The sequence below is a fragment of the Bombina bombina genome, chromosome 6, assembly GCF_027579735.1.
Source record: "Bombina bombina isolate aBomBom1 chromosome 6, aBomBom1.pri, whole genome shotgun sequence".
Taxonomy (NCBI): Eukaryota; Metazoa; Chordata; class Amphibia; order Anura; family Bombinatoridae; genus Bombina; species Bombina bombina.
In genome coordinates, this window is record NC_069504.1 from 37,429,441 (window position 1) to 37,570,667 (window position 141,227).

At 39.4% G+C, this 141,227-nt stretch overlaps 1 protein-coding gene across 2 annotated transcripts; it reads left to right on the forward strand.

Moving 5' to 3' along the window:
* The first annotated feature begins 22,738 nt into the window (after positions 1 to 22,738).
* Positions 22,739 to 115,213, forward strand: SMKR1 (small lysine rich protein 1). 2 transcript variants are annotated; one of them, XM_053719742.1, is made up of 3 exons: positions 22,739 to 22,844; positions 64,680 to 64,737; positions 114,750 to 115,213. In XM_053719742.1, exons 2-3 carry the CDS (start codon positions 64,735 to 64,737, stop codon positions 114,987 to 114,989), a joined length of 243 nt encoding a protein of 80 aa, XP_053575717.1. In that variant the 5' UTR covers positions 22,739 to 22,844; positions 64,680 to 64,734; the 3' UTR covers positions 114,990 to 115,213. The 2 variants fall into 2 exon arrangements, with proteins under 2 accessions (XP_053575717.1, XP_053575718.1); XM_053719743.1 differs by lacking the exon at positions 22,739 to 22,844 and adding an exon at positions 26,404 to 26,454.
* Positions 115,214 to 141,227: the final 26,014 nt, after the last annotated feature.

Consider the following 141,227-nt stretch of genomic DNA (forward strand, 5'->3'; position numbering starts at 1 on the left):
TGATTAGAGGCAGCCCTCAAGGGCTTAAAAATTAGCATATGAGCCTACCTAGGTTTAGTTTCAACTAAGAATATCAATAGAAAAATGCAAATTTGATGATAAAAATAAATTGGAAAGTTGATAAAAATTACATGTCCTATCTGAATAATGAAAGTTTCATTTTGACTAGACTGTCCCTTTAATGTTACAATGTATGAACCAACAAGAACATTTTCTACATCAAGCGCATACCCTTTGATGTACTTCTTTATAAGTTCAGCCTGAGTACATTCTGATTCCACTTTATAAAGGAATTTCTTTCTGCTGTTGCAATCTACTAATTAATCATTAAATCCTCAGGAAAACAGTTTGTAACATATTACCAAGCCCATATATGGATCCAGCAGTATTAGCCAATCACATTGTTGCATTATCACAACGTGTGGACATTCTATCACAGGGTCTAAGAGACTTACAAGTCGAAAATGAGAGCCTGCAAAATATAATTAAAGACTCTATGGTCTCAAAAACTCCTGTATTTGAACTGACACTTGAACCCCAAGTAAGTCCGCCTGAGAAATTCTCTGGCGATAGATCACATTATCAGGAGTTTAAAGATGCCTGTACTTTGCTATTTACTTTGAAATTCAGAACCTATTGTACTGAACAGATTAAGGTGTTGACAGTAATTACTTAGTTAAGGGGAGAGCCTAGGGTTTGGGCAAATACATTCTTTGAAACTGACAACCCAATACTTAATACATTAGAGGGTTTCTTCAATGCTATGGCACTCCTCATATTAGCTTCAGCTGTAAGTTGCTTATTTGAATCGTCATAAAGATATTTAAAGCAAGAAAAACACCTGGTTGAGGAATACATTACAGACTTCAAAAGATGGGCTAAAGATAGAGGCCTCTAGTTATCAAGGTCTGTCGGACCTGATCCGACAGTGCGGATCAGGTCCGACCGACCTCGCTGAATACGGCGAGCAATATGCTCGCCTTATTCAGCATTGCACCAGCAGCTCACAAGAGCTGCTGGTGCAACGCCGCCCCCTGCAGACTCGCGGCCAATGGGCCGCCAGCAGGGGGGTGTCAATCAACCCGATCGTACTCGATCAGGTTGATTTCCGGCGATGTCTGTCCGCCTGCTCATAGCAGGCGGACAGGTTATGGAGCAGCGGTCTTTGTGACCGCTGCTTCATAACTGCTGTTTCTGGCGAGCCATTCGGAGCTTGATACATATGCCCCAGAGAATGGAATGAGATTGCACTGAGAAACCAGTAAAGGCTTGGTCTCTCTGAGTCGCTTAAAGATGAACTGGCTAGAACTGATCTTCCTAAGACCCTGGAAAGTCTGAGTCTATTCAAATTGATTGCAGATTATGCGAGAGAAAGTCTGAAAGGAATACCTATGACACCATGGCAAGAAAACACAATTTACCACAAACGTCCTATACAAACAATCCCGAAGAACCAATGGAAATTGGATTTATTAAAGGGCCAATAAACTTAGAGGAAAAGGACAGAAGGAGAGCCAAAAACTTGTGTATGTATTGCACATCTAGTTAGTTCACATGGAGTAAAGAAATTTCCAATTCTACTTAAACAAAAGAAGAGTAAGTTCAAGTCACAAAAAAATTGTTTAGCTACTAAGATTAAAAAAAAACTCATCTTACTGTCTTCTTTCTGTGTCTTTACATTGGGATCATCATCAAATCCTCGCTAACGCTATTGTAGATTCAGGAGCTTGTGGCAACTTCATTGAAAAATCACTTGTTCCACTCATTGAGAAATCAAATCCAGTAGCCATTCGAGTTATGGATGGTTCACAAATTACCACTGGTCCAATCACCCATCATACTGTACCCCTACTAATCAAAACGAATTCTGAAAATACCGAATTTCTAAACATACCTGTAGTTTTAGGTTTAAAATGGCTAAAACTCCATTAACCAACAATACTATGGGATCAACTTCACATTAAATTGAATTCAGACTTTTGCAAAAGGACATGTTATCTGAATTCTACCATTCTCCAGTTGTCCGAACCTATCTTACCACACTACTATTCAGATTTCATGGATATTTTTAGTAAAAAGGAAGCAGAGACTCTTCCTCCCCATCGCATATATGCTTGCCCGATAGAAATTCTTCCCAGATCCTCTATTCCATATGGTCACATATATCCTCTCTCCCAGCCTGAACTTTTACACTTACATTTATGATAACATGTGCAAGGTTTTCATCAGAACATCTACCTCTCCTGCAGCTGGTTTGTTTTTTGTTAAAAATAAAGATGACTCACTAAGACCCATCAACGATTATAGACAGCTCAATAAGATAAAAGTTAAGAATAGGTACCCTCTTCCTTTGATACCTGAACTTATTGAACGTTTATATGAAGCTAAGATCTATACCAAGCTGGATTTACAGGGAGCTTATAATCTAGTTTTAATACGAGAAAGTGACGAATGGTTGACAGCATTCAGAACACGTTATGGGCTCTTTGCATATACCGTAATGCCATTTGGACTCTGCAATGCCCCCACCACATTCCAGATTTTTATTAACGACATCTTCCGCGACCTCCTCTGTTTGCATGGTGGTATCTTTAGATGACATCCTCATCTACTCAAAAGATCTTCAAGAACATGTTAAACACATGATGGTGTTATCTAGGTTGAGAACGCACCAATTGTATGCTAAACCTGAAAAATGTGTATTCTATACAGACGAGATATCCTTCCTGGGCTACTGAATAAATGAAAATGGCATTAAATTGAAAATAATAAGGTTGAAGCAGTAACACACTGGCCCACACCCTCTTCTAAAAAGGATGTACAACGCTTCCTTGGATTCACAAACTTCTATTGAAAATGTATCAAAGGGTTCTCATCTATCACCAAACTTCTAACCCAACTTACTGGTAATAATCCAGTTTCATTGGACCACTCAAGCTCAAAGCGCCTTTGACCTCCTAAAAAAACAAATTCACCCAGGCTCCTATTCTTCATTTCCCAGACCCGAATCTACAATACATATTGGAGGTTGATGCATCATATTACACCATAGGCGCAGTACTTTCTCAGAGGAAAACCTTAAAAGATCCGATCCATCCTGTTGCTTTCTTCTCCAGAGTAATGAACCCAGCTGAACTGATTTACCCTTATTGGAGAAAATAATCTCTTGGTTATAAAATGTTCATTTGAACATTGGCGACATCTCCTGGAAGGCACAGATTTATCAATTTTGATATATATCAATCACAAAAATTTGGAGTATTTACAAACCAATAGAACTTTATCAGCAGGCCAAGTCCACTAGAGTCTCTACTTTTCTAGGTTCAACTATAACATAATTTACAGACCAGGAAGCAAAAATGGCAAGGCAGATGCCTTATCAAGAAAAGACAGAAGACCTCCTATAGCTGACCACCCTACTACTGTAATACCTCCCAAACTCTTCATAGGTTTAACTCCAGATTTCCCTTTATTACTTCAACAAGAACAGCTCTCAGATCCTAACTTACCCTGTGATAAGTTACACAAACATGTAGATGTACTCTATTACTACAATGAGAAGCTCTACATACCTCTTCAACCAACCATACTGAGAACCATTCCTGATTCACCTTTAGCTGGTCACTCTGGGATTCAAAACACTTTAGAACTCATAAAACAATCTTACTGGTGGCCACCTCTTCTACAGTCAGTTAAGCAATAGATACAAACATGTGAGATTTTTACTACATCTAAACCTGAAAGAAGAGACCCCCTTTATGGCCTCTTAATGTCTCTCCCTTTCCCTAATAGACCATGGGAACATATAGGTATGGACTTCATTGTAGAGTTGCCTAAATCCAACAACAACAATACTATTTTAGTGGTAGTAGCCTCTTCACCAAAATGGCATACTTTATACCCAACCATAAGTTACCCACTGCCTTAGAAACAGCTCAACTCTTTCTATGTGACATTGTAAAACTTCATGGTGTCCCAACCTCTATCACTACCGATTGCGGCACTCCGTTTACCTCCAAATTTTGGAAGGAGCTCTGTAAACATTTAAAGATTGAACAGCGCTACAGTACTGCATACCATCCTCAGACCAGAGTGACGTGCGGTGAGGTCAGAGGCTGGTGAGGCACTAGATATGATACGCCGGAGAAACACATATACCGCGAGCTGCAAGTACCCCCAACAGGGCAGGTTTGAATTATATGAAGAAAATACATTACTCATATACACATACATATATAAATCAATAAAGGGTCACTCAGTTGTATTTCTTTAAATTTTCTCTGCCTTATTAAAGCCACTAAAACAGTTTCAACCTGTTATAAAATTATATGATTATATATATTGAGCTGTCTGAAAATCACAACCATAAAAAACTGTAATCTGTCATATCAGAAAAAAATAGAGAAGGTATCAGATCAAGTAATAGACTGTTACTTGATCTGATACCTTCTCTATTTTTTTCTTATCTGAAAGATTCCATTTTTTTTATGGTTGTGATTTTCAGATGACTCAATAGATCAGAAATGGACGGCTAAATGGTGTGTACATTACATTACAATATAGAATTAGATAGCAGTAGCTGCGTAGCACTACCCCCCCCCCCCCCCCCCCCAGGCTTGCCCCCCTGCATATTATAATCATATCAGAAACCAATTAGTTCAGTCCAGCACACAGGTCATTGTAAGCCACTCCAGGAGTACCACCCAGAAATCTCCTCAAACACAGAAAATAATATCAGAAGAGAGTGGGCAGCAGTATAATGTTTATTCAAAACATAGCTGCCACTCTCGTCTGATATTATATAATAATATTCCACCAATCCACTGCAGTGGAAGTTAAATCATTTTAAAACTTACACTGATCTTTAAAAAAGACAAGTAGGCAACTAAATATTACACAATGAAAAGCCAATCTTATATGGAATGTCTTTTGGTGAATGAAAGTTCTTTTACTTTCTACTTTTACATCAAAAACTGTAATATATAATTACATGTAGAATAACATAAAGCCCGTTTGTTACCTTTTAAACAATGGGAGATTGGAAAGATTCGGGAAGACATATGAATTTCAAGATTAGTAATACTTAATGTAATTTGTGTGTGAAAACAAGAGTGACAGTTTTCATGGAGGATACACATTCCTCCCTAGTACAGAGAATAAAAAATAAAAATAATAAAATGGCTGCCACAGGTCAAGTGTCTGAACGCTGCAATACTGCATAATTTGGAAAAGTAATATCTTAAAAAAGCTATATTTAAGTGCTTGTGTTTGTAAAAAAAAAATATATACTTTAATGTGTGCACAGTGAAAGCAAAGCTTATCTGTGCCCAGTAATCCTAACTGATCTGAGTCAGTATTTCAGGGTTTTATTTTTTAAAAGGTGGGAATATATCCCAAGACAGACTTCAAACCTTCTCACACATATATCCCTCTCTCAATTGGCTTGTAAAATAAAGTAATAAAATATGCAAAAAGATCACATTCCCCCTTGACAAAAAAAATGCTTATAATAATGCATTGTAGATCAGATGATGCAGTTGCAGTATGTTTCAGGTGTGTTTAAGAAGAATAAGTATATACACATTGTGCATATTATACTTATTCTTCTTAAACACACCTGAAACAACAACATACTGCTGTATTACTGCATCATCTGATCTGCAATGCATTATTATAAGCATTTTATCAGGCGCTAAACCGTGTTGTGTGTACTGTGTACAATATACATTTAAATAAAGAGAGTCCAGGAGTGCATGTGTTCTGCAATATACATTTTAATAAAGAGAGTCCAGGAGTGCATATGTTCTGCAATATACATTTAAATAAAGAGTCCAGGAGTGCATGTGTTCTGCAATATACATTTAAATAAAGAGTCCAGGAGTGCATGTGTTCTGCAATATACATTTTAATAAAGAGAGTCCAGGAGTGCATGTGTTCTGCAATATACATTTAAATAAAGAGAGTCCAGGAGTGCATGTGTTCTGCAATATACATTTCTTTCATGTAATTAGCAAGAGTCCATGAGCTAGTGACGTATGGGATATACATTCCTACCAGGAGGGGCAAAGTTTCCCAAACCTCAAAATGCCTACAAATACACCCCTCACCACACCCACAAATCAGTTTTACAAACTTTGCCTCCCGTGGAGGTGGTGAAGTAAGTTTGTGCTAGATTCTACGTTGATATGCGCTTCGCAGCAGGCTGGATCCCTGTTTTCCTCTCAGTGTGCAGTGAATGTCAGAGGGATGTGAGGAGAGTATTGCCTATTTGAATTCAATGATCTCCTTCTACGGGATCTTTTTCATAGGTTCTCTGTTATCGGTCGTAGAGATTCATCTCTTACCTCCCTTTTCAGATCGACGATATACTCTTATATACCATTACCTCTACTGATTCTCGTTTCAGTACTGGTTTGGCTTTCTACTACATGTAGATGAGTGTCCTGGGGTAAGTAAGTCTTATTTTGTGACACTCTAAGCTAAGGTTGGGCACTTTTTTATAAAAGTTCTAAATATACGTGTTTAAACATTTATTTGCCTTGATTCAGGATGATCAATATTCCTTATTTCAGACAATCAGTTTCATTATTTGGGATAATGCATATGAATTTTCAATTTTTTCTTACCTTTCAAATTGACTTTTTCCCCTGTGGACTGTTAGGCTCGCCGGGGCTGAAAATGCTTTATTTTATTGCGTCATTCTTGGCGTGGACTTTTTTGGCGCAAAAAATTTCTTTGTCATTTCCGGCGTCATACTTGTCGCCGGAAGTTGTTTGTGATTGCGTCATTTTTTTGACGTTTTGCGCCAAAAATGTGGGCGTCACCGGATGTGGCGTCATTCTTAGCGCCAAAAGCGTTTAGGCACCAATAATGTGGGCGTCTTTTTTTTGGCGCTAAAAAATGTGGGCGTCATTATTGTCTCCACCTTTTTTTCACATTATTTAAGTCTCATTTTTCTTTTGTTTCTGGTTACTAGAGGCTTGTTCATTGACATTTTTTCCCATTCCTGAAACTGTCATTTAAGGAATTTGATAGATTTTGCTTTATATGTTGTTTTTTCTCTTACATATTGCAAGATGTCTCAGACTGACCCTGGATCAGAAGCTACTTCTGGAAAAACGCTGCCTGATGCTGGTCCTACCAAAGTTAAGTGCATTTGTTGTAAACTTGTGGTAACTGTTCCTCCGGCTGTAGTTTGTGAAGAATGTCATGATAAACTTGCTAATGCAGATAAAATTTCCATTAGTAATATTCCATTACCTGTTGCTGTTCCATCAACATCTATTACTCAGGATGTTCCTGTTAATATAAGAGATTTTGTTTCTAATTCTATTAGGAAGGCTATGTCTGTTATTCCTCCTTCCAGTAAGCGTAAAAGGTCTTTTAAAACTTCTCATTTCTCAGATGAATTTTTAAATGAACATCATCATTCTGATTCTGTCTCTGATGAGGATTTTTCTGGTTCAGAGGATTCAGTCTCAGATATTGACACTGATAAATCTTCATATTTATTTAAAATGGAATTTATTCGTTCTTTGCTTAAAGAAGTTTTAATCGCATTAGAAATGGAGGATTCTAGTCCTCTTGATACTAAATCTACTAAGCGTTTAAATTCGGTTTTTAAACCTTCTACAGTTATTCCGGAAGTTTTTCCTGTCCCTGATGCTATTTCTGAAGTAATTTCTAGGGAATGGAATAATCTGGGTAATTATTTTACTCCTTCTAAAAGATTTAAGAAATTGTATCCTGTGCCATCTGACAGATTAGAGTTTTGGGACAAAATCCCTAAAGTTGATGGGGCTATCTCTACTCTTGCTAAGCGTACTACTATTCCTACAGCAGATAGTACTTCCTTTAAGGATCCTTTAGATAGGAAGATTGAATCCTTTCTAAGGAAAGCTTATTTATGTTCAGGTAATCTTCTTAGGCCTGCTATTTCTTTGGCTGATGTTGCTGCAGCTTCCACTTTTTGGTTGGAGGCTTTGGCACAACAAGTGTCAGATCATAATACTCATAGCATTGTTAAGCTTCTTCAACATGCTAATAACTTTATTTGTGATGCCATCTTTGATATCATTAGAGTTGATGTCAGGTATATGTCTTTAGCTATTCTAGCTAGAAGAGCTTTATGGCTTAAAACTTGGAATGCTGATATGTCTTCTAAGTCAACTTTGCTTTCTCTTTCTTTCCAAGGTAATAAATTGTTTGGTTCCCAGTTGGATTCTATTATTTCAACTGTTACTGGGGGGAAAGGAACTTTTTTACCTCAGGATAAAAAATCTAAAGGTAAATATAGGGCTGCTAATCGTATTCGTTCTTTTCGTCAGAATAAGGAACAAAAGCCTGATCCTTCCCTTAAAGGAACGGTTTCTGTTTGGAAACCGTCTCCAGTCTGGAATAAATCCAAGCCTTTTAGAAAGCCAAAGCCAGCTCCCAAGTCCACATGAAGGTGCGGCCCTCATTCCAGCGCAGCTGGTAGGGGGCAGATTACGATTTTTCAAAGAAATTTGGATCAATTCGATTCACAGTCTTTGGATTCAGAACATTGTCTCACAAGGGTACAGAATAGGTTTCAAGGTAAGGCCACCTGCAAGAAGATTTTTTCTTTCTCGGATTTCTATAAATCCAGTGAAGGCTCAGGCATTTCTGAAATGTGTTTCAGATCTAGAGTTGGCTGGAGTAATTGTGCCTGTTCCAGTTTTGGAACAGGGTCTGGGGTTTTACTCAAATCTATTCATTGTACCAAAGAAGGAGAATTCCTTCAGACCAGTTCTGGATTTAAAAATATTGAATCGTTATGTAAGGATACCAACATTCAAAATGGTAACTATAAGGACTATTCTGCCTTTTGTTCAGCAAGGGCATTATATGTCCACAATAGATTCCGATTCATCCAGATCACTTTCAGTTTCTGAGATTCTCTTTTCTAGACAAGCATTACCAATTTGTGGCTCTGCCGTTCGGTCTAGCAACGGCTCCAAGGATTTTTTTCAAAGGTTCTCGGTGCCCTTCTATCTGTAATCAGAGAACAGGGTATTGTGGTATTTCCTTATTTGGACGATATCTTGGTACTTGCTCAGTCTTCACATTTAGCAGAATCTCATACGAATCGACTTGTGTCGTTTCTTCAAGAACATGGTTGGAGGATCAATTTACCAAAGAGTTCATTGATTCCTCAGACAAGGGTAACCTTTTTAGGTTTCCAGATAGATTCAGTGTCCATGACTTTGTCTCTGACGGACAAGAGACGTCTGAAATTAATTTCAGCTTGTCGAAACCTTCAGTTTTAATCATTCCCTTCGGTAGCCTTATGCATGGAAATTCTAGGTCTTATGACTGCTGCATCAGACGCGATCCCTTTTGCTCGTTTTCACATGCGACCTCTTCAGCTCTGTATGCTGAACCAGTGATTATACAAAGATATCACAGTTAATATCTTTAAATCCGATTGTACGACACTCTCTGACGTGGTGGACAGATCACCATCGTTTAGTTCAAGGGGCTTCTTTTGTTCTTCCAACCTGGACTGTGATCTCAACGGATGCGAGTCTGACAGGTTGGGGAGCTGTATGGGGGTTTCTGACAGCGCAGGGGGTTTGGGAATCTCAGGAGGCGAGATTACCAATCAACATTTTGGAACTCCGTGCGATTTTCAGAGCTCTTCAGTCGTGGCCTCTTCTGAAGAGAGAATCGTTCATTTGTTTTCAGACGGACAATGTCACAACCGTGGCATATGTCAATCATCAAGGGGGGACTCACAGTCCTCTGGCTATGAAAGAAGTATCTCGGATACTTGTATGGGCGGAATCCAGCTCCTGTCTAATTTCTGCGGTTCACATCCCAGGTATAGACAATTGGGAAGCAGATTATCTCAGTCGCCAGACGTTACATCCGGGCGAATGGTCTCTTCACCCAGAGGTATTTCTTCAGATTGTTCAAATCTGGGGTCTTCCAGAAATAGATCTGATGGCTTCTCATCTAAACAAGAAACTTCCCAGGTATCTGTCCAGATCCAGGGATCCTCAGGCGGAGGCAGTGGATGCATTGTCGCTTCCTTGGAAGTATCATCCTGCCTATATCTTTCCGCCTCTAGTACTTCTTCCAAGAGTGATTTCCAAGATTCTAAAGGAGCGTTCGTTTGTACTGCTGGTGGCTCCAGCATGGCCTCACAGGTTTTGGTATGCAGATCTTGTTCGGATGGCTTTTTGCCAACCGTGGACTCTTCCGTTAAGACCAGACCTTCTATCTCAAGGCCCATTTTTCCATCAGGATCTCAAATCATTAAATTTGAAGGTATGGAGATTGAACGCTTGATTCTCAGTCATAGAGGTTTCTCTGACTCCGTAATTAATACTATGTTACAGGCTCGTAAATCTGTGTCTAGGAAGATATATTATCGAGTCTGGAAGACTTACATTTCTTGGTGTTCTTCTCATCAATTTTCCTGGCATTCTTTTAGAATTCCTAGAATTTTACAGTTTCTCCAGGATGGTCTGGATAAAGGTTTGTCTGCAAGTTCCTTGAACGGACAAATTTCTGCTCGTTCTGTGCTGTTTCACAGAAAGATTGCTAATCTTCCTGATATTCATTGTTTTGTACAGGCTTTGGTTCGTATCAAACCTGTCATTAAGTCAATTTCTCCTCCTTGGAGTTTAAATTTGGTTCTGGGAGCTTTATAAGCTCCTCCTTTTGAACCTATGCATTCTCTGGATATTAAATTACTTTCTTGGAAAGTTTTGTTTCTTTTGGCCATCTCTTCTGCTAGAAGAGTTTCTGAGTTATCTGCTCTTTCTTGTGAATCTCCTTTTCTGATTTTTCATCAGGATAAGGCAGTGTTGCGGACTTCATTTAAATTTTTACCTAAGGTTGTGAATTCTAACAACATTAGTAGAGAGATTGTGGTTCCTTCATTGTGTCCTAATCCTAAGAATTCTAAGGAAAGATCGTTACATTCTTTGGATGTGGTAAGAGCTTTGAAATATTATGTTGAAGCTACTAAAGATTTCCGAAAGACTTCTAGTCTATTTGTTATCTTTTCTGGTTCTAGGAAAGGTCAGAAGGCCTCTGCCATTTCTTTGGCATCTTGGTTAAAGTCTTTGATTCATCATGCTTATGTTGAGTCGGGTAGAACTCCGCCTCAAAGGATTACAGCTCATTCTACTAGGTCAGTTTCTACTTCCTGGGCGTTAGGAATGAAGCTTCGGTTGATCAGATTTGCAAAGCAGCAACTTGGTCTTCTTTGCATACTTTTACTAAATTCTACCATTTTGATGTATTTTCTTCTTCTGAAGCAGTTTTTGGTAGAAAAGTACTTCAGGCAGCTGTTTCAGTTTGATTCTTCTGCTTATAATTTCAGTTTTTTTCTTTATAAGATTTAAACTTTGTTTTGGGGTGTGGATTATTTTTCAGCGGAATTGGCTGTCTTTATTTTATCCCTCCCTCTCTAGTGACTCTTGCGTGGAAGTTCCACATCTTGGGTATTTATTATCCCATACGTCACTAGCTCATGGACTCTTGCTAATTACATGAAAGAAAACATAATTTATGTAAGAACTTACCTGATAAATTCATTTCTTTCATATTAGCAAGAGTCCAGGAGACCCACCCTTTTTTTGTAGTGATTATGATTTTTTTGTATAAAGCACAATTATTCCAATTCCTTATTTTTAATGCTTTCGCACTTTTTCTTATCACCCCACTTCTTGGCTATTCGTTAAACTGATTTGTGGGTGTGGTGAGGGGTGTATTTGTAGGCATTTTGAGGTTTGGGAAACTTTGCCCCTCCTGGTAGGAATGTATATCCCATACGTCACTAGCTCATGGACTCTTGCTAATATGAAAGAAATTAATTTATCAGGTAAGTTCTTACATAAATTATGTTTTTAATAAAGAGAGTCCAGGAGTGCATATGTTCTGCAATATACATTTAAATAAAGAGTCCAGGAGTGCATATGTTCTGCAATATACATTTAAATAAAGAGTCCAGGAGTGCATGTGTTCTGCAATATACATTTTTAGATAAAGAGAGATGAGGAGTGCAAAGTGCATGTGACACATGCACTCCTGATCTCTCTTTATCTAAATGTATAATTGCAGAACACTTGCACTCCTGGACTCTATTTAAATGCATATTGCAGAACACATGCTCTCCTGATCTCTCTTTATTTAAATGTATATTGCAGAACACATGCACTCCTGGACTCTCTTTATTAAAATGTATATTGCAGAACACATGCACTCCTGGACTCTCTTTATTAAAATGTATATTGCAGAGCACAGGCACTCCTGCAGGCCCATTTATCAAAGGGCTTGCGGACCTGATCCGACACTGCGGATCAGGTCCGCAAAACCTCGCTAAATGCGGAGAGCAATACGCTCTCCGCATTTAACATTGCACCAGCAGCTCACAAGAGCTGCTGGTGCAACGCCGCCCCCTGCTGACTCGCGGCCAATCGGCCGCCAGCAGGGAGCTGTCAATCAACCCGATCGTATTCGATCGGGTTGATGTCCGGCGATTCCTGTCCGCCTGTTCAGAGCAGGCGGACAGGGTTATGGAGCAGCGGTCTTTAGACCGCTGCTTCATAAGTTGTGTTTCTGGCGAGTCTGAAGACTCGCCAGAAACACGGCCCTTCAAGCTCCGTACGGAGCTTGATAAATGGGCCTGTATGACTCTGTTTATTAAAATGTGTATATTGCAGAGCACATGCCATGTGTTCTGCAATATACATTTTAATAAAGAGAGTCCTCAGTCCAGGAGTGCATGTGTTCTGCAATATACATTTAGATAAAGAAAGATCAGGAGTGCATGTGTTCTGCAATATACATTTAGATAAAGAAAGATCAGGAGTGCATGTGTTCTGCAATATACATTTAGATAAAGAAAGATCAGGAGTGCATGTGTTCTGCAATATACATTTAGATAAAGAAAGATCAGGAGTGCATGTGTTCTGCAATATACATTTTAATAAAGAGAGTCCAGGAGTGCATGTGTTCTACAATATACATTTTAATAAACAGAGTCCAGTAGTGCATGTGTTCTACAATATACATTTAGATAAAGAGAGATCAGGAGTGCATGTGTTCTACAATATACATTTAGATAAAGAGAGATCAGGAGTGCATGTGTTCTGCAATATACATTTAGATAAAGAGAGATCAGGAGTGCATGTGTCACATGTACTTTGCACTCCTCATCTCTCTTTATCTAAAAATGTATATTGCAGAACAGTAAACACATGCACTCCTGATCTCTCTTTATTTAAATGTGTATATTGCAGAGCACATGCCATGTGTTGTGCAATATACATTTAAATAAAGGGATCAGGAGTGCATTGTTTTCTGCAATATAGTATTTATTACAGTACAGATTAAAAATAACAATCAATCACCTACCTAACCAACTCTAGTAGTATCAGTGGCAGTTGCTATCTCCAGGTACCATTGCATTAACCTCTTAACTACCAAACACACTCTCTACTGTTGTAAGGTATTAGACATTTCTGCAAAAAAAAAACATCTTTCTGGTTTTAAATACATGAACTCATTGTTTGTTAACACTTTGGCAACCAATGGCTTAATCTAATACATAGTATTAAACTTCTCTCTAGCAGTAAGCTAGAGAGAAGTTTAATACTATGTATTAGATTAAGCCATTGGTTGCCAAAGTGTTAACAAACAATGAGTTCATGTATTTAAAACCAGAAAGATGATTATTTTTTTTTTGCTGATCAGTAAGATCAGCTATAACATTACTGGTCTGATGATTTGGGAATGTTCAATGAATAAATAAATAAAGCTGTTCTCTGTTCTGGCTCTATATTATGCAGGACCGTGCACTGCTACCAGTACCCGCCCCAGGCCCCAGCTGTATTCTTGAGTCGTTACCGCTCAGTCCATTGATTTCACTCACACACCCGACACACAGTGACCGTCCACGTCTAGATGTGGGATCGCTACGCTGACACTGATTGCGACGTGCGTGGCTGGCTCAGGGGCTCACTACTCCTGCAGTGGGAGAGACAGTGACAAGAGCTCACGCACGCCGCATCTTCTAGTCTGTCTCCGCGCCTGGAATCTGCAATCATCTCCCGCCTGCCTCACCAGTCCCAAGTTACCACTATCCTAAAGCTGCAGGTCCCCCAGGCAAGAACCAAATAATTTGGTCTGTCACTCGACAATTTTGGTGGCCAGGTCTTCGTTCTGATGTTGCTGCGTATGTTGCCTCCTGCTCAGTTTGTGCACAGAATAAGATTCCTCGACGTCTTCCTGTGGGTCTTCTTCAACCTATTGCTAATGGTGAGCGTCCTTGGACACATCTTTCCATGGACTTCATTGTCGAGCTCCCTGTTTCCAAAGGCAATACTGTTATCCTTATGGTGGTTGACAGTTTTTCTAAAATGTCACATTGCATTCTCTGAACTGTTACCTTGGACGGAGTTTGCTCGTAATAGTACTATTAATGCTTCCTCCAAGTTATCCCCGTTTATGGCGAATTATGGGTTTCAACCATCCTTGTTGCCCGATTCATTCCATTATGTTGGTCCTTTTCGAATACTCCGATGGGTCAATCCTGTGGCCTACGCTCTTGACCTTCCTCCTGCAATGCGCATCTCCAATGTTTTTCATGTCTTCCTCTTGAAATCATTGGTTTGTAATCGGTTTACTACTGTGTTGCCTCGTCCCCATCCTATCTTTGTTGACAACCATGAGGAGTATGAGGTCAGCAGCATTATTGACTCTCGTATGTCCAGGCGCCGCATACAGTATTTGGTTCACTGGAGGGACTACGGTCCGGAGGAGCGTTCATGGGTTCTCTCCTCTGATGTTCATGCTCCCGCCCTCCTCCGTGCCTTCCATGCCCGTTTCCCCAATAAGCCTTTTGTCCTCCCGCAGGGGAGGGGTCATTGAAGGGAGGGTACTGTCAGGGTTTTTTCCCTGTTTTGCTTGCCATGTGCTGCTGGCAGCAATTTTACTCACCTCTCTTCCTGACTCTGGTGCATACTGTGTGATGCTGCTCATTTCCTGCACTTTAATTTATGGCCAGACTGGTGTACATCATCCGTGTGAGACAGGATGCGGTCTCAGAATTGTGATGTCATCACTGTTACGGTACCAACAGTGTACCAAGGGTTAATACCAGATGAACAATGTCCTGCATACAGAATCAGCACTTCACAACCTTGATCAGTTTCCCTGCAAACATGAGACCAAGCTCCACATTTCAGGTTTAAAACAGAATATATTTATTAAAGGCTGAATGCCTAGTATTTATACAGGTTTTGACCCCCCCAGATGGGGGTTGAAAGAATGTTGTACATTAGATAAAAGGGAAAAGCGCCCTTTTGACATGATACAATAGAATTATATTACTTAAACACTTCAACCACAAGACACTCTTGGCTCTTCTTATCACTTAGGCGTTTTCTCTCTGGAGGTGATCAAACAATAGAATGCTTAGCACTAATTAGATTATAGCTGGAGCCAGCAACTCTGTCTTTAGAAATTAGTTTCTTAGCTAAACACAATTAACTCCTTCAGTCCTGACAGAAGGGTCTGTCACATAGCTCCCCCCTTGTGGAACACTCCGGCAGACCCGGCTTGACCCTTTGGCGGGTCAACCTGGGGATGACCGGACTAGGAGGTGGTAGGCATGTCAGTTTGTCAGGACAATCCATCTGTATTTCCATTATGAGAGAGAATTCCTGTCCATACAAACAAGGGTTCAACTTCCTCAGTGCCCAGACTAGGGCTAAACAGTCCTTCAAAATCCCATCAGCTTCTTTACGAGTTTTCTGTACCTGCTCTTTATAGGTATCCACAATCCCTTCATACTGACATAGGGTGCCCTTGAGTTGCTGCACCTCACTATGAGCCAGCGTCAGTTTCTCCTCAAGTGTCGCTAAGTTTGTCTTTAATGTTTCATGTTCCACTCTCAAGCTGGTGTTTTCTGCAGTCTGTCGGTGCAGCCTGTCTAGCAGAGATTCCTGTTCTAAACGTGCTTTTTCCTCTGCGCTCCTCTTCTCCTTCATCAGCGCATTGTAACGGGACTTCCACGTATCAATAGCGGACAGAGATTTACTGAGCTCAGCGTCCTGGGGCTTAGCAGCAGGGGGGTCAGTCTCTGCTGCACGGATCTGGGCACGGGTAGTCACAGGGTTAACATCAGCGGGACCCATAGGAGCGTAGGCAGAAACAAGGGGGGCCAAGTTATTTCCAAGGAGAACATCAGCGGGTAAATCCTTCATGACCCCCACATTCACAGGTCTAGCGCCCACTCCCCAATCCAAATGTACCCTGGCAACAGGTAGGCGGAACACAGTGCCCCCTGCTACCCTCACAGCCACAGTGTCTCCTGTGTGCTGTTTCTCAGACACCAAGTTCTTTCGAAGCAAGGTCATGGTAGCACCAGTATCCCATAGACCACTGACCTCCTTCCCATTCACTTTAACCAGTTGCCGGTTATTCCGGTGGGCAGCTTGCACAAGGTCTGCCTCATGTAGGATGCCCCAGCATTCTTGCGCCTCTACGTAGCGGGCCGCAGGCTGAGGGTTACGTGTGATTCCGCCGGCAGGTCTTCTCCAGGACTGTGCTTGGTTCGCTGCATTTAGGGGACACTCTGGTCTTTTGTGCCCTAGTTGCTTACATCCAAAGCACCGAATCGGTTGTGAGTAGCCCCGCGAATTGAACCGGGCTCTCTGAGGGTAGTTCGTGGCCAGAGGCCGTGTGGTATAGCGGTGCGCCGGGGGTTGGTAACTGGCAGCTGCTGGGGTGACTGGGGGTCTGTACTCCACTCTAGCAGGGGGCTTAGTGGTAGAAGTGTTCAGTTTGCGGGCATCCGTATACTCATCTGCCAAGCGAGCCGCTTCATGCAGGGTGGAGGGTTTACGGTCCCGAACCCACTCTCGAACTCCTGCGGGTAACTTGTCGAAGCAATGTTCCAACAGGAATAGCTGCAGCACCTCTTCCCCAGACACGGCTTGGCACCCCGCTATCCAGTGAGCTGCTGTGCGGTGCACCTTACATGCCCACTCAAGGTAGGAATCTCCAGTTAATTTAACAGTGTCTCTGAACCGCCTCCGGTATGCCTCCGGTGTAACCGCATACCTGGAGAGCAGAGCCTCTTTTACAGGATTATAATCCCCAACTTCCTCATCTGGAATGGCCCGAAAAGCCTCACTGGCCCGGCCGGATAATTTTCCAGATAATATCATGACCCAGTCCTCTGCGGGTACCTTGTGTAGTGCACATTGCCTCTCGAAATCCGCAAGGTACCCATCAATCTCTCCTTCTGTTTCCAGGAAGTTTTTAAAAGCTGCAAAATTTACTTTTCCCTTTTCCACTGGGGTTGCTGTGACTTGGGCTGCTGCAGCGCCGCTTTGGCGAAGTAGGTTGGCCTCCACAGCTGCTATGACCCGGTCGATAATTTCCGCAGATGGGTTGGGGCCATAATGTGCCAGTCTTATTTTAACCGCCCGATCAAAGCTTGCTTCTTCAGGGGTTCTGTCTGATATGCTGGGCCCATTGGTTCCTTCTGTCCCTGGTACTCTTTCCATCTTAGTCAGTATTGTAATAATCCCCCTCTTCCTGAGGTTACTGGCTTGTGTAGTTGCTCTTCTGGGCGATAAGGTTCATTCCGTCGCTTGCCACCAATGTTACGGTACCAACAGTGTACCAAGGGTTAATACCAGATGAACAATGTCCTGCATACAGAATCAGCACTTCACAACCTTGATCAGTTTCCCTGAAAACATGAGACCAAGCTCCACATTTCAGGTTTAAAACAGAATATATTTATTAAAGGCTGAATGCCTAGTATTTATACAGGTTTTGACCCCCCCAGATGGGGGTTGAAAGAATGTTGTACATTAGATAAAAGGGAGAAGCGCCCTTTTGACATGATACAATAGAATTATATTACTTAAACACTTCAACCACAAGACACTCTTGGCTCTTCTTATCACTTAGGCGTTTTCTCTCTGGAGGTGATCAAACAATAGAATGCTTAGCACTAATTAGATTATAGCTGGAGCCAGCAACTCTGTCTTTAGAAATTAGTTTCTTAGCTAAACACAATTAACTCCTTCAGTCCTGACAGAAGGGTCTGTCACAATCACTTATTATTTAAAGGGCCCCTGTTTAGTATGCTTTGCCATTGCGTTGTCTCAGACCTGTTTGTGAGAGCTCCTGTGTATAACCTGGCTATCTGACATCCCTCCTGGTTCCTGATCCTTGGCTTGTTCCTGACTCTGCTGTTCTCCTTGTTCCTGATTCCGGCTCGTCGACTTATGTATGTAAGGACAGTGACGTTATTGTGTGTGCTCAGGTGAGGGGAGACTTATGTGTTTAGGGACAGTGACGTTATTGTGTGTGCTCAGGTGAGGGGAGACTTATGTATGTAGGGACAGTGACGTTATTGTGTGTGCTCAGGTGAGGGGAGACTTATGTATGTAGGGACAGTGACGTTATTGTGTGTGCTCAGGTGAGGGGAGACTTATGTATGTAGGGACAGTGACGTTATTGTGTGTGCTCAGGTGAGGGGAGACTTATGTATGTAGGGGCAGTGACGTTATTGTGTGTGCTCAGGTGAGGAGAGACTTATTTATGTAGGTACAGTGACGTTATTGTGTGTGCTCAGGTGAGGGGAGACTTATGTGACGTTATTGTGTGTGCTCAGGTGAGGGGAGACTTATGTATGTAGGGACAGTGACGTTATTGTGTGTGCTCAGGTGAGGGGAGACTTATTTATGTAGGTACAGTGACGTTATTGTGTGTGCTCAGGTGAGGGGAGACTTATGTGACGTTATTGTGTGTGCTCAGGTGAGGGGAGACTTATGTATGTAGGGACAGTGACGTTATTGTGTGTGCTCAGGTGAGGGGAGACTTATGTATGTAGGGACAGTGACGTTATTGTGTGTGCTCAGGTGAGGGGAGACTTATGTATGTAGGGACAGTGACGTTATTGTGTGTGCTCAGGTGAGGGGAGACTTATGTATGTAGGGACAGTGACGTTATTGTGTGTGCCATATACAGGGCAGCACTGTTACACAGCGGGTGGTAAAACTTACTGTAGGAGCTACAGTATGTAGTAGAAACAACGGATTCATTATAGTGCTGGCAGCTGGGAACAGTATTTTATTATTTATAAACTCAATTAGAAGTAGATCCTATAATTTCCACAAGAGAGAGAATGAAGTGAAATCTTGCAACTATCCATGACAACAAGTTGTTACAATGTTGTTACATGCTTATCTGATTTAGCTGCAAAGTGCAAGGAGCATATATTATTAACATCAAGTGCTGTTAAATTATTTTGTTTGCACGCTGTAAAGTTGTTTACCTTCAAGTGATTTGCTTCTTAACTTTAGAAAAATTATTAATGTAGTTCACACCTGTTGATATGCAGCCCAATGTTTCTGCCTGTCTTCCACTGGTTAATGGTTAACTGTACCAGGTTCAAAAACATAAACTTCGCTGTTTACAGGTAAACAATCAGAAAAGCAATGACTTATTTTGTTAGTAAGATGTGAATGTATGTGTATATATATATATATATATATATATATATATAAACACACATACATTTTTAACAAAGTAGATTAGTTAAAAATCATATTATACAGTTGCCATAGAAACAGGGGTGTTTTGATAAAGCAAATTAGTATGGTCATTTTTTTTGGTGGGGGGGGGCTTAATTATGTGTAAATATAATATAATATTATATATATATATACCTTTTGGTTAATGCACACCACCCAGTTCAGGTGTGTTCCAGTTTAACTATTGTGTCATATATATATATAGCTAAGGAACTCTGCATAGACATAATTTGCTGCAGTGTGGATACTGATTAGCATAAGACCAGTCTGATTTGGGACACCTTGTAAGTGGTAGACTGGCTTAGTCACACAATATGATCATATTCTGCTAAGATCCCATTTTTATTTAAAAGCATATTTTTCTGATAATATTCTTTGCAATTTAAATATATGTTGATATTATTGTGTGAGATGTCTATCCCCAATCTTATTTGAACAGTGCAAGTATGTTTAGCAAATTGAAGTATATATTTAAATATGCTATAACTATGTGGACTCTAGTGGTAGAATGTGCACCTACACTTTCTTGTTTTTCTCAATTTGTCATTGCTGGTCACCTTGGTAGCACTTCCACAATGTGTGTGCTAGGTTGCAAATAGTCTTTTTGTGGTGTGCTTAACCAAAAAAAAAACCTTTGTGTATATATATATATATATATATATAATATACAGTGTAAATCTCTCTCTCTCTCTCTCTCTCTCTCTCTCGAGAGAGAGAGAGAGAGAGAGAGAGAGAGAGAGAGAGAGAGAGAGAGAGAGAGAGAGAGAGAATGAGAGAGAATGAGAGAGAGAGAGAGAATGAGAGAGAATGAGAGAGAATGAGAGAGAATGAGAGAGAATGAGAGAGAATGAGAGAGAATGAGAGAGAATGAGAGAGAGAGAGAATTTCATAATGAATTTAAGGCCACAAGAAGCCACACCCTCTCCACGCTCACTTAAAAAGTGTCCAGGAATTTTCTGGGCAACAGGTGGCAACCCTAGTTACAGGGGGTGCTGATGAGGGTTATAGGGGGGAACTGGGGCTTATTTAGGTTACAGGGGGTGCTTATGTGGGTTACAGGGTTGCTGATGAGGATTATAGGGGGCACTGGGGCTTATGTGGGTTACAGGGTTGCTGATGAGGGTTATAGGGGCACTGGGGCTTATGTGCGTTACAGGGGTGCTGATGAGGGTTATAGGGGCACTGGGGCTTATGTGCGTTACAGGGTTGCTGATGAGGGTTATGGGGCACTGGGGCTTATGTGCGTTACAGGGGTGCTGATGAGGGTTATAGGGGGCACTGGGTCTTATGTAGGTTACAGGGGGTGCTTATGTGGGTTACAGGGTTGCTGATGAGGGTTATAGGGGGCACTGGGGCTTATGTAGGTTACAGGGGTGCTGATGAGGGTTATAGGGGGCACTGGGGCTTATGTGGGTTACAGGGTTGCTGATGAGGGTTATAGGGGGCACTGGGGCTTATGTGGGTTACAGGGTTGCTGATGAGGGTTATAGGGGGCACTGGGGCTTATGTGGGTTACAGGGGTGCTGATGAGGGTTATAGGGGGCACTGGGGCTTATATAGGTTACAGGGGTGCTGATGAGGGTTATAGGGGGGAACTGGGGCTTATTTAGGTTACAGGGGGTGTTTATGTGGGTTACAGGGTTGCTGATGAGGGTTATAGGGGGCACTGGGGCTTATGTGGGTTACAGGGTTGCTGATGAGGGTTATAGGGGCACTGGGGCTTATGTGCGTTAAAGGGGTGCTGATGAGGGTTATAGGGGCACTGGGGCTTATGTGCGTTACAGGGTTGCTGATGAGGGTTATAGGGGCACTGGGGCTTATGTGCGTTACAGGGGTGCTGATGAGGGTTATAGGGGGCACTGGGTCTTATGTAGGTTACAGGGGGTGCTTATGTGGGTTACAGGGTTGCTGATGAGGGTTATAGGGGGCACTGGGGCTTATGTGGGTTACAGGGTTGCTGATGAGGGTTATAGGGGGCACTGGTGCTTATGTGGGTTACAGGGGTGCTGATGAGGGTTATAGGGGGCACTGGGGCTTATATAGGTTACAGGGGTGCTGATGAGGGTTATAGGGGGCACTGGGGCTTATATAGGTTACAGGGGTGCTGATGAGGGTTATAGGGGGAACTGGGGCTTATGTAGGTTACAGGGGGTGCTTATGTGGGTTACAGGGGTGCTGATGAGGGTTATAGGGGGCACTGGGGCTTATATAGGTTACAGGGTTGCTGATGAGGGTTATAGGGGGCATTGGGGCTTATGTGGGTTACAGGGGTGCTGATGAGGGTTATAGGGGGCACTGGGGATTATGTGGGTTACAGGGGTGCTGATGAGGGTTACAGGGGGCACTGGAGCTTATGTAGGTTACAGGGGGGTGCTTATGTGGGTTACAGGAGTGCTGATGAGGGTTATAGGGGGCATTGGGGCTTATGTGCGTTACAGGGTTGCTGATGAGGGTTATAGGGGGCACTGGGGCTTATGTGGGTTACAGGGGTGCTGATGAGGGTTATAGGGGGCACTGGAGCTTATGTAGGTTACAGGGGGTGCTTATGTGGGTTACAGGGTTGCTGATGAGGGTTATAGGGGGCACTGGGGCTTATGTGGGATACAGGGGTGCTGATGAGGGTTATAGGGGGCACTGGGGCTTATCTGGGTTACAGGGGTGCTGATGAGGGTTATAGGGGGCACATGTAGGTTACAGGGGTGCTGGTGATGGTTTTTTGGGGGGACTGGGGCTTATGTGGGTTACAGGGGTGCTGATGAGGGTTATAGGGGGCACTGGGGCTTATGTAGGTTACAGGGGGTGCTAATGTGGGTTACAGGGGTGCTGATGACGGTTATAGGGATAACCCACATAAGCGTTACTGCATTATCTGATTGGTCCTTCAAGAAGTTACTGGCTGGACAACCAATCAGTCATGTTGCCAGTGTGTCGCTAGCGCTCTGTCTTATTATACAATAATAACAAGTTAGTAATTAATAGGTTTGTAATAAACAAACAACCCATAACAATGAACATTGCTTCTTATTCATTTTGTAGTATTTGATATGTGAACCCTGCCATCTAGTGGTATGTTGTAGCATTGCAAGCGTTGTGTAGGCAATCTGCACCACGTGACCTTCGTTTGGCTGTGTCCTAAGGCAACATCTCCGCACAGGGGCGTGCACGCTTCTGCTCCATAGCAACAGCTGAGCGTCTCCATGGAAACCGATATGTAAACACTACTGGTGGCTCTCGGGGGATTTGTTTGAGGTAAGTATCCCGAGTATAGCGCTCGTAGCCAGGGGTGAGTCTAGAGCCCACACGCTTGTTATAAACTGGAAGATGGTACTGGCGGGTCCATCATTTTCATCTGTTGGGGTGGGGTAATAGTGCCAAAGGACGGGGCCCTGGTCGTGTGCCCCTCTCTGCTGATTACCCCTCTATGATCCTGCATATAGCACTATTACCCCTCTATTACTACTCCTCTATTATACTGTGCACAAAATCCTATCCTCTATAATCCTGTGTATAATAACACTCATACCCCTCTATAATCCTCCGTGTAACACTCCTACCCCTCTATAATCCTGTGTGTAACACTCCTACCCCTCTATAATCCTCCGTGTAACACTCCTACCCCTCTATAATCCTGTGTGTAACACTCCTACCCCTCTATAATCCTGTGTATAACACTCCTATCCTCTATAATCCTGTGTGTAACACTCCTACCCCTCTATAATCCTGTGTGTAACACTCCTACCCCTCTATAATCCTGTGTATAACACTCCTATCCTCTATAATCCTGTGTGTAACACTCCTACCCCTCTATAATCCTGTGTGTAACACTCCTACCCCTCTATAATCCTGTGTATAACACTCCTACACCTCTATAATCCTGTGTGTAACACTCCTACCCCTCTATAATCCTGTGTATAACACTCCTACCCCTCTATAATCCTGTGTGTAACACTCCTACCCCTCTATAATCCTGTGTGTAACACTCCTACCCCTCTATAATCCTGTGTATAACACTCCTACACCTCTATAATCCTGTGTATAACACTCCTACCCCTCTATAATCCTGTGTATAACACTCCTACCCCTCTATAATCCTGTGTATAACACTCCTACACCTCTATAATCCTGTGTATAACACTCCTATCCTCTATAATCCTGTGTGTAACACTCCTACCCCTCTATAATCCTGTGTGTAACACTCCTACCCCTCTATAATCCTGTGTGTAACACTCATACCCTCTATAATCCTGTGTATAACACTCCTACCCCTCCATAATCCTGTGTATAACACTCCTACCCCTCTATAATCCTGTGTATAACACTCCTACCCTCTATAATCCTGTGTGTAACACTCCTATCCTCTATAATCCTGTGTGTAACACTCCTACCCCTCTATAATCCTGTGTATAACACTCCTATCCTCTATAATCCTGTGTGTAACACTCCTACCCCTCTATAATCCTCCGTGTAACACTCCTACCCCTCTATAATCCTGTGTATAACACTCCTACCCCTATATAATCCTGTGTATAACACTCCTACCCTCTATAATCCTGTGTATAACACTCCTACCCCTCTATAATCCTGTGTGTAATACTCCTACCCTCTATAATCCTGTGTATAACACTCCTACCCCTCTATAATCCTGTGTATAACACTCCTACCCCTCTATAATCCTGTGTATAACACTCCTACCCTCTATAATCCTGTGTGTAACACTCCTACCCCTATATAATCCTGTGTATAACACTCCTACCCTCTATAATCCTCCGTGTAACACTCCTACCCCTCTATAATCCTGTGTGTAACACTCCTACCCCTCTATAATCCTCCGTGTAACACTCCTACCCCTCTATAATCCTGTGTGTAACACTCCTACCCCTCTATAATCCTGTGTATAACACTCCTATCCTCTATAATCCTGTGTGTAACACTCCTACCCCTCTATAATCCTGTGTGTAACACTCCTACCCCTCTATAATCCTGTGTGTAACACTCCTACCCCTCTATAATCCTGTGTGTAACACTCCTACCCCTCTATAATCCTGTGTATAACACTCCTACCCCTCTATAATCCTGTGTATAACACTCCTACCCCTCTATAATCCTGTGTATAACACTCCTACACCTCTATAATCCTGTGTATAACACTCCTATCCTCTATAATCCTGTGTGTAACACTCCTACCCCTCTATAATCCTGTGTGTAACACTCCTACCCCTCTATAATCCTGTGTGTAACACTCATACCCTCTATAATCCTGTGTATAACACTCCTACCCCTCCATAATCCTGTGTATAACACTCCTACCCCTCTATAATCCTGTGTATAACACTCCTACCCTCTATAATCCTGTGTGTAACACTCCTATCCTCTATAATCCTGTGTGTAACACTCCTACCCCTCTATAATCCTGTGTATAACACTCCTATCCTCTATAATCCTGTGTGTAACACTCCTACCCCTCTATAATCCTCCGTGTAACACTCCTACCCCTCTATAATCCTGTGTATAACACTCCTACCCCTATATAATCCTGTGTATAACACTCCTACCCTCTATAATCCTGTGTATAACACTCCTACCCCTCTATAATCCTGTGTGTAATACTCCTACCCTCTATAATCCTGTGTATAACACTCCTACCCCTCTATAATCCTGTGTATAACACTCCTACCCCTCTATAATCCTGTGTATAACACTCCTACCCTCTATAATCCTGTGTGTAACACTCCTACCCCTATATAATCCTGTGTATAACACTCCTACCCTCTATAATCCTGTGTATAACACTCCTACCCCTCTATAATCCTGTGTGTAATACTCCTACCCTCTATAATCCTGTGTATAACACTCCTACCCCTCTATAATCCTGTGTATAACACTCCTTCCCCTCTATAATCCTGTGTGTAACACTCCTACCCCTCTATAATCCTGTGTATAACACTCCTACCCCTCTATAATCCTGTGTATAACACTCCTACCCCTCTATAATCCTGTGTGTAACACTCCTACCCCTCTATAATCCTCCGTGTAACACTCCTACCCCTCTATAATCCTGTGTATAACACTCCTACCCCTCTATAATCCTGTGTATAACACTCCTACACCTCTATAATCCTGTGTATAACACTCCTACACCTCTATAATCCTGTGTATAACACTCCTACCCCTCTATAATCCTGTGTATAACACTCCTACACCTCTATAATCCTGTGTATAACACTCCTACCCCTCTATAATCCTGTGTATAACACTCCTACCCCTCTATAATCCTGTGTATAACACTCCTACCCCTCTATAATCCTGTGTATAACACTCCTACACCTCTATAATCCTGTGTATAACACTCCTACCCAGTGGCGTCGCTACAGGGGGGCCAGGGGGGGGCATTTGCCCCCCTTATCTCAAGGCTTGCCCCCCTGTCTGCCCCCCCAGCCCCAGCACATGCATAATGTTGAAAGTGAACTGATATATACTTTATTTTTTTTTATAATGGGCCCGTGTTTTTTTATTACAAAAATGACTTAGAGTGACTGAGTAGCAATATGAGCAGCAGCAGCGCGTCTCCCTGTGTTCCCCATCTGCATGCATGTTGCTGGCGCTATGCAATTTGCTTCTCCTCTCCAGTTCCAGCCAGGTCATGTTCCTACACAGCACAAGGAACATGACTGGAGACTGGACAGGAAGAGGGAGGAGCCAGCCAGTAGGTGCTTTTGTGTGCAGCCTCAGGACAGAGCAAGCAGAGAGCGCGGGAAGGAGCAGCACTAGCAGCCAGGCACTGGCTGTCTGGGACTGTCAGTGGCTGTCAGTGGCAGCAAAGATAGATAAAGATAGTCTGAAGATCTGATTCTGGGCCGGGGTAAGATTAAACATGATTCTTCAGAGTTAACTGTAGCCTAGGCACACATAGGTGAGGTTGTAGTTGTGTGTTTCAGCTCAGTCCTTCACAATAATCATAGGATTTCAAATAGCTAGCATTAGTTTCTGTTAGCACCTAGTCCCTTAGTATAGCAGTTTCAGTATCACCCCCTCCCCCCCACTCGCGACCCCCCCCCGTGTGGGGGGGAGGGGGTGATACTGAAACTGCTATACTAAGGGACTAGGTGCTAACAGAAACTAATGCTAGCTATTTGAAATCCTATGATTATTGTGTAGGACTGAGATGCTGCTGGCAATGTGTGTGTTTTATACATACACACACACATTTTATATATATAAAACTATTTGCTTTTTAGGAAACCTTTTATAATTAAGAGAGGATATTAAGCACTCTTTTATTGCTCAAAGAGGTCTCCCAGAGGGAGAGACACACACACCACTGACAGATTAAAAACTGGTGGCAAAATAGATATTAAAGTGCAGAGACCATTTATTAAGTCAATGAAAAAACATTGGACAGTTCAGTGATGCATCACAAAAATAAGCAAATATACACTTATATATACACATATATAGTACAGTCCAAGATAGTTGATTTATGTTAGTGGCTATATGCCTATTTATGGTCTTGTGCTGTACTATATATGTGGAAAATATTGAATATATATATAAATGGTCTCTGCACTTTAATATCTATTTGACCGCCAGTTTTTGGTCTGTTTGTGGTGTGGGTCCCTCACCCTCTGGAAGACCGCTTTGAGCAATAAGAGTGCTGAATCCCCTCTCAATTATATACAGATATATATTTCTCTCTTTCAAGTAAAAATATTTTTATATCTTAGAGGATCTGCACCACTACTTTTTGGCGTTTGAAAGTACGCACAGTAGTTTTATAAATTATCTAAATTCTTTAGATTAATTTCATACTCTCTCCCTAGCTTTGTACTTAAAAAAAAACCAAAAAAACATATATATACACATGTAACTCACACAATGTGTTATGAAAAAAATCTGTACAGTTTACAGGGAATTAAAATTTTGCTCTTTTCTGCTGCAGAAAAAAAATGAATTTAAAGTCCCTGTAAAATGAACAGATTTTTTTTTCATAACACATTGTGAGCTATATTCTATGTGTATATCTGCAATGATTTGCACACAAGTCTACTAATCTTTTTCTCAAATGGGGGCTGAAACAGCTCCTAAAAGTAGCAACACTACCCAGATTAGGACTTTTTATTATACTTTTGACTGAAAATGGAGTACAATCAATAACCTTAGAAACAGTCAGTACTATAGGTTTTACAGAGCTGCTACCCTGCATAAATTGTATGAATCAAGGCTTAGGAAGGGCAGTGTGAGAGCTCTCTGTGTTACCTATGGAGCAGGATGTACTGAATTTTCCACCATCACTTTTACGTAGCATTTTTAACACCTTGGAGATAAGCTTTTTAGTAATTTTTACTTCAAAGCTGGTGAAATATTCTCTTTCACTCCTGGACTGAAAACAATTAAAAGCTATTTAAATTAAAATAACACTATAGTATGTGTGTGTGTATGAGTGTGTATGTATGAGTGTGTGTGTGTGTATGTATGAGTGTGTGTGTGTGTATGAGTGTGTATGTATGAGTGTGTGTGTGTGTATGAGTGTGTATGTATGAGTGTGTGTGTATGTATGAGTGTGTGTGTGTGTATGAGTGTGTATGTATGAGTGTGTGTGTGTGTGTATGAGTGTGTATGTATGAGTGTGTGTGTGTGTATGTATGAGTGTGTGTGTGTGTATGTATGAGTGTGTGTGTGTGTGTGTGTGTGTATGTATGAGTGTGTGTGTATGTATGTATGAGTGTGTGTGTGTGTATGTATGTATGAGTGTGTGTATGTATGTATGTATGTATGAGTGTGTGTATGTATGAGTGTGTGTATGTATGAGTGTGTGTATGTATGAGTGTGTGTATGTATGAGTGTGTGTATGTATGAGTGTGTGTATGTATGAGTGTGTGTATGTATGAGTGTGTGTATGTATGAGTGTGTGTATGTATGAGTGTGTGTATGTATGAGTGTGTGTATGTATGAGTGTGTGTGTGTGTGTATGTATGAGTGTGTGTGTGTGTGTGTGTATGTATGAGTGTGTGTATGTATGAGTGTGTGTGTGTATGTGTTTGTGTGTGTATGTATGAGTGTGTGTGTGTATGTATGAGTGTGTGTGTGTGTATGTATGAGTGTGTGTGTGTGTATGTATGAGTGTGTGTGTGTGTATGTATGAGTGTGTGTGTGTATGAATGTGTGTATATGTGTGTATGAGTGTGTGTGTGTGTGTATGTATGAGTGTGTATGTATGAGTATGAGTGTGTGTATGTATGAGTATGTATGAGTGTGTGTATGTGTGTGTGTATATGTTTGTATATTCAGGGGTATAATTTAGTGGAAAAATTATTAGTGCCCCCTCAGTTTTGACTGTGGTATCTTATGTGCCCCCCCTATATATTGTTCCTAGAGTCGCCCCTGCTCCTACCCCTCTATAATCCTGTGTATAACACTCCTACCCCTCTATAATCCTGTGTATAACACTCCTACCCCTCTATAATCCTCCGTGTAACACTCCTACACCTCTATAATCCTCCGTGTAACACTCCTACACCTCTATAATCCTGTGTGTAACACTCCTACACCTCTATAATCCTGTGTGTAACACTCCTACACCTCTATAATCCTGTGTGTAACACTCCTACCCCTCTATAATCCTCCGTGTAACACTCCTACCCCTCTATAATCCTCCGTGTAACACTCCTACCCCTCTATAATCCTCCGTGTAACACTCCTACCCCTCTATAATCCTCCGTGTAACACTCCTACCCCTCTATAATCCTCCGTGTAACACTCCTACACCTCTATAATCCTGTGTACAACACTCCTACCCCTCTATAATCCTGTGTGTAACACTCCTACACCTCTATAATCCTCCGTGTAACACTCCTACCCCTCTATAATCCTGTGTATAACACTCCTACCCCTCTATAATCCTGTGTATAACACTCCTACCCCTCTATAATCCTGTGTATAACACTCCTACCCCTCTATAATCCTGTGTGTAAAACTCCTACCCCTCTATAATCCTGTGTATAACACTCCTACCCCTCTATAATCCTGTGTATAACACTCCTACCCCTCTATAATCCTGTGTGTAACACTCCTACCCCTCTATAATCCTGTGTATAACACTCCTACCCCTCTATAATCCTCCGTGTAACACTCCTACCCCTCTATAATCCTCCGTGTAACACTCCTACACCTCTATAATCCTGTGTACAACACTCCTACCCCTCTATAATCCTGTGTGTAACACTCCTACACCTCTATAATCCTCCGTATAACACTCCTACCCCTCTATAATCCTGTGTATAACACTCCTACCCCTCTATAATCCTGTGTATAACACTCCTACCCCTCTATAATCCTGTGTGTAAAACTCCTACCCCTCTATAATCCTGTGTATAACACTCCTACCCCTCTATAATCCTGTGTATAACACTCCTACCCCTCTATAATCCTGTGTGTAACACTCCTACCCCTCTATAATCCTGTGTATAACACTCCTACCCCTCTATAATCCTGTGTATAACACTCCTACCCCTCTATAATCCTGTGTGTAACACTCCTACCCCTCTATAATCCTGTGTGTAACACTCCTACCCCTCTATAATCCTATGTGTAACACTCCTACCCCTCTATAATCCTGTGTGTAACACTCCTACCCCTCTATAATCCTGTGTATAACACTCCTACCCCTCTATAATCCTGTGTATAACACTCCTACCCCTCTATAATCCTCCGTGTAACACTCCTACACCTCTATAATCCTCCGTGTAACACTCCTACACCTCTATAATCCTCCGTGTAACACTCCTACCCCTCTATAATCCTCCGTGTAACACTCCTACACCTCTATAATCCTGTGTACAACACTCCTACCCCTCTATAATCCTGTGTGTAACACTCCTACCCCTCTATAATCCTGTGTGTAACACTCCTACCCCTCTATAATCCTGTGTGTAACACTCCTACACCTCTATAATCCTCCGTGTAACACTCCTACCCCTCTATAATCCTCCGTGTAACACTCCTACACCTCTATAATCCTGTGTACAACACTCCTACCCCTCTATAATCCTCCGTGTAACACTCCTACACCTCTATAATCCTCCGTGTAACACTCCTACCCCTCTATAATCCTGTGTATAACACTCCTACCCCTCTATAATCCTGTGTATAACACTCCTACCCCTCTATAATCCTGTGTATAACACTCCTACCCCTCTATAATCCTGTGTGTAAAACTCCTACCCCTCTATAATCCTGTGTATAACACTCCTACCCCTCTATAATCCTGTGTATAACACTCCTACCCCTCTATAATCCTGTGTGTAACACTCCTACCCCTCTATAATCCTGTGTATAACACTCCTACCCCTCTATAATCCTCCGTGTAACACTCCTACCCCTCTATAATCCTCCGTGTAACACTCCTACACCTCTATAATCCTGTGTATAACACTCCTACCCCTCTATAATCCTGTGTATAACACTCCTACCCCTCTATAATCCTCCGTGTAACACTCCTACACCTCTATAATCCTGTGTGTAACACTCCTACACCTCTATAATCCTGTGTGTAACACTCCTACCCCTCTATAATCCTGTGTATAACACTCCTACCCCTCTATAATCCTGTGTATAACACTCCTACCCCTCTATAATCCTGTGTATAACACTCATACCCCTCTATAATCCTGTGTATAACACTCCTACCCCTCTATAATCCTGTGTATAACACTCCTACCCCTCTATAATCCTGTGTGTAACACTCCTACCCCTCTATAATCCTGTGTGTAACACTCCTACCCCTCTATAATCCTGTGTATAACACTCCTACCCCTCTATAATCCTGTGTATAACACTCCTACCCCTCTATAATCCTGTGTGTAACACTCCTACCCCTCTATAATCCTGTGTGTAACACTACTACACCTCTATAATCCTCCGTGTAACACTCCTACCCCTCTATAATCCTGTGTATAACACTCCTACCCCTCTATAATCCTGCGTGTAACACTCCTACCCCTCTATAATCCTGCGTGTAACACTCCTACCCCTCTATAATCCTGCGTGTAACACTCCTACCCCTCTATAATCCTGTGTATAACACTCCTACCCCTCTATAATCCTGTGTATAACACTCCTACCCCTCTATAATCCTCCGTGTAACACTCCTACACCTCTATAATCCTGTGTGTAACACTCCTACACCTCTATAATCCTGTGTATAACACTCCTACCCCTCTATAATCCTGTGTATAACACTCCTACCCCTCTATAATCCTGTGTGTAACACTCCTACCCCTCTATAATCCTGTGTGTAACACTCCTACCCCTCTATAATCCTGTGTGTAACACTCCTACCCCTCTATAATCCTGTGTGTAACACTCCTACCCCTCTATAATCCTGTGTATAACACTCCTACCCCTCTATAATCCTGTGTATAACACTCCTACCCCTCTATAATCCTGTGTATAACACTCCTACCCCTCTATAATCCTGTGTGTAAAACTCCTACCCCTCTATAATCCTGTGTGTAACACTCCTACCCCTCTATAATCCTGTGTGTAACACTCCTACCCCTCTATAATCCTGTGTGTAACACTCCTACCCCTCTATAATCCTGTGTGTAACACTCCTACCCCTCTATAATCCTGTGTGTAACACTCCTACCCCTCTATAATCCTCCGTGTAACACTCCTACACCTCTATAATCCTGTGTATAACACTCCTACCCCTCTATAATCCTCCGTGTAACACTCCTACCCCTCTATAATCCTGTGTATAACACTCCTACCCCTCTATAATCCTCCGTGTAACACTCCTACCCCTCTATAATCCTCCGTGTAACACTCCTACCCCTCTATAATCCTGTGTATAACACTCCTACCCCTCTATAATCCTGTGTATAACACTCCTACCCCTCTATAATCCTGTGTATAACACTCCTACCCCTCTATAATCCTGTGTATAACACTCCTACCCCTCTATAATCCTGTGTATAACACTGCTGTTGCTCTATAATCTTGTGTGTAACACTCCTACTCCTCTATAATCACTTGTATAGCACTTCTGCTCCTCTATAGTCACTTTTATAGCACTAATGCTCCTCTATAATCACTTGTATAGCACTTCTGCTCCTCTATAATCATTTGTATAGCACTACTGCTCCTCTATAATCACTTGTATAGCACTACTGCTCCTCTATAATCACTTGTATAGCAATTCTGCTCATCTATAGTTACTTGTATAGCACTAATGCTCCTCTATAATCACTTGTATAGCACTACTACTCCTCTATAATCACTTGTATAGCAATTCTGCTCATCTATAGTCACTTGTATAGCACTTCTGCTCCTCTATAGTTACTTGTATAGCACTTCTGCTCCTCTATAATCACTTGTATAGCACTACTACTCCTCTATAATCACTTGTATAGCACTTCTGCCCCTCTATAGTCACTTGTATAGCACTACTGCTCCTCTATAATCACTTGTGTAGCACTACTGCTCCTCTATAATCACTTGTATAGCACTTCTGCTCCTCTATAATCACTTGCATAGCACTACTGCTCCTCTATAATCACTTGTATAGCACTACTGCTCCTCTATAATCACATGTATAGCACTTCTGCTCCTCTATAATCACTTGTATAGCACTTCTGTTCCTCTATAATCACTTGTATAGCACTACTGCTCCTCTATAATCACATGTATAGCATTTCCTCTATAATCACTTGTATAGCACTACTGCTCCTCTATAATAACTTGTATAGCACTACTGCTCCTCTATAATCACTTGTATAGCACTACTGCTCCTCTATAATCACTTGTATAGCACTTCTGCTCCTCTATAGTCACTTGTATAGCATTTCCTCTATAATCACTTGTATAGCACTTCTGCTTCTCTATAATCACTTGTATAGCATTTCCTCTATAATCACTTGTATAGCACTACTGCTCCTCTATAATAACTTGTATAGCACTTCTGCTCCTCTATCATCAATTGTATAGCACTTCTGCTCCTCTATAATCACTTGTATAGCACTTCTGCTCCTCTATAATCACATGTATAGCACTACTGCTCCTCTATAATCAATTGTATAGCACTACTGCTCCTCTATAATCAATTGTATAGCACTTCTGCTCCTCTATAATCACATGTATGGCACTACTGTTCCTCTATAATCACTTGTATAGCACTACTGCTCCTCTATAGTCACTTGTATAGCACTTTTGCTCCTCTATAATCACTTGTATAGCACTACTGCTCCTCTATAATCACTTGTATAGCACTTCTGCTCCTCTATAATCACTTGTATAGCACAACTGCTCCTCTATAATCACTTGTATAGCACTTCTGCTCCTCTATAGTCACTTGTATAGCATTTCCTCTATAATCACTTGTATAGCACTACTGCTTCTCTATAATCACTTGTATAGCATTTCCTCTATAATCACTTGTATAGCTCTACTGTTCCTCTATAATCACTTGTATAGCACTACTGCTCCTCTATAATCACTTGTATAGCACTACTGCTCCTCTACAATCACTTGTATAGCACTTCTGCTCCTCTACAATCACTTGTATAGCGTTACTGCTCCTCTATAATCACTTGTATAGCGCTACTGCTCCTCTATAATCACTTGTATAGTACTTCTGCTCCTCTATCATCACATGTATGGCACTACTGCTCCTCTATAATCACTTGTATAGCACTTCTGCTCCTCTATAATCACTTGTATAGCACTTCTGCTCCTCTATCATCACATGTATGGCACTACTGCTCCTCTATAATCATTGTATACCACTTCTGCTCCTCTATAATCACTTGTATAGCACTACTGCTCCTCTATATTCACTTGTATAGCACTACTGCTCCTCTATAATCATTGTATAGCACTCCTGCTCCTCTATAATCACTTGCATAGCACTACTGCTCCTCTATAATCACTTGTATAGCACTACTGCTCCTCTATAATCACATGTATAGCACTTCTGCTCCTCTATAATCACTTGTATAGCACTTCTGTTCCTCTATAATCACTTGTATAGCACTACTGCTCCTCTATAATCACATGTATAGCATTTCCTCTATAATCACTTGTATAGCACTACTGCTCCTCTATAATAACTTGTATAGCACTACTGCTCCTCTATAATCACTTGTATAGCACTACTGCTCCTCTATAATCACTTGTATAGCACTTCTGCTCCTCTATAGTCACTTGTATAGCATTTCCTCTATAATCACTTGTATAGCACTTCTGCTTCTCTATAATCACTTGTATAGCATTTCCTCTATAATCACTTGTATAGCACTACTGCTCCTCTATAATAACTTGTATAGCACTTCTGCTCCTCTATCATCAATTGTATAGCACTTCTGCTCCTCTATAATCACTTGTATAGCACTTCTGCTCCTCTATAATCACATGTATAGCACTACTGCTCCTCTATAATCAATTGTATAGCACTACTGCTCCTCTATAATCAATTGTATAGCACTTCTGCTCCTCTATAATCACATGTATGGCACTACTGTTCCTCTATAATCACTTGTATAGCACTACTGCTCCTCTATAGTCACTTGTATAGCACTTTTGCTCCTCTATAATCACTTGTATAGCACTACTGCTCCTCTATAATCACTTGTATAGCACTTCTGCTCCTCTATAATCACTTGTATAGCACAACTGCTCCTCTATAATCACTTGTATAGCACTTCTGCTCCTCTATAGTCACTTGTATAGCATTTCCTCTATAATCACTTGTATAGCACTACTGCTTCTCTATAATCACTTGTATAGCATTTCCTCTATAATCACTTGTATAGCTCTACTGTTCCTCTATAATCACTTGTATAGCACTACTGCTCCTCTATAATCACTTGTATAGCACTACTGCTCCTCTACAATCACTTGTATAGCACTTCTGCTCCTCTACAATCACTTGTATAGCGTTACTGCTCCTCTATAATCACTTGTATAGCGCTACTGCTCCTCTATAATCACTTGTATAGTACTTCTGCTCCTCTATCATCACATGTATGGCACTACTGCTCCTCTATAATCACTTGTATAGCACTTCTGCTCCTCTATAATCACTTGTATAGCACTTCTGCTCCTCTATCATCACATGTATGGCACTACTGCTCCTCTATAATCATTGTATACCACTTCTGCTCCTCTATAATCATTGTATAGCACTTCTGCTCCTCTATAATCACTTGTATAGCACTACTGCTCCTCTATATTCACTTGTATAGCACTACTGCTCCTCTATAATCATTGTATAGCACTCCTGCTCCTCTATAATCACTTGTATAGCACAACTGCTCCTCTATAATCACTTGTATAGCACCTCTGCTCCTCTATAGTCACTTGTATAGCATTTCCTCTATAATCACTTGTATAGCACTACTGCTTCTCTATAATCACTTGTATAGCACTTCTGCTCCTCTATTATCACTTGTATAGCACTTCTGCTCCTCTATCATCACATGTATGGCACTACTGTTCCTCTATAATCAGTTTATAGCACTTCTGCTCCTCTATAATCACTTGTATATTACTACTGGTCCTCTATAGTCACTTGTATAGCACTACTGCTCCTCTATAATCACTTGTATAGCACTTTTGCTCCTCTTTAATTACTTGTATAGCACTACTGCTCCTCTATAATCACTTGTATAGCACTACTGCTCCTCTATAATCACTTGTATAGCACTACTGCTCCTCTATAATCACTTGTATAGTACTTCTGCTCCTCTATCATCACATGTATGGCACTACTGCTCCTCTATAATCACTTGTATAGCACTTCTGCTCCTCTATAATCACTTGTATATTACTACTGGTCCTCTATAGTCACTTGTATAGCACTACTGCTCCTCTATAATCACTTGTATAGCACTTTTGCTCCTCTTTAATTACTTGTATAGCACTACTGCTCCTCTATAATCACTTGTATAGCACTACTGCTCCTCTATAATCACTTGTATAGCACTACTGCTCCTCTATAATCACTTGTATAGTACTTCTGCTCCTCTATCATCACATGTATGGCACTACTGCTCCTCTATAATCACTTGTATAGCACTTCTGCTCCTCTATAATCACTTGTATAGCACTTCTGCTCCTCTATAATCACTTGTATAGCACTTCTGCTCCTCTATAATCACTTGTATAGTACTTCTGCTCCTCTATCATCACATGTATGGCACTACTGCTCCTCTATAATCACTTGTATAGCACTTCTGCTCCTCTATAATCACTTGTATAGTACTTCTGCTCCTCTATCATCACATGTATGGCACTTCTGCTCCTCTATAATCACTTGTATAGCACTTCTGCTCCTCTAGAATCACTTGTATAGCACTTCTGCTCCTCTATCATCACATGTATGGCACTACTGTTCCTCTATAATCACTTGTATAGCACTACTGCTCCTCTATCATCACATGTATGGCACTTCTGCTCCTCTATCATCACATGTATGGCACTACTGTTCCTCTATAATCACTTGTATAGCACTACTGCTCCTCTATCATCACATGTATGGCACTACTGTTCCTCTATAATCACTTGTATAGCACTTTTGCTCCTCTATAATCACTTGTATAGCACTACTGCTCCTCTATAATCACTTGTATAGCACTTATGCTCCTCTATAATCACTTGTATAGCACAACTGCTCCTCTATAATCACTTGTATAGCACTTCTGCTCCTCTCTAGTCACTTGTATAGTATTTCCTCTATAATCACATGTATAGCACTACTGCTCCTCTATAATCACATGTATAGCACTACTGCTCCTCTATAATCACTTGTATAGCACTTCTGCTCCTCTATAATCACTTGTATAGCACTTCTGCTCCTCTATAATCACTTGTATAGCACTTCTGCTCCTCTATAATCACTTGTATAGCACTTCTGCTCCTCTATCATCACATGTATGGCACTACTGTTCCTCTATAATCACTTGTATAGCACTACTGCTCCTCTATAATCACTTGTATAGCACTTTTGCTCCTCTATAATCACTTGTATAGCACTACTGCTCCTCTATAATCACTTGTATAGCACTCCTGCTCCTCTATAATCACTTGTATAGCACAACTGCTCCTCTATAGTCACTTGTATAGCATTTCCTCTATAATCACTTGTATAGCACTACTGCTTCTCTATAATCACTTGTATAGCACTTCTGCTCCTCTATTATCACTTGTATAGCACTTCTGCTCCTCTATCATCACATGTATGGCACTACTGTTCCTCTATAATCAGTTTATAGCACTTCTGCTCCTCTATAATCACTTGTATATTACTACTGGTCCTCTATAGTCACTTGTATAGCACTACTGCTCCTCTATAATCACTTGTATAGCACTTTTGCTCCTCTTTAATTACTTGTATAGCACTACTGCTCCTCTATAATCACTTGTATAGCACTACTGCTCCTCTATAATCACTTGTATAGCACTACTGCTCCTCTATAATCACTTGTATAGCACAACTGCTCCTCTATAATCACTTGTATAGCACTTCTGCTCCTCTATAGTCACTTGTATAGCATTTCCTCTATAATCACTTGTATAGCACTACTGCTCCTCTATAATCACTTGTATAGCACCTCTGCTCCTCTATAGTCACTTGTATAGCATTTCCTCTATAATCACTTGTATAGCACTACTGCTTCTCTATAATCACTTGTATAGCACTTCTGCTCCTCTATTATCACTTGTATAGCACTTCTGCTCCTCTATCATCACATGTATGGCACTACTGTTCCTCTATAATCATTTTTTAGCACTTCTGCTCCTCTATAATCACTTGTATATTACTACTGGTCCTCTATAGTCACTTGTATAGCACTACTGCTCCTCTATAATCACTTGTATAGCACTTTTGCTCCTCTTTAATTACTTGTATAGCACTACTGCTCCTCTATAATCACTTGTATAGCACTACTGCTCCTCTATAATCACTTGTATAGCACTACTGCTCCTCTATAATCACTTGTATAGCACAGCTGCTCCTCTATAATCACTTGTATAGCACTTCTGCTCCTCTATAGTCACTTGTATAGCATTTCCTCTATAATCACTTGTATAGCACTACTGCTCCTCTATAATCACTTGTATAGCACTACTGTTCCTCTATAATCACTTGTATAGCACTTCTGCTCCTCTATAATCACATGTATAGCAAACTGCTCCTCTATAATCACTTGTATAGCACTACTGCTCCTCTATAATCACTTGTATAGCACTTCTGCTCCTCTATAGTCACTTGTATAGCACTACTGCTCCTCTATAGTCACTTGTATAGCAATACTGCTCCGCTATAGTCACTTGTATAGCACTACTGCTCCTCTATAGTCACCTGTATAGCACTCCTGCTCCTCTATAATCACTTGTATAGCACTCCTGCTCCTCTATAATCACTTGTATAGCATTACCTCTATAATCACTTGTATAGCACTACTGCTCCTCTATAATCACTTGTATAGCACTACTGCTCCTCTATAATCACTTGTATAGCACTTCTGCTCCTCTATAGTCACTTGTATAGCACTACTGCTCCTCTATAATAACTTGTACAGCACTTCTGCTCTTCTATAATCACATGTATAGCACTACTGCTCCTCTATAATCACTTGTATAGCTCTACTGCTCCTCTATAATCACTTGTATAGCACTACTGCTCCTCTATAATCAATTGTATAGCAGTTCTGCTCCTCTATAATCACTTGTATAGCACTACTGCTCCTCTATAATCACTTGTATAGCACTACTGCTCCTCTATAGTCACTTGTATAGCATTTCCTCTATAATCACTTGTATAGCACTACTGCTTCTCTATAATCTCTTGTATAGCATTTCCTCTATGATCACTTGTATAGCACTACTGCTCCTCTATAATCAATTGTATAGCAGTTCTGCTCCTCTATAATCACTTGTATAGCACTTCTGCTCCTCTATAATCACATGCATAGCACTACTGCTCCTCTATAATCACTTGTATAGCACTTCTGCTCCTCTATAATCACTTGTATAGCACTTCTGCTCCTCTATCATCACATGTATGGCACTACTGTTCCTCTATAATCACTTGTATAGCACTTCTGCTCCTCTATAGTCACTTGTATAGCACTACTGCTCCTCTATAGTCACTTGTATAGCACTACTGCTCCTCTATAATCACTTGTTTAGCACTTTTGCTCCTCTATAATCACTTGTATAGCACTACTGCTCCTCTATAATCACTTGTATAGCACTTCTGCTCTTCTTTAATCACTTGTATAGCACTACTGCTCCTCTATAATCACTTGTATAGCACTTCTGCTCTTCTATAATCACTTGTATAGCACTACTGCTCCTCTATAATCACTTTTATAGCACTACTGCTCCTCTATAGTCACTTGTATAGCACTCCTCCTCCTCCTCTATAATCACTTGTATAGCACTACTGCTCCTCTATTATCACTTGTATAGCACTTCTGCTCCTCTAATCACTTGTATAGAACAACTGCTCCTCTATAATCACTTGTATAGCACTTCTGCTCCTCTATAGTCACTTGTATAGCATTTCCTCTATAATCACTTGTATAGCACTACTGCTTCTCTATAATCACTTGTATAGCACTTCTGCTCCTCTATAATCAATTGTATAGCAGTTCTGCTCCTCTATAATCACTTGTATAGCACTTCTGCTCCTCTATCATCACATGTATGGCACTACTGTTCCTCTATAATCACTTGTATAGCACTTCTGCTCCTCTATAATCACTTGTATAGCACTACTGCTCCTCTATAGTCACTTGTATAGCACTACTGCTCCTCTATAGTCACTTGTATAGCACTACTGCTCCTCTATAATAACTTGTATAACACTACTGCTCCTCTATAATCACTTCTATAGCACTACTGCTCCTCTATAATCACTTGTATAGCACAACTGCTCCTCTATAATCACTTGTATAGCACAACTGCTCCTCTATAATCACTTGTATAGCACTTCTGCTCCTCTATAGTCACTTGTATAGCACTTCTGCTCCTCTATAATCACTTGTATAGAACTACTGCTCCTCTATAGTCACTTGTATTGCACTTCTGCTCCTCTATATTCACTTGTATAGCATTTCCTCTATAATCACTTGTATAGCACTACGGCTCCTCTATAATCACTTGTATATTATTTCCTCTATAATCACTTGTATAGCACTACTGCTCCTCTATAATCACTTGTATAGCACTTCTGCTCCTCTATAATCACTTGTATAGCACTTCTGCTCCTCTATAATCACTTGTATAGCACTTCTGCTCCTCTATAGTCACTTGTATAGCACTACTGGTCCTCTATAATCACTTGTATAGCACTACTGCTTCTCTATAATCACTTGTATAGCACTTCTGCTCCTCTATAATCACTTGTATAGCACAACTGCTTCTCTATAATCACATGTATAGCACTTCTGCTCCTCTATAGTCACTTGTATAGCACTACTGCTTCTCTATAATCACTTGTATAGCACTACTGCTCCTCTATAATCACTTGTATAGCACAACTGCTCCTCTATAATCACTTGTATAGCACTTCTGCTCCTCTATAATCACTTGTATAGCACTACTGTTCCTCTATAATCACTTGCATAGCACTTCTGCTCCTCTATAATCACTTGTATAGCACTTCTGCTCCTCTATAATCACTTGTATAGCACTAATGCTCCTCTATAATCACTTGTATAGCACTTCTGCTCCTCTATAATCACTTGTATAGCACTACTGCTCCTCTATAATCACTTGTATAGCACAACTGCTCCTCTATAATCACTTGTATAGCATTTCCTCTATAATCACTTGTATAGCTCTACTGCTCCTCTATAATCAATTGTATAGCACTTCTGCTCCTCTTTAATCACTTGTATAGCATTTCCTCTATAATCACTTGTATAGCACTACTGCTCCTCTATAATCACTTGTATAGCATTTCATCTATAATCACTTGTATAGCACTACTGCTCCTCTATAATCACTTGTATAGCATTTCCTCTATAATCACTTGTATAGCACTACTGCTCCTCTATAATCACTTGTATATCACGTCTGCTCCTCTATAATCACTTGTATAGCACTACTGCTCCTCTATAATCACTTGTATAGCACTTCTGCTCCTCTATAGTCACTTGTATAGCACTTCTGCTCCTCTATAGTCACTTGTATAGCACTTCTGCTCCTCTATAGTCACTTGTATAGCATTTCCTCTATAATCACTTTTATAGCACTACTGCTCCTCTATAATCACTTGTATAGCACTTCTGCTCCTCTATAGTCACTTGTATAGCATTTCCTCTATAATCACTTGTATAGCACTACTGCTCCTCTATAATCACTTGTATAGCATTTCCTCTATAATCACTTGTATAGCACTACTGCTCCTCTATAATCACTTGTATATCACGTCTGCTCCTCTATAATCACTTGTATAGCACTACTGCTCCTCTATAATCACTTGTATAGCACTTCTGCTCCTCTATAGTCACTTGTATAGCACTTCTGCTCCTCTATAGTCACTTGTATAGCATTTCCTCTATAATCACTTTTATAGCACTACTGCTCCTCTATAATCACTTGTATAGCACTTCTGCTCCTCTATAGTCACTTGTATAGCATTTCCTCTATAATCACTTGTATAGCACTAATGCTCCTCTATAATCACTTGTATAGCACTTCTGCTCCTCTATAATCACTTGTATAGCACTACTGCTCCTCTATAATCACTTGTATAGCACAACTGCTCCTCTATAATCACTTGTATAGCATTTCCTCTATAATCACTTGTATAGCTCTACTGCTCCTCTATAATCAATTGTATAGCACTTCTGCTCCTCTTTAATCACTTGTATAGCATTTCCTCTATAATCACTTGTATAGCACTACTGCTCCTCTATAATCACTTGTATAGCATTTCATCTATAATCACTTGTATAGCACTACTGCTCCTCTATAATCACTTGTATAGCATTTCCTCTATAATCACTTGTATAGCACTACTGCTCCTCTATAATCACTTGTATATCACGTCTGCTCCTCTATAATCACTTGTATAGCACTACTGCTCCTCTATAATCACTTGTATAGCACTTCTGCTCCTCTATAGTCACTTGTATAGCACTTCTGCTCCTCTATAGTCACTTGTATAGCATTTCCTCTATAATCACTTTTATAGCACTACTGCTCCTCTATAATCACTTGTATAGCACTTCTGCTCCTCTATAGTCACTTGTATAGCATTTCCTCTATAATCACTTGTATAGCACTACTGCTCCTCTATAATCACTTGTATAGCATTTCCTCTATAATCACTTGTATAGCACTACTGCTCCTCTATAATCACTTGTATAGCACTACTGTTCCACTATAATAAATTGTATAGCACTTCTGCTCCTCTATAATCACTTGTATAGCACTTCTTCTCCTCTATAATAACTTGTATAGCACTACTGCTCCTCTATAATCACTTGTATAGCACTTCTGCTCCTCTATAATCACTTGTATAGCACTTCTGCTCCTTTATAATCACTTGTATAGCATTTCCTCTATAATCACTTGTATAGCACTTCTGCTCCTCTATAGTCACTTGTATTGCACTTCTGCTCCTCTATAATCACTTGTATAGCACTACTGCTCCTCTATAATCACTTGTATAGCACTACTGCTCCTCTATAATCACTTGTGTAGCACTACTGCTCCTCTATAATCATTGTATACCACTTCTGCTCCTCTATAATCACTTGTATAGCACTACTGCTCCTCTATATTCACTTGTATAGCACTACTGCTCCTCTATAATCATTGTATAGCACTACTGCTCCTCTATAATCATTGTATAGCACTTCTGCTCCTCTATAATCATTGTATAGCACTTCTGCTCCTCTATAATCACTTGTATAGCACTACTGCTCCTCTATATTCACTTGTATAGCACTACTGCTCCTCTATAATCACTTGTATAGCACTACTGCTCCTCTATAATCACTTGTATAGCACTACTGCTCCTCTATAATCACTTGTATAGCACTACTGCTCCTCTATAATCACTTGTATAGCACTTCTGCTCCTCTATAATCACTTGTATAGCACTAGTACCTCTATTGTTTATGCCACCATATTCCCTTCCTTGTATATTCTGTATGTTATTCTGTGTATAACACTCCATATAGCTTGTATATAGTGCTCATACCTGTATATAACCCCTTGTTAAATATATGTGTTTCCCTGTGTATAGCACGCATACCGTTATATAATTGTGGTTTTGTATATTCTGCATGTATCCTTATGATGTAGCCTATTATGTATATTGTCAGTTCTACATATATCCCCATGTACTGTATATGAGTATAGTGTAACTACCTCTATATGACCAGTGTATAGTATATATACATTACTGCCATATAAACCCTGCTGATGTATATACTGCATATAAACCTGTGTATAGTATATATACTGCCATATAAGCCTGTGTATAGTATATATACTGCATATAAACCTGTGTATAGTATATATACTGCATATAAGCAGTGATGATGTATATACTGCATATAAACCTGTGTATAGTATATATACTGCATATAAACCTGTGTATATATACTGCATATAAACCTGTGTATAGTATATATACTGCATATAAGCAGTGCTGATGTATATACTGCATATAAACCTGTGTATAGTATATAGACTGCATATAAACCTGTGTATAGTGTATATATACTGCATATAAACCTGTGTATAGTGTATATATACTGCATATAAACCTGTGTATAGTATATATACTGCCATATAAGCCCAGCTGATGTATATGCTGCATATAAACCTGTGTATAGTATATATTCTGCATATAAACCTGTGTATAGTATATATACTGCCATATAAGCAGTGCTGATGTATATACTGCATATAAACCTGTGTATAGTATATATACTGCATATAAACCTGTGTATAGTATATATACTGCATATAAACCTGTGTATAGTATATATACTGCATATAAACCTGTGTATAGTATATATACTGCATGTAAACCTGTGTATAGTATATATACTGCATGTAAACCTGTGTATAGTATATATACTGCATATAAACCTGTGTATAGTATATATACTGCATATAAACCTGTGTATAGTATATATACTGCATATAAACCTGTGTATAGTATATATACTGCATATAAACCTGTGTATAGTATATATACTGCATGTAAACCTGTGTATAGTATATATACTGCATGTAAACCTGTGTATAGTATATATACTGCATGTAAACCTGTGTATAGTGTATATATACTGCATGTAAACCTGTGTATAGTATATATACTGCATATAAACCTGTGTATAGTATATATACTGCATATAAACCTGTGTATAGTATATATACTGCATATAAACCTGTGTATAGTATATATACTGCATATAAACCTGTGTATAGTATATATACTGCATATCAACCTGTGTATAGTATATATACTGCATATCAACCTGTGTATAGTATATATACTGCATATAAACCTGTGTATAGTGTGTATATATACTGCATATAAACCTGTGTATAGTGTATATACTGCATATAAACCTGTGTATAGTATATATACTGCATGTAAACCTGTGTATAGTATATATACTGCATATAAACCTGTGTATAGTATATATACTGCATATAAACCTGTGTATAGTGTATATATACTGCATATAAACCTGTGTATAGTATATATACTGCATATAAACCTGTGTATAGTGTATATATACTGCATATAAACCTGTGTATAGTGTATATACTGCATATAAACCTGTGTATAGTATATATACTGCATGTAAACCTGTGTATAGTATATATACTGCATGTAAACCTGTGTATAGTATATATACTGCATATAAACCTGTGTATAGTATATATACTGCATATAAACCTGTGTATAGTGTATATACTGCCATATAAGCAGTGCTGATGTATATACTGCATATAAACCTGTGTATAGTATATATACTGCATATAAACCTGTGTATAGTGTATATATACTGCATATAAACTTGTGTATAGTATATATACTGCATATAAACCTGTGTATAGTATATATACTGCATATAAACCTGTGTATAGTATATATACTGCATGTAAACCTGTGTATAGTATATATACTGCATGTAAACCTGTGTATAGTATATATACTGCAAGTAAACCTGTGTATAGTATATATACTGCATATAAACCTGTGTATAGTATATATATACTGCATATAAACCTGTGTATAGTGTATATACTGCCATATAAGCAGTGCTGATGTATATACTGCATATAAACCTGTGTATAGTATATATACTGCATATAAACCTGTGTATAGAGTATATATACTGCATATAAACCTTTGTATAGTATATATACTGCATATAAACCTGTGTATAGTATATATACAGTACTGCATATCAACCTGTGTATAATATATATACTGCATATAAACCTGTGTATAGTATATATACTGCATATAAACCTGTGTATAATGTATATATACTGCATATAAACCTGTGTATAGTATATATACTGCCATATAAACCTGTGTATAGTATATATACAGTACTGCATATCAACCTGTGTATAATATATATACTGCATATAAACCTGTGTATAGTATATATACTGCATATAAACCTGTGTATAGTATATATACTGCATATAAACTTGTGTATAGTATATATACTGCATATAAACCTGTGTATAGTATATATACTGCATATAAACCTGTGTATAGTGTATATATACTGCATATAAACCTGTGTATAGTATATATACTGCATATAAGCAGTGCTGATGTATATACTGCATATAAACCTGTGTATAGTATATATACTGCATATAAACCTGTGTATATATACTGCATATAAACCTGTGTATAGTATATATACTGCATATAAACCTGTGTATAGTATATATACTGCATATAAACCTGTGTATAGTATATATACTGCATATAAACCTGTGTATAGTATATATACTGCATATAAACCTGTGTATAGTATATATACTGCATGTAAACCTGTGTATAGTATATATACTGCATATAAACCTGTGTATAGTATATATACTGCATATAAACCTGTGTATAGTATATATACTGCATGTAAACCTGTGTATAGTATATATACTGCATGTAAACCTGTGTATAGTATATATATTGCATGTAAACCTGTGTATAGTATATATATTGCATGTAAACATGTGTATAGTATATATACTGCATATAAACCTGTGTATAGTATATATACTGCATATAAACCTGTGTATAGTATATATACTGCATATAAACCGTGTATAGTATATATACTGCATATAAACCTGTGTATAGTATATATATACTGCATATAAACCTGTGTATAAAATATATACTGCCATATAAACCTGTGTATAGTATATATACTGCATATAAACCTGTGTATAGTGTATATATACTGCATATAAACCTGTGTATAGTATATATACTGCATATAAACCTGTGTATAGTATATATACTGCATATAAACCTGTGTATAGTATATATACTGCATATAACCCTGTGTATAGAATATATACTGCATATCAACCTGTGTATAGTGTATATATACTGCATATAAACCTGTGTATAGTATATATACTGCATATAAACCTGTGTATAGTGTATATATACTGCATATAAACCTGTGTATAGTATATATACTGCATATAAACCTGTGTATAATATATATACTGCCATATAAACCTGTGTATAGTATATATACTGCATATAAACCTGTGTATAGTATATATACTGCATATAAACCTGTGTATAGTATATATACTGCATATAAACCTGTGTATAGTATATATACTGCATATAAACATGTGTATAGTATATATACTGCATATAAACCTGTGTATAGTATATATACTGCATATAAACCTGTGTATAGTATATATACTGCATATAAACCTGTGTATAGTATATATACTGCATATAAACCTGTGTATAGTATATATACTGCATATAACCCTGTGTATAGAATATATACTGCATATAAACCTGTGTATAGTGTATATATACTGCATATAAACCTGTGTATAGTGTATATATACTGCATATAAACCTGTGTATAGTATATATACTGCATATAAACCTGTGTATAGTATATATACTGCATATAAACCTGTGTATAGTATATATACTGCATATAAACCTGTGTATAGTATATATACTGCATATAAACCTGTGTATAGTATATATACTGCATATAAACCTGTGTATAGTGTATATATACTGCATATAAACCTGTGTATAGTATATATACTGGAACTCAAAAAAGTGAATAGCAGCACTCCAATAAACTTTTCAATTCTTTATTGCATATCCAGGAGTACAAACAGATAGCAACGTTTCGGACTACATGTCCTTCATCATGCCATACTAACATCTACAGTATTTGTAGTTGGTAAAGAGTTGGTAAAGAGTTAACTAGAATGTGGGTGTGTCCTTAGGAGTATATAAGGAGGGAGAGGAAGTGATGTTAGTATGGCATGATGAAGGACATGTAGTCCGAAACGTTGCTATCTGTTTGTACTCCTGGATATGCAATAAAGAATTGAAAAGTTTATTGGAGTGCTGCTATTCACTTTTTTGAGTTCTGGAATTTGAATTCTGGGTCGTGCAGTGCCCAGCGATAGCGTGCACCCATCTTATAACAGTGTGAGCTGGACTTGTTGGATTGATTGATTATATTTGTTACTGCACTAGTCACTTGCACCGCTGTTCCAATGGAGACTGGAAATAATGCAGACTTGAGTACAACAACATTTGCTTACACAGATTTGGAGGCATCCAGAATCACTACTTTGGCATTGGGATCCAGAGACTTCCTAAAGGTACTGCCAGTGGATAAAGCTGGTAATAACTATGAAAGAGCTGTTAAAAAACATGTGGCCTTTGAATTGCACTCAACCACATTAGCTGAATATTACCGGGTGAGAAGAATTCCCCGGGGCCTTCGAATGAGTGCCAGACCTACTCTGATGGTGGATAACATGGAATACTGCAAGAAGTTTGAGCTTATTCTAAATAAATGCTCGTTTGATCTTATGGTGCTTACAGTGGAGTGTTTACAAAAAGAGCTGGAAATACAACAAACAGATATTGGCCGCTTAGAAGCTGAGTTAAAGGCAGCACTTACCATCGATGAGATGGACAAATTTCTTGCAGGGGTGAATTCCCAGATAGCGGAGTTACGGAAAACGCTGGAAGAAAGGAAAAGATCGAAATTCCTCCGTGATGAGGAAGATTACTCGACAGATCGAGTCTACCGCTGGAAGTATGACCCGCAGAACAGGTCAGGAGGTGGGACTTCCGGTCCAAGATGGCGGCGGCAGCGGAGACCGAGAGGAGAAGGGATGTCGCAGAACACGTCGAGTGAATCGACGGGGGACTCAGACGAAACAGCGGCAAACGATTCCGCCGCGGAGGGAAAAAGCACCGCCACAGGAACGGGGAAACAGACACGCAGTACCCGTCAAGGCAACAGTCGAACACGGCGCAAGAAATAGGTAATGTCGGTGAGGTATTGATAGAACGACCTAGGAAAGAGCAAAAGGACAGACTGGTAATTAATATTTCGGATCAAATCATAAAAAATGAGGAACTGTGTGTCCTGGATAAGGGGTTGTCATTCTGCCCACAAAATAAATGTGACTTTTTTGAACTTGATCAGGACTTATATAAATTGTTTAGAAAGATCAAATTGAAATCGTTCTTTGCTTTAAAGAGTACTGAGGGGAATGTAATAACATCTGAGAATGTGAATATATATAAGTCAAGTACAAGGGACCAATTGAGTTTAAAGAGATTACAACTTAAAAACAAAAAAAGATTTAATCCTCAATATTATCACAAGAGCATAGATACGTTTATTTCCCAAGTGTATTGTGATATCAATAAATTGAAAAAGAAGCACAGCACCAGGGGATTTAAGTTTAAACACAGGGTATCCAATTTCTCTAGAAAGGAGAGAGATAGTTTGTTGAATATTAAGAATAACAAACTATTAATAATTAAATCTGCTGATAAGGGCGGAGCCACTGTGTTACAGAATAAAGGGGATTATGTATCAGAAATATTACACCAGTTGTCTGATAAAGATATTTATTTGCCGATCACATATAATCCTGTTTTTATCATTCAGAAGGAACTAAACAGGTGTATTGATATTGCTATTCAAAAGGGCATTATTGGACAGGAGGAAAAAGAGTTTTTGATTAACAAACACCCGAGAACACCTGTCCTATACACACTTCCAAAAATCCATAAAAATTTGATGAAACCACCAGGCCGTCCGATTGTGGCTGGGGTGGACAGTGTGTTCTCGGGTGTTTCTGTTTATCTAGACCGTATCCTTAGGAGGTTTGTAGTGGAGTCTCAATCATTCATCAGAGACACTGGGGATTTCCTAAACAAATTGGAGGATATCTCTGTTTCTCTGGATAAATGTATCCTCTATAGTATGGATGTGTCCAGCCTTTACACCTCCATCAGTCATGATGGGGGTGTGGGGGCAGTGGACAAAATGATGACAGACTCAAATCTGTTTAATGGGGAAGAGAAACATTTTATATTGGAATTATTGGACATCATACTTCGTTACAATTACTTTTTATTCCAAGATCAATTTTATATTCAAAAGCAAGGTACAGCAATGGGCTCCAATGTCGCCCCTACATATGCCAACATCTATATGAGTATATATGAAGAGAAACTGGTTTATAATAATAAACTTTTTAAACAATATGGCGCCACATGGTGGCGCTATATTGATGATGTTTTTGGCATATGGCTGGGCGACATTGGTAGCCTATTGCAGTTTGTGGACACACTAAATTTCTCTACAAGGAATATCAAGTTTACCCTGGTCCACAGTGAGGAAAGTGTTGCCTTTTTAGACACTTTGGTGTTTAAAGATAAGGATAGAATCAGGATAGATTTGTATAAGAAAGAGACGGATAGGAATGATCTTTTATTAGCAAGCAGTGCTCATCCTCAATCCTTAAAAAACTCCCTACCAAAAAGCCAGTTGATGCGGGTACGCCGCATCGTGTCAGAAGACAACTTAAGTGAAAAAAGGCTGAGGGAGATGGGAGATCTCTTTTTGGATCGAGGATATGATGAGAATTTGATCCACAAAGAAATTGAAAAGATATTAGGGATGACAAGAGAGAGTCTTTTGAAACCTGGAGAAAAAGTTAAAAAGAAAGATGGGGAAAAATTGGTGTTTGTCTCCAGATATAATGAATTAAGTACACAAATTCATAAGATCATTTGCAAACATTGGTACATCTTATCGAATTGTAATTCAGACATACCAGAATTTCAGCAGACACCTATGCCTGCGTATAGAAGAAGTAGGAACCTTAGAGATTCTTTGGTAAAGGCAGACATTGGGAGTACCAAGAGTGATAAACAGAAATATATTACAAGCAAAAATCTAGGTTGTTACCCTTGTCTGGGGTGCACCCACTGTAATAGTATGATCAAGGGATCTACATTTGTACATCCACAGTCAGGGAAAAAGTTTTGGATTAAAGATTTTTTAACTTGTAACACAGAGTATGCCATCTACCTCCTTAAATGCCCATGTGGTTTGATTTATGTAGGGGAGACGACCCGTAGGGTACGTGATAGAATTACAGAGCATAAATCAAATATTAGGAGAAAAAATCTAAAATCCCCAGTAGCGACTCATTTCCTAGAAGCACAACATGGGGTGAGCCAACTTAGATTCCAAATCTTGGAACACATCCCCCCTGGTAGAAGAGGGGGGGATAGGGAACAACATTTGAAACAAAGAGAGGCATTTTGGATCTTTACTTTGAACTCTTTAGTTCCATGTGGTATGAATAAGGATTATGATCTGTCTGTTTTTCTTTAGGTATATTTTTTTAGAAAAATTATATATGATGGCCAATGCTTATGTTTGTCTCTCTTTTTCTCTTTTTTGGATAATCAGTATTGTGTACGAAGTTTGATGGCACCCAGAATCTGAGAATGTGTGGTGATATATATGAAAAAAAGAAATAAAGAAAGAAAAAAAGAATTAAGACAAAAGAAAAATAGTAATGTTATGGGAAACTGGAAATTGTAATATATTCTTTCTTTAAATGAAATACTGTGTAATTAGTATTGATGCCTTCATAAAAATCTGTGTATTTTTCACCTTCCTATTAAATATAGGTAGATTGTGAATTAGTTTAGTAATTATTAATATAGGATACCCACGTATGCAGAAGTAATTAAGTAGTATTTGTAGTTGGTAAAGAGTTAACTAGAATGTGGGTGTGTCCTTAGGAGTATATAAGGAGGGAGAGGAAGTGATGTTAGTATGGCATGATGAAGGACATGTAGTCCGAAACGTTGCTATCTGTTTGTACTCCTGGATATGCAATAAAGAATTGAAAAGTTTATTGGAGTGCTGCTATTCACTTTTTTGAGTTCTGGAATTTGAATTCTGGGTCGTGCAGTGCCCAGCGATAGCGTGCACCCATCTTATAACAGTGTGAGCTGGACTTGTTGGATTGATTGATTATAGTATATATACTGCCATATAAGCCTAGCTGATGTATATACTGCATATAAACCTGTGTATAGTATATATACTGCCGTATAAGACCTGCTGATGTATATGCTGCATATAAACTTGTGTATAGTATATATACTGCATATAAACCTGTGTATAGTATATATACTGCATATAAACCTGTGTATAGTGTGTATATATACTGCATATAAACCTTTGTATAGTATATATACTGCATATAAACCTGTGTATAGTATATATACTGCATATAAACCTGTGTATAGTGTATATATACTGCATATAAACCTGTGTATAGTATATATACTGCATATAAACCTGTGTATAGTATATATACTGCATATAAACCTGTGTATAGTATATATACTGCATATAAACTTGTGTATAGTATATATACTGCATATAAACTTGTGTATAGTATATATACTGCATATAAACCGTGTATAGTATATATACTGCATATAAATCTGTGTATCGTATATATACTGCATATAAACCTGTGTATAGTATATATACTGCATATAAACCTGTGTATAGTATATATACTGCCATATAAGCCTAGCTGATGTATATGCTGCATATAAACCTGTGTATAGTATATATACTGCATATAAACCTGTGTATAGTATATATACTGCCATATAAGCCTAGCTGATATATATACTGCATATAAACCTATGTATAGTATATATACTGCCGTATAAGCCCTGCTGATGTATATGCTGCATATAAACCTGTGTATAGTATATATACTGCATATAAACCTGTGTATAGTATATATACTGCCGTATAAGCCCTGCTGATGTATATGCTGCATATAAACTTGTGTATAGTATATATACTGCATATAAACCTGTGTATAGTATATATACTGCATATAAACCTGTGTATAGTATATATACTGCATATAAACCGTGTATAGTATATATACTGCATATAAACCTGTGTATAGTATATATACTGCATATAAACCTGTGTATAGTATATATACTGCATGTAAACCTGTGTATAGTATATATACTGCATGTAAACCTGTGTATAGTATATATACTGCATGTAAACCTGTGTATAGTATATATATTGCATGTAAACCTGTGTATAGTATATATATTGCATGTAAACATGTGTATAGTATATATACTGCATATAAACCTGTGTATAGTATATATACTGCATATAAACCTGTGTATAGTATATATACTGCATATAAACCGTGTATAGTATATATACTGCATATAAACCTGTGTATAGTATATATATACTGCATATAAACCTGTGTATAAAATATATACTGCCATATAAACCTGTGTATAGTATATATACTGCATATAAACCTGTGTATAGTATATATACTGCATATAAACCTGTGTATAGTATATATACTGCATATAAACCTGTGTATAGTGTATATATACTGCATATAAACCTGTGTATAGTATATATATACTGCATATAAACCTGTGTATAATATATATACTGCCATATAAACCTGTGTATAGTATATATACTGCATATAAACCTGTGTATAGTATATATACTGCATATAAACCTGTGTATAGTATATATACTGCATATAAACCTGTGTATAGTATATATACTGCATATAAACCTGTGTATAGTATATATACTGCATATAAACCTGTGTATAGTATATATACTGCATATAAACCTGTGTATAGTATATATACTGCATATAAACCTGTGTATAGTATATATACTGCATATAACCCTGTGTATAGAATATATACTGCATATAAACCTGTGTATATTGTATATATACTGCATATAAACCTGTGTATAGTGTATATATACTGCATATAAACCTGTGTATAGTATATATACTGCATATAAACCTGTGTATAGTATATATACTGCATATAAACCTGTGTATAGTATATATACTGCATATAAACCTGTGTATAGTATATATACTGCATATAAACCTGTGTATAGTATATATACTGCATATAAACCTGTGTATAGTGTATATATACTGCATATAAACCTGTGTATAGTATATATACTGCCATATAAGCCTAGCTGATGTATATACTGCATATAAACCTGTGTATAGTATATATACTGCCGTATAAGACCTGCTGATGTATATGCTGCATATAAACTTGTGTATAGTATATATACTGCATATAAACCTGTGTATAGTATATATACTGCATATAAACCTGTGTATAGTGTGTATATATACTGCATATAAACCTTTGTATAGTATATATACTGCATATAAACCTGTGTATAGTATATATACTGCATATAAACCTGTGTATAGTATATATACTGCATATAAACCTGTGTATAGTATATATACTGCATATAAACCTGTGTATAGTATATATACTGCATATAAACCTGTGTATGTATATATACTGCATATAAACCTGTGTATAGTATATATACTGCATATAAACCTGTGTATAGTATATATACTGCATATAAACCTGTGTATAGTATATATACTGCATATAAACTTGTGTATAGTATATATACTGCATATAAACTTGTGTATAGTATATATACTGCATATAAACCGTGTATAGTATATATACTGCATATAAATCTGTGTATCGTATATATACTGCATATAAACCGTGTATAGTATATATACTGCATATAAACCTGTGTATAGTATATATACTGCATATAAACCTGTGTATAGTGTATATATACTGCATATAAACCTGTGTATAGTATATATACTGCATATAAACCTGTGTATAGTATATATACTGCCATATAAGCCTAGCTGATGTATATGCTGCATATAAACCTGTGTATAGTATATATACTGCATATAAACCTGTGTATAGTATATATACTGCCGTATAAGCCCTGCTGATGTATATGCTGCATATAAACTTGTGTATAGTATATATACTGCATGTAAACCTGTGTATAGTATATATACTGCATATAAACCTGTGTATAGTATATATACTGCATATAAACCTGTGTATAGTAAATATACTGCATATAAACCTGTGTATAGTATATATTACTGCATATAAACCTGTGTATAGTGTATATATACTGCATATAAACCTGTGTATAGTATATATACTGCCATATAAGCCTAGCTGATGTATATACTGCATATAAACCTGTGTATAGTATATATACTGCCGTATAAGACCTGCTGATGTATATGCTGCATATAAACTTGTGTATAGTACATATACTGCATATAAACCTGTGTATAGTATATATACTGCATATAAACCTTTGTATAGTATATATACTGCATATAAACCTGTGTATAGTATATATACTGCATATAAACCTGTGTATAGTATATATACTGCATATAAACCTGTGTATAGTGTATATATACTGCATATAAACCTGTGTATAGTATATATACTGCATATAAACCTGTGTATAGTATATATACTGCATATAAACCTGTGTATAGTATATATACTGCATATAAACTTGTGTATAGTATATATACTGCATATAAACTTGTGTATAGTATATATACTGCATATAAACCGTGTATAGTATATATACTGCATATAAATCTGTGTATCGTATATATACTGCATATAAACCTGTGTATAGTATATATACTGCATATAAACCTGTGTATAGTATATATACTTCCGTATAAGCCCTGCTGATGTATATGCTGCATATAAACCTGTGTATAGTATATATACTGCATATAAACCTGTGTATAGTATATATACTGCCGTATAAGCCCTGCTGATGTATATGCTGCATATAAACTTGTGTATAGTATATATACTGCATGTAAACCTGTGTATAGTATATATACTGCATATAAACCTGTGTATAGTATATATACTGCATATAAACCTGTGTATAGTATATATACTGCATATAAACCTGTGTATAGTATATATACTGCATATAAACCGTGTATAGTATATATACTGCATATAAACCTGTGTATAGTATATATACTGCATATAAACCTGTGTATAGTATATATACTGCATGTTAAACCTGTGTATAGTATATATACTGCATATAAACCTGTGTATAGTATATATACTGCATGTAAACCTGTGTATAGTATATATATTGCATGTAAACCTGTGTATAGTATATATATTGCATGTAAACATGTGTATAGTATATATACTGCATATAAACCTGTGTATAGTATATATACTGCATATAAACCTGTGTATAGTATATATACTGCATATAAACCGTGTATAGTATTATACTGCATATAAACCTGTGTATAGTATATATATACTGCATATAAACCTGTGTATAAAATATATACTGCCATATAAACCTGTGTATAGTATATATACTGCATATAAACCTGTGTATAGTATATATACTGCATATAAACCTGTGTATAGTATATATACTGCATATAAACCTGTGTATAGTATATATACTGCATATAAACCTGTGTATAGTATATATATACTGCATATAAACCTGTGTATAATATATATACTGCCATATAAACCTGTGTATAGTATATATACTGCATATAAACCTGTGTATAGTATATATACTGCATATAAACCTGTGTATAGTATATATACTGCATATAAACCTGTGTATAGTATATATACTGCATATAAACCTGTGTATAGTATATATACTGCATATAAACATGTGTATAGTATATATACTGCATATAAACCTGTGTATAGTATATATACTGCATATAAACCTGTGTATAGTATATATACTGCATATAAACCTGTGTATAGTATATATACTGCATATAAACCTGTGTATAGTATATATACTGCATATAAACCTGTTTATTGTATATATACTGCATATAAACCTGTGTATAGTATATATACTGCATATAAACCTGTGTATAGTATATATACTGCATATAAACCTGTGTATAGTATATATACTGCATATAAACCTGTGTATAGTATATATACTGCATATAACCCTGTGTATAGAATATATACTGCATATAAACCTGTGTATAGTGTATATATACTGCATATAAACCTGTGTATAGTGTATATATACTGCATATAAACCTGTGTATTAGTATATATACTGCATATAAACCTGTGTATAGTATATATACTGCATATAAACCTGTGTATAGTATATATACTGCATATAAACCTGTGTATAGTATATATACTGCATATAAACCTGTGTATAGTGTATATATACTGCATATAAACCTGTGTATAGTATATATACTGCCATATAAGCCTAGCTGATGTATATACTGCATATAAACCTGTGTATAGTATATATACTGCCGTATAAGACCTGCTGATGTATATGCTGCATATAAACCTGTGTATAGTATATATACTGCATGTAAACCTGTGTATAGTATATATACTGCCATATAAACCTGTGTATAGTATATATACTGCATATAAACCTGTGTATAGTATATATACTGCATATAAACCTGTGTATAGTATATATACTGCATATAAACCTTTGTATAGTATATATACTGCATATAAACCTGTGTATAGTATATATACTGCATATAAACCTGTGTATAGTGTATATATACTGCATATAAACCTGTGTATAGTATATATACTGCATATAAACCTGTGTATAGTATATATACTGCATATAAACCTGTGTATAGTATATATACTGCATATAAACTTGTGTATAGTATATATACTGCATATAAACTTGTGTATAGTATATATACTGCATATAAACCGTGTATAGTATATATACTGCATATAAATCTGTGTATCGTATATATACTGCATATAAACCTGTGTATAGTATATATACTGCATATAAACCTGTGTATAGTATATATACTGCCATATAAGCCTAGCTGATGTATATGCTGCATATAAACCTGTGTATAGTATATATACTGCATATAAACCTGTGTATAGTATATATACTGCCGTATAAGCCCTGCTGATGTATATGCTGCATATAACTTGTGTATAGTATATATACTGCATGTAAACTGTGTATAGTATATATACTGCATTAAAACCTGTGTATAGTATATATACTGCATATAAACCTGTGTATAGTAATATACTGCAATATAAACCTGTGTATAGTATATATACTGCATATAAACCTGTGTATAGTATATATACTGCATATAAACCTGTGTATAGTGTATAATACTGCATATAAACTGTGTATAGTATATATACTGCCATATAAGCCTAGCTGATGTATATACTGCATATAAACCTGTGTATAGTATATATACTGCCGTATAAGACCTGCTGATGTATATGCTGCATATAAACTTGTGTATAGTACATATACTGCATATAAACCTGTGTATAGTATATATACTGCATATAAACCTGTGTATAGTGTGTATATATACTGCATATAAACCTTTGTATAGTATATATACTGCATATAAACCTGTGTATAGTATATATACTGCATATAAACCTGTGTATAGTGTATATATACTGCATATAAACCTGTGTATAGTATATATACTGCATATAAACCTGTGTATAGTATATATACTGCATATAAACCTGTGTATAGTATATATACTGCATATAAACCTGTGTATAGTATATATACTGCATATAAACTTGTGTATAGTATATATACTGCATATAAACCGTGTATAGTATATATACTGCCATATAAGCCTAGCTGATGTATATACTGCATATAAACCTATGTATAGTATATATACTGCCGTATAAGCCCTGCTGATGTATATGCTGCATATAAACCTGTGTATAGTATATATACTGCATATAAACCTGTGTATAGTATATATACTGCATATAAACCTGTGTATAGTATATATACTGCATATAAACCTGTGTATAGTATATATACTGCATATAAACCTGTGTATAGTATATATACTGCATGTAAACCTGTGTATAGTATATATACTGCATGTAAACCTGTGTATAGTATATATACTGCATATAAACCTGTGTATAGTATATATACTGCATATAAACCTGTGTATAGTATATATACTGCATGTAAACCTGTGTATAGTATATATATTGCATGTAAACCTGTGTATAGTATATATACTGCATATAAACCTGTGTATAGTATATATACTGCATATAAACCTGTGTATAGTATATATATTGCATGTAAACATGTGTATAGTATATATACTGCATATAAACCTGTGTATAGTATATATACTGCATATAAACCTGTGTATAGTATATATACTGCATATCAACCGTGTATAGTATATATACTGCATATAAACCTGTGTATAGTATATATATACTGCATATAAACCTGTGTATAAAATATATACTGCCATATAAACCTGTGTATAGTATATATACTGCATATAAACCTGTGTATAGTATATATACTGCATATAAACCTGTGTATAGTATATATACTGCATATAAACCTGTGTATAGTATATATACTGCATATAAACCTGTGTATAGTATATATATACTGCATATAAACCTGTGTATAATATATATACTGCCATATAAACCTGTGTATAGTATATATACTGCATATAAACCTGTGTATAGTATATATACTGCATATAAACCTGTGTATAGTATATATACTGCATACAAACCTGTGTATAGTATATATACTGCATATAAACATGTGTATAGTATATATACTGCATATAAACCTGTGTATAGTGTATATATACTGCATATAAACCTGTGTATAGTGTATATATACTGCATATAAACCTGTGTATAGTATATATACTGCATATAAACCTGTGTATAGTATATATACTGCATATAAACCTGTGTATAGTATATATACTGCATATAAACCTGTGTATAGTGTATATACTGCATATAAACCTGTGTATAGTGTATATATACTGCATATAAACCTGTGTATAGTATATATACTGCCATATAAGCCTAGCTGATGTATATACTGCATATAAACCTGTGTATAGTATATATACTGCCGTATAAGACCTGCTGATGTATATGCTGCATATAAACTTGTGTATAGTATATATACTGCATATAAACCTGTGTATAGTATATATACTGCCATATAAACCTGTGTATAGTATATATACTGCATATAAACCTGTGTATAGTATATATACTGCATATAAACCTGTGTATAGTATATATACTGCATATAAACCTTTGTATAGTATATATACTGCATATAAACCTGTGTATAGTATATATACTGCATATAAACCTGTGTATAGTGTATATATACTGCATATAAACCTGTGTATAGTATATATACTGCATATAAACCTGTGTATAGTATATATACTGCATATAAACCTGTGTATAGTATATATACTGCATATAAACTTGTGTATAGTATATATACTGCATATAAACTTGTGTATAGTATATATACTGCATATAAACCGTGTATAGTATATATACTGCATATAAACTTGTGTATAGTATATATACTGCATATAAACTTGTGTATAGTATATATACTGCATATAAACCGTGTATAGTATATATACTGCATATAAATCTGTGTATCGTATATATACTGCATATAAACCGTGTATAGTATATATACTGCATATAAACCTGTGTATAGTATATATACTGCATATAAACCTGTGTATAGTATATATACTGCATATAAACCTGTGTATAGTATATATACTGCATATAAACCTGTGTATAGTATATATACTGCATATAAACCGTGTATAGTATATATACTGCATATAAATCTGTGTATCGTATATATACTGCATATAAACCTGTGTATAGTATATATACTGCATATAAACCTGTGTATAGTATATATACTGCCATATAAGCCTAGCTGATGTATATGCTGCATATAAACCTGTGTATAGTATATATACTGCATATAAACCTGTGTATAGTATATATACTGCTGCCGTATAAGCCCTGCTGATGTATATGCTGCATATAAACTTGTGTATAGTATATATACTGCATGTAAACCTGTGTATAGTATATATACTGCATATAAACCTGTGTATAGTATATATACTGCATATAAACCTGTGTATAGTATATATACTGCATATAAACCTGTGTATAGTATATATACTGCATATAAACCTGTGTATAGTGTATATATACTGCATATAAACCTGTGTATAGTATATATACTGCCATATAAGCCTAGCTGATGTATATACTGCATATAAACCTGTGTATAGTATATATACTGCCGTATAAGACCTGCTGATGTATATGCTGCATATAAACTTGTTTATAGTACATATACTGCATATAAACCTGTGTATAGTATATATACTGCATATAAACCTGTGTATAGTGTGTATATATACTGCATATAAACCTTTGTATAGTATATATACTGCATATAAACCTGTGTATAGTATATATACTGCATATAAACCTGTGTATAGTATATATACTGCATATAAACCTGTGTATAGTGTATATATACTGCATATAAACCTGTGTATAGTATATATACTGCATATAAACCTGTGTATAGTATATATACTGCATATAAACTTGTGTATAGTATATATACTGCATATAAACTTGTGTATAGTATATATACTGCATATAAACCGTGTATAGTATATATACTGCATATAAATCTGTGTATCGTATATATACTGCATATAAACCTGTGTATAGTATATATACTGCATATAAACCTGTGTATAGTATATATACTGCCGTATAAGCCCTGCTGATGTATATGCTGCATATAAACCTGTGTATAGTATATATACTGCCGTATAAGCCCTGCTGATGTATATGCTGCATATAAACTTGTGTATAGTATATATACTGCATGTAAACCTGTGTATAGTATATATACTGCATATAAACCTGTGTATAGTATATATACTGCATATAAACCTGTGTATAGTATATATACTGCATATAAACCTGTGTATAGTATATATATACTGCATATAAACCGTGTATAGTATATATACTGCATATAAACCTGTGTATAGTATATATACTGCATATAAACCTGTGTATAGTATATATACTGCATGTAAACCTGTGTATAGTATATATACTGCCTTATAAGCAGTGCTGATGTATATACTGCATATAAACCGTGTATAGTATATATATACTGCATATAAACCTGTGTATAGTATATATACTGCATATAAACCTGTGTATAGTATATATACTGCATATAAACCTGTGTATATTATATATACTGCATATAAACCTGTGTATAGTATATATACTGCATATAAACCTGTGTATAGTATATATACTGCATATAAACCTGTGTATAGTATATATACTGCATATAAACCTGTGTATAGTGTATATATACTGCATATAAACCTGTGTATAGTATATATACTGCATATAAACCTGTGTATAGTATATATACTGCATATAAACCTGTGTATAGTGTATATACTGCATGTAAACCTGTGTATAGTATATATATTGCATGTAAACCTGTGTATAGTATATATACTGCATATAAACCTGTGTATAGTATATATACTGCATGTAAACCTGTGTATAGTATATATACTGCATATAAACCTGTGTATAGTATATATACTGCATATAAACCTGTGTATAGTATATATACTGCATGTAAACCTGTGTATAGTATATATATTGCATGTAAACCTGTGTATAGTATATATATTGCATGTAAACCTGTGTATAGTATATATATTGCATGTAAACCTGTGTATAGTATATATATTGCATGTAAACCTGTGTATAGTATATATACTGCATGTAAACCTTTGTATAGTATATATATTGCATGTAAACCTGTGTATAGTATATATACTGCATGTAAACCTGTGTATAGTATATATACTGCCTTATAAGCAGTGCTGATGTATATACTGCATATAAACCGTGTATAGTATATATACTGCATATAAACCTGTGTATAGTATATATACTGCATATAAACCTGTGTATAGTATATATACTGCATATAAACCTGTGTATAGTATATATACTGCATATAAACCTGTGTATAGTATATATACTGCATATAAACCTGTGTATAGTATATATACTGCATATAAACCTGTGTATAGTGTATATATACTGCATATAAACCTGTGTATAGTATATATACTGCATATAAACCTGTGTATAGTATATATACTGCATGTAAACCTGTGTATAGTATATATATTGCATGTAAACCTGTGTATAGTATATATATTGCATGTAAACCTGTGTATAGTATATATACTGCATGTAAACCTGTGTATAGTATATATATTGCATGTAAACCTGTGTATAGTATATATATTGCATGTAAACCTGTGTATAGTATATATACTGCATATAAACCTGTGTATAGTATATATTGCATGTAAACCTGTGTATAGTATATATACTGCATGTAAACCTGTGTATAGTATATATACTGCATATAAACCTATGTATAGTATATATACTGCATATAAACCTGTGTATAATATATATACTGCATGTAAACCTGTGTATAGTATATATACTGCATGTAAACCTGTGTATAGTATATATACTGCATGTAAACCTGTGTATAGTATATATACTGCATGTAAACCTGTGTATAGTATATATACTGCATATAAACCGTGTATAGTATATATACTGCATATAAACCTGTGTATAGTATATATACTGCATATAAACCTGTGTATAGTATATATACTGCATTTAAACCTGTGTATAGTATATATACTGCATATAAACCTGTGTATATATACTGCATATAAACCTGTGTATAGTATATATACTGCATATAAACCTGTGTATAGTATATATACTGCATATAAACCTGTGTATAGTATATATACTGCATGTAAACCTGTGTATAGTATATATACTGCATATAAACCTGTGTATAGTATATATACTGCATGTAAACCTGTGTATAGTATATATACTGCATATAAACCTGTGTATAGTGTATATATACTGCATATAAACCTGTGTATAGTGTATATACTGCCATATAAGCAGTGCTGATGTATATACTGCATATAAACCTGTGTATAGTATATATACTGCATATAAACCTGTGTATATATACTGCATATAAACCTGTGTATAGTATATATACTGCATATAAACCTGTGTATAGTATATATACTGCATATAAACCTGTGTATAGTATATATACTGCATGTAAACCTGTGTATAGTATATATACTGCATATAAACCTGTGTATATATACTGCATATAAACCTGTGTATAGTATATATACTGCATGTAAACCTGTGTATAGTATATATACTGCATATAAACCTGTGTATAGTATATATACTGCATGTAAACCTGTGTATAGTATATATACTGCATATAAACCTGTGTATAGTATATATACTGCATGTAAACCTGTGTATAGTATATATACTGCATATAAACCTGTGTATAGTATATATACTGCATATAAACCTGTGTATAGTATATATACTGCATATAAACCTGTGTATAGTATATATACTGCATGTAAACCTGTGTATAGTATTTACACTATAACCTACATAACACTACAGCATGCGGCCTGTTTGTATTGTGTGTAACTCTCTCTTTTATTTTCCAGGAACTGACACTATGGAAAGCTAGTTCCTCTCGCAGAGGTCGCCGTATACTTTAGAATGGTAATATATTGCACATGAATTGCTTGCCTAGAGATGTATATAGCTGGGGACAGGTCAGACTCATTATATGGTTCATCTGCTTTTATTCTTGGCAAACACAAAGGCATTTTCAGTGCATTGCACCTTTCCGTGCAGTGGCTGATTTGTCATTTCCCCCTCTATATATTTTAGCTTCTCTGCTGGCAGGAAAAGGGTTAAACAAGACGTTAAACCGTGATTTTGTTTGTAACATCCCCAGCCTTATTCCTGGAAGCCTTGTTCACATCTGCATGTTCCCCTGTTGTACGGCACTTGCAATCTGTATTTCACAGTGACTGACATATCCTGAGCCCTTGTTACTGTCTGTATTATATTACATGCTGGGAAATGAATGTGCTGCTGTTAACCCATTGACTGCCAGAGATAATCGCAACATCCTCTGCAGCAATATATCTGGCAGCCAATGGCTGAGCAGCGTGTCTGGCTAATTTCCCTGGAGAAGAAGCCTCAGCCAGTGATGTCACCCAGCGATCACATTTCATTGCCTCGTCTAGATCTGCAGAGGATGAGATTATGGATTTTTTGGATATTGCAGCATTAGCACCAGGAGGGTGGGTTATTAGCCATTCCAACACAATAGATGTACAATGTCAGCGAGAGTTATATTCAAATATGCTTATTTATTATTGCACTGTTGCTTGGGGCTAAACATGTAGTTAAAGGGACAGTCTACACCAGAATTGTTATTGTTTAAAAAGATAGATAATCCCTTTATTACGCATTCCCTTGTTTTGCATACACAGTTATATTAATACACTTTTTACCTCTGTGATTACCTTGTATCTAAGCCTCTGCAGACTGCCCCCTTATTTCAGTACTTTTGACAAACTTGCATTCTACCCAATCAGTGCTTACTCCTAGGTAACTCCCCTTGCGTGAGCACAATGTTATCTATATGACACACATGAACTAACACCCTCTAGTCGTTAAAACTGTCAAAATGCATTCAGATAAGAGACAGCCTTCAAGTGCTTAGAAATTAGCATATGAGCCTACCTAGATTTAGCTTTTAACTAAGAATACCAAGAGAATAAAGCAAAATTGGTGAAAAAAAGTAAATTGGAAAATTGCTTATAATTACATGCCCTATATGAATCATAAAAGTTTATTTTGGACTAGACTGTCCCTTTAAAGTCAGCTCTGCATTGGCACTGCTTATCCGGAACTGAACAAGGGCAGTGATTGGTGGATATGCAGATATGCTTCACCTGATTTCCTCAGCAGCTATGTTTAAATCTAAACCAGTAATACATTGATGATCCAGAGCTGACTGAGGTTTACAGGAACACAAAACCCCAAATGTTTATTTAATGATTCATAGAGCACACAGTCTTAAACAATGCTCCAATTTACATCTATTATCTCATTTGTTTTGTTCCCTTGGTATCATTTGTTGAAAATGATACCTAGGTTGGCTCAGGAGCAGTAATGCAGTACTTGGAGTATGCTGCTGATTGGTGTTTGCACTTATATGCCTATTGTCATTGGTTTAACTGATGTGTTTAGCTACTAGTGGTGCATTGCTGCTTTTCCAAGGATACCAAGAGAATGAAGCAAATTTTATAATAGAAGTAAATTGGAAAGTTGTTTAAGATCTTCTGTTCCCTCTGGGGTTAAAGTCTAAATTAAACCTGCATGATTCAGACAGAGCTTGTAATTTTATGACACTTTTTAAATTCACTTCTAGATTTAAATGTGCCTTGTTCTCTTGGTATCCCTTGTTGAAAAAGAATATGCACATATCCTACACTAGTGAGAGCTAGCTGCTGATTGGTGCCTGCACACATTTGTCTCTTGTGATTGGCTGACTAGATTTGTTTTTTTATTCTTTTATTAAACCAGTTCACAGGACATAAGAGAGAAAATGACATACATTTCATGTCCAAAAAACAGATGACTAATTATGATTTGTTAATACAGAAACAATAAGTAAATACATAACACCGAACAATAAGAGTAAGCCACGTCTTCCAAGAATTAATCTCAATTCGAAAGGTTAAACTGGTTTCAAAGTCTCCAACACAAGTACAGGGCAATTCCTATATATATTATCCCAATCTCTCTTGGTACTATCATGCCTGTGAACCATACACATTTTTCTTTTATCCCCCCAAAAACATAAAAAAAAAACATAACCATAAATAATAAATAAATCACTCCATCCCTCTATAACATTACTCGCTTTAACACAGTCTTCAGATTATTATGTTACTGATGAAGCTGGTATCCAGGAAAGAGGAAACAGCCCAGTTTTGGCAGCTGATATAAATGGTTTGGTGTTGAATCATGGAGATAATATCTGTTTTTGAATCACCAATGTTTGAGCTCTGATCAATGGTAACCATTTATCCAAAAATTCCTGAGTCTTATAATCATTTAATAAATTAACATTCTGAATCTCAAACGTAATATGTTGTAGAAGGGTACTAGTAAAACTAGGTGGAGAAGTATCCTTCCACTTCTTCAATATCATGTATCGCATTATCATTATCATTGTACAATAGGTATGGTAGTAGTTCGGTCTAATAATTGCCGAATCCGTCCTAAAAAAATATATAGCTACCATTAATCTTGAAATGATCCGAAAAAAGTTTGTTGTACCAAAAATGTAATTTGGACCATAATTGTGATATCTTTGGACATTTCCAGAATATATGTAGAATATCTGCTTTATCTAGATGGCATTTAGGACAGTAATACTCATTATTTGGAAAGAATTTTGCCAATTTAGAGGGAGAGAAATAGATATTGTTAATCAGTTTGACATGTGATTCTTTCCAACCAATGGGAATTGTAAGTTTTTGCATTAACAAAAAACTGTGTCTAATTTTAAGTCTACTGCTGGAAAATGCAATACCCAGAAAGCTTGAATTTTATTTAAATATAACTGACCCTGTTTAGAAAGCAAAATATCATACAATAAAGATATAGAACATTTGCCTACAGAAAATTTCTTAATGGATAGATTGATCTCGGACCATCGACACAGTAGCTCAATTTTCCAACATTTACAATTAATAAAATGACGTATCTGAAAATATGCAAACAAGTCATTCCTAGATATTTGGAACCTGCGAATAAGGTTATTAAAGGATAGTAAGTGTCCGGTAGAAGAGAACAGTTGATGCAGGTATATCAACCCCTTTTGGGACCATGATTTAAAAACTGCTTGTTGGATTCCTGGTATAAATTCTGGATTCCCACATAATGGAAAAAGGCAAGAACATTTAAAATCTATTCCCAGATTGAAGCGCAAATCTTCTGCCATGCAATGATAACATTCTGATTAGATTTGTACAGCTAGCTGCCAGTAGTGCAGTGCTGCTCCTTCAGCAAAGGATAACAAGAGAATGAAGCAAATTTGATAATATAAGTCAATTGGAAAGTTGTTTGAAACTGTATGTTCTATCCAAATCATGAAAGAATTTTTTGGGGGGGTTTCCTTACTCTTTAAGCAAAAGTGCAATAATAAAGTCCTTTAAAGGGTCATGAAACCCAGATGATTTCTTTCACGATTTAGAAACAGCATGCAATTTTAAACAACTATAACCTTTTCTTCATTATCTTGCTATCTTTATTTAAAAAGCAGGAATTTAAAGCTTTGGAGCTGGCCCATTTTTGGTTCAGAACACTGGATAGTGCTTATTGGTGGCTACATTTAGTAAACCAATAAGCAAGCATAACCCAGGTTCTGAACCAAAAATGGCCAGTTAGAGACATCATGCATTGTGCGCCTGCGCTTCTACCATACTAACTGTTAGTTTATGGCCAGGTTTGGCACATGCTCAGACAGGCTCACCACCCAGCAGTACAGCACATCATGCATTGTGCGCCTGCGCTGCTACCATAGTAACTGTTAGTTTATGGCCAGGTGTGGCACATGCACAGACAGGCTCACCACCCAGCAGTACAGCACATCATGCATTGTGCGCCTGCGCTGCTACCATAGTAACTGTTAGTTTATAGCCAGGTGTGGCACATGCACAGACAGGCTCACCACCCGGCAGTACAGCACATCATGCATTGTGCGCCTGCGCTTCTACCATACTAACTGTTAGTTTATGGCCAGGTGTAGCACATGCACAGACAGGCTCACCACCCAGTAGTACAGCACATCATGCATTGTGCGCCTGCGCTGCTACCATACTAACTGTTAGTTTATGGCCAGGTTTGGCACATGCTCAGACAGGCTCACTACCCGGCAGTACAGCACATCATGCATTGTGCACCTGCGCTTCTACCATACTAACTGTTAGTTTATGGCCAGGTGTAGCACATGCACAGACAGGCTCACCACCCAGCAGTACAGCACATCATGCATTGTGCGCCTGCGCTTCTACCATACTAACTGTTAGTTTATGGCCAGGTGTAGCACATGCACAGACAGGCTCACCACCCAGCAGTACAGCACATCATGCATTGTGCACCTGCACTTCTACCATACTAACTGTTAGTTTATAGCCAGGTTTGGCGCATGCTCAGTCAGGCTCACCACCCGGCAGTACAGCACATCATGCATTGTGCGCCTGCGCTTCTACCATAGTAACTGTTAGTTTATGGCCAGGTTTGGCACATGCTCAGTCAGGCTCACCACCCGGCAGTACAGCACATCATGCATTGTGCGTCTGCGCTGCTACCATACTAACTGTTAGTTTATGGCCAGGTTTGGCACATGCTCAGTCAGGCTCACCACCCGGCAGTACAGCACATCATGCATTGTGCGTCTGCGCTGCTACCATACTAACTGTTAGTTTATGGCCAGGTTTGGCACATGCTCAGTCAGGCTCACCACCCGGCAGTACAGCACATCATGCATTGTGCGCCTGCTCTTCTACCATACTAACTGTTAGTTTATAGCCAGGTTTGGCACAGGCTCAGACAGGCTCACCACCCAACAGTACAGCACATCATGCATTGTGCGCCTGCGCTTCTACCATACTAACTGTTAGTTTATAGCCAGGTTTGGCACATGCACAGACAGGCTCACCACCCGGCAGTACAGCACATCATGCATTGTGCGCCTGCGCTTCTACCATAGTAACTGTTAGTTTATGGCCAGGTTTGGCACAGGCTCAGACAGGCTCACCACCCGGCAGTACAGCACATCATGCATTGTGCGCCTGCGCTTCTACCATACTAACTGTTAGTTTATAGCCAGGTTTGGCACAGGCTCAGTCAGGCTCACCACCCAGTAGTACAGCACATCATGCATTGTGCGCCTGCGCTTCTACCATACTAACTGTTAGTTTATAGCCAGGTTTGGCACATGCTCAGACAGGCTCACCACCCGGCAGTACAGCACATCATGCATTGTGCGCCTGCGCTTCTACCATACTAACTGTTAGTTTATAGCCAGGTTTGGCACAGGCTCAGACAGGCTCACCACCCAACAGTACAGCATATCATGCATTGTGCGCCTGCACTTCTACCATACTTACTGTTAGTTTATAGCCAGGTTTGGCACAGGCTCAGACAGGCTCACCACCCAACAGTACAGCACATCATGCATTGTGCGCCTGCGCTTCTACCATACTAACTGTTAGTTTATAGCCAGGTTTGGCACATGCTCAGACAGGCTCACCACCCGGCAGTACAGCACATCATGCATTGTGCGCCTGCGCTTCTACCATAGTAACTGTTAGTTTATGGCCAGGTTTGGCACATGCTCAGACAGGCTCACCACCCGGCAGTACAGCACATCATGCATTGTGCGCCTGCACTTCTACCATACTAACTGTTAGTTTATAGCCAGGTTTGGCACATGCACAGACAGGCTCACCACCCGGCAGTACAGCACATTATGCATTGTGCGCCTGCGCTTCTACCATACTAACTGTTAGTTTATGGCCAGGTTTGGCACATGCTCAGACAGGCTCACCACCCGGCAGTACAGCACATCATGCATTGTGCGCCTGCGCTGCTACCATACTAACTGTTAGTTTATGGCCAGGTTTGGCACATGCTCAGACAGGCTCACCACCCGGCAGTACAGCACATCATGCATTGTGCGCCTGCACTTCTACCATACTAACTGTTAGTTTATAGCCAGGTTTGGCACATGCACAGACAGGCTCACCACCCGGCAGTACAGCACATCATGCATTGTGCGCCTGCGCTTCTACCATAGTAACTGTTAGTTTATGGCCAGGTTTGGCACATGCTCAGACAGGCTCACCACCCGGCAGTACAGCACATCATGCATTGTGCGCCTGCGCTGCTACCATACTAACTGTTAGTTTATGGCCAGGTTTGGCACATGCACAGACAGGCTCACCACCCGGCAGTACAGCACATCATGCATTATGCGCCTGCACTGCTACCATACTAACTGTTAGTTTATAGCCAGGTTTGGCACATGCGCCAGATAGGCTCACCACCCGGCAGTACAGCACATCATGCATTGTGCGCCTGCGCTTCTACCATACTAACTGTTAGTTTATGGCCAGGTGTAGCACATGCACAGACAGGCTCACCACCCGGCAGTACAGCACATCATGCATTGTGCACCTGCGCTTCTACCATACTAACTGTTAGTTTATAGCCAGGTTTGGCACATGCTCAGACAGGCTCACCACCCAGCAGTACAGCACATCATGCATTGTGCACCTGCGCTTCTACCATACTAACTGTTAGTTTATAGCCAGGTTTGGCACATGCACAGACAGGCTCACCACCCGGCAGTACAGCACATCATGCATTGTGCGCCTGCGCTTCTACCATACTAACTGTTAGTTTATAGCCAGGTTTGGCACATGCACAGACAGATTCACCACCCGGCAGTAAGGCACATCATGCATTGTGCGCCTGCGCTTCTACCATACTAACTGTTAGTTTATGGCCAGGTTTAGCACATGCACAGACAGGCTCACCACCCGGTAGTACAGCACATCATGCATTGTACGCCTGCGCTGCTACCATACTAACTGTTAGTTTATGGCCAGGTTTGGCACATGCACAGACAGGCTCACCACCCGGCAGTACAGCACATCATGCATTGTACGCCTGCGCTGCTACCATACTAACTGATAGTTTATGGCCAGGTTTGGCACATGCACAGACAGGCTCACCACCCAGTAGTACAGCACATCATGCATTGTGCGCCTGCGCTGCTACCATAGTAACTGTTAGTTTATAGCCAGGTTTGGCACATGCACAGACAGGCTCACCACCCAGTAGTACAGCACATCATGCATTGTGCGCCTGCGCTTCTACCATACTAACTGTTACTTTATAGCCAGGTGTGGCACATGATCAGACAGGCTCACCACCCGGCAGTACAGCACATCATGCATTGTGCGCCTGCGCTTCTACCATACTAACTGTTAGTTTATGGCCAGGTTTGGCACATGCACAGACAGACTCACCACCCAGTAGTACAGCACATCATGCATTGTGCGCCTGCGCTTCTACCATACTAACTGTTAGTTTATGGCCAGGTGTGGCACATGCACAGACAAAACAAACTAACACCTTACCCTGCAGGGAATAAGTGTCAAAAGGAAGGGAGGTGCGCCAAATTCAACTTATACAACAAACAATAAATGTAAAAATAAAAACAATATAAAAGAAATAAAGGAAATAAAGTCCGGATTAAATTGGTGAGTGACAAAAAAGTCCATACAAACAATTCCTGTTGCTGGGGAATTGGCAGCTCTCTCCACAGATTATCGATACAAAAACAGTTCCTGAAACACAGAAAAAAGAGAGGCGCTCTTCGTGTAATATGTCCTAGAACGATGTGACCAGATGTATTAAGCAATGGAAATATACTCACAAACGACCATGCACCCACAGTGCAATAACAAGCAGGCCGAAACTTCGGAGCCGTTCGGCTGACTCACTAAGACGATAGGCACTTGGGACCAAAGCGAGGCTCACCAGAATGACCACTTCCGTTGGTGTGTGGGACCAGGATACCAAACTGCTGGCAAAAAGAATGTAACCCTTGGTGTGGGAGCTCCAACCAGGCGGAGGTCCCAAATCGTTAAAGGGGAAGATTAAATCCAATGTCCAGAGCAAGGATTAAACATTAATTTCTTTATTAAAAACAATTAAAAGTTGTTGCTTAGCAACGCGTTTCTCGGCTGAGTGCCGTTTCTTCAGGCTAATATTGAGATACTGATACCTTGCTCTATTTATACACCCTAGACTAATCAATTGCTGCAAATTGCTCACACACTAGTTTACGAATGGCCTATCAGAGTTAAGCTAAACTGACATGCCCATATTGATTCGACCTATGGTATAGGTTGTATGAGATAATTCCCATAACTTAAAAATATATGTTTATACATAATTTACCGTCTCATTTAAGGAGAAATTATGGTGCGGCTGTGGCAATATACTCTTGTCTTTTTATACATTGCTAAATTGCTTGAAATATAATATATTTCATTTCGAATCTCAGCGGACTATATAATCCTCTAATCGGCAACATAATGATACAAAAAGTAAATGATGTGCATTGTAATTGCTAGTATTGAAAAATCTATAATTAAATATAATACAATAAATGTATTTCTGTAAATAATAAAATATAAAAAAAAATATATATATACACCCTTAGCAATTTGAGTATTCAAAAGGCTGATAGGACTATAATCTTAAAATTCCTCATACTTATAGCGCTTAATTTGAAATTCTTTTGTTATTTCTTTGGCGTTCTTTTGAACTTATAATATAATTGACAAAATGAGTTTAATCCTAGTGCTGTTATTCATATGACGTATCTAGAAACAAATGCCATATATATTGTTCACAAGTACCACATATGGCCCACATGGCTATGGTATAGTGGGCTACCAAATTATATCAAAAACTTCACCCATAAAAATGACTAATTAATAAATAACGTACTACTATTAGCCTATATCATTGTCTAGTTGGTTGTTGAAATATGGTATAGAAAGACCCAACAGTGATATTTAATTTAGTACATGATTATTACCTCCCACCAATACAAATATTTTGGTTAAATAAAGGATGTGTGTGCATACTAGTATAAATAATAGTGTTAGGTTCCTTGTGATCTTTAAGTACCTATATTGTGAAAAATAATATATTTGAATTAGAATTAAATATATAATAACATATAAATATAATAATATATAATAGACCCCTAATATGAATAGTGGTACTAACTCGGTGAGTAGACTAAATCTCTTAAAGGGACACTGTACCCAAATTTTTTCTTTTGTAATTCAGATAGAGCATGCAATTTTAAGCAACTTTCTAATTTACTCCTATTATCAATTTTTCTTTGTTCTCTTGCTATCTTTATTTGAAAAAGGCATCTAAGCTTTTTTTTTTGGTTTCAGTACTCTGGACAGCACTTTTTTATTGGTGGATGAATTTATCCACCAATCAGCAAGGACAACCCAGGTTGTTCACCAAAAATGGGCCGGCATCTAAACTTACATTCTTGCATTTCAAATAAAGATACCAAGAGAATGAAGAAAATTTGATAATAAGAGTAAATTAAAAAGTTGCTTAAAATTTCATGCTCAATCTGAATCACGAAAGAAAATTTTTGGATACAGTGTCCCTTTAACAAGCTATATCTGTGTCTAGTGTCAAATGTCGGCCTCTAATAGTGAGGCAGTATACTTCTATTGTTTAACTAGTGTCGGCTTGTGTGTAGTGTTGTGTAAATATTATTAGATTGTGAAATAGACTATATGGGGAATATTAGTGAGTGAAGGATTGAGGTGCTTAGATAAATGATTATAGACCCAGAATCGGTATGTGTATATGTTTGCTCCTTGTGTCACTATATATGGTGTCGATAGAGTGAAAGTAGTGAATATGTGCTGATGTAAATAGTGGTATTGGCTTATCTCACAAGTACAAACATATGTGTGTATAATGTTGATAATGTGTATATGATATCGATGTGGGTGCCAATATGAACGAGTGGATTGGGAAATAGGGCCCTATATGGCTATGTTATGGAATTATATTATTAACCATATATGTCAGAAAGCTGCTAGATCCACATTCAAATTCAAACCAAATGGATGGATAGTTTTGAGTTTGTGGATCCAGTAAGTTTCTCTCTGCCTAAGCCTCATAAAGCGGTTATACAAATGTGATGCAGGGATTTCTTCTATAGGTGTAATCCTATAGCAGTTAGGATCACCTTCATGTTTAACATGACAATGTGTGATCACACTATGAGATTTCTTATTTCGTAGTATACTACAGTAATGTTCTGACCATCTGTGGCTAAGGCGTCTAATAGTGCGCCCTATATATTGGATCCCACAGACACAAGATAATAAATAAATGACATAGTGTGAAGCACAAGATAATTTACTTTTGATTTTATACGATTTTTTGTTCACAAATGATTGAAAAATTGTTTTTTTATCCTCAATGTGGTCGCACATTTTACAGTTTCTGACCTTGCATTTGTATGCCCCTTTTTTGGCTATGTAATGAGATTTATGAGGAATGCTTTTACTTGTGTTATTCTTATGTTTCACTATCTTACTAGGTGCCAGTATGTTCTTGATATTTGGTGCTCTCTTGTAAACTATCAAGGGTTTATCTCCTATTAACTCAGTTAAGATTGGATCCCGTTTCAATATTCTCCAATGTTTGTTTAGAATTTTGCTAATAAGATCATAATTACAGTTAAATTGGGTGATAAATCTAACTTCTGAAGATTTGAATGACTTTCCATGCACAGACAGGCTCACCACCCGGCAGTACAGCACATCATGCATTGTGCGCCTGCGCTTCTACCATACTAACTGTTAGTTTATGGCCAGGTTTAGCACATGCACAAACAGGCTCACCACCCGGCAGTACAGCACATCATGCATTGTGCGCCTGCGCTGCTACCATACTAACTGTTAGTTTATGGCCAGGTTTGGCACATGCTCAGTCAGGCTCACCACCCAGCAGTACAGCACATCATGCATTGTGCGTCTGCGCTGCTACAATACTAACTGTTAGTTTATAGCCAGGTTTAGCACATGCTCAGTCAGGCTCACCACCCGGCAGTACAGCACATCATGCATTGTGCGCCTGCGCTTCTACCATACTAACTGTTAGTTTATGGCCAGGTTTGGCACATGCACAGACAGACTCACCACCCAGTAGTACAGCACATCATGCATTGTGCGCCTGCGCTGCTACCATACTAACTGTTAGTTTATAGCCAGGTGTGGCACATGCTCAGACAGGCTCACCACCCGGCAGTACAGCACATCATACATTGTGCGCCTGCGCTGCTACCATTCTACCTGTTAGTTTATAGCCAGGTTTGGCACATGCACAGACAGGCTCACCACCCAGCAGTACAGCACATCATGCATTGTGCGCCTGCGCTGCTACCATAGTAACTGTTAGTTTATGGCCAGGTTTAGCACATGCACAGACAGGCTCACCACCCGGCAGTACAGCACATCATGCATTGTGCGCCTGCGCTTCTACCATACTAACTGTTAGTTTATAGCCAGGTTTGGCACAGGCTCAGTCAGGCTCACCACCCGGCAGTACAGCACATTATGCATTGTGCGTCTGCGCTGCTACCATAGTAACTGTTAGTTTATAGCCAGGTTTGGCACATGCACAGACAGGCTCACCACCCAGCAGTGCAGCACATCATGCATTGTGCGCCTGCGCTGCTACCATAGTAACTGTTAGTTTATGGCCAGGTTTGGCACATGCTCAGACAGGCTCACCACCCAGCAGTACAGCACATCATGCATTGTGCGCCTGCGCTGCTACCATAGTAACTGTTAGTTTATGGCCAGGTTTGGCACATGCTCAGACAGGCTCACCACCCAGCAGTACAGCACATCATGCATTGTGCGCCTGCGCTGCTACCATAGTAACTGTTAGTTTATAGCCAGGTTTGGCACATGCACAGACAGGCTCACCACCCGGTAGTACAGCACATCATGCATTGTGCGCCTGCGCTGCTACCATAGTAACTGTTAGTTTATAGCCAGGTTTGGCACATGCACAGACAGGCTCACCACCCAGCAGTACAGCACATCATGCATTGTGCGCCTGCGCTGCTACCATAGTAACTGTTAGTTTATGGCCAGGTTTGGCACATGCACAGACAGGCTCACCACCCAGCAGTACAGCACATCATACATTGTGCGTCTGCGCTGCTACCATAGTAACTGTTAGTTTATAGCCAGGTTTAGCACATGCTCAGACAGGCTCACCACCCGGCAGTACAGCACATCATGCATTGTGCGCCTGCGCTTCTACCATAGTAACTGATAGTTTATGGCCAGGTTTGGCACATGCACAGACAGGCTCACCACCCAGTAGTACAGCACATCATACATTGTGCGCCTGCGCTTCTACCATACTAACTGTTAGTTTATGGCCAGGTTTGGCACATGCACAGACAGGCTCACCACCCGGCAGTACAGCACGTCATGCATTGTGCGCCTGCGCTTCTACCATAGTAACTGTTAGTTTATGGCCAGGTTTGGCACATGCTCAGACAGGCTCACCACCCGGTAGTACAGCACATCATGCATTGTGCGCCTGCGCTTCTACCATACTGACTGTTAGTTTATGGCCAGGTTTGGCACATGCACAGACAGGCTCACCACCCGGCAGTACAGCACATCATGCATTGTGCGTCTGCGCTGCTACCATACTAATTGTTAGTTTATGGCCAGGTTTAGCACATGCTCAGACAGGCTCACCACCCGGTAGTACAGCACATCATGCATTGTGCGCCTGCGCTTCTACCATACTAACTGTTAGTTTATAGCCAGGTTTGGTACATGCGCCAGACAGGCTCACCACCCGGCAGTACAGCACATCATGCATTGTGCGCCTGCACTGCTACCATAGTAACTGTTAGTTTATAGCCAGGTTTGGCACATGCTCAGACAGGCTCACCACCCGGCAGTACAGCACATCATGCATTGTGCGCCTGCGCTTCTACCATACTAACTGTTAGTTTATAGCCAGGTTTGGCACATGCGCCAGACAGGCTCACCACCCGGCAGTACAGCACATCATGCATTGTGCGCCTGCGCTTCTACCATACTAACTGTTAGTTTATAGCCAGGTTTGGCACATGCACAGACAGGCTCACCACCCGGCAGTGCAGCACATCATGCATTGTGCGCCTGCGCTTCTACCATACTAACTGTTAGTTTATAGCCAGGTTTGGCACATGCACAGACAGGCTCACCACCCGGCAGTACAGCACATCATGCATTGTGCGCCTGCGCTTCTACCATAGTAACTGATAGTTTATGGCCAGGTTTGGCACATGCACAGACAGGCTCACCACCCAGCAGTACAGCACATCATGCATTGTGCGCCTGCACTGCTACCATACTAACTGTTAGTTTATGGCCAGGTTTGGCACATGCGCCAGACAGGCTCACCACCCGGCAGTACAGCACATCATGCATTGTGCGCCTGCGCTGCTACCATACTAACTGTTAGTTTATGGCCAGGTTTGGCACATGCTCAGACAGGCTCACCACCCGGCAGTACAGCACATCATGCATTGTGCGCCTGCGCTTCTACCATACTAACTGTTAGTTTATAGCCAGGTTTGGCACATGCACAGACAGGCTCACCACCCAGCAGTACAGCACATCATGCATTGTGCGCCTGCGCTTCTTCCATACTTACTGTTAGTTTATGGCCAGGTTTGGCACATGCACAGACAGGCTCACCACCCGGCAGTACAGCACATCATGCATTGTGCGCCTGCGCTTCTACCATACTAACTGTTAGTTTATGGCCAGGTTTGGCACATGCTCAGACAGGCTCACCACCCGGCAGTACAGCACATCATGCATTGTGCGCCTGCGCTGCTACAATACTAACTGTTAGTTTATAGCCAGGTTTGGCACATGCACAGACAGGCTCACCACCCGGCAGTACAGCACATCATGCATTGTGCGCCTGCGCTGCTACCATACTAACTGTTAGTTTATGGCCAGGTTTGGCACATGCACAGACAGGCTCACCACCCAGCAGTACAGCACATCATGCATTGTGCGCCTGCGCTTCTACCATACTTACTGTTAGTTTATAGCCAGGTTTGGCACATGCACAGACAGGCTCACCACCCGGCAGTACAGCACATCATGCATTGTGCGCCTGCGCTTCTACCATACTAACTGTTAGTTTATAGCCAGGTTTGGCACATGCACAGACAGGCTCACCACCCGGCAGTACAGCACATCATGCATTGTGCACCTGCGCTGCTACCATACTAACTTTTTGTGCATGTGCCAAACCTGGCCATAAACTGACAGGCTCACCACCCAGCAGTACAGCACATCATGCATTGTGCGCCTGCGCTTCTACCATACTTACTGTTAGTTTATGGCCAGGTTTGGCACATGCACAGACAGGCTCACCACCCAGCAGTACAGCACATCATGCATTGTGCGCCTGCGCTTCTACCATACTTACTGTTACTTTATAGCCAGGTTTGGCACATGCACAGACAGGCTCACCACCCGGCAGTACAGCACATCATGCATTGTGCGCCTGCGCTGCTACCATAGTAACTGATAGTTTATAGCCAGGTTTGGCACATGCACAGACAGGCTCACCACCCGGTAGTACAGCACATCATGCATTGTGCGCCTGCACTGCTACCATAGTAACTGTTAGTTTATAGCCAGGTTTGGCACATGCACAGACAGGCTCGCCACCCAGCAGTACAGCACATCATGCATTGTGCGCCTGCGCTGCTACCATAGTAACTGTTAGTTTATAGCCAGGTTTGGCACATGCACAGACAGGCTCACCACCCGGCAGTACAGCACATCATGCATTGTGCGCCTGCGCTTCTACCATACTTACTGTTACTTTATAGCCAGGTTTGGCACATGCACAGACAGGCTCACCACCCGGCAGTACAGCACATCATGCATTGTGCGCCTGCGCTGCTACCATAGTAACTGATAGTTTATAGCCAGGTTTGGCACATGCACAGACAGGCTCACCACCCGGTAGTACAGCACATCATGCATTGTGCGCCTGCACTGCTACCATAGTAACTGTTAGTTTATAGCCAGGTTTGGCACAGGCACAGACAGGCTCACCACCCAGTAGTACAGCACATCATGCATTGTGCGCCTGCGCTTCTACAATACTAACTGTTAGTTTATGGCCAGGTTTGGCACATGCACAGACAGGCTCACCACCCAGCAGTACAGCACATCATGCATCGTGCGCCTGCGCTTCTACCATACTAACTGTTAGTTTATAGCCAGGTTTGGCACATGCACAGACAGGCTCACCACCCAGTAGTACAGCACATCATGCATTGTGCGCCTGCGCTTCTACAATACTAACTGTTAGTTTATAGCCAGGTTTGGCACATGCACAGACAGGCTCACCACCCAGTAGTACAGCACATCATGCATTGTGCGCCTGCGCTTCTACCATAGTAACTCTTAGTTTATGGCCAGGTTTGGCACATGCTCAGACAGGCTCACCACCCGGCAGTACAGCACATCATGCATTGTGCGCCTGCACTGCTACCATACTAACTGTTAGTTTATAGCCAGGTTTGGCACAGGCACAGACAGGCTCACCACCCAGTAGTACAGCACATCATGCATTGTGCGCCTGCGCTTCTACAATACTAACTGTTAGTTTATGGCCAGGTTTGGCACATGCACAGACAGGCTCACCACCCAGCAGTACAGCACATCATGCATCGTGCGCCTGCGCTTCTACCATACTAACTGTTAGTTTATAGCCAGGTTTGGCACATGCACAGACAGGCTCACCACCCAGCAGTACAGCACATCATGCATTATGCGCCTGCGCTTCTACCATACTAACTGTTAGTTTATGGCCAGGTTTGGCACATGCATAGACAGGCTCACCACCCAGCAGTACCGCACATCATGCATTGCGCGCCTGCGCTTCTACCATACTAACTGTTAGTTTATAGCCAGGTTTGGCACATGCACAGACAGGCTCACCACCCAGCAGTACAGCACATCATGCATTATGCGCCTGCGCTTCTACCATACTAACTGTTAGTTTATAGCCAGGTTTGGCACATGCACAGACAGGCTCACCACCCGGTAGTACAGCACATCATGCATTGTGCGCCTGCACTGCTACCATAGTAACTGTTAGTTTATAGCCAGGTTTGGCACAGGCACAGACAGGCTCACCACCCAGTAGTACAGCACATCATGCATTGTGCGCCTGCGCTTCTACAATACTAACTGTTAGTTTATGGCCAGGTTTGGCACATGCACAGACAGGCTCACCACCCAGCAGTACAGCACATCATGCATCGTGCGCCTGCGCTTCTACCATACTAACTGTTAGTTTATAGCCAGGTTTAGCACATGCACAGACAGGCTCACCACCCAGTAGTACAGCACATCATGCATTGTGCGCCTGCGCTTCTACAATACTAACTGTTAGTTTATAGCCAGGTTTGGCACATGCACAGACAGGCTCACCACCCAGTAGTACAGCACATCATGCATTGTGCGCCTGCGCTTCTACCATAGTAACTGTTAGTTTATGGCCAGGTTTGGCACATGCTCAGACAGGCTCACCACCCGGCAGTACAGCACATCATGCATTGTGCGCCTGCACTGCTACCATACTAACTGTTAGTTTATGGCCAGGTTTGGCACATGCGCCAGACAGGCTCACCACCCGGCAGTACAGCACATCATGCATTGTGCGCCTGCGCTTCTACCATACTAACTGTTAGTTTATAGCCAGGTTTGGCACATGCACAGACAGGCTCACCACCCAGCAGTACAGCACATCATGCATTGTGTGCCTGCGCTTCTACCATACTAACTGTTAGTTTATAGCCAGGTTTGGCACATGCACAGACAGGCTCACCACCCGACAGTACAGCACATCATGCATTGTGCGCCTGCACTGCTACCATAGTAACTGTTAGTTTATAGCCAGGTTTGGCACAGGCACAGACAGGCTCACCACCCAGTAGTACAGCACATCATGCATTGCGCGCCTGCGCTTCTACCATACTAACTGTTAGTTTATAGCCAGGTTTGGCACAGGCACAGACAGGCTCACCACCCAGTAGTACAGCACATCATGCATTGTGCGCCTGCGCTTCTACAATACTAACTGTTAGTTTATGGCCAGGTTTGGCACATGCACAGACAGGCTCACCACCCAGCAGTACAGCACATCATGCATCGTGCGCCTGCGCTTCTACCATACTAACTGTTAGTTTATAGCCAGGTTTGGCACATGCACAGACAGGCTCACCACCCAGTAGTACAGCACATCATGCATTGTGCGCCTGCGCTTCTACAATACTAACTGTTAGTTTATAGCCAGGTTTGGCACATGCACAGACAGGCTCACCACCCAGTAGTACAGCACATCATGCATTGTGCGCCTGCGCTTCTACCATAGTAACTCTTAGTTTATGGCCAGGTTTGGCACATGCTCAGACAGGCTCACCACCCGGCAGTACAGCACATCATGCATTGTGCGCCTGCACTGCTACCATACTAACTGTTAGTTTATAGCCAGGTTTGGCACAGGCACAGACAGGCTCACCACCCAGTAGTACAGCACATCATGCATTGTGCGCCTTTCTTCTACAATACTAACTGTTAGTTTATGGCCAGGTTTGGCACATGCACAGACAGGCTCACCACCCAGCAGTACAGCACATCATGCATTGTGCGCCTGCGCTTCTACCATACTAACTGTTAGTTTATAGCCAGGTTTGGCACATGCACAGACAGGCTCACCACCCAGCAGTACAGCACATCATGCATTATGCGCCTGCGCTTCTACCATACTAACTGTTAGTTTATGGCCAGGTTTGGCACATGCATAGACAGGCTCACCACCCAGCAGTACCGCACATCATGCATTGCGCGCCTGCGCTTCTACCATACTAACTGTTAGTTTATAGCCAGGTTTGGCACATGCACAGACAGGCTCACCACCCAGCAGTACAGCACATCATGCATTATGCGCCTGCGCTTCTACCATACTAACTGTTAGTTTATAGCCAGGTTTGGCACATGCACAGACAGGCTCACCACCCGGTAGTACAGCACATCATGCATTGTGCGCCTGCACTGCTACCATAGTAACTGTTAGTTTATAGCCAGGTTTGGCACAGGCACAGACAGGCTCACCACCCAGTAGTACAGCACATCATGCATTGTGCGCCTGCGCTTCTACCATACTAACTGTTAGTTTATGGCCAGGTTTGGCACATGCACAGACAGGCTCACCACCCAGCAGTACAGCACATCATGCATCGTGCGCCTGCGCTTCTACCATACTAACTGTTAGTTTATAGCCAGGTTTAGCACATGCACAGACAGGCTCACCACCCAGTAGTACAGCACATCATGCATTGTGCGCCTGCGCTTCTACAATACTAACTGTTAGTTTATAGCCAGGTTTGGCACATGCACAGACAGGCTCACCACCCAGTAGTACAGCACATCATGCATTGTGCGCCTGCGCTTCTACCATAGTAACTGTTAGTTTATGGCCAGGTTTGGCACATGCTCAGACAGGCTCACCACCCGGCAGTACAGCACATCATGCATTGTGCGCCTGCACTGCTACCATACTAACTGTTAGTTTATGGCCAGGTTTGGCACATGCGCCAGACAGGCTCACCACCCGGCAGTACAGCACATCATGCATTGTGCGCCTGCGCTTCTACCATACTAACTGTTAGTTTATAGCCAGGTTTGGCACATGCACAGACAGGCTCACCACCCAGCAGTACAGCACATCATGCATTGTGTGCCTGCGCTTCTACCATACTAACTGTTAGTTTATAGCCAGGTTTGGCACATGCACAGACAGGCTCACCACCCGACAGTACAGCACATCATGCATTGTGCGCCTGCGCTTCTACCATACTTACTGTTAGTTTATGACCAGGTTTGGCACAGGCTCAGACAGGCTCACCACCCGGCAGTACAGCACATCATGCATTGTGCGCCTGCGCTTCTTCCATACTTACTGTTAGTTTATGGCCAGGTTTGGCACATGCACAGACAGGCTCACCACCCGGCAGTACAGCACATCATGCATTGTGCACCTGCGCTGCTACCATAGTAACTGTTAGTTTATGGCCAGGTTTGGCACATGCACAGACAGGCTCACCACCCGGCAGTACAGCACATCATGCATTGTGCGCCTGCGCTGCTACCATAGTAACTGTTAGTTTATAGCCAGGTTTGGCACATGCACAGAGAGGCTCACCACCCAATAGTACAGCACATCATGCATTGTGCGCCTGCGCTTCTACAATACTAACTGTTAGTTTATGGCCAGGTTTGGCACATGCACAGACAGACTCACCACCCGGCAGTACAGCACATCATGCATTGTGCGCCTGCGCTTCTACCATACTAACTGTTAGTTTATAGCCAGGTTTGGCACATGCATAGACAGGCTCACCACCCAGTAGTACAGCACATCATGCATTGTGCGCCTGCGCTGCTACAATACTTACTGTTAGTTTATGGCCAGGTGTAACACATGCTCAGACAGGCTCACCACCCGGCAGTACAGCACATCATGCATTGTGCGCCTGCGCTTCTACCATACTAACTGTTAGTTTATAGCCAGGTTTGGCACATGCATAGACAGGCTCACCACCCAGTAGTACAGCACATCATGCATTGTGCGCCTGCGCTGCTACAATACTTACTGTTAGTTTATGGCCAGGTGTAGCACATGCTCAGACAGGCTCACCACCCGGCAGTACAGCACATCATGCATTGTGCGCCTGCGCTTCTACCATACTAACTGTTAGTTTATGGCCAGGTGTAGCACATGCTCAGACAGGCTCACCACCTGGCAGTACAGCACATCATGCATTGTGCGCCTGCGCTTCTACAATACTTACTGTTAGTTTATGGCCAGGTGTAGCACATGCTCAGACAGGCTCACCACCCAGTAGTACAGCACATCATGCATTGTGCGCCTGCGCTTCTACCATACTAACTGTTAGTTTATAGCCAGGTTTGGCACATGCACAGACAGGCTCACCACCCGGCAGTACAGCACATCATGCATTGTGCGCCTGCGCTTCTACCATACTAACTGTTAGTTTATAGCCAGGTTTGGCACATGCACAGACAGGCTCACCACCCGGCAGTACAGCACATCATGCATTGTGCGCCTGCGCTGCTACCATACTTACTGTTAGTTTATAGCCAGGTTTGGCACATGCACAGACAGGCTCACCACCCGGCAGTACAGCACATCATACATTGTGCGCCTGCGCTTCTACCATACTAACTCTTAGTTTATGGCCAGGTTTGGCACAGGCTCAGACAGGCTCACCACCCGGCAGTACAGCACATCAGGAATTGTGCGCCTGCGCTTCTACCATACTAACTGTTAGTTTATGGCCAGGTTTGGCACAGGCTCAGACAGGCTCACCACCCGGCAGTACAGCACATCATGCATTGTGCGCCTGCGCTTCTACCATACTAACTGTTAGTATGGTAGAAGCGCAGGCGCACAATGCATGATGTGCTGTACTACCGGGTGATGAGCCTGTCTGAGCCTGTGCCAAACCTGGCCATAAACTAACTGTTAGTTTATGGCCAGGTTTGGCACAGGCTCAGACAGGCTCACCACCCGGCAGTACAGCACATCATGCATTGTGCGCCTGCGCTTCTACCATACTAACTGTTAGTTTATGGCCAGGTTTGGCACAGGCTCAGACAGGCTCACCACCTGGTAGTAAAGCACATCATGCATTGTGCGCGTGCGCTTCTACCATACTAACTGTTAGTTTATGGCCAGGTTTGGCACAGGCTCAGACAGGCTCATCACCCGGTAGTACAGCACATCATGCATTGTGCGCCTGCGCTTCTACAATACTTACTGTTAGTTTATGGCCAGGTTTAGCACATGCTCAGACAGGCTCACCACCCAGTAGTACAGCACATCATGCATTGTGCGCCTGCGCTTCTACCATACTAACTGTTAGTTTATGGCCAGGTTTGGCACAGGCTCAGACAGGCTCACCACCTGGTAGTACAGCACATCATGCATTGTGCGCCTGCGCTTCTACCATACTAACTGTTAGTTTATGGCCAGGTGTAGCACATGCTCAGACAGGCTCACCACCTGGCAGTACAGCACATCATGCATTGTGCGCCTGCGCTTCTACAATACTTACTGTTAGTTTATGGCCAGGTTTAGCACATGCTCAGAAAGGCTCATCACCCAGTAGTACAGCACATCATGCATTGTGCGCCTGCGCTGCTACCATACTAACTGTTAGTTTATAGCCAGGTTTGGCACATGCACAGACAGGCTCACCACCCAGCAGTACAGCACATCATGCATTGTGCGCCTGCGCTGCTACCATACTAACTGTTAGTTTATAGCCAGGTTTGGCACATGCACAGACAGGCTCACCACCCGGCAGTACAGCACATCATGCATTGTGCGCCTGCGCTGCTACCATACTAACTGTTAGTTTATGGCCAGGTTTGGCACAGGCTCAGACAGGCTCACCACCCGGCAGTACAGCACATCATGCATTGTGCGCCTGCGCTTCTACCATACTAACTGTTAGTTTATGGCCAGGTTTGGCACAGGCTCAGACAGGCTCACCACCCGGCAGTACAGCACATCATGCATTGTGCGCCTGCGCTTCTACCATACTAACTGTTAGTTTATGGCCAGGTTTGGCACAGGCTCACCACCCGGCAGTACAGCACATCATGCATTGTGCGCCTGTGCTTCTACCATACTAACTGTTAGTTTATAGCCAGGTTTGGCACAGGCTCAGACAGGCTCATCACCCGGTAGTACAGCACATCATGCATTGTGCGCCTGCGCTTCTACCATACTAACTGTTAGTTTATGGCCAGGTTTGGCACAGGCTCAGACAGGCTCACCACCCGGCAGTACAGCACATCATGCATTGTGCGCCTGCGCTTCTACCATACTAACTGTTAGTTTATGGCCAGGTTTGGCACAGGCTCAGACAGGCTCACCACCTGGTAGTACAGCACATCATGCATTGTGCGCCTGCGCTTCTACCATACTAACTGTTAGTTTATGGCCAGGTTTGGCACATGCTCAGACAGGCTCATCACCCGGTAGTACAGCACATCATGCATTGTGCGCCTGCGCTTCTACCATACTAACTGTTACTTTATGGCCAGGTGTAGCACATGCTCAGACAGGCTCACCACCTGGCAGTACAGCACATCATGCATTGTGCGCCTGCGCTTCTACAATACTTACTGTTAGTTTATGGCCAGGTTTAGCACATGCTCAGAAAGGCTCACCACCCAGTAGTACAGCACATCATGCATTGTGCGCCTGCGCTGCTACCATACTAACTGTTAGTTTATAGCCAGGTTTGGCACATGCACAGACAGGCTCACCACTCAGCAGTACAGCACATCATGCATTGTGCGCCTGCGCTGCTACCATACTAACTGTTAGTTTATAGCCAGGTTTGGCACATGCACAGACAGGCTCACCACCCGGCAGTACAGCACATCATGCATTGTGCGCCTGCGCTTCTACCATACTAACTGTTAGTTTATAGCCAGGTTTGGCACATGCACAGACAGGCTCACCACCCGGCAGTACAGCACATCATGCATTGTGCGCCTGCGCTGCTACCATACTAACTGTTAGTTTATGGCCAGGTTTGGCACAGGCTCAGACAGGCTCACCACCCGGCAGTACAGCACATCATGCATTGTGCGCCTGCGCTTCTACCATACTAACTGTTAGTTTATGGCCAGGTTTGGCACAGGCTCAGACAGGCTCACCACCCGGCAGTACAGCACATCATGCATTGTGCGCCTGCGCTTCTACCATACTAACTGTTAGTTTATGGCCAGGTTTGGCACAGGCTCAGACAGGCTCACCACCCGGCAGTACAGCACATCATGCATTGTGCGCCTGTGCTTCTACCATACTAACTGTTAGTTTATAGCCAGGTTTGGCACAGGCTCAGACAGGCTCATCACCCGGTAGTACAGCACATCATGCATTGTGCGCCTGCGCTTCTACCATACTAACTGTTAGTTTATGGCCAGGTTTGGCACAGGCTCAGACAGGCTCACCACCCGGCAGTACAGCACATCATGCATTGTGCGCCTGCGCTTCTACCATACTAACTGTTAGTTTATGGCCAGGTTTGGCACAGGCTCAGACAGGCTCACCACCTGGTAGTACAGCACATCATGCATTGTGCGCCTGCGCTTCTACCATACTAACTGTTAGTTTATGGCCAGGTTTGGCACATGCTCAGACAGGCTCATCACCCGGTAGTACAGCACATCATGCATTGTGCGCCTGCGCTTCTACAATACTTACTGTTAGTTTATGGCCAGGTGTAGCACATGTTCAGTCAGGCTCCCAGTAGTGCATTGCTGCTGAAAATTTAACTTAAACTTTGTAGGTGATATGTGATATGCAAGGAAGAGTGTAAGAATTAAATACTTTATAACGTGACGTGTGAACATATCTCCCAGCTTTTCCCTGAGTATTACCAGGTCAGGGAGGTGAGGGGACTTGTGGGCAGTAACACAACTGTGTGTGGGGGGGTTGTGTTGGGCCACAGCAGGAGGTGAGTGTTGTGGGTGTGTCCTTGTTGGGGATGGGAGGAGTCAGGTGTGTCCTTGTTAAGGATGGGCGGAGCCATAGTAGTCCCTAAAACTATGACATTTTCTCTGACTAAACAGGCTGTTTGTGGGATCTAATGGGTTAAACTACTAGAGGGCAACTGGCAGATTGGGAGTTATATGGCTTCATTCTTTGTTCTGGGGGTTGGAAATTATTTACCCAAGTACAGATATCCTGCGCACAACATCTGCGTATTTCCTGCACTTCCCTTCAGTCACCATCGTAGGGCTAAACACAAGTGATATATGCAGGGGAGTGGGAAATAATATTTTATCACATGAACACAGGTTACTTGCTGCAGAAATGTCAGTGAATATGGTAGTAAATAAAGACATGGTTTGTCTTTCTGTCTGTGTATCCCTCAGGAAATCTCCCATACCTTAAAGGGACACTATACCCAAACATTTTCTTTCAGGATTAAGGTAGAGAATACAACTTTAAACAACATTCCAATTTACTTCTATTACCTAATTTGCTTCATTCTTTAGATATACTTTAATGAAGAAATAGCAATGCACAAGGTGAACTAATCACAGGAGGCAGCTATGTGCAGCTACCAATCAGCAGCTACTAAGCATATCTAGATATGCTTTTCAGCAAAGAATATCAAGAGAATGAAGCAAAATAGATAATAGAAGTAAATTAGAAAGTTGTTTATAATTGTATGCTCTTTCTAAATCATGAAATAAAAAATTTGGGTTTCATGTCCCTTTAAGATTCATTAGTGTCATTCAAGCCTGTGAGCTGTAAGTCTAAAGAAGTTCATTCAGTAATTCTATCTAACGTACACTGAAGGTCATAAAGAGGGCAGTTCAGAATCTGTATAGAACACATGGATACACATATACATTATACATACATTATACATACACATATACATTATACATACATTATACATACACATATACATTATACATACACATATACATTATACATACATTATACATACACATATACATTATACATACACATATACATTATACATACATTATACATACACATATACATTATACATACATTATACATACACATATACATTATACATATACATTATACATACACATATACATTATACATACACATATACATTATACATACATTATACATACACATATACATTATACATACATTATACATACACATATACATTATACATACATTATACATACACATATACATTATACATACACATATACATTATACATACATTATACATACATTATACATACACATATACATTATACATACATTATACATACATTATACATACACATATACATTATACATACATTATACATACACATATACATTATACATACATTATACATACACATATACATTATACATACATTATACATACATTATACATACACATATACATTATACATACATTATACATACATTATACATACATTATACATACACATATACATTATACATACATTATACATACACATATACATTATACATACATTATACATACACACATATACATTATACATACATTATACATACACATATACATTATACATACACATATACATTATACATACATTATACATACATTATACATACATTATACATACATTATACATACACATATACATTATACATGCACACATATACATTATACATACATTATACATACACATATACATTATACATACATTATACATACATTATACATACATTATACATACATTATACATACACATATACATTATACATGCACACATATACATTATACATACATTATACATACACATATACATTATACATACATTATACATACACATATACATTATACATGCATTATACATACATTATACATGCATTATACATACATTATACATACACATATACATTATACATACATTATACATACACATATACATTATACATACACATATACATTATACATACATTATACATACACATATACATTATACATACATTATACATACACATATACATTATACATACACATATACATTATACATACATTATACATACACATATACATTATACATACACATATACATTATACATACATTATACATATACATTATACATACATTATACATACACATATACATTATACATACATTATACATACACATATACATTTTACATGCACACATATACATTATACATACATTATACATACACATATACATTATACATACATTATACATACACATATACATTATACATACACATATACATTATACATACATTATACATACACATATACATTATACATACATTATACATACACATATACATTATACATACATTATACATACACATATACATTATACATACATTATACATACACATATACATTATACATGCACATATACATTATACATACATTATACATACACATATACATTATACATGCACAGATATACATTATACATACATTATACATGCACATATACATTATACATACATTATACATACACATATACATTATACATACACATATACATTATACATACATTATACATACACATATACATTATACATACATTATACATACACATATACATTATACATACATTATACATACACATATACATTATACATACATTATACATACACATATACATTATACATGCACATATACATTATACATACATTATACATGCACATATACATTATACATGCACATATACATTATACATACATTATACATATACATTATACATATACATTATACATGCACACATATACATTATACATACATTATACATACACATATACATTACACATACATTTACATACATATACATTACACAAACATGATACATACATACACACACACACTACATATACATTATACATTACACATACATTTACATACACATTTATACATTACACATACATTATACATACACACATATACATTACACATGCATTTATATACACTCTTATACATTAATCATACATTATACACACACAAATACATTACACATACATACATACATATACATTTTACATACATTACACATACATACACAATACACATACATTACGGATACACATACATATACATTACATACATATGCATTGCACATACATATACATTATGCATACATGTGTGTGTGTGTGTGTATATATATATATATATATGTATATATATATATATATATATACACATACACACATACACACACACACTACACATACATTGCATATACACACATATACATTATACATTTACAGACATTATACATACATTAGACATACACACATACTTACACATACAAACATACATACGTTACACCTATACATAAATTACACATAGGTTACAAATACATACACATACATACATGTATATTACATACACATACATACACGTATATTACACATACATACATGCACATATATTAAGCAAACATTACACATACATACACGTATATTACACATACATACATTATACCTATACACATACATAGATGCACATATATTACGCATACATTACACATACATACACAATACACATACATTACGGATACACATACATATACATTAAACATACATATGCATTACACATACATATACATTATGCATACGTGTGTGTGTGTGTATATATATATATATATACACACACACTACACATACATTGCATATACACACATATACATTATACATTTACAGACATTATACATACATTAGACATACACACATACAAACATACATAAGTTACACCTATACATCAATTACACATAGGTTACAAATACATACACATATATTACACATACATACATACACGTAGATTACATACACATGCATACACGTATATTACACATACATACATACACGTATATTAAGCAAACATTACACATACATACACAATCCATTACACATACATACATACACGTATATTACACATACATACATGCACATATTTTACGCATACATTACACATACATGCACAATTTATTACACATACATACATACACGTATAGTACACATACATACATGCACATATTTTACGCATACATTACACATACATGCACAATCTATTACACATACATAACGTATATTACACATACATACATGCACATATTTTACGCATACATTACACATACATTACACATACATGCACAATCTATTACACATACATACACGTATATTACACATACATACATGCACATATTTTACGCATACATTACACATACATACACAATCTATTACACATACATACATACATGCACATATATTACACATACATACATGCAAATATATTACACATACATACATGCACATATATTACACATACATACATACACATATATTACACATACATACATACACATATATTACACATACATACATGCACATATATTACACATACATACATGCAAATATATTACACATACATGCATACACATATATTACACATACATGCATACACATATATTACACATACATGCATACACATATATTACACATACATACATACACATATATTCCGCATACATACATGCACATATATTACACATACATACATACATACACATATATTACACATAAATACATGCACATATATTACACATACATACATGCACATACATACATGCACATATATTACACATACATACATACACATATATCATGCATACATTACACATACATACATGCACATATATTATACATAGATACACATATATTACGCATACATTACACATACATACATGCACATATATTACACATACATACATACACGTATATTACACATACATACACACACATATATTACACATACATACACACACATATATTACACATACATACACAAATATTACACATACATACATACACATATATTACACATACATACACATATATTACACATACATACATACACATATATTACACATACATACACATATATTACACATACATACATACACATATATTACACATACATACACATATATTACACATGCATACATGCAAATATATTCGCATACATTACACATATATACAGTATCTCATAAAAGTGAGTACACCCCTCACATTTTTGTAAATATTTTATTATATCTTTCATGTGACAACACTGAAGAAATGACACTTTGCTACAATATAAAGTAGTGAGTGTACAGCCTGTATAACAGTGTAAATGTGCTGTCCCCTCAAAATAACTCAACACACAACCATTAAAGGAACATGAAACCCAAAATTTTATTTCATGATTCAGATAGAGAATATGATTTCTCTTGTTAAGTGTAGTCAGTCCACGGGTCATCCATTACTTATGGAATATATCTCTTCCTAACAGGAAGCTGCAAGAGGATCACCCAAGCAGAGCTGCTATATAGCTCCTCCCCTCACATGTCATATTCAGTCATTGGGGGGTAGTTATCAAGCCGTCAACCTCAAATACGCTGGAATTCCGCAGCGTATTTGTGGCGAGGCTGATTCGCCTTAGTTATCAAAGGCTCGAGACCGGCAAAAGTAGAATTTTGTGACGTAAGCATCGATCCGCCGGACTCAGTCCGACACAGATCGATTCTTACGTCACTCCAGATGTTCCGCACACAAGTGCGGCACAATCTCACTACTTTTGCTAGCTATCAAAAAACTAGCAGGTACGCTCGGCACTTTTACGGCCCAGCGTACCTGGTTTTCAATCCGCCACCCCTGGAGGCGGCGGATCCCATAGGAATCAATGGGAGTCTGACCATAGCGAAAGTACAAGTTCGCTGCTGACAGACATCCCATTGATTTCTATGGGAGCTGTCTACACCTAACACCCTAACATGTACCCCGAGTCTAAACACCACTAATCTGACCCCCCCTACACCGCCGCAACTAAATAAAGATATTACCCCCTAAACCGCCGCTCCCGGAGCCCACCGCAAGCTACTCTATACATATTAACCCCTAAACCGCCGCTCCCGGGGCCCACCGCAAGCTACTCTATACATATTAACCCCTAAACCGCCGCTCCCGGAGCCCACCGCAACTATAATAAATGTATTAACCCCTAAGCCGCCGCTCCCTGAACCCGCCGCAACCTATATTAAATGTATTAACCCCTATCCTGCCCCCCCTACACCGTCGCCACCTATAATAAATTTATTAACCCCTATCCTGCCCCCCACTACGCCGCCGCCACTGTCATAAAATTATTAACCCCTAAACCTAAGTCTAACCCTAACCCTAACGCCCCCCTAACTTAAATATTAATTTAATAAATCTAAATAAATTAACTCTTATTAAGTAAATGAATCCTATTTAAAACTAAATACTTACCTTTAAAATAAACCCTAATATAGCTACAATATAAATAATAATTATATTCTAGCTATTTTAGGATTTATTTTTATTTTACAGGTACCTTTCAATTTATTTTAACTAGGTACAATAGCTATTAATAGTTATTAACTATTTAATAGCTTACCTAGCTAAAATAAAGAGAAATGTACCTGTGAAATAAATCCTAACCTAAGTTACAATTACACCTAACACTACACTATACTTTAATAAATTATTCCTATTTAAAACTAAATACTTACCTGTAAAATAAACCCTAAGATAGCTACAATATAATTAATAATTATATTATAGCTATCTTAGGATTTATATTTATTTTACAGGTAACTTTGTATTTATTTTAGCTAGTTAGAATAGTTATTAAATAGTTATTAACTATTTAATAACTACATAGCTAAAAGAAATACAAAATTACCTGTAAAATAAATCCTAACTTAAGTTACAATTAAACCTAATACTACACTATCATTAAATTAATTAAATAAACTTCCTACAAATAACTACAATTAAATACAATTACATAAACTAACTAAAGTACAAAAAATAAAAAAAGCTAAGTTACAAAAAATAAAAAAATAAGTTACAAACATGTTACAAATATTACAACAATTTTAAGCTACTTACACCTAATCTAAGCCCCCTAATAAAATAACAAACCCCCCCCAAAATAAAAAAATGCCCTACCCTATTCTAAATTAAATAAATTTCAAAGCTCTTTTACCTTACCAGCCCTTAAAAGGGCCATTTGTGGGGGCATGCCCCAAAGAAAACAGCTCTTTTGCCTGTAAAAGAAAAATACAACCCCCCCCCAACATTAAAACCCACCACCCACATACCCCTAATCTAACCCAAACCCCCCTTACAAAAACCTAACACTAATCCCCTGAAGATCATCCTACCTTGAGTCGTCTTCACTCAGCCGAGCCACCGATGGAACTGAAGAGGACATCCGGAGCGGAAGAAGTTAATCCTCCAAGCGGCGCTGAAGAAATCTTCCATCCGATGAAGTCATCTTCCAAGCCGGGTCTTGAATCTTCCTTCCGCCGACGCGGAACCACCTTCTTCACCGACGGACTACGACGAATGACGGCTCCTTTAAGGGACGTCATCCAAGATGGCGTCCCCTCAATTCCGATTGGCTGATAGGATTCTATCAGCCAATCGGAATTAAGGTAGGAAAATCTGATTGGCTGATGGAATCAGCCAATCAGATTCAAGTTCAATCCGATTCGCTGATCCAATCAGATTGAGCTCGCATTCTATTGGCTGATCGGAACAGCCAATAGAATGCGAGCTCAATCTGATTGGCTGATTCCATCATTCCGAGGGGACGCCATCTTGGATGACGTCCCTTAAAGGAGCCGTCATTCGTCGTAGTCCGTCGGTGAAGAAGGTGGTTCCGCGTCGGCGGAAGGAAGATTCAAGACCCGGCTTGGAAGATGACTTCATCGGATGGAAGATTTCTTCAGCGCCGCTTGGAGGATTAACTTCTTCCGCTCCGGATGTCCTCTTCAGTTCCATCGGTGGCTCGGCTGAGTGAAGACGACTCAAGGTAGGATGATCTTCAGGGGATTAGTGTTAGGTTTTTGTAAGGGGGGTTTGGGTTAGATTAGGGGTATGTGGGTGGTGGGTTTTAATGTTGGGGGGGTTGTATTTTTCTTTTACAGGCAAAAGAGCTGTTTTCTTTGGGACATGCCCCCACAAATGGCCCTTTTAAGGGCTGGTAAGGTAAAAGAGCTTTGAAATTTATTTAATTTAGAATAGGGTAGGGCATTTTTTTATTTTGGGGGGGTTTGTTATTTTATTAGGGGGCTTAGATTAGGTGTAAGTAGCTTAAAATTGTTGTAATATTTGTAACATGTTTGTAACTTATTTTTTTATTTTTTGTAACTTAGCTTTTTTTATTTTTTGTACTTTAGTTAGTTTATGTAATTGTATTTAATTGTAGTTATTTGTAGGTAGTTTATTTAATTAATTTAATGATAGTGTAGTATTAGGTTTAATTGTAACTTAAGTTAGGATTTATTTTACAGGTAATTTTGTATTTCTTTTAGCTATGTAGTTATTAAATAGTTAATAACTATTTAATAACTATTCTAACTAGCTAAAATAAATACAAAGTTACCTGTAAAATAAATATAAATCCTAAGATAGCTAATATTATTATTAATTATATTGTAGCTATCTTAGGGTTTATTTTACAGGTAGGTATTTATTTTTAAATAGGAATAATTTATTAAAGTATAGTGTAGTGTTAGGTGTAATTGTAACTTAGGTTAGGATTTATTTCACAGGTACATTTCTCTTTATTTTAGCTAGGTAAGCTATTAAATAGTTAATAACTATTTAATAGTTATTGTACATGGTTAAAATAAATTGAAAGGTACCTGTAAAATAAAAATAAATCCTAAGATAGCTAGAATATAATTATTATTTATATTGTAGCTATATTAGGGTTTATTTTAAAGGTAAGTATTTAGTTTTAAATAGGATTCATTTACTTAAGAGTTAATTTATTTAGATTTATTTAATTAATATTTAAGTTAGGGGGGCGTTAGGGTTAGGGTTAGGGTTAGACTTAGGTTTAGGGGTTAATAATTTTATGAGAGTGGCGGCGGCGTAGTGGGGGGCAGGATAGGGGTTAATAAATGTATTATAGGTGGCGACGGTGTAGGGGGGGCAGATTAGGGGTTAATAAATTTATTATAGGTGGCGACGGTGTAGGGGGGGCCGGATAGGGGTTAATAGGTTTAATATAGGTTGCGGCGGGTTCATGTAGCGGCGGTTTAGGGGTTAAACTATTTATTTAGTTGCGGAGAGGTGCGGGATCAGCAGGATAGGGGTTAATAATTTTATTATAGAGGGCGACGGTATGGGGGGGCAGGATAGGGGTTACTAGGTATAATGTAGGTGGCAGCGGTGTCCGGGAGCGGCGGTTTAGGGGTTAATACATTTATAAGACTTGCGGCAGGGTTTAGGAGCGGTGGTTTAGGGGTTAGTAACTTTATTGAGTTGCGGGAGGCTCCGGGGGCGCCGGTATAGGGGGTAGAACAGTGTAGTTTAGTGTGAGTGCTTAGTGACAGGCTAGCAATAAAGCTGGGAAAAAGCCGAAGGGCAGCGAGATCGGATGAGTGATAACTGTCACAGTCCGCTGCTCATCGCCCCGCGGCTTTTTGACAGCTTTATTTGATAACTTAGGCGTATTTTTTCAGGTCCGCGGCGGCGAAGGTAGGCGAGCTTAGGCGGGCGTATTGGGCCGGCGAAGCCAGAAAAGTAGACGGCTTGATAACTACCCCCCATTCTCTTGCAGCCTAACTAAAGATAGGTCGCTGTGAGAGGTCTGTGGTGTTTTTTAACTTAGTTTATTTCTTCAATCAAAAGTTTGTTATTTTAAATGGCACCGGAGTGTGCTGTTTGTTCTCAGGCAGCATTAGAAGAAGAATCTGCCTGCGTTTTCTATGATCTTAGCAGACGTAACTAAGATCCACTGGCTGTTCTCATCTGAGGAGTGAGGTAACTTCAGAAAAGGGGAATAGCATGCAGGGCCCCCCTGCAAATGAGGTATGTGCAGTAATTATTTTTCTGAGGAATGGAATTGACTGAGAAAATACTGCTGATACCAATGTAACGTAAGTTCAGCCTTAAATGCAGTGATAGCGACTGGTATTAGGCTGATGAGTGTGTGTACACTGAATGTATTTTTCTAAGGAATGGAATTGACTCTGAAAATACTGTTAATACTGAAGTAATGTATGAGCCTTAACTGCAGTAAAAGCGACTGGTAGCAGGCTTATTAATAACACTTCATAACTTTTAAAATGTATGTTTAAAACGTTTACTGGCATGTTAATCGTTTTTTGTGAGGTACTTGGTGATAAAACTTATTGGGGCATGATTTTTACCACATGGCCATCTTTGTTTTCTGCATAGAAACAGTTATCTGAGCTTCCCCACTGTTGTAATATTGGCTGTTATCCGTTTTTGGGTATTAAGGGGTTAATCATCCATTTGCTGGTGGGTGCAATCCTTTGCTAACTTAATACATTTACTGTGAAAAATTGGTTGCTATAACTATTTTGGTTCATTGTTATTTCAACTGTGACAGTTTTTTGTGCTTCTTAAAGGCACAGTAGCGTTTTTTATATTGCTTGTAAATTTATTTAGAAAAGTATTTCCAAGTTTGCTAGTCTCATTGCTAGTCTGTTTAAACATGTCTGACACAGATGAATCTCTTTGTTCACTATGTTTAAAGGCCAATGTGGAACCCAATAGAAATTTGTGTACTAATTGCATTGATGTTACTTTAAATAAAAGTCAATCTTTACATGTAAAGAAATTATCACCAGACAACGAGGGGGAAGTTATGCCGACTAACTCTCCTCACGTGTCAGTACCTTCGCCTCCCGCTCAGGAGGTGCGTGATTTTGTGGCGCCAAGTACATCAGGGAGGCCCTTACAAATCACTTTGCAAGACATGGCTACTGTTATGACAGAAGTATTATCTAAATTGCCAGAATTAAGAGGCAAGCGCGATAGCTCTGGGTTAAGGACAGAGCGCGCGGATGAGGTGAGAGCCATGTCAGATACTGCGTCACAGTTTGCAGAACATGAAGACGGAGAGCTTCATTCTGTGGGTAACGGATCTGATCCAGGGAGACTGGATTCAGAGATTTCTAATTTTAAATTTAAGCTTGAGAACCTCCGCATATTGCTAGGGGAGGTATTAGCGGCTCTGAATGATTGTAACACGGTTGCAATTCCAGAAAAATTATGTAGGTTGGATAGATACTATGCGGGGTACCGGTGTGTACTGACGTGTTTCCTATACCTAAAAGGCTTACAGAGATTATTAGCAAGGAGTGGGATAGACCTGGTGTGCCTTTTTCCCCTCCTCCCATATTTAGGAAAATGTTTCCTATAGACGCCACCACACGAGAATTATGGCAGACGGTCCCTAAGGTGGAGGGAGCAGTTTCTACTTTAGCTAAGCGTACCACTATCCCGTTGGAGGATAGTTGTGCCTTTTCAGATCCAATGGATAAGAAATTAGAGGGTTACCTTAAGAAAATGTTTGTTCAACAAGGTTTTATCTTACAGCCCCTTGCATGCATTGCGCCTGTCACTGCTGCGGCGGCATTCTGGTTTGAGTCTCTGGAAGAGGCCATTCGCTCAGCTCCATTGGATGAAATTATGAACAAGCTTAAAGCACTTAAGCTAGCTAACGCATTTGTTTCTGATGCCGTCGTACATTTAACCAAACTTACGGCTAAGAACTCCGGATTCGCCATCCAAGCGCGCAGAGCGCTATGGCTTAAATCCTGGTCAGCTGACGTGACTTCTAAATCTAAATTGCTTAATATTCCTTTCAAAGGGCAGACCTTATTCGGGCCCGGCTTGAAAGAAATTATCGCTGACATTACGGGAGGTAAGGGCCATGCTCTACCTCAGGACAGGGCCGAATCAAAGGCCAAACAGTCTAATTTTCGTGCCTTTCGTAACCTCAAGGCAGGAGCAGCATCAACTTCCTCCGCTCCAAAACAGGAAGGAGCTGTTGCTCGTTACAGACAAGGCTGGAAAACTAACCAGTCCTGGAACAAGGGCAAGCAGGCCAGAAAACCTGCTGCTGCCCCTAAGACAGCATGAAGAGAGGGCCCCCTATCCGGAAACGGATCTAGCGGGGGGCAGACTTTCTCTCTTCGCCCAGGCTTGGGCAAGAGATGTCCAGGATCCCTGGGCGTTGGAGATCATATCTCAGGGATATCTCCTGGACTTCAAAACTTCTCCTCCATGAGGGAGATTTCATCTTTCAAGGTTATCAGCAAACCAAATAAAGAAAGAGGCGTTTCTACGCTGTGTACAAGACCTCTTACTAATGGGGGTCATCCACCCAGTTCCGCGGACGGAACACGGGCAAGGATTCTATTCAAATCTATTTGTGGTTCCCAAGAAAGAGGGAACCTTCAGACCAATCTTGGACTTAAAAATCCTAAACAAATTCCTAAGAGTTCCATCATTCAAAATGGAAACTATTCGAACCATCCTTCCCATGATCCAAGAGGGTCAGTACATGACCACAGTGGACTTAAAGGATGCCTACCTTCACATACCGATTCACAAGGATCATTATTGGTATCTAAGATTTGCTTTCCTACAGGCATTACCAGTTTGTAGCTCTTCCCTTCGGATTAGCTACGGCTCCAAGAATCTTTACAAAAGTTCTGGGCTCACTTCTGGCGGTACTAAAACCACGAGGCATTGCGGTGACTCCGTACCTAGACGACATTCTGATACAAGCGTCAAGTTTTCAAACTGCCAAGTCTCATACAGAGATAGTTCTGGCATTTCTGAGGTCGCATGGGTGGAAGGTGAACGTGGAAAAGAGTTCTCTATCACCATTTACAAGGGTTCCCTTTCTAGGGACTCGTATAGATTCTGTAGAGATGAAAATTTACCTGACAGAGGCCAGGTTATCAAAACTTCTAAATGCTTGAAGTGTCCTTCATTCCATTCCACACCCGTCAGTAGCTCAGTGCATGGAAGTAATCTGCTTAATGGTAGTGGCAATGGACATAGTACCATTTGCGCGCCTGCATCTCAGACCACTGCAATTGTGCATGCTAAGTCAGTGGAACGGGGATTACTCAGATTTGTCCCCCCTGCTAAATCTGAATCAAGAGACCAGAGATTCTCTTCTATGGTGGCTTTCTCGGCCACATCTGTCCAAAGGGATGACCTTTCGCAGGCCAGATTGGACGATTGTAACTACAGACGCCAGCCTTCTAGGCTGGGGCGCTGTTTGGAACTCCCTGAAGGCTCAGGGACTATGGACTCAGGAGGAGAAACTCCTCCCAATAAATATTCTGGAATTAAGAGCAATATTCAATGCTCTCCTAGCTTGGCCTCAGTTAGCAACTCTGAGGTTCATCAGATTTCAGTCGGACAACATCACGACTGTGGCTTACATTAACCATCAAGGGGGAACCAGAAGTTCCCTAGCGATGTTGGAAGTCTCAAAGATAATTCGCTGGGCAGAGTCTCACTCTTGCCACCTGTCAGCGATTTACATCCCAGGCGTGGAGTACTGGGAGGCGGATTTTCTAAGTCGCCAGACTTTTCATCCGGGGGAGTGGGAACTTCATCCGGAGGTTTTTGCTCTACTGATTCATCGTTGGGGCAAACCAGATCTGGATCTCATGGCGTCTCGCCAGAACGCCAAGCTTCCTTGTTACGGATCCAGGTCCAGGGACCCGGGAGCGGTGCTGATAGATGCTCTGACAGCCCCTTGGGTCTTCAACATGGCTTATGTGTTTCCACCATTCCCGATGCTTCCTCGTTTGATTGCCAAGATCAAACAGGAGAGAGCTTCGGTGATTCTGATAGCGCCTGCGTGGCCACGCAGGACCTGGTATGCAGACCTAGTGGACATGTCGTCCTGTCCACCGTGGTCTCTGCCTCTGAGACGGGACCTTCTAATTCAGGGTCCTTTCAACCATCCAAATCTAATTTCTCTGAGGCTGACTGCATGGAGATTGAACGCTTGATTCTATCAAAGCGTGGCTTCTCGGAGTCGGTTATTGATACCTTAATACAGGCTAGGAAGCCTGTTACCAGAAAAATTTACCATAAGATATGGCGTAAATATTTATATTGGTGCGAATCCAAGAGTTACTCATGGAGTAAGGTTAGGATTCCTAGGATATTGTCCTTTCTACAAGAGGGTTTAGAAAAGGGCTTATCTGCTAGTTCGTTAAAGGGACAGATTTCTGCTCTGTCTATTCTTCTACACAAACGTCTGGCTGAAGTTCCAGACGTTCAGGCTTTTTGTCAGGCTTTAGCTAGGATTAAGCCTGTGTTTAAGACTGTTGCTCCGCCGTGGAGCTTTAACTTAGTTCTTAACGTTCTTCAAGGCGTTCCATTTGAACCCCTTCATTCCATTGATATCAAGCTGTTATCCTGGAAGGTTCTGTTTTTGATGGCTATTTCCTCGGCTCGAAGAGTCTCTGAGTTATCTGCCTTACATTGTGATTCTCCTTATCTGATTTTTCATTCAGACAAGGTAGTTCTACGTACTAAACCTGGGTTCTTACCTAAGGTAGTTACTAACAGGAATATCAATCAAGAGATTGTTGTTCCATCACTGTGTCCTAACCCTTCTTCAAAGAAGGAACGACTCTTACATAATCTGGACGTAGTCCGTGCCCTGAAGTTCTATTTGCAGGCAACTAAAGATTTTCGTCAAACTTCTTCCCTGTTTGTCGTTTACTCTGGACAGAGAAGAGGTCAAAAGGCTTCGGCTACCTCTCTCTCTTTTTGGCTTCGTAGCATAATACGTTTAGCCTATGAGACTGCTGGACAGCAGCCTCCTGAAAGGATTACAGCTCATTCTACTAGAGCTGTGGCTTCCACCTGGGCCTTTAAAAATGAGGCCTCTGTTGAACAGGTTTGCAAGGCTGCAACTTGATCTTCACTTCACACTTTTTCAAAATTTTACAAATTTGACACTTTTGCTTCTTCGGAGGCTATTTTTGGGAGAAAGATACTACAGGCAGTGGTTCCTTCTGTTTAATGTTCCTGCCTTGTCCCTCCCTTCATCCGTGTACTTTAGCTTTGGTATTGGTATTCCATAAGTAATGGATGACCCGTGGACTGACTACACTTAACAAGAGAAAACATAATTTATGCTTACCTGATAAATTTATTTCTCTTGTAGTGTAGTCAGTCCACGGCCCGCCCTGTCTTTAAGGCAGATCTAAATTTTAATTAAACTCCAGTCACCACTGCACCCTATGGTTTCTCCTTTCTCGTCTGCTTTTGGTCGAATGACTGAATATGACATGTGAGGGGAGGAGCTATATAGCAGCTCTGCTTGGGTGATCCTCTTGCAGCTTCCTGTTAGGAAGAGATATATTCCATAAGTAATGGATGACCCGTGGACTGACTACACTACAAGAGAAATAAATTTATCAGGTAAGCATAAATTATGTTTTTAAACAACTTTCCAATTTACTTCTATTATTTGATTTGCTTCCTTCTCTTGTTATCCTTTGTTAAAAGGTTTATCTGGCAAGCTCAGGAGCAGCAAAGAACCTAGTTTCTAGCTGCTGATTGGTGGCTGTATGTATGTATATATATATATATATATATATATATATATATATATATATATATATATATATATATATATATATATATATATATACTGATTGCCATTGGCTCACCCATGTGTTTATTTAGAAACCAGTAGTGCATTGCTTCTCCTTAAACAAATGATACCAAGAGAATGAAACAAATTAGATAATAGAAATAAATTAGAAAGTTGTTAAATTTTATATTCTCTATATGAACCATGAAAGAAAAATTTTGAGTTTCATGTTCCTTTAATGTCTAAACTGTTGGCAACAAAAGTGAGTAAACCCCTAAGTGGAATTGTCCAAATTGGGCCCAAAGTGTCAATATTTTGTGTGGCCACCATTATTTTCCAGCACTGCCGTAACCCTCTTGGGCATAGAGTTCACCAGAGCTTCACAGGTTGTCACTGAGGTCCTCTTCCACTCCTCCATGACGACATCACAGAGCTGGTGGATGTTAGAGACCTTGCGCTCCCCTACCTTCCATTTGTGGATGGCCCACAGATGCTCAATAGGGTTTAGGTCTGGAGAAATGCTTGGCCAGTCCATCACCTTTACCCTCAGCTTCTTTAGTAAGGCAGTGGTCGTCTTGGAGGTGTGTTTGGGGTCGTTATCATGTTGGAATACTGCCCTGTGGCCCAGTCTCTAAAGGGAGGGGATCATGCTCTGCTTCAGTATGTCACAGTATATGTTGGCATTCATGGTTCCCTCAATGAACTGTAGCTCACCAGTGCCTGCAGCACTCATGCAGGCTCAGACCATGACACTCCTACCACCATGCTTGACTGTAGGCAAGACACACTTGTCTTTGTACTCCTCACCTGGTTGCCGCCACACACGTTGGACACCATCTGAACCAAATAGGTTTATCTTGGTCTCATCGGACCACAGGACATTGTTCCAGTAATCCATGTCCTTAGTCTGCTTGTCTTCAGAAAACTGCGCTCTTTCTTGTGCATTATCTTTAGAAGAGGCTTCCTTCTGGGACGACAGCCATGCAGACCAATTTGATGCAGTGTGCAGCGTATGGTCTGAGCACTAACTGGCTGACCCTCCCCACCCCTTCAACCACTGCAGCAATGCTGGCAGCACTCATACGTCTATTTCCCAAAGACAACCTCTGGATATGACGCTGAGCACGTGCACTCAACTTCTTTGGTCGACCATGGCGAGGCTTGTTCTGTGTGGAATCTGTCCTGGGAAACCACTGTATGGTCTTGCCCACCGTGCTGCAGCTCAGTTTCAGGGTCTTGGCAATCTTCTTATAGCCTAGGCCATCTTTATGTAGAGCAACAATTCTTTTTTTTAGATCCTCAGAGAGTTCTTTGCCATGAGGTGCCATGTTGAACTTCAAGTGACCAGTATGAGAGAGTGTGAGAGCGATAACACCAAATTTAACACACCTGCTCCCCATTCACACCTGAGACCTTGTAACACTAACGAGTCACATGACACCGGGGAGGGAAAATGGCTAATTGGGCCCAATTTGGACATTTCCACTTAGGGGTGTACTCACTTTTGTTGCCAAAGGTTTAGACATTAATGGCTGTGTGTTGAATTATTTTGAGGGGACAGCAAATTTACACTGTTATACAGGCTGTACTCTCACTACTTTACATTGTAGTAAAGTGTCATTTCTTCAGTGTTGTCATATGAAAAGGTATAATAAAATATTTACAAAAATGTGAGGGGTGTACTCACTTTATTATGTATATTACATACATGTATATTACACATACATGCACATATATTATGCATACATTACACATACACATATATTACACATACATACATACATGTATATTACACATACATTACACATATATTACATATACATACACATATATTACACATACATACATGCACATATATTACTCATACATTACACATACATACACAAATATTACACATATATACATACACATATATTACACATACATACACACATACATACATACATACATGCACGTATAGTACACGTACATGCACATATATTACTCATACATTACACATATATTACACATACATACACAAATATTACACATATATACATACACATATATTACACATACAAACATGCACATATATTACTCATACATTACACATACATACACATATATTACACATATATACATACACATATATTACGCATACATTACACATACATACACATATAGTTACACATACATACATACACGTATATTACACATACATACACATATAGTTACACATACATACACGTATATTACACATACATACACATATATTACTCATATATTACACATACATACGCATATAGTTACACATACATACATACACGTATATTACACATACATACACATATAGTTACACATACATGTATATTACACATACATTCACATATATTACTCATACATTACACATACATACACATATAGTTACACATACATACATATACATTATGTATACATTAAACCAAAGGTTACTGCGTCATGCAGTTGACTAGATCACACCTTGTGCTACTGACTGGGTAAAACATACATTATGGGTTTATATGCAACAAATGTGGTTAATTTTTATTTTGCTCCCTTTTCCTGTAATTTACCTTAGAAAAAAATTGTGGTTTTCCACTGTTCCCAAGTGCCTGGCATGGATCATGCAAGATTCTGAGCAATGACACCGCAACATTCTGCACAGTGATTGCTTGATCATTGCAGAAGCTGATCTATGTCTGTAACTAACTGGCCACAGTTTGTGGTATGTCCCTGGGCTTTGTAAGTAAGCTGTAAGTTAACGTTGTGTTAACGCTTCCATCTGACGTCGGATTTCTTGAAAATCAATTAGTTGCTAAGGTAACCCGACCTTACGCTATAGAATTTACGTTTAACGTCCGTGCTTCTTACCTGTGATCGCCTCTCAAGAAAAATAAAAAAAACACATCCATATTTTTAATAATCAAATACTATTTTCTAATATAATTATATTTAACACTTCATAAATATAAGTAATATTTATTGCTGCCCTAGGCATAGGTCTAGTTTGCATTCTGTAGATATGTTCTTGCATATATTATTATATTTAAATATATACTGATATTTCTATTAGAATATAAGTTCAACTATTTCTATACATGAGACAACAATAAATATTACTTATAACAATTTATTTCTACATTAAAACACTTGCATTATTTGCAAGTTTTATAATTTCAGTAGAAAATAGGTCTCAAAAAGCACAATTTTCCTCTTTTACACCTAGTTGAGCTGGGGGTAATATTTCTCAATGTATCGACAGCCTCCGACAATGTATTAACGGTTAGCGCTTTCATTGGAAACCTGGTATAATTTATCGATTAACGGCTTCTATTACTTTCTATGGGACGCGAAGATCTTTTCGGCAGCCAAAGTCCGGCTGCCGATATTGAGGTATAACGCGCCATTGGAAACAGTCGATAAACGATATCGCTTCCGACAGCATATTTATCGGTTTGCGAGTGCACGCAAACTGAATTACGACTCAATGGAAGCGAGGCCATAGTTACTGTTTCTTTAAAATGTAAAACAGTGTCAGGCCCAGAAGACTGCAGATGTAGAGGTTCCATACTTTACAAGCAGTGAGTGTGCGTTGTGTAGACACCAGGTTACGGGTACCAGTATGTGTTTGGTTTATTATATTGCGCTTACGCTATATTAGGAAACAACTTGCACTAGAACAGACAGAACGCAGTAATAACGCTGCATTTAATTCAGTTGTATTCTGACACATATTTAGCTCCATAATTTTCCATGAAAAAAATATAATACATTTTGAGAAAGAAAACCTTTGTATAATGTCCCTTTCACTAGTTTAAGGTGTGCTGCTAATGTTATCTAATAGAGTGACGAGTGGCAGTTAAATGATCTCAGCGTCCTTCTATACATGCATTTCCCTTCGTGCAGATCACTAGTTATTATGTGCTTGTGTACAATTACAGCCTATATCAAATGTTTTATTCATATTGACATTGTATATAACTGTTACATTACTGTGGAATTATATGCTATATTAAAGGGGCCGTCAACACCAGCATTTTTGTTGTTTAAAAAGATAGATAATCCCTTTATTACCCATTCCCTAGTTTTGCATAACAAACACAGTTATAATAACACATGTTTTACCTCTGTAATTACCTTGTATCTAAGCCTCTACAGACTGCCCCCTTATTTCAGTTCATTTAACAGACTTGTATTTTAGCCAATCAGTGCTCACTCCTCGGTAAATTCACATGCGTTAGCTCAATGTTATCTATGTGAAACACATGAACTAATGCCCTCTAGTGGTGAAAAACTGCCAAAATGCTTTCAGATTAGAGGTGGCCTTCAAGGTCTAAGGCCTAGATTTAGAGTTCGGCGGTAGCCGTCAAAACCAGCGTTAGAGGCTCCTAACGCTGGTTTTGGCCGCCCGCTGGTATTTGGAGTCAGTGATTAAAGGGTCTAACGCGCACTTTTCAGCCGCGACTTTTCCATACCGCAGATCCCCCTACGCCATTTGCGTAGCCTATCTTTTCAATGGGATCTTTCTAACGCCGGTATTTAGAGTCGTTTCTGCAGTGAGCGTTAGAGCTCTAACGACAAGATTCCAGCCGCCTGAAAATAGCAGGAGTTAAGAGCTTTCTGGCTAACGCCGGTTTATAAAGCTCTTAACTACTGTACCCTAAAGTACACTAACACCCATAAACTACCTATGTACCCCTAAACCGAAGTCCCCCCACATCGCCGCCACTCGATTAAAATTTTTAACCCCTAATCTGCCGACCTCCACCTACGTTATACTTATGTACCCCTAATCTGCTGCCCCTAACCCTGCCGACCCCTATATTATATTTATTAACCCCTAACTTGCCCCCCACAACGTCGCCGCAAGCTACTTAAAATAATTAACCCCTAATCTTCCGACCGCAAATCGCCGCCACCTACGTTATCCCTATGTACCCCTAATCTGCTGCCCCTAACATCGCCGACCCCTATGTTATATTTATTAACCCCTAATCTGCCCCCCACAACGTCGCCGACACCTGCCTACACTTATTAACCCCTAATCTGCCGAGCGGACCTGAGCGCTACTATAATAAAGTTATTAACCCCTAATCCGCCTCACTAACCCTATCATAAATAGTATTAACCCCTAATCTGCCCTCCCTAACATCGCCGACACCTACCTTCAATTATTAACCCCTAATCTTCCGATCGGAGCTCACCGCTATTTATTTTACAGGTAAATTTGTTATTATTTTAACTAGGTAACTATTAAATAGTTCTTAACTATTTAATAGCTATTGTACCTGGTTAAAATAATTACAAAGTTGCCTGTAAAATAAATATTAATCCTAAAATAGCTATAATATAATTATAATTTATATTGTAGCTATATTAGGATTTATTTTACAGGTAAGTATTTAGCTTTAAATAGGAATCATTTATTTAATAAGAGTTAATTTATTTCGTTAGATAAAAATTATATTTAACTTAGGGGGGTGTTAGTGTTAGGGTTAGACTTAGCTTTAGGGGTTAATACATTTATTAGAATAGCGGTGAGCTCCGGTCGTCAGATTAGGGGTTAATAATTGAAGGTAGGTGTCGGCGATGTTAGGGAGGGCAGATTAGGGGTTAATAACTTTATTATAGTAGCGCTCAGGTCCGCTCGGCAGATTAGGGGTTAATAAGTGTAGGTAGGTGTCGGCGACGTTGTGGGGGGCAGATTAGGGGTTAATAAATATAACATAGGGGTCGGCGATGTTAGGGCAGCAGATTAGGGGTACATAGGGATAATGTAAGTTGCGGCGGTTTACGGAGCGGCAGATTAGGGGTTTAAAAAAATATGCAGGGGTCAGCGATAGCGGGGGCGGCAGATTAGGGGTTAATAAGTGTAAGGTTAGGGGTGTTTAGACTCGGGGTACATGTTAGAGTGTTAGGTGCAGACGTAGGAAGTGTTTCCCCATAGGAAACAATGGGGCTGCGTTAGGAGCTGAACGCTGCTTTTTTGCAGGTGTTAGGTTTTTTTTTCAGCTCAAACAGCCCCATTGTTTCCTATGGGAGAATCGTGCACGAGCACGTTTTTGAGGCCGGCCGCGTCCGTAAGCAACTCTGGTATCGAGAGTTGCATTTGCGGTAAAAATGCTCTACGCTCCTTTTTTGGAGCCTAACGCAGCATTTGTTTGAACTCTCGATACCAGAGTTAAATTTATGGTGCGGCCAGAAAAAAACCCGCGGAGCGTTAACAGCCCTTTTACCGCCAAACTCCAAATCTAGCCGTAAGAAATTAGTATATGAACCTCCTAGCTTTAACTTTCAACTAAGAATACCAAGAGAACAAAGTAAAATTGGTGATAAAAGTAAATTGAAAAGTTGTTTAAAATTACATGCCCTATTTGAATCATGAAAGTTTTTTTTGGTCTTGACTGTCCCTTTAAATATTAAATATATTTTCTAAGCACAGTATTCAGGTTCTTCTCTGCCTCTGTCTTCAGTGGCTGTTGTCAGATTAGTGCTATAGCATTTTGCAGTGCCATATACATAAATGATAGTAATTTATAGAACTGTTTGTTAATAATGTTTTTGGGATTTCTGATAATGAAGAGAACAATGCTGCTATAATTAAAAGTCCTACGCCTAGATTTATAGTTTGGCGTTAGCCGTCAAAACCAGCGTTAGAGGCTCCTAACGCTGGTTTTGGGCTACCGCTGGCATTTAGAGTCAGTCAGGAAAGGGTCTAATGCTCACTTTGCAGCCGCGACTTTTCCATACCGCAGATCCCCCTACGCCATTTGCGTATCCTATCGTTTCAATGGGATCTTTCTAATGCCGGTATTTAGAGTCGTGGCTGAAGTGAGCGTTAGAAATCTAACGACAAAACTCCAGCCGCAGAAAAAAGCCAGGAGTTAAGAGCTCTCTGGGCTAACGCCGGTTCATAAAGCTCTTAACTACTGTGCTCTAAAGTACACTAACACCCATAAACTACCTATGTACCCCTAAACCGAGGCCCCCCACATCGCCGCCACTCTATTAAATTTTTTTAACCCCTAATCTGCCGACCGCACACCGCCGCCACCTACATTATCCCTATGTACCCCTAATCTGCTGCCCTAAATACTTACCTGTAAAATAAATCCTAATATAGCTACAATATAAATTTTAATTATATTGTAGCTATTTTAGGATTAATATTTATTTTACAGGCAACTTTGTATTTATTTTAACAAGGTACAATAGCTATTAAATAGTTAATAACTATTTAATAGTTACCTAGTTAAAATAATTACAAAATTACCTGTAAAATAAATCCTAGCCTAAGTTACAATTAAACCTAACACTACACTATCAATAAATCAATTAAATAAACTACCTACAATTATCTACAATTAAACCTAACACTACACTATCAATAAATTAATTACATACAAATACCTACAAATAAATACAATTAAATAAACTAACTAAAGTACAAAAAATAATTTTTTTTTACAAACATTAGAAAAATATTACAACAATTTTAAGCTAATTACACCTACTCTAAGCCCCCTAATAAAATAACAAAGCCCCCCAAAATAAAAAAATGCCCTACCCTATTCTAAAATTAAAATAGAAAAGCTCTTTTACCTTACCAGCTCTTAAAAGGGCCTTTTGCGGGGCATGCCCCAAAGAATTCAGCTCTTTTGCCTGGAAAAAAAACCATACAATACCCCCCCCAACATTACAACCCACCACCCAGATACCCCTAATCTAACCCAAACCCCCCTTAAATAAACCTAACACTAAGCCCCTGAAGATCTTCCTACCTTATCTTCACCACGCCGGGTATCACCGATCCGTCCAGGCTCCAATGTCTTGATCCAAGCCCAAGCGGGGGCTGAAGACGTCCATCCTCCGGCTGAAGTCTTGATCCAAGCCCAAGCAGGGGCTGAAGACGTCCATCCTCCGGCTGAAGTCTTGATCCAAGCGGCGGCTGAAGAAGTCCATCATCGGGCAGAAGTCTTCATCCTATCCGGGCAGAAGAGGAGATCCGGACCGGTAGACATCTTCATCCAAGCGGCATCTTCTATCTTCTTCCATCCGATGACGAGCGGCTCCATCTTCAAGACCTCCGGCGTGGATCCATCCTCTTTTTCCGACGTCCTAAAACAGAATGAAGTTTCCTTTAAGGGACGTCATCCAAGATGGCGTCCCTCGAATTCCGATTGGCTGATAGGATTCTATCAGCCAATCGGAATTAAGATAGGAAAATTCTGATTGGCTGATGGAATCAGCCAATCAGATTCAAGTTCAATCCGATTGGCTGATCCAATCAGCCAATCAGATTGAGCTCGAATTCTATTGGCTGTTCCATCAGATTGAGCTCGCATTCTGTTGGCTGTTCCGATCAGCCAATAGAATGCAAGCTCAATCTGATTGGCTGATTGGATCAGCCAATTGGATTGAACTTGAATCTGATTGGCTGATTCCATCAGCCAATCAGAATTTTCCTACCTTAATTCCGATTGGCTGATAGAATCCTATCAGCTAATCGGAATTCGAGGGACGCTATCTTGGATGACGTTCCTTAAAGGAACCTTCATTCTGTTTTAGGACATCCGAAGAAGAGGATGGATCCGCGCCGGAGGTCTTGAAGATGGAGCCGCTCGTCATCGGATGGAAGAAGATAGAAGATGCCGCTTGGATGAAGATGTCTACCGGTCCGGATCTCCTCTTCTGCCCGGATAGGATGAAGACTTCTGCCCGATGATGGACTTCTTCAGCCGCTGCTTGGATCAAGACTTCAGCCGGAGGATGGACGTCTTCAGCCCCCGCTTGGGCTTGGATCAAGACTTCAGCCGGAGGATGGACGTCTTCAGCCCCCGCTTGGGCTTGGATCAAGACATCGGAGCCTGGACCGATCGGTGATACCCGACGTGGTGAAGATAAGGTAGGAAGATCTTCAGGGGCTTAGTGTTAGGTTTATTTAAGGGAGTTTGGGTTAGATTAGGGGTATGTGGGTGGTGGGTTGTAATGTTGGGGGGGGGTATTGTATGTTTTTTTTCCAGGCAAAAGAGCTGAATTCTTTGGGGCATGCCCCGCAAAAGGCCCTTTTAAGGGCTGGTAAGGTAAAAGAGCTTTTCTATTTTAATTTTAGAATAGGGTATGGCATTTTTTTTATTTTGGAGGGCTTTGTTATTTTATTAGGGGGCTTAGAGTAGTTGTAATTAGCTTAAAATTGTTGTAATATTTTTCTAATGTTTGTAAATATTTTTTTTTTTGTAACTTAGTTCTTTTTTTATTTTTTGTACTTTAGTTAGTTTATTTAGTTGTATTTATTTGTAGGTATTGTATTTAATTAATTTATTGATAGTGTAGTGTTAGATTTAATTGTAGATAATTGTAGGTATTTTATTTAATTAATTTATTGATAGTGTAGTGTTAGGTTTAATTGTAACTTAGGTTAGGATTTATTTTACAGGTAATTTTGTAATTATTTTAACTAGGTAACTATTAAATAGTTATTAACTATTTAATAGCTATTGTACCTAGTTAAAATAAATACAAAGTTGCCTGTAAAATAAATATTAATCCTAAAATAGCTACAATATAATTATAATTTATATTGTAGCTATATTAGGATTTATTTTACAGGTAAGTATTTAGCTTTAAATAGGAATAATTTATTTAATAAGAGTTAATTTATTTAGTTAGATTTAAATTATATTTAACTTAGGGGGGTGTTAGGGTTAGGGTTAGACTTAGCTTTAGGGGTTAATACATTTATTAGAGTAGCGGCGAGGTCAGGTCGGCAGATTAGGGGTTAATAATTGTAGGTAGGTGGAGGCGACGTTGGGGGCGGCAGATTAGGGGTTAATAAATATAATATAGGGGTTGGCGGTGTTAGGGGCAGCAGATTAGGGGTACATAGGGATAACGTAGGTTGCGGCGGTGTACGGAGCGGCAGATTAGGGGTTAAAAAAAATATGCAGGGGTCAGCAATAGCAGGGGCGGCAGATTAGGGGTTAATAAGTGTAAGGTTAGGGGTGTTTAGACTCGGGGTACATGTTAGGGTGTTAGGTGCAGACTTAGGAAGTGTTTCCCCATAGGAAACAATGGGGCTGCGTTAGGAGCTGAACGCTGCTTTTTTGCAGGTGTTAGGTTTTTTTTTCAGCTCAAACTGCCCCATTGTTTCCTATGGGGGAATCGTGCACGAGCACGTTTTTGAAGCTGGCCGCGTACGTAAGCACCGCTGGTATTGAGAGTTGCAGTGGCGGTAAATATGCCTGTACGCTCCCTTTTTGGAGCCTAACGCAGCCCTTCTGTGAACTCTAAATACCAGCGGTATTTAAAAGGTGCGGGAGAAAAAAATCTAAATCTAGCCGCTAGTGAATTTGTTTTGGTCTGTTCTGTAAATGGGGCAGCTTGTTAATGATATGTGATTCCACCTAAACAAAAAAAGCAAACATAAAACCATCACTGCATGAAAACCAGGGCTTTACTGATAACATCGTATGACCCTGACACTGCTGTTTCATTTTAGCATTAGTCATGTAGACAAGAACTAGAAGGTCCATTTAGTCTGCCTTCATTTCCTTCTGAAGGTGTCTATCATATCCCCTCTTGCCCTACTCTCCTCTAAGCTTTGTTTATTGTGGTCATCATGTTTAATTTTCTGCACCATCTACCTGTTTAGTAGCTTTCTTTGAACAGTTTCTAGTATATTTATATCCGTCTGGCCACTCCAGAACTGTGTACAATAAAAGATGAGACCTAACTAGTGATCTATAATAAAGTGTCAGAAGAATCTGACTTTTTCTACTACTAATATCTATTCCTATACAGTCAAGCATTGTATTGTAATTCTATGCTGCACTACTGCATTCTTTACCAAACTTCATGTTATTTCTTACGTTACTGCCAGTAAAGTCTTCTTGTTGCTTGTGCTTTCTCTCAGCCAACAAAAAGTGCCAAAAGCTCCAGAAGTTCCAGTAAATCTCATGGCAAAGGCAAGAAGACAAAGAAGTCCAAAAAGAGCAAGACCCCTGCACCAGAGGTGGACATACTGAGCCCAGCCGCCATGCTGAACGCGTACTACATCTCCCATAATGCTGTAGATTGTTTGGAATACCGAGGCTTCAGCTGGTCCGGAGCACCCAAAAAAAAGAAGGGAAAGAAGAAAGGCAAAAAGAAGTAGATGAATTAGCGCCCATTCCCAGATCCGTGCATGCAGCACATAAAAAAAACGCCAAATAAGAACTAATTGTCTGACAAGTGCCATGTACCTAGTGGCAGCAAACCATCATTATGGATTTCTAGTCTTTAGGTTGTAGCAATAAATTGCAGATTTTAGTGCCAGTTATACGGATACATTTTTTAACAAATCTAAATAAAGACATCTCTGTTGTGTGTTGCTTATGATGATTGTATTGACATATATGACCGTTTAAGCCTTTCCTGCTATGGTTCTGACTATTTTACATTAACCTGGATGATGAGGATTAGAGATTATTCATCTCTTTGTGGTTTATTTTTGTGGTTCTGTTTTCTGACCATATGGGTAATGAATGTCATAGCACGAGACAGCAGTGTATCCTCAGCAAACCGAAGAGGGATGTGCCCTTGTGTGGTCGGCAGTTTCTAACCTTTGTAAATGCAACTAGCAGTGCAAAGTAACCTAGCCAAACATTTATAATGACATTCAGAATCCCACCTATATGTGTACTCAGCAGCAATACTGCCCACTCATAAAAAATGTCTGGCAAATAATGTCGTGGCTGCTCTGCTCTCATGACCTGACCATTAGCTGCACTGCCAACATGACATGCTTATATGTGTAAATACTCTCAACTGCTCAAACTGAGAATACGATCAATGTGTTGAAGGAAATATTTGGATCCTATTCAGGTAATAGTATTATACAAACATTAAATGAAAATATTCCGTTGATATTATTTGTTTACATGGTTTCTCATGCTCACTGCATATTTCATTGGTTGCACTAAATTGCATGTTTGATGACTTAATTATAGGGGTTCAAGGCTGAGCTATAACACTTGGGAGTACATTAGGTAGCAAGAAAAAAAACGCATTGATGTCAGGAAAGCACTCCCCATTTCAGGATTAAACCTAATATGGGCTACGAGTGGAGCGTTCCAGTCTTAAAACTGCTAAAAGTAATTTTCAGTGCTCAGAGATTTATTATTATCGTATTAGGAGTTGAAAGTAATACGTTTGCGCTCTTGTCAGGGTTACAAATAGACTTTGAGAAGTCATGAACGCAAAAACATAATTTATGCTTACCTGATAAATTCCTTTCTTCTGTAGTGTGATCAGTCCACGGGTCATCATTACTTGTGGGATATTAACTGCTCCCCTACAGGAAGTGCAAGAGGATTCACCCAGCAGAGTTGCTATATAGCTCCTCCCCTCTACGTCACCTCCAGTCATTCGACCAAGGACCAACGAGAAAGGAGAAGCCAAGGGTGTAGTGGTGACTGGAGTATAATTTAAAAAATATTTACCTGCCTTAAAAAACAGGGCGGGCCGTGGACTGATCACACTACAGAAGAAAGGAATTTATCAGGTAAGCATAAATTATGTTTTCTTCTGTTAAGTGTGATCAGTCCACGGGTCATCATTACTTGTGGGATACCAATACCAAAGCAAAAGTACACGGATGACGGGAGGGATAGGCAGGCTCTTTATACAGAAGGAACCACTGCCTGAAGAACCTTTCTCCCAAAAATAGCCTCCGAGGAAGCAAAAGTGTGAAATTTGTAAAATTTGGAAAAAGTATGAAGCGAAGACCAAGTTGCAGCCTTGCAAATCTGTTCAACAGAGGCCTCATTCTTAAAGGCCCAAGTGGAAGCCACAGCTCTAGTGGAATGAGCTGTAATTCTTTCAGGAGGCTGCTGTCCAGCAGTCTCATAAGCTAAACGAATTATGCTACGAAGCCAAAAAGAGAGAGAGGTAGCAGAAGCTTTTTGACCTCTCCTCTGACCAGAGTAAACGACAAACAGGGAAGACGTTTGTCGAAAATCTTTAGTTGCCTGTAAATAAAATTTAAGGGCACGAACTACATCCAGATTGTGCAAAAGACGTTCCTTCCTCGAAGAAGGATTTGGGCACAAGGATGGAACAACAATCTCCTGATTGATATTCCTGTTAGTGACTACCTTAGGTAAGAACCCAGGGCTTAGTACGCAGAACTACCTTATCCGAGTGAAAAATCAAATAAGGAGAATCACAATGTAAGGCTGATAACTCAGAGACTCTTCGAGCCGAGGAAATAGCCATTAAAAATAGAACTTTCCAAGATAACAACTTTATATCAATGGAATGAAGGGGTTCAAACGGAACACCCTGTAAAACGTTAAGAACAAGGTTTAAACTCCATGGTGGAGCCACAGCTTTAAACACAGGTTTAATCCGGCCAAAGCCTGACAAAAAGCCTGAACGTCTGGAACTTCTGACAGACGCTTGTGTAACAGAATGGACAGAGCTGAGATCTGTCCCTTTAAGGAACTAGCGGATAACCCCTTTTCTAAACCTTCTTGTAGAAAAGACAATATCCTAGGAATCCTAACCTTACTCCAAGAGTAACCTTTGGATTCGCACCAATATAGGTATTTACGCCATATTTTATGGTAAATCTTTCTGGTGACAGGCTTCCTAGCCTGTATTAAGGTATCAATAACTGACTCAGAAAAACCACGCTTTGATAAGATCAAGCGTTCAATTTCCAAGCAGTCAGCTTCAGAGAAGTTAGATTTTGATGTTTGAAAGGACCCTGAATCAGAAGGTCCTGTTTCAGAGGTAACGACCAAGGTGGACAGAATGACATGTCCACCAGATCTGTATACCAAGTCCTGCGTGGCCATGCAGGCGCTATTAGAATCACTGATGCTTTCTCCTGTTTGATTCTGGCAATCAATCGAGGAAGCATCGGGAAAGGTGGAAACACATAAGCCATCCTGAAGGTCCATGGTGCTGTCAAGGCATCTATCAGGACCGCTCCCGGATCCCTGGATCTGGACCCGTAGCGCGGAAGCTTGGCGTTCTGTCGAGACGCCATGAGATCTATCTCTGGTTTGCCCCAACGTGGAAGTATTTGGGCAAAGACCTCTGGATGAAGTTCCCACTCCCCCGGATGAAAAGTCTGACGACTTAAGAAATCCGCCTCCCAGTTCTCCACTCCCGGGATGTGGATTGCAGACAGGTGGCAAGAGTGAGACTCTGCCCAGCGAATTATCTTCGATACTTCCATCATTGCTAGGAAACTTCTTGTCCCTCCCTGATGGTTGATATAAGCTACAGTCGTGATGTTGTCCGACTGGAACCTGATGAACCCCCGAGTTGCTAACTGGGGCCAAGCCAGAAGAGCATTGAGGACTGCTCTCAATTCCAGAATGTTTATTGGAAGAAGACTCTCCTCCTGATTCCATAGTCCCCTGAGCCTTCAGAGAATTCCAGACAGCGCCCCAACCTAGTAGGCTGGCGTCTGTTGTTACAATTGACCAGTCTGGCCTGCTGAATGGCATTCCCCTGGACAGATGTGGCCGATAAAGCCACCATAGAAGAGAATTTCTGGTCTCTTGAATGGAATGAAGGACACGGCATGCATTTTGAAGTTTTGTTAACCTGTCCTCTGTCAGGTAAATCTTCATTTCTACAGAATCTATCAGAGTCCCCAGGAAGGGAACTCTTGTGAGTGGAAAGAGAGAACTTTTCTCTTCGTTCACTTTCCATCCATGCGACCTTAGAAATGCCAGTACTATCTCTGTATGAGATTTGGCAGTTTGAAAGCTTGAAGCTTGTATCAGTATGTCGTCTAAGTACGGAGCTACTGAAATTCCTCGCGGTCTTAGTACCGCCAGAAGAGTGCCCAGAACCTTTGTGAAGATTCTTGGAGCCGTAGCCAGTCCGAATGGAAGAGCTACAAACTGGTAATGCCTGTCTAAAAAGGCAAACCTTAGATACCGGTAATGACTTCTGTGAATCGGTATGTGAAGGTAAGCATCCTTTAAATCCACTGTGGTCAAGTACTGACCCTCTTGGATCATGGGCAAAATTGTTCGAATAGTTTCCATCTTGAACGATGGAACTCTTAGGAATTTGTTTAGGATCTTTAAATCCAAGATTGGCCTGAAGGTTCCCTCTTTTTGGGAACTACAAACAGATTTGAGTAAAACCCTTGTCCTTGTTCCAACCGCGGAACTGGATGGATCACTCCCATTAATAAAAGATCTTGTACGCAGCGTAGAAACGCTTCCTTCTTTGTTAGGTTTGTTGACAACCTTGACAGATGAAATCTCCCTCTTGGGGGAGAGGATTTGAAGTCCAGAAGGTATCCCTGAGATATGATCTCTAACGCCCAGGGATCCTGAACATCTCTTGCCCAAGCCTGGGCGAAGAGGGAAAGTCTGCCCCCCACTAGATCCGGTCCCGGATCGGGGGGCCCTCAATTCATGCTGTCTTAGGGGCAGCAGCAGGTTTTCTGGCCTGTTTGCCCCTGTTCCAGGACTGGTTAGGTTTCCAGCCTTGTCTGTAGCGAGCAACAGCTCCTTCCTGTTTTGGTGCAGAGGAAGTTGATGCTGCTCCTGCTTTGAAATTACGAAAGGAATGAAAATTGGACTGACTAGCCTTGGCTTTGGCCTTGTCCTGAGGCAGGGCATGACCTTTACCTCCTGTAATGTCATCAATAATCTCTTTCAAGCCGGGCCTGAATAAGGTCTGCCCTTTGAAAGGAATATTAAGCAATTTAGATTTAGACGTAACATCAGCTGACCAGGATTTTAGCCACAGAGCTCTGCGTGCCTGAATGGCGAATCCTGAATTTTTAGCCGCAAGTTTAGTTAAATGTACTACGGCATCTGAAATAAATGAATTAGCTAACTTAAGGAATTTAAGTTTGTGTGTGATGTCATCTAGTGTGGATGATTGAAGTGTCTCTTCCAGAGACTCAAACCAAAATGCTGCTGCAGCCGTGACAGGCGCAATACATGCAAGAGGTTGCAATATAAACCCTTGTTGAACAAACATTTTCTTGAGGTAACCCTCTAATTTTTTATCCATTGGATCTGAAAAAGCACAGCTATCCTCCACTGGGATAGTGGTACGCTTAGCTAAAGTAGAAACTGCTCCCTCCACCTTAGGGACCATTTGCCATAAGTCCCGTGTGGCGGCGTCTATTGGAAACATTTTTCTGAATATAGGAGGGGGTGAGAAAGGCACACCGGGTCTATCCCACTCCTTAGTAACAATGTCAGTAAGTCTCTTAGGTATAGGAAAAACGTCAGTACTCGTCGGTACCGCAAAATATTTATCCAACCTACACATTTTTTCTGGGATTGCAACTGTGTTACAATCATTCAGAGCCGCTAATACCTCCCCTAGTAACACACGGAGGTTCTCAAGCTTAAATTTAAAATTTGAAATGTCTGAGTCCAGTTTATTTGGATCAGAACCGTCACCCACAGAATGAAGCTCTCCATCTTCACGTTCTGCAAACTGTGACGCAGTATCAGACATGGCCCTTGCATTATCAGCGCACTCTGTTCTCATCCCAGAGTGATCACGTTTACCTCTTAGTTCTGGTAGTTTAGCCAAAACTTCAGTCATAACAGTAGCCATATCTTGTAATGTGATTTGTAATGGCCGCCCAGATGCACTCGGCGCTACAATATCACACACCTCCTGAGCGGGAGATGCAGGTACTGACACGTGAGGCGAGTTAGTCGGCATAACTCTCCCCTCGTTTGGGGAAATATGTTCAATTTGTACAGATTGACTATTTTTTAAAGTAGCATCAATACATTTAGTACATAAATTTCTATTGGGCTCCACTTTGGCATTAACACATATAGCACAGAGATATTCCTCTGAATCAGACATGTTTAACACACTAGCAAATAAACAGCAACTTGGAAATACTTTTCAAAGTAATTTACAAATAATATGAAAACGAACTGTGCCTTTAAGAAGCACAGAAAATATTATAACAGATAAAATAATTAAGTTATAGCATCAATCTTTGTCAGAATATACAGTTTTAGCAAAGGATTGTTCCCCTCAGCAAATGATAACTAACCCAGGCAGCAGAAAAAAATAAACGTTTTTTATATCACAGTCAATACAATCAGCACAGCTCTGCTGTGAATGATTACTTCCCTCAAAAAAGACTCTTGAGATCCCTGAACTCTGTAGAGATGAACCGGATCATGCAGGAAGAAAATGAACCTCTGACTGAGTTTTTCTGATGCATAGTGAAAGCACCAAAATGGCCCCTCCCCCACACACATAACAGTGAGAGGGATCTGTGAACTGCTCTAATTTAAATCAAAACTATTGCCAAGTGGAAAAAAAGTGCCCAAAACATTTTTTCACCCAGTACCTCAGAGAAAAAAAACGTTTTTACATGCCAGCAAAAAAACGTTTTACCTCAATAATTAATTGTCATTTAAAACCTATTGCAAGTCCCTGCAAAATAGGTTAAGTCTATGTATACAGTTTAAAAGCCAGAGAAGTACCATTTCCCAGAAAACTGAAGTGTAAAATATACATACATGACAGCCTGATATCAGCTACATCTACTGCATTCAAGGCTGAGTTTACATTATAACGGTATGGCAGGATTTTCTCATCAATTCCATGTCAGAAAATAATAAACTGCTACATACCTCTTTGCAGATTAATCTGCCTGCTGTCCCCTGATCTGAAGTTTACCTCTCCTCAGATGGCCGAGAAACAGCAATATGATCTTAACTACTCCGGCTAAAATCATAGAAAAACTCAGGTAGATTCTTCTTCAAATTCTACCAGAGAAGGAATAACACACTCCGGTGCTATTATAAAATAACAAACTTTTGATTGAAGATATAAAAACTAAATATATCACCATAGTCCTCTCACACATCCTATCTAGTCGTTGGGTGCAAGAGAATGACTGGGGGTGACGTAGAGGGGAGGAGCTATATAGCAACTCTGCTGGGTGAATCCTCTTGCACTTCCTGTAGGGGAGCAGTTAATATCCCACAAGTAATGATGACCCGTGGACTGATCACACTTAACAGAAGAAATCTCATTCTTCCATAGACCTCAATGAAGCTGAAAAAGTTGGGGGAAAAAAACCTATAAGAGGACAATATTACATATTTCATAATCCAATGTTCTACACAGATAAATACAAGATATATACAACTGTATATATAGGAATATCTATTTTAAATATATAGAACATATTTTTCTATGTGCAGTAAATTGGAATGTATAATATTTACAGTAAATACATTGTATAACACTTTATTAAATATTGCGTAAATATGATTTTTCATGTTTTCATCTACTTGACTGCAAAGGGCTCCAATGCACTTATATATATACGTATACATATGTGTGTATATCTATCTGTAAATACATATATACACACATATAAACATATATATATATACACGTATACATGTGTGTATATCTATCTGTAAATACATATATACACACATATAATCATATATATATATATACGTATACATATGTGTGTATATCTATCTGTAAATACATATATACACACATATAAACATATATATATACGTATACATATGTGTATATATATATCTGTAAATACATATGTACACACATATAAACATATATATATATATATATATATACGTATACATATGTGTGTATATCTATCTGTAAATACATATATATACACACATATAAACATATATATATATATACGTATACATATGTGTATATATATTTATCTGTAAATACATATGTACACACATATAAACATATATATATACATATACATATGTGTGTATATCTATCTGTAAATACATATATACACACATATAAACATATATATATACGTATACATATGTGTGTATATCTATCTGTAAATACATACACACATATAAACATATATATATATATATATACATACGTATACATATGTGTATATATATATCTGTAAATACATACACACATATAAACATATATATATATATACATACGTATACATATGTGTATATATATATATCTGTAAATACATACATACACACATATAAACATATATATATATATACGTATACATATGTGTGTATATCTATCTGTAAATACATATGTACACACATATATATATACGTATACATATGTGTGTATATCTATCTGTAAATACATATATACACACATATAAACATATATATATACGTATACATATGTGTATATATATATCTGTAAATACATACACACATATAAACATATATATATATATACATACGTATACATATGTGTATATATATATATCTGTAAATACATACATACACACATATAAACATATATATATATACGTATACATATGTGTGTATATCTATCTGTAAATACATATGTACACACATATAAACATATATACACACATATTTAGACATGTATATGTATGTATCGTATGTTAAAGCCCTTTGCAGACCTTTTTATATATATATTTTAAATAATTTTTATTAGATTGTGTTATATAGAGTATAACTGTACTTTTATATGTATTTTTATGTGTTTTGTGCAACTTTTTTGTCTCGCATAACCGTTTACAAAAGCTTTGAGGTCGCGGTAATTATTCTAGCTTAAATTGGGATAGCGCTAATGCGTTTGCATTTACTTTCAACTTGTAATAATAGCAGTATTTAACTTGTGCACAAATGGCTGCAAAAACGATAGTGCTCCACTTGTAATCTAGCCCTATGTTGGCCACAGTTTAAAGTAAATATAAGATTTGGGTGGAGTGGCTTATTGCCCTAAATGCCATAGTAATGGGTAAATCTCTTTTACCATGAATTGTAGCTGATTAAAGTTTGATCGGCACATAAAGAGAGAATGTGAAACAGTCATTAAAGTCAAGGAGAGGACAAATACTCCACCATTTACAAAGGTGTTCCTTGTATCAAAGCATAATCACTACTTTAGTCAATCTTTTTGGCGCCAATGAGCCACCATTTTTAAAATGATCTGTATCTCGTGTGTGTTATAAGCAGCTGTCTCCTGCTGCACATATTTTCACTTTTATGTCCAGGGCATTTTTTTGCTCCCCAAACTTTTTTTCTGCAGACACCTTTGGCAACTGTCTATTGGTAGAGGAGAACCAGCAGCTTGTGATGCTTTACGTCTGGTCAAGAAGCATCTCAAGTTAAGGCAACATTTGAACTAGCAAATTAAAATATTAGAAAATAAAATCATGCAGTTTTCTGAGCTGAAAGGGTGTGGTTATCCAAAGTATCCTGTTGCAACTCCCTAGTTAGGAGGCACGTTATTTCATGTTAGCAATACAATTTTCAGGGTAGCTTAGGTTTTTGTTAGAGTTGGGTTTTTTATTTTGGGGGGTTGGTTGGGTGGTGGGTTTTACTGTTGGGGGGGTCTTTGTATTTTTTTCATGCAAAAGAGCTGATTTCTTTAGGGCAATGCCCTACATAAGGCCCTTTTAAGGGCTATTGGTAGTTTATTGTAGGCTAGGGGTTTTTTTTATTTTGGGGGGGCTTTTTATTTTTATGGGGCTATTAGATTAGGTGTTATTGTTTTTATTTTGGATTTTGTTATTTTTCATAATTTAGTGTTTTTTTATTTTTTGTATATGTAGATTACATTTTTTTTAGTAGTGTTAGGTTTTTTTAATATGTAATTTAGTTTATTTAATTTGTAGTTATTTTAATTTCAGTATAATAGTAATGTTAGTTTAATATATAGTTTAAAATTAGTTTTTTTTTAATTTCACAGGTAAGTTTTTATTTATTTTAAGATAGGGATTTTGTAATTTTAAAGTTAGGGGGTTGTTAGGTTTAAGGTGTTAATAGTTTAATTTATTTTTTTGCAATGTGGCGGGCTGTCGGTTTAGGGGTTAATAGGTTTATTTAGTGGTAGTTGTGACTGATACCCCAACTGGGTAGCTCCGCCAAACGGGTCCTGCTTCCTCCCTGCCGACTGCAGCTATGTAGCTGGCTAGTGACCACAGCCTGTAGCCACCCCTTATGCCCGAAAGCACCAGTACTCAGGGTGGCCTGTGGCAGACTCCAGCTACCCCGACTGGGTAGCTCTGCTAGAGGGTCCTTCCTTTGCCTGGAACAGGCTGCTATGTAGCCCAGGAAAGTGATTTTAGCTGGAGCTCACCCAAATAACTAGACAGACTAGCATTCAGGTGAAATAATAACTGATTTTATTGTAAAACATACACTCCTTTTATACACACAGCTCATCTTGAAAACACAAAGGACAATCCCACCATTTCCCCGCCATTTCCGCCCCTCCAGACAGCCCGGCACCTCCATAGGAGCCACAGTCCCACATTATCCCAGTACCTAGGGTTGGCGATTTCCAGGTGATCCCGGGGGAGCGGCGGCATTTCCATTGTGTCATTTTAAAGCCTCGATGCCACAGTCCAAAAATCAGCATGATTCGTTACTGGGTACAAGAGTTACAGTCCGTTGAAGTTATGGGGTTAAGGGTGTCCAAAACCCCCGGTTTCCAAAGGAGCTCCCCTCCGATAATTCCTCCAGCTCTTGTCCACCCTAGGGGCTACCAATCTCCAAAAGAGCGGAGCTCTGGGGCAAAGGGTTGCTGGAGCAACCAGGGGTAAATTTAGCGGATGTTCTGCTGTCCTGTGGCCGACCGGGAGTTCGAGGAGCCTGGCCAGCCTGAGAGGGGTTAGGCAGGTGTCCGTTGTGAGGCGGCCGACCGGGAGCTCCAGGAGCCCGGCCAGCCTAGGAGGGTTTTCCTGGTCATAAACCAACTCTTCTCTGAACACAAAAACAAGCCAACACAAAGCAAACAAAGAGCTTCCAGAGATGGTGGTTGCTCTGAGGAGCCCAAAACCACTAAGAAACAACAGGGGTGAGATTGTAGAGGGTAGGGGTTTAACCCTTGCAGCCCGGTATCCGTGACAGTAGTGATGTGGGAGGCCAGAGGTTTAGGGGTTAATAACTTTATTTAGGTGGCGACGATGTCGGGAGTGGCAGATTAGTAGTGTTTAGACTTGGGGCTTATGTCAGGGTGTTAGGTTTAAACGTAACTTTTTTTTCCCCATAGACATCAATAAGGTTGAGTTACGGCGATCTCCATTCCGTGCTTCAGGTGTTTTTTTCTAACACGTTCTCTCCCCGTTGATGTCTATGGGGAATGTGTGTATGAGCACGTCAAAGCAGCCCTTGGAATTTGTGCGGTATGGAGCTCATCTCAACTATATCGCACGCACAAGACGACTTTTCAAAAACTTGTAATGGCAACGCTATGGAGGGTGAAATAACGCAACTTTTGTTGAGTTCGTTTCGCACCCTCTATAGTGCAAAACTTGTAATCTAGGTCAGATAATAAATATTAACAAAAATCTTACATTATAGGATTCGAACAAATAAAATAAGATATCTTTCAATGTTAAAAGAACATACAACTCCTGTATGACTAAAATCCAGCATTAAGATCCTGACCTCCTGTTCCTAACATCAGTCATTAGTAATACTATAGCAGGACTGTACAAGGGACGATGGTAAGACCCCTGTACATCATTACGAACAAAGAAGTTTATTAACTAAACAATTTAGCTTTTCCCCCTATTACTGTACCTTTTTTAGTTGACAAATAGCATGAACAAATAAATGAATGGAATTTATCAAGCAATCATTCAGTTTTCATCCGTTTCGTCCAATAATGTATTCAGCAGTTTGTATATCAAACAACTCTATTCTGACGAATTTGCAGTCATCCAAAGCCTAAATGCTCCAGTAGATACCGCGTATATTTCAAATCCATACAAAAGTAGCTGTTGTTTTTAAACGTATAGCCAAACAAGCCCAAAAATAAACAGTGCTCACTTTTGTATAATAAGTCAATAACCAGTTTATAAATGAATTAAGGCAATTACCATAAAAGCATTTGCAAAATAAAAGTACAAAACATACTTGAACTATGTAAAAAATCTGCAGCAATATCCATAGCACTAAACAGTTTATGTAGATTGTATACTCACATGATGCAATTCAAGGCCAAGGGGGACATTTATCAAAGGTCTGGCGGTCCTGATCTGACAGTGGGATCATGTCCGCCAGACCTCGCTGAATGTGGAGACCAATACGCTCTCCGTATTCAGCATTGCACCAGTAGCTCTTGTGAGATGCTGGTACAACGCCGCCCCCTGCAGATTCGCGGCCAATCGGCCTCCAGCAGGGGGTGTCAATCAACCCGATCGTACTCAATCGGGTTGAATTGTGGCGATGTCTGTCCCCCTGCTCAGAGCAGGCGGACAGGTTATGGTGCTGCGGTCTTTAGACAGGGGCCCTCTCCTCATTCGGAGCTTGATAAATGGGCCCCCCAGCCTCTTCTTTAGGGAATCAGAAACTGTTGCGTGAGGAGAGATTTTTTCCAGACTGTTGAGATCTATGGATATTGCTGCACTTTTTTTGTATCACTTCCATTCCTGGCAGTACTGCTCAGTCACGCCAATTTATTTTGTGCATTTAATATAATAAAAAGAAATCAGCTGATTTAGACTTAACTTCCAGTGCCCCTGTTTATGCACTTTGTGTTCCTTTTATATTAAATTTTACTGAGCATTACTGTAAGGACTGAAGATAATCACTTATTTGTGCTTTTTACTTCAGAACTACAGAGGACAAGAAAATCATTCATACTAACAGCAAAATGCCACACACTAAATTGTCTAATAAAAAGACCTTGAAAGAGGAAAAAAAGTATGTACATATGCTGCATTGGGGCAATCCATACAAACCCTATGTTTAGGAGTTGTGTCTTTCTGTTATGCTAATCACTAAATAGAAGGAACTCTTTATTATATGTATTTGTATGTGTGTGTGTGTATGTATATATGTTAATATGTATATATACTGTATATATATATGTGTGTATGTATATATGTTAATATGTATATGTGTGTGTATGTATATATGTTAATCTGTATATATATGTGTGTGTGTATGTATATATGTTAATCTGTATATATATGTGTGTGTGTATGTATATATGTTAATCTGTATATATATGTGTGTGTGTATGTATATATGTAAATATATATGTGTGTGCATGTATATATGTTAATATGTAAATATATATATGTGTATATGTGTGTGTATGTATATATGTTAATATGTATATATACTGTATATATATGTGTGTGTATGTATATATGTTAATATGTAAATATATATATGTGTGTGTGTGTGTGTATATGTAAATATGTATATGTGTGTGTATGTATATATGTAAATATGTATATGTGTGTGTATGTATATATGTAAATATGTATATGTGTGTGTATGTATATATGTAAATATGTATATGTGTGTATGTATATATGTTAATCTGTATATATATATGTGTGTGTATGTATATATGTTAATATGTAAATATATATATGTGTATATGTGTGTGTGTGTATGTATATATGTGTATGTATGTATATATGTAAATATATATGTGTGTGCATGTATATATGTTAATATGTAAATATATATATGTGTGTATGTATATATGTTAATATGTATATATACTGTATATATATGTGTGTGCATGTATATATGTTAATATGTAAATATATATATGTGTATATGTGTGTGTATGTATATATGTTAATACAGTAGACTCTCAGTTATCCAGAACTCAAGCAACCGGCACTCTCAAGCAACCGGAAAAAAAGGAAACCTGTTAGAGCATAAATGTGCTCTATAACAAACAAACAGTCCAGATCTCTTGAAACATCAGGAGCTGCGGTAGATAGACCAATAGTCAAGCACAGTAATTGAAGTCTCAGGACTCTTTTGCTACACTAACCCTTCCCAGCCATATTGTACACACTCAATACCTCTCCGGTGGCCAGTCTTCTACTAACCGCTGCAGGGTAGAGTGCTTTTACTGCCTGTCTAATGAGATACCTTTCCGGTTGGTATCGTGTTTCCTGTCGAAATCCGCCTCAGAGTGATGATATGTCCTGTCGTCACTTTGCATCTAGTGTGCGCCTCTACCTCTCTGAAACCGGCACCTGCCCATGTGATCTATGAATCACCAATGATGTAAAAGATTTGCCCCAATGGAAAAAACAAAGGTACCCGGCTTAAGGGATAATCATCAAAGTTTTGAGAGGGGCTTGGAACCTATCTCCCTCACTTCCCATTGACTAACATTATAAACTGGGTTTCAATTTACAACGGTTTCGATTTACAACCATTCCTTCTGGAACCTAACCCCGGCGTAAACTGAGGGCTACCTGTATTACATGTGTTGCCAAAGTAATATGTAACAATAAAACAGATCACTAACAATTAATAAAGTAGGAGTATAGTGAGTAAATATGGTAGCAGTCCATTTAATCTGATTGGGGGTTCTGGTCATGTGACAGTCTGCTACATATTTTGCTACTATCCTTGTAGCTTTGCTTTTTTCTCCTAAAAGTACACATAGGCATCTACTTATCAAGCCGTCAACTTACCTGCATTCGACGGCACCAATACGCTCGCCTAAGATTGCCTAAGCTATCAAAAAGCCACGCACCAAGTACGGGGCGATGAGCAGCGGACTGTTGTTAACTGACAGTCATCGATCTCGCTGCTCTTCGGCTTTTTCCCAGCTTTATTGGTATACTGTCACCAAACACGAGCTTTCTTTGCTTTCAGAGTCCCATTGAGTCCTATGGCATCCGCCGCCTCCAGGGCGGCGGATTGAAAACCAGGTACGCTGGGCCGGAATAGTGGCGAGCGTACCTGGTAGACATTTGTTATCTAGCAAAAGTAGTCAGATAGTGCCGAACTTGTATTCGGAACATCTGTAGTGACGTAAGCATCGATCTGTGTCGGACTGAGACCGGCTGATCGTATGTTATGACACAAAATTCTACTTTTGACGGACTGTAGGCTTTGATAACTAAGGCGAATCAAGCTCGCCACAATTACACTGCAAAATTCCAGCGTATTTGCGGTTGACAGCTTGATAAGTAGATGCCATTGTCTTTCTTGTTCCAACATCTGTGGGAAGTCTGTATTTGTCCCTTAAGAGTTTGTATATTGTACAGTACAAGAGGAAGTGCACTTCAGTCTCTATGTCCCCACTGTCACACAGTGCACATTGTCTGGCTGCCCTGGGCCTCCATTTTGTCTGATATCTGCCAGTCTCTATTTCCAGCTGGTGGTCAGAGATTCTGTATTTAGTGAGTATCTGTCTGTGCTTTGGGTTGGTGATACTTGTGAGATAGAAAATCAGAGATATATCAGAGCGCCAACTAGTGGAGGCGGGGTCCAAATGAAACCAAGTATAAGGCTCCACAAAATAGTGTATAAGATACAATTTATTCAGATAAAAACAGCTGGTTCATAAAAAACTTGGATACTTTATGCAATGTCAAAAAACAGCAGATTATATATTACAATGATATAATTACAATGTAAAAACTCATGGATCCATGGATTAACAGTAAATGATAAAAGCAATGGACAGATTATGTGGACTGGAGGTCAATAAGATATAATATATTGCTTAATATTTTTATATATTGGTCCAAACGATATAACAGCAAAAAATTAAATTAGACAATGGTAACTCACTAAAGCGTTGGATAATTACCTTCTACCTTTATTTGACCTGAGGTATAATGAGGACGAAAATCTAAAATTAAATGTGCATATTGCACAATCTGTGGAGCTGAAAAATGCTACTATAGGAAAAAGCGAATAATGAATCAAATTGCAATACCTCGATATTACAATACAGAACTGGTAATATTTCACTGGGGTGAATACAACCGGAAATATATCCGCACTGAAACAATGGTGGGATTAAACTCCTCTATGTGATAGTGATGCAAACGAGGTTACCTAAATGAATAGGGTGTGCAGAAATGAATCAATGGGGAGTACTAAGATGACTAATATGTGTAATAGCTCTGAACTTAAGTGACGTTACCCAAATCTCCTAACATATATAAACAATATAGTCGGAAGGGGTTAGGAACACACTAACGAGTGATTAACCAAAAAATATATGTGATAAATAAGCAGCAATGTGAATGTGCAAAAAATAAAAAGCCGTTAAAGATATGTGTGCAAACGCACGCTGCAAGAGGTGCTAATCTCTTGTCTCCAAACAAATGTCAATAACGAAAAAGTGAAAAATATATCAATACCAAAAATTGTGAAGAATGTGAAAAATATATGTGGAGTAGTCAATGAAAAAATTATTCTTTGTATAGTCAAAAAAACAGCAGTCCAAACGGTGCAATACAGTTTTTCCTAACACAGTTTATAAGAATATTAGACAGCAGAATGTGAGGTTCACAAATACAGATGACTTAAACCAAATCCAAAACAAAGTTATATGTTCCAAACAGTATAAGCGTTCCCAAGGTCAGTGATTTATATCACATATCAGTTCTCATATTCTATGTGTAGGTATTTTCTAAAGCGATAAGGGGGGTTCAAAGTTGGTTTAGGAATTATTCCTTCTGCCAAAAGAAACAAATAATAGTGTAGATCGTTTATAAAAAAGCCAAATATCGAAAAACTACTCACCAGTCAACGCGTTTCGGTCATACACTGACCTTTCTCAAGACTCCAGGGCAATGGATTGAAAACCAGGTACGCTGGGCCAGAATAGTGCCGAGCGTACCTGGTAGACATTTGTTAACTAGCAAAAGTAGTCAGATAGTGCCGAATTTGTATTTGGAACATCTGTAGTGACGTAACCATCGATCTGTGTCGGACTGAGACCGGCTGATCATATGTTATGTCACAAAATTCTACTTTTGCCGGACTGTAGGCTTTGATAACTAAGGCGAATCAAGCTCGCCACAATTACACTGCAAAATTCCAGCGTAATTTGCGGTTGACAGCTTGATAAGTAGATGCCATTGTCTTTCTTGTTCTGACATCTGTGGGAAGTCTGTTATTTCTTTCATTATTTTTGGGAAGTATTTGTCCCTTAAGAGTTTGTATCTTGTACAGTACAAGAGGAAGTGCACTTCAGTATCTATGTCCCCACTGTCACACAGTGCACATTGTCTGGCTGCCCTGAGTCTCCATTTTGTCTGATATCTGCCAGTCTCTATTTCCAGCTGGTGGTCAGAGATTCTGTATTTAGAGAGTATCTGTCTGTGCTTTGGGTTGGTGACACTTGTGAGATACTCAGCTAGTTTGTACTCTCTCTGTAGTGACCTGTAACACTCCCTCTTGTTCTGTTACCCAGTCTGTACCTCCCAGTGCCCAGTGTACCTCTCCTTCAGAGCTGTGTGTAAGGTGTTTAGTGACACATGTGAGATACTCAGCTAGTCTGTACTCTCTCTGTAGTGACCTGTAACACTCCCTCTTGTTCTGTTACCCAGTCCGTAGTTCCCAGTGCCCAGTGTACCTCTCCTTCAGAGCTGTTTGTAAGGTGTTTGGTGACACTCTCTCATGGGCTGTTCTTTTGCTGATGTGGTTTTGCAGGTCTGATGTATATTCTCTAAATGCTTTTGATGCTGGGTCACAGAGTGCTTGGTGGTAAAGTGTGCTTGTGTCACTATTTGTGAGGTGACACCAGAATTTGTACACCCGTTTTTGCATAGGTAACAACAATGGGAATCTTCCCAGCTCTGCTCTGCACCCATTGTTAGGGGCGCTTCTGTGTACCCGCAGTGCATATTTACAGAATTGGAGATGTGCAATTTCTGTGAGAGTTGTGTCCCATTCTCGGTAGTTCTGGGTCAGTGTTGGGCCCCAGACCTCACAGCCATACAGCAGGATTGGTACAATGGAGCTTTCAAATACCTTAAGTAACAGTTCTGTAGGAGGGTTTAGACTGGCTAGCGGCTTCTTTATTGCATGGAAGGCTGTAATTGACAGCACTACTAAATGTGGGATATTGAGGAGGTGGGAGTGCAGGAAAAGGGAAGAAAGCATGAGTCAGGGGACAGCAGCAGGCACAAAGTTAATATCAATGTAAGGGGGAGTTGCAGGGGGATTTCTTGATGGTTTTACCTGTGACCACATAACATCACAATAGTCCTGAACTAGTGCACATGCAGTCAGGGGTCTCTCCTATCTCCCTAACATTCATCAAAAGGTAATAATGTCCACAGCACCTCTGATTAAAATATACACTTTATTTCGACCTTTAGGCATATAAAATACTTTTATGTGCCTAAAGATCTAAATAAAGTGAATATTTTAAACAGAGGTGCTGTGGACATTATTACCATTTGCTGACCATTTACTATTGTACTCATATTCTGCAAGCTAGACTTCCACACTGAGCAAATTTGTGCAGATTGCAATATTTTTTCCTACATGTTGGGCTGCCTGATGTACATTATTCAACCCAGACAGTCCAGTTTAAAATCTATACAAAAATACTGGACACTTAAATGTCCAGTATTTTTAAAGTACCCAAAAAAGTAACACTGTGCATTTTCTAGTGTAAGAGGCAGCCATGCAGGGTGTTAAACATTTGCTGTGTGTATATGTGCTCCTGACAGTCCAGGAATCAAATCACTACTGCATTTGTGTGTTACTGGCAACCAAGGAGATAAAATGACTGCTCAGTTGTGAGAAATATAAATGGTTGGATAAAATGTGGGCCTAAAGTTTAGCTTTATTGTGTGACCCCAGCTACCACCCATGCCCAGTCACCTGTAGGTTGTCCGGTATTTTTATAGAGCACAGCTGGCAACCCCACTGACACAAGATGGAAACCTACACCAAATAACAAAAGCAGTGATGCACAATGGGGGGTAGTTATGAAGCCGTCTACTTTTCTGGCTTCGCCGGCCCAATACGCCCGCCTAAGCTCGCCTCACATCGCCGCCTGAAAAAATACGCCTAAGTTATCAAATAAAGCTGTCAAAAAGCCATGGGGCGATGAGCAGCGGACTGTGACAGTTATCACTCATCCGATCTCGCTGCTCTTCTGCTTTTTCCCAGCTTTATTGCTAGCCTGTCACTAAGCACTCACACTAAACTACACTGTTCTACCCCCTATACCGGCGCCCCCGGCAACTCAATAAAGTTACTAACCCCTAAACCGCCGCTCCTAGACCCTGCCGCAACTCTTATAAATGTATTAACCCCTAAACCGCCACTCCTAGACCCTGCCGCAACTCTTATAAATGTATTAACCCCTAAACCACCGCTCCCGGACACCGCTGCCACCTACAGTATACCTAGTAACCCCTATCCTGCCCCCCCTACACCGTCGCCCTCTATTATAAAATTATTAACATCTATCCTGCTGATCCCGCACCTCTCCGCAACTAAATAAATAGTTTAACCCCTAAACCGCCGCTCCCTGAACCCGCCGCAACCTATATTAAATTTATTAACCCCTATCCTGCCCCCCCTACACCGTCGCCACCTATAATAAATTTATTAACCCCTAATCTGCCCCCCACTACACTGCCGCCACTGTAATAAAATTATTAACCCCTAAACCTAAGTCTAACCCTAACCCTAACGCCCCCCTAACTTAAATATTAATTAAATAAATCTAAATAAATTAACTCTTATTAACTAAATGAATCCTATTTAAAACTAAATACTTACCTTTAAAATAAACCCTAATATAGCTACAATATAAATAATAATTATATTCTAGCTATCTTAGGATTTATTTTTATTTTACAGGTACCTTTCAATTTATTTTAACCAGGTACAATAGCTATTAAATAGTTATTAACTATTTAATAGCTTACCTAGCTAAAATAAAGAGAAATGTACCTGTTAAATAAATCCTAACCTAAGTTACAATTACACCTAACACTACACTATACTTTAATAAATTATTCCTATTTAAAAATAAATACTTACCTGTAAAATAAACCCGAAGATAGCTACAATGTAATTAATAATTATATTGTAGCTATCTTAGGATTTATATTTATTTTACAGGTAACTTTTTATTTATTTTAGCTAGTTAGAATAGTTATTAAATAGTTATTAACTATTTAATAACTACCTAGCTAAAAGAAATACAAAATTACTTGTAAAATAAATCCTAACTTAAGTTACAATTAAACCTAATACTACACTATCATTAAATTAATTAAATAAACTACCTACAAATAACTACAATTAAATACAATTACATAAACTAACTAAAGTACAAAAATTAAAAAAAGCTAAGTTACAAAAAATAAAAAAATAAGTTACAAACATGTTAAAAATATTACAACAATTTTAAGCTACTTACACCTAATCTAAGCCCCCTAATAAAATAACAAACCCCCCCAAAATAAAAAAATGCCCTACCCTATTCTAAATTAAATAAATTTCAAAGCTCTTTTACCTTACCAGCCCTTAAAAGGGCCATTTGTGGGGGCATGCCCCAAAGAAAACAGCTCTTTTGCCTGTAAAAGAAAAATACAACCCCCCCAACATTAAAACCCACCACCCACATACCCCTAATCTAACCCAAACCCCCCTTACAAAAACCTAACACTAATCCCCTGAAGATCATCCTACCTTGTCTTCACTCAGCCGAGCAGCGATGGAACCGAAGTGGACATCCGGAGCGGAAGAAGTTAATCCTCCAAGCGGCGCTGAAGAAATCTTCCATCCGATGAAGTCATCATCCAGGCGGCGCTGAAGAAAAGTCTTCGATCCGGCCGATGTCATCTTCAAAGAGGCGCTGAAGAGGTCTTCTATCCGGACGAAGTCATCTTCCAAGCCGGGTCTTGAATCTTCCTTCCGCCGTCACGGAACCACCTTCTTCACCGACGGACTACGACGAATGACGGCTCCTTAAAGGGACGTCATCCAAGATGGCGTCCCCTCAATTCCGATTGGCTGATAGGATTCTATCAGCCAATCGGAATTAAGGTAGGAAAATTCTGATTGGCTGATGGAATCAGCCAATCAGATTCAAGTTCAATCCGATTGGCTGATCCAATCAGCCAATCAGATTGAGCTTGCATTCTATTGGCTGATCGGAACAGCCAATAGAATGCAAGCTCAATCTGATTGGCTGATTCCATCAGCCAATCAGATTTTTCCTACCTATGTTTGTGACTTATTTTTTTATTTTTTGTAACTTAGCTTTTTTTAATTTTTGTACTTTAGTTAGTTTATGTAATTGTATTTAATTGTAGTTATTTGTAGGTAGTTTATTTAATTAATTTAATGATAGTGTAGTATTAGGTTTAATTGTAACTTAAGTTAGGATTTATTTTACAGGTAATTTTGTATTTCTTTTAGCTAGGTAGTTATTAAATAGTTAATAACTATTTAATAACTATTCTAACTAGCTAAAATAAATACAAAGTTACCTGTAAAATAAATATAAATCCTAAGATAGCTACAATATTATTATTAATTACATTGTAGCTATCTTCGGGTTTATTTTACAGGTAAGTATTTATTTTTAAATAGGAATAATTTATTTAAGTATAGTGTAGTGTTAGGTGTAATTGTAACTTAGGTTAGGATTTATTTTACAGGTAAATTTCTCTTTATTTTAGCTAGGTAAGCTATTAAATAGTTAATAACTATTTAATAACTATTGTACCTAGCTAAAATAAATACAAAGTTACCTGTAAAATAAATATAAATCCTAAGATAGCTAGAATATAATTATTATTTATATTGTAGCTATATTAGGGTTTATTTTAAAGGTAAGTATTTAGTTTTAAATAGGATTCATTTAGTTAATAAGAGTTAATTTATTTAGATTTATTTAATTAATATTTAAGTTAGGGGGGCGTTAGGGTTAGGGTTAGACTTAGGTTTAGGGGTTAATAATTTTATTACAGTGGCGGCGGCGTAGTGGGGGGCAGGATAGGGGTTAATACATTTATTATAGGTGGCGACGGTGTAGGGGGGGCAGATTAGGGGTTAATAAATTTATTATAGGTGGCGACGGTGTAGGGGGAGCAGGATAGGGGTTAATACATTTAATATAGGTTGCGGCGGGTTCAGGGAGCGGCGGTTTAGGGGTTAATACATTTATTATAGTTGCGGTGGGCTCCGGGAGCGGCAGTTTAGGGGTTAATATGTATAGAGTAGCTTGCGGTAGGCTCCGGGAGCGGCGGTTTAGGGGGTAATAACTTTATTTAGTTGCGGCGGTGTAGGGGGGGACAGATTAGTGGTGTTTAGACTCGGGGTACATGTTAGGGTGTTAGGTGTAGACAGCTCCCATAGAAATCAATGGGATGTCTGGCAGCAGCGAACTTGTACTTTCGCTATGGTCAGACTCCCATTGATTCCTATGGGATCCGCCGCCTCCAGGGGCGGCGGATTGAAAACCAGGTACGCTGGGCCGTAAAAGTGCCGAGCGTACCTGCTAGTTTTTTGATAACTAGCAAAAGTAGTGAGAATGTGCCGCACTTGTGTGCGGAACATCTGGAGTGACGTAAGAATCGATCTGTGTCGGACTGAGTCCGGCGGATCGATGCTTACGTCACAAAATTCTACTTTTGCCGGTCTCGAGCCTTTGATAACTAAGGCGTATCAGCCTCGCCACAAATACGCTGCGGAATTCCAGCGTATTTGAGGTTGACGGCTTGATAACTAGGCCCCAATGTCTTTTCTTCCAGATTTCCAATACTGAGCTTGGCTGAGTTAAATGACATTCGGCTAGTTTTGCGTTATGAGGGGTGCGGTACTAACTTGCAAGTTATTGTCACCGCTCACTTCCCTATAGCGCTGGTATTACAGGTTTACAAAAACCCGGCGTTAACAGGCAAAAGGTGAACGAAGAGCAAAATTGAGCTCCATACTGCACTCCAATACCATCGCTGCTGAAAGCTGCAGTGAGCTGGTTTTACGTGCTCGTGCACAATTTCCCCATAGACATCAATGGGGAGAGGCGGCTGAAAAAAAGTCTAACACCTGCAAAAAAGCAGAGTAAAGCTCAGTAACGCAGCCCCATTGATTCCTATGGGGAAACAAAATGTATGTTTACACCTAACACCGTAACTTGAACCCCGAGTCTAAACACCCCTAAACTTACACTTATTAACCCTTAATGTGCCACCCCCGACATCGCAGACACCTGCATTATGCTTATTAACCCCTAATCTGCCGCTCCCGACATCGCCGCCACTATAATAAACATATTAACCCCTAAACCGCCGCACTCCCGCATCGTAAACACTAGTTAAATATTATTCTATCAGCCAATCAGAATTCAAGGGATGCCATCTTGGATGACGTCACTTAAAGGAACCTTCATTCTGGAAGAAGACTTTGATTGAAGAGAATGCTGCGGCGCCGGAAGTCTTGAAGATGGACCCGCTCCGCGCAGGATGGATGAAGATAGAAGATGCCGTCTGGATGAAGATTTCTGCCCGTCTGTACTTCGCCCGGCTTGGATGAAGACTTCTCCCGGCTTTGTTGAGGACTTCGGCACGGTTGGATGAAGACTTCTGCCGCTTCCTTGAGGATGGATGTCCGGTCTTCAGAACAGTAAGTCGATCTTCAGGGGGTTAGTGTTAGGGTTTTTTAAGGGTGTATTGGGTGGGTTTTATTTTTAGGTTAGGGCCTTGGGCACTTGAAAAAGAGCTAAATGCCCTTTTAAGGGCAATGCCCATCCAAATGCCCTTTTCAGGGCAATGGGAGCTTAGGTTTTTTTAGTTAGGATTTTATTTGGGGGGTTGGTTGTGTGGGTGGTGGGTTTTACTGTTGGGGGGTTGTTTGTATTTTTTTTTACAGGTAAAAGAGCTGATTTATTTGGGGTAATGCCCTGCAAAAGGCCCTTTTAAGGGCTGTTGGTAGTTTAGTTGAGGCTAGGTTTTTTTTTATTTTGGGAAGGGGCTTTTTTTATTTTGATAGGGCTATTAGATTAGGTGTAATTAGTTTAAATATCTAATAATTTCTTTTTTTAATTTGTGTAATATAGTGTTTGTTTTTTTGTAATTTAGGTAATTGTATTTAATTAATGTAATTTATTTAATTGTAGTGTAAGGTTAGGTGTTATTGTAACTCAGGTTAGGTTTTATTTTACAGGTAAATTTGTATTTATTTTAGCTAGTTAGTTAGTAAATAGTTAATAACTATTTACTAACTATTCTACGTAGTTTAAATAAATACAAACTTATAAAAATATAAATAAACCCTAAGCTAGCTACAATGTAACTATTAGTTATATTGCAGTTAGCTTAGGGTTTATTTTATAGGTAAGTATTTAGTTTTAAATAGGAATTATTTAGTTATTAATAGTAGGTTTTATTTAGATTTATTTTAATTATATTTGTTAGGGGGTGTTAGGGTTAGGGTTAGACTTAGGTTTAGGGGTTAATAAATTTAGTATAGTGACGGCGACGTTGGGGGCGGCAGATTAGGGGTTAATAAATGTAGGTAGGTGGTGGAGATGTTAGTGGCGGCAGATTAAGGGTTAATAATATTTAACTAGTTTTTGCGATGCGGGAGTGTGGAGGTTTAGGGGTTAATATGTTTATTATAGTGGCGGTGATGTCGGGAGTGGCAGATTAGGGGTTAATAATATTTAACTAGTGTTTGCTATGCAGGAGTGCGGCGGTTTAGAGGTTAATATGTTTATTATAGTGGCGGCGATGTCCGGAGCAGCAGACTAGGGGTTAATAATTTTATTTTAGTGTTTGCAATTCGGGAGGGCCTCGGTTTAGGGGTTAATAGGTAGTTTATGGGTGTTAGTGTACTTTTTAACACTTTAGTTATGAGTTTTATGCTACAGCTTTGTAGTGTAAAACTCATAACTACTGACTTTAGATTGCGTTACGAATCTTGCGGGATAGGCTGTACCGCTCACTTTTTGGCCTCCCAGAAAAAGCTTGTAATATCGGCGCTATGGAAATCCCATTGAAAAAAGACTTTACGCAAATTGAGTAAGTTAATTTACATTACGGCCAAAAAAGTGTGTGGTACAGTTTTTTTTACAAGACTTGTAATAGCAGCGGTAGTGAAAAAGCAGTGTTATAACCCATAACGCTGCATTTTTACTCATATCAAGGGGTCACAATCTAAAGTTAGAGGGTAGCAGATTCAGGAGAAATTTGAGGAAGCATTTTTTTACAGAAAGGGTGGTGGATTCATGGAATAAACTTCCATTTGAGGTGGTAAACACAAAGACTGTAAAGGAATAAAAAAATGCCTGGGACATGCATAAGGCTATCCTAAGGAAAAAGTAACATGTAATATGGGTAGACTTGATGGGCCTTTTTGGTTCTTATCTACCGTCAAATTCTATGTTTCTATGTTTCTATAACGCAAAACTCGTAATCTAGCCGATTGTTATTGCTATTGGGTGAAAAGGTTCTATCTCTTAAAGGGACAGTAAACTTACAAACTAATGTTATATGATTCTGCAGAATTATATAACATTAGCTTACCAGCAGATGTATACATTAAAGTATTGCAGAAAAATTTAATGCAAAAGTTTATTTTACCAGAACGCCGATCCTTGCTCTACTGAGCGGGTCTGGTTTTTAAACAGCGCATTGCGGCAACACTGTCTAGTCACAGTGTATCCGGTCGCGCCATTAAAACGAATGTAGCTCGCTTCCGCTACTAGACCAGAGCGGGAACGAGCTACATTCATTTCAATGGCGCGACCGGGTACACTGTGCCGCCGGTAAGCTGTTATATAATTCTGCACTATGTGCAGAATTATATAACATTAGTTTGTAAGTTTAGTGTCCCTTTAAGTGATATCTTTACATACAGTCTATTTTATTGTAAAATGAAATATAAGTTAAGTTGTGCTGTATTGTGATAAACTACAGAAACATGAATATTATGGCTTAGGGACATGAGAGTTATTTGGGGTCTAGCGGTTCTTGTATGTGTGCATTAGGTAAGTAAAACTTTAGACTTTGAGGCAGCGGCCATGAAAGGTCGCAATATCTGTTGCTCCTAAGGGGATCTGTTTAATCCGCCGATTAATGCAGCAATTCTGTAAAATCCACTACCATTCACCTCCTCTTTGCTTAGATGGAGGAAAGCAGCGCTGACCTACACTATTTTTACCGAGTTCATGATCTTTAGGACCCAGATCTGGCCCGTTGAGTTCCTAGGCGGCGGCCTTGTTGCAGGACTTCGACACCCCCCCCCCAGTAACCTGGGGTATAACAGTCAGTAATTGACTGTCCACTTCCCTACAAAGGGAACCATCTCTCAAGATATCCTTTATACAAGAAGACCTGGTGGGGAAACGGAGCGGCACACGAACTGGTTAATACAGAGTACAGAATTGGAGAAGGAAATGGAGGCTCTAAACAAATGGGAAAGAGAGGTGACGCAGCTCATAAGAGAACACTACCGGAGTTTGGAGGCTGAACTTTGCAGACTCTTTACGGGACCGGTAGTTACAGGGGCCCCTCTGAGTATGGATGGTGTGAGAACTATACAGCCCGGGCCAATGAAAGAGGATAACACCAGTTCCTACAGCATCAAAACTACCCAGCGGCAAGGTATGGCAACTATGGAGACTCAAACGTACAGTGGGCGGCTTCACA